The sequence below is a fragment of the Vanellus vanellus genome (assembly GCF_965231255.1).
Source record: "Vanellus vanellus genome assembly, chromosome: 3".
Lineage (NCBI taxonomy): Eukaryota > Metazoa > Chordata > Aves > Charadriiformes > Charadriidae > Vanellus > Vanellus vanellus.
The window spans coordinates 700795-844973 of NC_138907.1; the positions used below are offsets into that span (position 1 = coordinate 700795).

At 45.0% G+C, this 144179-nt stretch overlaps 3 protein-coding genes across 8 annotated transcripts in view; 1 reads left to right on the plus strand and 2 right to left on the minus strand.

Moving 5' to 3' along the window:
• Positions 1–2315: 2315 nt before the first annotated feature.
• ARHGEF33 (Rho guanine nucleotide exchange factor 33) lies at positions 2316–28238 on the plus strand (the record flags this gene model as incomplete). The annotated part of the gene is made up of 15 exons (XM_082481931.1): positions 2316–2337; positions 5766–5815; positions 11831–11995; positions 13654–13775; positions 14687–14829; positions 15635–15694; positions 16975–17190; positions 17926–18055; positions 19295–19427; positions 20279–20362; positions 21261–21344; positions 22541–22689; positions 23561–23746; positions 25440–26193; positions 28101–28238. 15 exons carry the CDS (start codon positions 2316–2318, stop codon positions 28236–28238), a joined length of 2436 nt encoding a protein of 811 aa, XP_082338057.1.
• Positions 28239–31078: 2840 nt separating this feature from the next.
• Positions 31079–90534, minus strand: SOS1 (SOS Ras/Rac guanine nucleotide exchange factor 1; the record flags this gene model as incomplete). Of its 3 annotated transcripts, XM_082480585.1 has the most annotated exons (22): positions 38281–39878; positions 41194–41312; positions 42390–42654; positions 42848–42964; positions 43803–43975; positions 45347–45464; positions 45825–45987; positions 46115–46234; positions 46916–47138; positions 48194–48297; positions 48862–48984; positions 49415–49496; positions 54459–55114; positions 56069–56196; positions 70437–70535; positions 70644–70754; positions 74147–74290; positions 74803–75012; positions 78549–78713; positions 79268–79399; positions 81587–81712; positions 90448–90534. In XM_082480585.1, the coding sequence occupies 22 exons, from the start codon at positions 90532–90534 to the stop codon at positions 39384–39386; spliced, it is 3960 nt and encodes a 1319-aa protein (XP_082336711.1). In that variant the 3' UTR covers positions 38281–39383. The 3 variants fall into 3 exon arrangements, with proteins under 3 accessions (XP_082336710.1, XP_082336711.1, XP_082336709.1); XM_082480584.1 differs by lacking the exons at positions 38281–39878; positions 90448–90534 and adding an exon at positions 31079–31203 and having other exon boundaries at positions 81587–81695; XM_082480583.1 differs by lacking the exon at positions 90448–90534 and having other exon boundaries at positions 43803–43945; positions 81587–81695.
• A 3078-nt stretch (positions 90535–93612) lies between these two features.
• Positions 93613–144179, minus strand: part of MAP4K3 (mitogen-activated protein kinase kinase kinase kinase 3) — a 73549-nt gene continuing 22982 nt past the window's right edge. Inside the window, exons 11-31 of one of the 4 annotated variants that reach the window (XM_082480195.1) lie at positions 140029–140104; positions 139209–139267; positions 130135–130193; positions 128900–128938; positions 128547–128600; positions 124166–124208; positions 123096–123258; positions 121975–122084; positions 120386–120427; positions 115419–115503; positions 114180–114259; positions 111407–111467; positions 111203–111314; positions 108538–108596; positions 107059–107162; positions 106085–106256; positions 103420–103488; positions 103210–103302; positions 100883–100953; positions 97478–97533; positions 93613–95004 (exon numbers count right to left, since the gene is read on the minus strand). In XM_082480195.1, coding sequence (XP_082336321.1) covers positions 94917–95004; positions 97478–97533; positions 100883–100953; positions 103210–103302; positions 103420–103488; positions 106085–106256; positions 107059–107162; positions 108538–108596; positions 111203–111314; positions 111407–111467; positions 114180–114259; positions 115419–115503; positions 120386–120427; positions 121975–122084; positions 123096–123258; positions 124166–124208; positions 128547–128600; positions 128900–128938; positions 130135–130193; positions 139209–139267; positions 140029–140104 — 1695 coding nt within the window. In that variant the 3' untranslated portion in view covers positions 93613–94916. Of the gene's footprint in view, positions 95005–97477; positions 97534–100882; positions 100954–103209; positions 103303–103419; positions 103489–103612; positions 103686–106084; positions 106257–107058; positions 107163–108537; positions 108597–111202; positions 111321–111406; positions 111468–114179; positions 114260–115418; positions 115504–120385; positions 120428–121974; positions 122085–123095; positions 123259–124165; positions 124209–128546; positions 128601–128899; positions 128939–130134; positions 130194–139208; positions 139268–140028; positions 140105–144179 lie in introns of those variants that run through there. The other 3 variants (XM_082480194.1, XM_082480196.1, XR_014268914.1) reach the window with 3 other exon arrangements.

Here is a 144179-nt window from a genome sequence, read left to right on the forward strand (position 1 = left end):
ACCCAAACTTAATTACCTTCTCCTCAAAACTACTGGAGGGGAGGTTTAGCTACTTTCAAACCAACTGCATATTTCTGTGTTTCAGAAGCAAATTACATTCTTGCCATTCTTTGGAATACCTAGCAGAAAAAGAAACCTTTTCTATTTTTTTTTTCTCCTTCTTCCCCTGCTAAAGATGGCTGTAGCACACAGCGCAGGATGGGGGGGCTGAGGGAGTTGGGTTTGTTCAGCTTGGGGAAGGAAAGGCTGCAGGGGGGGTCCTACAGCCATCTCCAACTACCTAATGGGGGTTGCAGACCAGACGGTCAGGCTCCTCTCACAGGCACCGTAAAAGGATAAATCGCCATGGGCACAAGCTGCAACAAGGGAAACCTTGACTGGCCGTAAGGAAAAACTTCCAGAAAGGTTGGGAAGTCTTCAGCCTGGGAGATACTCAGACCTTGACTAGGTGTGCCCCTCAGCAGTGTCACCTAGCTTCAGGGTTAGCCCCGCTTTGAGCCAGGTAACTCCAGAGGTCCCTGCCAATCTAAACTCTGCCACGAGCCTAAAAGTCTTCAGAACAACAAAAAAACCCAACAACAAAATATTACACTATCAGCTGATAGAAAACAGATTTAATAAACTATTACATTTATCTCACTGCAACCAGGCGTCCACCTAGAAGCTTTCCCAGCCTGTTTGTACAAAGCCCACATCCAAAGTCCCTCCACCTTTGCTCAGGCTTTCCACATGTGTCACCAAACCATCCTCTGTCCTAAGAAGACAGTGGATCTTCTTGGGAGACCTCGTAAGCAGCTCTCTTACAAACAAGAAGTTTATCCTTTCATTAATCCCCAGGCTCAAGAAGATGTTAAACCCCGAGTCCCTCCAGCGCTGTGCTGGAAGCCCTTCAGTCCCTATCATGCCCTCAGCAAGAGGCTGGCTGGGCGTGACGATGGCTGTGCCACTGCCAGCCTGCCCGCCAGAGTCATCCCTTGCCACAGCTCCTGCATGCTCAGCATCGCTTCCATCTCAGGGGCCCCGATGGTGCCACCACCTCCTCCCTTGGGAGTTCCCCACTGGAAAGCTGTCGGGTTGAAAGCACGTGGCCCCCAAGCTACACCGCTGACTGCACCAGAAGCAACTGCTCCTGCAGCGATTTCCTAAAGCCGTTCAGGGCTCTTGCACCTTTTGCATCTCTCCCATCTATTTAATGCTGTGTGCCTTTCTTTGTGCCTATTTCCCCAAAAATGTCACCCCAGGCTTCTTCAAACCACCACGGCCCTCCTGGCAGAGCTGTGCCAGCGCAGCTCCGTGCCGTAGTTACACTGGCCCCTCCAACCCCATTAGCAAAGCTAACAATAACTCACATCAGCCTTGGGCATATGTATGTCAAACAGGAATGGAGGTGGGAGATCATTCTAGACTCCTAAATTTCCTAGTAAGGCTGGTCAAAAGCAGACTTGAATTAAACCCTGGGGAGAGGAAGCCTGGATGTGGGGCAGTGCCCATGCTGATAAGAGAAGTGTGAGCCGGTGCGATCCGTTTTTCTGGGGCTCTGCCTGCGTCATCCATCAGGCATTCTCTTAAGACCGTTCCCAAGGACCTAACCCCATTACCAGACTGATGAGATGCTTCACCAAGGGAGTGACTTGGGCACGGCATCGGGCTCTGTTGGCCCTGGTTTCCAGAGAGGCTGCAGCACTCCAGTGCCTCCCAAAGTCAGGGAGACGACTGACAGAGAAAGCAGGCACAGTGGTAAAAGTGCCTCCAAAAGAGCTGGCAGGATTGTGCAGCAGCATTGTGAAGGCAGTATCTCTGTGGCCCAAACACGAGTTTGGAGGACGTTTTGGGCGATTAGTTGCATAGCAAAAAGTTGTTTCTTTGACACAGAGCACCCATGCAAGATGTGCATGGGCCGTTCAAAACACATCTCCTTTTGCTTCTGTGTTCAAACAAGAAGCACCTCGCTTCTCTGTGGGATTACATAGTACCTCTTAATCATCCATCCACGTAATCACAAATGGCCTTGGGCTGGGAGGGAAGTGTTTGTACCGGTGCCCACTCTGCTTGTGGAGGCACTGTGAACCCAAACGAGCTGTTCGGATGCCTCATTCCCTCTCAAAACCCTCCTCCTCCCTCTGTTTTCTGAACTCCGAGCATCTCCGCTCAATAAACCCTTTCTGCATCTTTCTGCACTCAGGGTTCAGACCAGCTGACCCATCGCAGGGCTCACATGTGGGCAGCTCTAAGCCATGGGATGTTCCCAGTGACCAGCCAGAACCCTCCAGAGTGAGGACAGGAGTCCCTGCGAGGACGCACGCCCTATAGCAGCCATGGACTCAAACAAACAAGAAGGTAAAGCATCCTCTTATTTCACTTCTTGACAGCATGAAAGAGTGAGGAAGAAACCTGCTCTCATATGACTCGTCTGTTGGCAGCCGCCAGCCAGCCCCCCAAGAGCATCTCTTAGCCACGGCACCTGAGGGCAAATGTTCTCTTCTTATAGTTTCATAGAAATATGTCGGGTTTGAAGTTTTTATCTCTTATTTCAGAAACACCTCCCTCTCCCCTTTGGAAAATAATCCTGTGGCATATGTAATGTCTGACGTGGGCAGTCGTTCCTCTCTCTTGCCCCGGACCCACCTCTGCCTTGGGATATAGAGAGACCGCTAAGTGTCAAAAGCTACGTGTTACACAAGGACGCTGTGATGGGGATCTGCTTCTCTCCCTCACACGAGGGGTTCTTGTTCACGTCAGTGCGACAACCCAGACTTCGGCACCAGTCCCAACCTTGCAAGCACCGGGCCACGCTGCTTGCATGCAACCAGTCCTGCTACAGTCAGCAGCACTTCCGGAAAGTCTGCAAAGCACGGGCGTTTCAGGTCCAGGGGTTTAATGATTATCAGCTTTCAAAGGTCTTTCTGCAGAGGAATGTGGGGCTGGTGGTGTTTGCTTTCCACCTCAACCCCCTTGCAGCACTGTGCTCTGCCGTACCACCTCAGAGGTGATTGTGCCCATATGCTGAGGAACTCTTGGAACTTCGACGAGCAGGTGGAGCAGCTTTAGGAGTGCCCATAACTGTCAGCTCAGGAGACAGCCTGGATCGTGTCTTTCTCTCTTAAAAGATGCTTGGTGGGGCCAACGTTCATTCATGGCATAAGTAAGGGAAGAGTTAATTTCTCTATTACTATTATTCTAATTTGACTAAATTAGGTCTGTGTACCTAGGCCCCTGCACTACAGCAGGCTGAAAAGGAAATTAACTCAGGGATTTTTTCCAATTAATTGGTATGCCCCCACGGGCTGCAGATGTTCACTGCAGAAATTGAGAGATAACCACAAAGGCCCTTGCCTCCCTCAGTGCAACTGTGAGGAGCCTCCTCTGCTCCAGCTCTTCGCAGCGACTTTATAAAAGATCTGGGTTTTGACTGGGTACATGCAGAGAGTGCTTCTGCTCATGCTCATGGCAAAGGTGGGAGGTAAAATCACAGTAGCAGGGATCCTCTCCTGTCTTCTGTTCTTGCTCAGGAGCCGTTCCTCACTTTGAGTGTGTCCAAGGACTTTACAGACCGATCCGCATCCAAACCCAAATGAAAGATTCCCGTCAGACCTTTGCAGGGCTCGGGTTGAGCCCTCTATGTTATGTATCAGATTGAAAAACACCCAAAGAAAATGTGAGGAGAGACCATGCCTCTTCCTTGCTGCACCGCTCTTCTACCTGGCACCTCCAGCCCTTCACAAAGCTCAGCATTCAATATGCCCACCACTTTGCAAAACCAGCATCCCCCCGTCCTCCCAGCATCTGGTTTGTACTGCGCTATTAATTAAGACACGTCCTCTTGCTCTTTTCAGGTCAGTCCTTACCAACCCACAGCAAGAGTACAACAGTAACATTTACATCAGAACAGACATGTACCTCAGTTTTCTTGATTCAGGAGGATCGTGGCACACAGTGGCTGCCTTCTCAAGCCTCAACTCAGGCGTCGTGAGAAACCTTCGTCATTCACTTCAGGCCAAAAGTTGGTTTCCAGTTTGTGGGGTTTGCAGAGAAAATAATAATACTGGTGATAATAATAACAGCAATAACAACAACAACAATAATAATAATAATAATAATTATAATAATAATGAAAATAAAAGACCCAGAAGGGCCAAAGCTGAAAATGAAAACAACCTGTCATTTAAAAGATGAAACCCGGGACGTGGTGCGGGCTAGCTGATGAGGTTTGGGTCATGGTTACTTCTCCCAGTCAGCCTGCTGCCCCTTGTTTTCCCCAGGAGGAACCTTGGAGGATATTCCCCCGAGGGTCCGTGTCTGACCCTGCTACTCAACCCCATGGCTGCAAGACCAGCTAGCACGTGGAGAAGGTGGCCCATGGGCAGAGAGGGGCACACCGCCTCTTCTCCTCTGCCTCTCACTTCTGCGAGTCACTGGGGAATTTGCTCACGTTCCTCTGAATCAGGACAAAGCCTAGAGACCAGAACAGGGCCACTTCATAGGTGCCCTTGGCGATAACCCATATTCCCCCTCAGGGGTAAAGAAATCAGAACGTAGCTGTGCCTTGTCAAGCTCTGGCTTCCAGGCTCCAGCTTTCCACTTCATGCACTTGCTGACGGTGTAGAGGCCTCCCTGCCCCCTGTTCAAGCCTCTGCAAGACTGAATTTCTGTGGTCTCGCAGGCCCCGGCGGGTAAGGTACTGAGCATCTGCAGCCGGCATGGAAAGAGGGAACTTGGCTGCCCCCGGAACTGGGCATGGGGTCACCCGTCATGTCTGTGACTGACAGCAGAGATGGGTGAAGCAAATTCTTGGAAGCAAGAGAAAACCCACCTCATGAAGTGACACGGCCGAGTGACATCTGGGGGCAATCCAGATGAGAAACTGGGTGGCACGGTGTTTTCTGGGAGCGAAGGCCAGCCAGGGAGCCTGATGTTGGGAAAGCATGGGAACCGATGACTGCAATTCGCTCAAAGCGCAATGGAGGCACAACCAGCGATAACTTCTGTTGGATAATTGAAGGTTTCTGCACAGAAGAGACAATGTTATAAAAGGAGATATAGTCTTTTTGGTTTCAGTCAGGAACCCATTAATGCCGAGAGATAACGTCTCTCCAGTGTCCAAAACACTTCTGCAAAATAGATATAAGCTCTTCCGTGAGCTAAGTCTGTTTCAGAAATGTTGCCTAGCCCCATCGTACAAGATCAGGTGGGATCACAATGCCACAAAACCCTGGGAATTTAAAACTGATGAAAAGATGTGTTTTTGTAGTGTTACAAAAGACGTGATTACTGCCTGGAATGCATTGTGACAAAATATAACTTCGGGCTTAAAATATAGACATCAGATCAGCCTTTTGTGGAGATAATAGAAATATGTACCAATATAGTAGAGGATAAAATTCACAATTTCAGAAAAGAGATGGATCATTTCTGCTTTAGGGGGAAGGCCCCTGTTACTTACAGCTGGTACACAGAACTGAACTTCACAGGGAGTAATTTAGTCCTAATTGCACATACAAAGTTTCTCACCTCTTCACATGGATCAGCTTTGGACAGACACAGGACAGCAAATGAGATTATTTTAATGTCTGGTTTGAGGTGAGCCATTCCTGTTTTATAATTGCAGTTTGTTTTACAAACAATATGGTGCTCACACCTCCTAAAGTGAGACTCAAGTCCTTTAAAACTGATTTGTACCTCAAGAGGGACTTCAAACCCTCTGCTCCAGTTATTTATAGCAACTATAATAAGTCATTTTAATTGACTGAAGTTCTTTATTCCCACAGGAGAGACTGAAAGTGTGCCTGTGAGTACCCCTGCAACACAGATTTCCCAGGTAAAGATGAGCATAATGCCCTAAATAACTCCAAGAGTTTAAAGAGTTACTAATAGATAAACAGCAGTTCAAAAGCTAAATTAAGCGGAAGGAAGAATGTAGGCGCTTACAAGGAACATGGCAACTAACACGTGCGCGCTGCGTGAATAACTGTCACACATAGCACATCTTGGGCCTCATCTTAAAAGACACTTCAGTAAAATTTTTCTGCTCATGATCAGTTGTGTTTAGACAGGTGATTTGTGAACTCAGCTAATTAACTAGTGGGTATCATTAGCACCAATTAGAGAATGTCAATTCACTGAGCCAGAGGGCGATTTCACGGCTGAGCTCTGAGGAGCTTTCACCAAACGCGATGAACTCTCCCAGGAGCGAGGATGTGTTGATTGAGGTGGGGTGGGGGGTCTTCCCTAGCAGGGGGCCAAGCCTCCTGGGGGGGTCTGGATTATCCTGGCAGCCTCACGGCTCCTCGGACCATGGGCTGCTCTTCTTGCCCAATAATCCAGAGCAGCCGGGCCGGCCAGGGCGTTGAGTCTTGCTGCGTGTCTCTGTTTGGCTCCCCTGCCAGGAGCTTGGAAACGTTGTCTTTGAGCCCATGTTGGCTCAAGGAGATCAGGACTTCCAGAGCTCTGCGGCCGCTCTTCCAGTTGACGATCTTGCTGCAGTTAGCCACCATGGATGCAACAGGATTGTCTATACCACAGCCCCGGGAGCATCCTTCCTGTAAGACGAAGGTTCAGTGTTTCCACAGTGATGTTTCCTACGCGTTTCCAGTCTGCAGGAAATGCAACAGAGTTTTGAGTCACCTTAAAGCTTGGTCTGGTTCAATATGGAACCATACTCTGAAAGAGAAACATATCCCTGAACTGGAAACCCTGACTATTTGAGACCCGTCCACTGCAACACTAATGCCTGTAATTGCTGCTAAGTACCTCATGGCAAGGGGAGGAGATACTGCTTTCCATTCTTCTCGTCTCATCCCCTTTTCCCATCCCGACAGCTCCAGGCAGGAGCTGTGACTGGGTTGCTGAAGGGCCCAGCACAGTGGATCCAACAGGCACGGAAAGCTAGCACACTGTTGGGACAGCGTGCTGGGAACACCAGGCACGCATGTTGCTTTCCAGAAAAGCCCAGCTGAGATGCGCATACCCTCAGGAATCCTTTAAATGAAAGTGCCCAGCTGGCCGTCCCCTTCTGCTTCAGCGAGGGCCCCGTGGGCGCTGCAGTTACCAAAAATAGACTGCCCAGATGTGAAACAAGAGCCGATAAGCGCTTGCAGCCCCCTTTAAGTATCTTCATCCTCCTCTTCCGGCCTTACCCTGCTGCTCTGCCTTTATTCCTACCATCCTTGCCTAGGAATATAAATACCGGATATACTCCTAGGCCCAGGCTCTCTACCACTGTAAATCAGCAAAGTTCTGCTGCTTTCCCTCTACGAGGCACTGCAAGCCTTCCTACCGCCTGGCTCTAGAAGTGCTGTCCTTACACGTAGGAATTAGTAGCTGTGCTAGAAATTAGTTGTTCCCTGGGAAAAGCATACGTCATGCAGCTCAGAAAAATCACACCCAGACTTTGTGCCAAGTGTTGGACTTTGTGCCAGACTGGTTTCAGGCAGTGTCCTCCAGCAGCCCTCTTCTGGGTGACACGGTGTTTACTTACTTCTTCGGATCAGCCACGTAAGAAGACGTGCAACGTGATGGACAGTAGATGAGCAGGGGGAAGTGACACAGACAGTACTCCTTCATGGCTACAAAAGGTTTTGTTCTTTCCCAGGATATATTTAGAACACCAGAATTATTCCTCTGCAACATTTCTTCAGCACGAGCCTGTTTTCCGCAGGTTTTGACAGGCTTCAGCTCAAGGTCCCTGAGAGCAGGTCCTCTTCTAGTGTGAGGATCAAGGGCAGCAGAGGCAAATAGCCATCCCTTTGGAGACAGAGAGCCCTGGACAGCCTGGCTAGCGCTGGGGGGAGATACGTGAGGACACAGCTACCCACGGAAGCAAGGGTTCCCTCTCATTCTCTCAGCGGCAGCCAGGGCAGTAAACCCAGCTCACCAAGGCTCTGCTCTCTGCTTTTGATCCCAGCCATTCCTTCCACAAGCCATCCCCATCTCCTGGCCACGACCATCTTCCCTGGGCTGCCTCAAAGCCTGAACTTTGGGCTGCCTCAAAGCCCTTCGGGCTGCAGGGACGCTCACTCTCTTTCACTAATGGCTCACACTGCTGGCACCCACCAAGGGAGGATGGGGAGGCTCCACAGTTTTGCTGCCTCTTGGCCTGGAAGCAGCATCAGTCCCGTCCACAGTTTGGGGACAGTACAGCAGGTGAGACAAGAGTGGAGGCTCAGCGGAGGAGATTTCACAGCCATTACACACACACACACACACACACACACACACACACATATAAAGAGCTGCAACTCTTGCAAAGCCAAGTCAAAATCAGGCTGAGAAATGCTCCTTGTATGTCTTCTGATCTCACCCTTCTTCTCCCCTGTAGCCACCACTACTTTCTCCATGTGGTCCTGGTTCCCCCCTCCGTGTTGGGAACTGCTTGCTCCACTCTTCAGGTGGAGTCCGACAGACAGTTCCCATTCCCGTTGGGCTGGAGGACCAGTGAAAGTCACAAGGGACTGCTTCTCAGTGTCCTACTAATCAGAGTCATGAAAAGAGGGGAGGACCATCGTTCCTTTCCCCATGGGCAGCCACCCACAGAGCGCAGCGCAGTCACCTAGTCTCGCTAGAGATTTTACTTGCATGGTTTTTCTGCACAGAGCTGAGAAACAACAGGGCAGCAGGTAAAATGGGAGTCATGGCCCCCAAGACAGATGTAATCTGCTGCAGATGCGTGGTGCAGGATCCCGAACTGCACTGCTTTGGCAGGCTGAAGGCCAACGCTCCAAAGGCAGGTGGGGGTTGAAATGTGTATCTCGTTCCAAATTATTTAGATGCCTAAATGCTTTTTTTGAACAGTTCTTGGACACGTTCTAAGGACTCCCTGTGATCACGCAGATTTATTTATCCTCTAGGCATTAGGCAGTTCAACTTCAGTTGTTAAGGTGTGTTCCTCTTCAGCTGTATTTACTCCCATGAATAGGTGAGCCAGGGCAACACATTACAGTTAAACTGTTGCCAAGTTTCCATGATAGTATAAAATCTTGCTTTTTGGGTATGTGTTGCACTTTAGAAACACTGAATTGGTTTGACTTTCCAGGGGTTCACAAACCTGTGAATTGTCTCTCTGGTCCCGTAGGCGTAATCACTGAGGCAAGACATAAGCATGAGCTGGTGCTTCAACGGCTTCCATTCGTTGTAACAGCCCATGGGATTTGAAGGATGGTTTCCTGCAGCTTGTCGTTAGAAATGAGCTCAAACTCAAATCCACAGCTCTCGCACTACACTGCGCTTGGGAGGAGTTCAAAGATAATGTGTTGATCCTGTACCACGCCACTCAATTTTGGATCAAACTTGCACCCAGTGCCACAAAGCTGCTTGTGTTTCCTTTCTATGCTCTGAGCACGAAGGGCAGCAGAGGAGGGAGTTCTCGGGGTTTCAGCCCTTTATGTCCAGCCATACAAGCCCTGGCAGATGTGGCTGATTGGTGTTGCTGGCTGCTTTCATCCATCAAGTGGCAACAATGGGAAATGCAAGCGTAAGATGCATTTCAGTGTCTGAAATAGCCGCTGTAAGCTGCATGGGGCCAAAGAGAGATGTACCGGGCAGGACAGACCCAGGCTGGGGTCTGGAGCACTGGGAAGGCTACACGAAGAAACTGAGCTAGCACTGTGACTGCAAAAGCAGAGATTCACTAACAGCGAACCCCAAAATAACAAGTGACTGTCTGCTCTTAGCTGCAGAGGATGTTTTAGTTCAGTCTCTAGTCCCAGTCTTTCTTTTGGCTGCCTGAACTCTGCTTTCACAGAGAGTTTTGGTGCACATGGACACCAAAGTCTCTGCAGTGGTCCCTTTTTGCTGACGTGTAGCAGTTTTTGACTCTGAAACCTCTAGACCAGCAATGACTCCCATCCCTGTACCCTTCACGAAGTATCTGTCTAGTTTACCCCCTTTCTGGAAGCATCCAAGAAGGCCAGGCCAGGCTTGTGGGCAGAAACATTTCATTTTGGGCTTTTTCTCCCCAGACATAGCTATCTCCAGGGCCAGCTTCCGGACCGCTCCACTGCTAGCAAGACTTGAGGCCATGACATCTCTATCCTGAAGCAGATCTCTAAATCGGACAGCGTAGGATAGCATATTTGAGTTGGAAGGGACGGGTGTGACGAATCACCCCTTCTCACTTAGAGGGACACGTGCGATGCCTAGCCCTGATGCAGGCGAGCAGGGAGACTCTGCCTTGGCAATGGCAGCTCAGCGTGCACATGTGACAAGCACCTGCGAGGAGGGGTGGGAATACTCACATTTTGCACAGTTGCAGTACTTTCTATGCCCCAACTCCTCCAGGCATGTATGTTAGGATGTCTGATGATGCCAACACCATCTGGCTCACCCTCCCTAGGCTGAGATATCAGAAGCAGTATGGTCATTGCCTCCCCTAGCAGCCATGGCCCCAAGCAGCCCCTCTAACCCTTCAGGCTACATTCACAGGTCACAGGGTGACAATTCTTGTGATACAGGAGTGTCACAGGAAGGTGTCCGCTGTGGCCAGGAAGGGTGGGTGAAGGGGTTGAACCAAGGGGTCTGGAGCTCCAGCTGGCTTGGGGAGTCAGGGCTGAGTGCCTGAGGAGGGCAGATGTCCTCAGCCTCCTGCTGCCCTCTGCCCCGTCCCAGCTCCTGTCAGTCCCGCTCCTCCCACCCCAGCAGCTCTAGGAACGTGTGTCCAGCCAGACCAGACTGGGGACTGTGGGGTAAGCACTGGGGCAGGAGGGGGGATGTCAGGCAGACGTCCTCTGTAAAGACGCTGCCAGTCTTGATCAGAGGAGGATGGTGCCTGCCATTGCCCCCAGGTATCGGAAGCCATCTCTGCTCCATTTACAGGACTCAAGCGCCTGAGTTCCCCGGGGTGGCTGTCCTCTTACCATCAGTGCTCCAGTTTTGGACTCAGTTTATAACCAGATGTTAGGCCGAATTTCTGTTGTAAAGGTAAAAACCACTGGTACCGACGTGCCTTGGGCCGCGACCTCGCCGTGGGCTTTGTGCAGGCAGAGCGAGCGCTTGCTCGCAGCGGTGGGGGCAGAGCTCAGGGACACCGGCCCCAGCTGTCCCCCGAGAGGGTGTCCCCGCCGAGCCCTCCACAAGCCGCCTGCCTCCCCTCGCTGCCCACCTCCGCACCCACCTTGTCTGCTCGCCGTGCCAGCCTGGCTCGCCCCGCTCTGTCTCCTGCTTCACCCAGCTACCAGCCGGCTGCCTCCAGCTTGAGGTTGTGAGCTCTTCCAGCGGCGCTAGGGCCTCTAGGGACAGAAAACAGGGAAAGCGGGCACAGTGTCGCCGTATGCCAGGGGCAAACCTCCCGTTCCCTCCCCATCGTGAGTTAAGAGAGTTGCCTCCTTCCCTGGAAAGGGTCTGCTGACCAAGGACAGAGCTTCTCCACAGCCCTTAGATAGCGAGGAGGTGTTAGACCTGTCGGGAGAGCACCAGTCCCACGAGCATGTGGGGGAGGAGGACTCGCTTGAAACCCGACATGTTCTTGATTGCTCAGCTGCTTTGGCGATTGATAATCTGGCTGCTGTTGTTGCAAACCTCGGCATGTTTCAGGCCGTCCTCTCCTTCTACAGACTGACAGGCTGCAAACTGCCGGGGGGGCTGGAAAAACTCCCAAGTCTGAAAAGGGGCACAATTGACTGCCCAAGACAAACACCTCCTACCCTGTACTGAGGCTGCAGCAGGGACCGAACCTCCCCCCATGTCTCCCAGCCATGACAAGAGGAGGAGAAAGAGGACAGCACCTTACAGGATGGGTGACACCCAGCCTTCGTGCCACTCTGATGCGTGCGTGACCCTTAGGGACACAGCCACCTGCATCTGGGAGGGACTGAGCCCACCGTGTTTGTGGTTCCTCTAGTTGCAGGCATTAGCCTCTGAGTTGAAGGCGGGTTTCACAGAAGCAATGCAGGAGCTGTCGCGAATCCAGCATGGCGAGTACGCCCTGGAGGAGAAGGTCAAGAGCTGCCGCTGTGCCATGGAAGAGAAAGTGGCTGAGATGAAGAATTCCCTCAACACGTTCAAGGTAGGAGTGTGACCGGGGGAGGGTGGAGGAGTGGAAGAGGGGCTGCATACCTGCCGCGTTCGCTCGGGTGGGATGGGGCAGCATTCCCCCTGCCTCCGTCAATCCTTCCTGCTTGTAAAGAAAACGAGCTGGCAATTGTTTGAGCAGTATCTGGTGCGCTTCCTTTGGCTTTGTGTCTCCCTCCCGACGACTCCAACCCAGACGTAACCCGCACCCTGGCCTGTTTAACCTCTCGGTTGGCCATGAGGCAGTGCTGCGAGCTGCCCTGGGGCACAAGCAACCCTTGCGCGGGGCTGCGCGGGCAACGGGCATGCGGCCCGTTCACAGGCTGCAGCTGGGCCACGGTGCCGTACCTCTCCCTGGGTCAGGTCTCCTGCACTTCCTGCAGGAACCAAAGCCGCCGGGGAGCAGGGAGCTAACACAAAACCCTAAAGCCTTTTGAAGCTGCATTCCCACACGGCTGGGAAGGAAGCGCTGCCCGGTTTGATCCGGCCCAAGAGGATAAAGACAAAGGACGGGAGAGAGAGCCTGGCAAGAAGGCCTGATGTACACTTTACACCCGCCAGTGTCTCCATGCAGAAACTGGAGGACTGCCTGTGAGGAGGCACGCAGAGAAACTGCGTTATTGTTCTTATGGTATATTTTCCCCATGGGGTTTTTGCTGAGTCAATAGTACCTCGTGAAGTTAAAAGAGGGCTGCTTACCAGAAAAGCCCAGTACTGACCCTGTGAGCGGGAGAGACGGATGGCACCAGGCAAAAGGAGCCCCGAGGTCCCAGATGAGCAAGGGAGACGACACGAAGCGTAAGGGCACGTGGCAGAGGTCTCAAAACAACCAGAGGTAGGGTTATCCAGGACATTGTTATGGGGGCAAAAAGGGGTTTTAAAATCCAGGTACAAGGCACCGTGCAGGCACGAGGAGGAGCGAAGGCTGCTCTCCCCCTGCCTCATGCTCATGTTGACTGTCCAAACGTTGAAGCCACCTCCTTGCTCAGGGAAAATCCCTCTCCTTCAGTTTACAAGAAACTCTTGAATCTCTCTCCTCTATCCTGCTGCTCACGGTGATGAAACCTGCAGGAACTTCACGCATCCGAGAGCTCTATACCCGAGTAAGGCTTGGTTGAACCAGCCTGAGGGTTGCTGAGGGAGGCCGTGCTGACAGGGATGTTTCGGAGGGCCTCATTTCCTTAGGATACCAGATTAAAAAGCAGCTCCAAGGCCTGACTGGCAAAAGCTTATACATGTGAGTGGTCACACTGGGATGCAAACCAAGTGCAACACGTGAATACATGTGTTGGAGAACTGTTGCAGGAAATGGGCTTCCTCAGGCCCATCTCCAAGTGCCATTCAGTGCAGGTGTCCTCCCAGTGCTTTCAACTGGTGGTGGATGAAGCCCCGTGTCTCCATCTCCCACTGCTGCCTTAACCATGTAACATCACGCTGAGTGGGGTGAGTTGCCTGTAGCTGAATTAAGGATTGCCACGCTGTGCGTGGCACGTATCACACACGCTGGACTTGCAAAGGAAGCGCATCTAATCACAGAGCCACTCCCCGCAGCACCCCGAAGCGTCTCTGGTGCGCACCGGCCAGCATGCAAAGCTGTGCTCTGTGAGGCTGCTGGGCAGCCTGGGAATGCTGTGCTTTTTGCCTGTTTCTCAGGAGGAGCTCAGCGATGCGAAGTCGATGATTGAAGAAATCAGTGCCAAGCAGGAGGAAATGCAACAGAAGATCGAGCAGCTGCAGCAAGAGAAGCGGCGGGAATCACGGAAAGTGAAAGCTAAGTACGGGCCTGAACTCCAGGATTCTGGAAGTGCTAATTAGCAGTGGTATCCATTTCCTTAATTTCTTTATAGCTTAATTGCTTAATCTTTTTTCTGGCTGGACAAGTGTATCAATCCTGATTTATTACTAGAAGTCCTAGCCTTCAGTTCACCCCAGGCTTTCAGACACATACCCCCAGGGAGCAAATACAGCAGCAAAACACCAACACCTCACTGGGATTCCAGCAGCTCTCAGGGAAACCAGGGCCTGCCGAAACACGCAGATCTGCTACAGACACGTTGGGGCAGGAATCTTACTGAAAGCCAGGAGCCTGCACCATTACAAGCTATTTACTGCTAAGCCGTCCCCATCCAGACAATGGCACTGCCGTTTCCCCTTCCAAGCGTGCAGGACTCAGCGGGCCCCTGATGGTGCAGTCATGCTCTGTTCTTCTGCCACCGGCCTTTTCTTCTCTGAGCAGGGCCACGCAGGAGCGTGTTTGCGCGCTGCTGGGCCACACTGTTGCTGTGATGAAGCAGACGGTTTCTCCACCTTGGCCCCTATTAGCCGCCTCCTGAAAATGGATTTTTGGTGAGGGGTGCACAGATTGCCTTGATGCAAACACTTTGCACATCTAGGCTAGCCCCTTAGTTAATTAAGCCATTTAATTAGATGAAAAACGCTCTGCAGAAGCACAGATCTGAAATAACCTTCTCCTACAGCCAGTGGAAGTTACTTCCAGAGCGTTCATTGTTCATGAACTGCATCAAAGCCAACTCCATCAAAGCCAACTCATTTCCTGGTCTCTGCTGGACTTGTCCTACTTCTGACTCTGCATGTACTTATACTGGTGTCTGCCGCAACTGTAGTGTAGGAGCTTCACCTGTAGCCGTCATACTTTCCAACTGTCTCCTTCTTTGTATTTGTACAGAAGAGCACAGAAAGATGATCACGGGTCACAGACAGTGCCCACACCTCTCCAGGGCAGCCCATTTCGATCCATTAACCTCCCAGAACCTGTGCTGATCAATGAAGACTTTACAAGTCTTTTACACAACGTGACTTACGAAAAAGGTAGGAAATAGAGTAGGCAAATGCAGTGCCTTCCTCAGGGGAAAAAAAAAAAAATCCAGAAAAAGGCCAGTAGGTTAACAGGACACCAAGTTTTCCGCAGGTGGCAGCAGCACAAAGAGAACAGGAGCGCTGCCCTCGGCAGCACTGCTCCTGGGTCTGTGCACGCGCCTCGGCACGGCGCCTCGCGACAGCAACCTCACTGCCGGCCTGCCGCTCCGCGAACACGGTCCCAAAAGCCATTGCTTGTCTCCTTCAAGGAAAGGGAAGCAGGCTGGATCTTCTTCCCTGCAATGCTGGTGGCACAGGCGCAGAGCCAAGCAGGAGCCCCTGATAAAAATACTACAACCTCTGGATTTGTTTCTGTGTGAGGGAACCGGGCGCAGAAAGGAGGATGACAGGGACTGGGCTAACAGAGAACACCTGGCGTCATTACGGGGCCAACCCAGTGGCTGATTTGACAAGGGGACATGGGACCCGGTACATATATTTCTTCTTTCAGGAAGAAATTTTATCCTGTGCGGGCGGTGAGCCCCTGGCGCAGGTCACCCTGAGAAGCTTTGGCTGCCCCATCCCTGGAGGGGTTCAAGGCCGGGTTGGACGGGGCTGGGAGCAACCTGGGCTGGGGGGAGGTGTCCCTGCCCGGGGCAGGGGGGGTGGAACTGGGTGGTCTTTAAGGTCCCTTCCAACCTAAACCATTCTATGATCCTCCTAACTGGAAGATCTAACCGTACTGACTGGGCCTGGCAGGAGGAAGCCTTCTCTACAGCTGTCTTCTCTTGTAAACTTTCCCTTTGTTCTTCAACAGTGTCTGACACCAGGATGGTGCCAATGGGAGAAGGAAGTGTGAAAGTCGTAGCAGGTCCAGGTAGGAAAACATCAAACTGAAAAACCACTAGGACAATGACTCAATTAGAGGGCTCGCTTTACTGCGCTGAAGAAATGCTTTCAGGGAACACAGTTCACGGGAATGTCTTTCACTTTGCTGCGTACTTACATTTCCATACTTGCGGCTGAGATATGAGGGCAAAGCTGCGTCCCTGAAGTGCCAAATACCTGGCGGACAATGCAAAGGATTGATATTTGGCAGGGAAAGCCTTTCTGCTGCCGCTTTTGCAGGTTCTAAGTGCCTTTGCAGAAAGGAAGAACGGAGGCTTACTGATAACGAATAATGAGCGTGCCATTTGGCCACTTGGGAAGAAATGGTCCTGGCAGTGACTACACACCAGTAGAACTGGTGAGCTGTTTGTCTGTCCACTAGTTTCCAGATGCCTTGTAGACACGTCTGAATAGTAACATAGGAGGGGTTTTTTTGGCAAAAATATAAATTGGTCAGAAGTAAGAGAAGGGTATAGTAAGGGGATGCTAAGGATCCCGGCCAGCAAAAGGACACATGAGAACAACCATTAGATGTTTGCACTGTTCACCAGAAGCGCTCACTGTTCTGAATGGCTCTTTTGCTTGAATCGACTTGAAGAGACAAGAGAACAAAAGCTGCAGAAAATGGTTCAATGCAACCCAAATTCAAAATATTTGCATTCAAGCAATTCCAGCCCGACGGCTCTAACGCACCTGCACCCTCCCCTATCTTCTCTGTGATTTAACAGACTCAGACTATCAGTCCTGCTGCTGCTGTATAATCACATCACACTAACAAAAATGTTAAGAGCCGTGACAGCTTACATCCATGGAGAATGGCATTTAAATCCAAATTATAGTAATACTCAATAATACCAATAATACCTCAAATAATACCTCAGTAATACCTCAAACCAGGACAATACTTTATCTTTCTACAATACCTGCCAGTAAAAGTCGTATTACCATGTCCTGAAGTGTCACAAAACCCCAAAGTGCGACCATACTTGGAATATGCTTTTTCTTTTCTAATGTGAGTCTAATTTAGGACCTTATTTAGCCTGAAAATAAATGCTGGAAGAGCGCAAACCTTGTTCTGCCAAAGTGCTCGCCAACTGCACTTCTGTTTGCAAATGGACACTACAAGGCTACAGCCCTTGTGAAGCACAGAGAGTGCTTCAAACTCTCCTTCCAGTACTTCAGGCGGATGATAACGCAGGTTAGCTGCCCTACCGTAGCATAACCTGTCAACTGAGATGTCCAGATCCAGACAACCGTTTGTCATTGCAGGAGCAACCATGGAGACAGATGACAGCCTCAAGCCTTCCTTGGCAACCGAGGGGCCGTCGAAAGCGCATCTGCCGTCAACAGTGTGGAAGCAGCCCAAGGACACCAAGGACTGGGGTGATGAATACATTTCCAAAGAGCAACCGGAGAGAGGGAAAGACATGGGCCAAAGCAGATACAGCTCAGCAGACAACATTATATGTGAACCCTCTTTGGCTGGTAAGGACATGGTTTGGTGGTGGTTTTGGCAGTGTTAGGCTGATGGTTGGACTTGATGATCTTAAAGGTCCCTTCCAACCTAGACAATTCTGTGATTCTACGGACAGAGCGGGAAACTCCGGCTAGAGAGGCTCAAAGCTGCATTCACATCTGGTGTGAGCTGGTCAGTAATCAGCTTCTACAGAGGGAGACGCACAACCCTGTTTCTCCTGCTAGGGGGGAATGTCTCAGGGCCTCAGTATCCAAAGCCTTCCGGCCTTTGTGTTTGCTGGTCTGTGCCACTGACAGAATCGCTCTGCGCCCAGGACACGCATTCTCCTTTCCAAGGCCAGGCAGGTTCAGAGTACTGATGGGATTGTGACAGGGTAGTTGCTTAAGCAGGTGAAAAATGCTTCTCATTCTGCAGGAAACTGGATGCGAATCCCTGCTATGAGTTGTTCGGCCTTTGATTGCTTGTTTTGTTATTCTTAGAAAAAAATGGTATTCATCGGGGAAAACACATTTGCTTTGGAGCTTCCTTAGCAAACCATGGCTCCAGTCACGTCTGGGGTGTGCTGTAACATCAGGCTAGAATTTTGTATTTTGGGGAAAGTAGACACACAAAGACAAGATATTGGTGTCACTTTTCGACAGTTTCTCTTTTCGTGATTTAATGTCAGATCACTGGTCTAACATGAGGCTGTCCTTGAGGTCAGCATTTCCTTATTTTTAAACTTAACCATTACCTTCTGGAAGCCAAAAGGCAGAACATCGCTTTGGAGCTGCTGGAGTCCGAAAGGAAATATGTCATCAACCTTTCCCTAATCCTGAAGATCAAGGCGACGTTGCAAGGGCCAGATGTGAAAAGAAGCACCAAAGAGAGAAGGTATTTCCATTTAGTGTGCTCTCTCTTCTGGGGAGTGTTCTCCAGTCAATATTCTTTCTGCATTGTCCTCTCTCCCACTTTTCTTTCATCCACATAGAGATCTTTGAACACTTAGAGCTTATTTCCAGTTGAAAACTGGGGGCACTGGAAGGTTTTTGCAGTGGTTAAAGACTTTCCTGCCTGTCCTTGCACCTTACCCACCCCGCATCCCAAACCGTTTCCCTACTACTTCACTTCAGTCTCTTCCCGAGTCCCATCAGTCTCCTATCCATTTTTCGCATGCCTCCTGCCTGGGTGGGAACAAAGCTTTGTGCGTTCCCTGCCTGCTTCTCCCAGTACACAGCTCCAGCTCTAGAAGCTGCCGTGGGCATAAGCCCCTGGCTAGTGGCCGCCATCCATCAGGTATTGATATATACGGATATACACACAGGTACAAAACCAGTGGGACCGACCCAGCTTAGCAGTTAAACCCCAGCTCTTCCCATTCACGCAGCTTTGGCCTGGGAGTTCCCAGCCTCTAAGCACCTTTGGTAGCTCTCTCTTTTTTGGATCTTTCCACTGTCCCTAGGAGTCCCACATCCACAGAGTCATTTGACAGCAGTCCAGTGTGGGACATGTGGTACATGGGTTGATGTGGTCTTATTTAAGCAGTTACGTGACACACAGTTCAAACTGAAGCATGATGGTCCAAAGCGAGTTTTTATTTTTACTCTTTTTCCCTGGGACCTTTCCATCTGGCAAATTATTTCAGTATTTGACATCTTCACTCTGATTCTGGATGAAATCAGCGTGAAATGATAGAAAGGCAGTAGCATGTTTTGACCAGCTCTGCATCAAAGGGTTGGCTCGTTAAAGGGCTGGACAAATGAGAGAACAGACAAAGCTGGGGAAAGTCCTCCAAGCACTCTATGGGATGGGTCAGGACCATGGTCCTGCTTCATTAGCCACAGCAGCATTGCCTCGGGCGCGTTAGTTCTGCACATTCTGGCCAGCTACACAATGCACTGGAGAGTCAGCCTAAGAAACCTTCCAAACACTGTCCTAACACCCTACTGGAGAGGGTACCTGCATGGACATAGCAGCCAAAATAGGGCCTCCTGGTGCAGTCAGGACTCTGATAAAAGTAGTTAATAATACCCGTGTTTAAAGCAAGCCTGTGCTGACCACCCACGCACACAGTACATGCTTAGGGCTGAGTTTCTAGCTCTGCGTAACCAGTCTGATATCATCTCCCTTCAGTTTCTTCCCCAACTCTTTGCGGTACCTGGTCCAGCAGCACGTCGATTTACTTCACGCTCTACAGGAGCGAGTCCTGAGCTGGCCACGACAAGGGATCCTGGGAGACATCTTCCTGAAGTTAACAAATGATGAGGTATGTTACAGACCTCTCTGGACTCTTCTCCTATGATTCACAATGTTGTGCTGATGGCTCACAGGTGGGCTGAGCCGCCTTGCGGCAGAGGGGCTGTGCTGTGAAGCTGTGGCTACGGTAAGGCCTTTCAGCCAGCCTCCTTGGAGCAGAGTCCCGGTGCACGGTAACCCCTTTGTCGTAGTACTTGGTTGGCCAGGGAGCCACGTGCCAGACCCACCTGGGGGCACGCAGCCACAGAGCACAGCCCTATAATAAATGCAGGAGACCTAGACTTGGTTGCAGGAGCCACACGTGAGCCTCGACAGCTTGGATGTCTATGCGCAGCGAGGGTGGGAAGAGCGTGTTTCTCACGCTCCTCTTCCCCAATACACGTTGCTCAGAGTTACGACAAATGGGTAGGCAGGGCTCTTATCCTATATGGTTTAGGCCTCTTATCCTATATGGTGTGTAGCCCCAGGTAAAACAGCACCTCCTTCTCAGCGTGAAGGTCTGCCCAACCCCGGGCGAGCAGTGGGACCTCTCCTGCAAGGATGTGTAAAAACTCATCTGATGCTTTATAAATTTTAAAGAGTCTCAAATAAGAAAAGCTTCTTCCTCCCCAGCCTCTCTACCCCTCCCATCTGCTACAAAGCCTTATATACTGTGCTCAACAGCTGAACGCATTTTATTAAACAGTCTGTCTTGAGAAATCCCAAGCCCTGAAAGCTTCACACAGTCAGCGGCTCTGCTGCACTGATGAGCTTCCTTCCAGGAGCAATGGTGGGGAATCGGCAGTTTCTTGTTCTGCCTGGCTCTATGACCAAAAACTTTCTCTTAAGTTTCTTTGTTCTTTTCTTTTTCCTGTTTGCAAGAATAATTTTCTGGACTACTATGTTGCTTACCTGAGGGACCTGCCAGAATGCATCTCTCTGATCCACGTGGTGATCCTGAAGGAGGTAAACTTCCTGGCCTGCTTCACAGACGCAGAGTGGCAACGTGCAAGCCTGGCTCTCTTCCTGTTACGCCTGCTCATGATAGGACTTTTCTGCCAATCCACTTGTCCCGTTACCAAAACACCCGTTCCGCCAGACGTTGTTGTGGCTGACACGCACCTACAAAAGGCAGCTTTAATGTCTTGATCGCTGTGTGTAGCTAAAGCTGTATTTCTGCTATGACACCAGATAATGTCTCAGATCAAACCTCCCAGAAAGCTTGCCGAGGCACACACTATCCAGGCCTGTCCCAGGCAAACTGTGTCTCCCGGAAAATGGAGGACTCATCCAAACAGGGAGACCAAGAGTGAGGCTGTAAGTGCTTTAGAGAGAAAACAGTCTCTACTGTTCAGCTTCGGGCATTTGGTCTCACACCCTCGATGTGTGGTTTAAACTAGGAAAGTTAATTATAAAGGTAGTTTTAAAGTGCAATAACTAAACCACGCTAGCTTGCTGCCAAGACATCTTAATTTAGAAGTCAATCTCATTTTGTTCAAATCATTCAGGCCTAAACTAAGAACATTCTGAACAACAGCACCTACCTGGGGTTTCTGTGGAACTTAACTAGTGCACTTGAAACATGCATCCCTACTTAATTAGGCTGTGTCCCTCCTAGATAATCCCCAAACTAAGGAATTTCATCCTCAGGACTCGTATTGCTGGTGGAAGGAGTTGCAAACATCCCTTCCAGAAGGAAGATGAAGACGGGTGTACTGTCACGCACAACTGCCACTTGACAGTTGTGCTCCGGTGAACTGTTATTACTATTTACAGCATAACGACTCATTAAACCCCAGAACCATTTGGAAGCAGACATGTTTTATGGGTGGGAGAGACTCTGAAGTTGCTTTCTCTATTTCAGGTAGAAGAAGAAATCAAGTCTGATCTCTACATTTTGTTCTTCCATATAGTCCAGCGAATCCCTGAATACCTCATTCATCTACAGGTAGGGCCCCAGGACGGAAAATGTCCTGCTGAACTCTTATCACAACATGTGACTTTTAACTCAGAGCTGGTATCCAGGCCTGTACAGGGCTTCTGGCTAACCCAGTGGGCTCTCTGAAAAAAACTTTGGCCTGACAGAACTAACTTTTGTCCCCCGGGAAGCCGAAAGCTCTGCTGCCTGCTGCTCTGGGAGAACAGGAGGCCAGAGATAGGGCACATAGAATGGTTTGGGTTGGAAGGGACCTTTACAATCATCCAGTCCCACCCCCTGCCCTGGGCAGGGACACCTCCCCCCAGCCCAGGTTGCTCCAAGCCCCGTCCAACCTGGCCTTGGACACCTCCAGGGATGGGGCAGCCACAGCTTCTCCGGGTGACCAGTGCCAGTGCCTCACCACCCTCATTGAAAAATTTCTTCCTTGTATCTATTCCAAATATAGCCTCTTTCCATCTACTGTGAGCTCTGACCTAACTCCTGGAACAGAACTGGCCTCTTTGCTGAGTGGTCCATGTGCCTGTTAGCCGAGAGACGGAGAGGGCTAGAGGCTCCTAGGGCCCAAACCCCTTTCCTACACAGAGCTTGCTGTTAAAAAGAGTTCTGCTTCACAGGAGGGTTATCTGAATTGTCCTAAAACATTTCAGAGAAGGCAAATAACAGAGAAAGCAAGCCCGACAAAAACAAGAGATGGATTTACCCAATGCTAAACTTAACCAGTGCATCACCCATACATCCCACGATTACGTTTACAGTGGTTACTTAGAATCATAGAATTGTCTAGGTTGGAAGAGACCCTTGGGATCATGGAGTCCAACCATCTACCCTACTCTACAAAGTTATCCCCTACACCATATCCCCCAACACCACCTCTAAACGTCTCTTAAACACATCCAGGGATGGTGACTCAACCGCCTCCCTGGGCAGTCTATTCCAATGCCCGACTACTCTTTCTGTGAAAAATTCTTTCCTAATGTTCAGTCTAAATCTACCCTAAATCTAAATACTTGTGTATTTGCACTACAACAGTAGGAGGCAGGCCCCGTCCAAGTCACTCAGAAACTGGTGCTCCCTAGAAGAGCTCCCACCGTGCTCCCCCAGGGCAGTGCCATGGAGACTCCAGAGCACTAATCCATGGTCCAATAGCACCATGAAAGAAAGCATTAGGACACCCTCCAAACAGCCTGCTCTCCTCTGTGTCCCAGAATGTCCTGAAGTTCACGGAGCAAGAGCATCCTGACTATTACCTGCTGCTGGTGTGTGTGCAGCGCCTCCGGGTTTTCATCTCACACTATAGCCTCCTCTTCCAATGCAACGAAGACCTGCTTATACAGAAGAGGAAAAAGCTGAAGAAGTAAGCACAACATCAGCTCATTCTCTCTATCACCAGGGAAAGGGAGGTGTGGGGGAAGCCTGGAAACTGGGGGTTTAGGTTCAGGCAAGATCAACAGGCACATTGCTCCGTTGAAATAAAACAAAGCCCTTTGCATATGAATGCTGGAGAAAGCCCACTCTTGGCATTTGTCCTCCAAACTGAGGTCAGATTTGGGGTGGGCCCTTCTGTCTAACTCTGAGAGTGAAAGGAAAATCAGTTTAATCCTTCTAAACACAGCAGCCGCGTGGTTCATGGGAACATTTCTTAAGCTGACGGCAAATTCACTCCCCAGTGGGAGAATACACGGGGACTCAGCTGTTTTGGCAGCTCAGGGCCCTGGTGAATGCCCAGTCTGTTGCCAGAAGCCCTCATAGGCTGAGACTGGGAAAGAATAATGTTATCTTATTTTACTGGGGGAGCAGGGTGGGAGAAACAAAAGCCTCCCATAGCCTGTGTGAGATGAACCGTGATAGAAATGACCCTGAGTGTAGATTCTCAAGTGGTGGTTCTGAAGAGCTCTCTGAAATCAAGAGTTTTCACTAAAACCAAAATCTGGTTGCCTTTGCTCCTTGTGACGATTCACTGGTGGAGCAGGACAATACCAAACTTCAAGGAAAGCTTTCAAATATGGAGAGCGGTAAAGGGCTGGAGCAGATGGCTGGGGAGGGACTGCTATCAGGAGAGGCATTAAGAACAGGACAGAAAGCAGGTCGCCCTGCTGACTGGGACAGACTAGGTGGAACAGGTCCTTCCTTGGGGTGGGAAGAGGTAAATGGGAATATTAAGGTCCCTCCAGCCCTGTTTTCTGTGATTCTACATGCTCGTGCTCATTCCCTGCCTTATTTCTTAGCACGACGATGGATTTCTCCTCCCTCAGGTCATCCCTGGTCAAGTTGTACAAAGGTCTCACCTCTCAGTGTACAAGCCAAGAGGTTTCTCCAACGCCCAGTGCGGCATCTATCCGGGACAGCGGGATCCACTCTGAAGAGACAATACAGTCATTCCCACCAGCACCTTCCTCTGGCACGACAACCCCGTAAGCCTACTGTCCTAGTAGAAGGCTTTCAAAGTAGGCTGAAAACTGTCTCCTCACCCATGCTATGCCAGTGACACTAGGCAGTTACAGACTGTCATTTCCAAGACCACTCCCTGTGTAGAGAAATGAAGGGCTGGCTCCTTCCTGCTCTCCACTACCACGTGGCTTACAAGCAGGAACCATTTCAGAGCTCTACCCAGGGCCGTCAATGCTCTTGCTAGCTGTCCTAACAGTGTACCAGGGAGGACATTTGTTTGTGTAGGCCTGGCAGTGGTGCGCACTTATTCACTGTCAACATTACAAGAGCTAGGAAACACGACCCAGGTCTCAGACTAGCAAAAAAAGTACTTTTCCACACAGCACATCATCGAGTGATGGGACTCACTATCACAAGATGCAAGTACCAAGGGCTTCAAAAACACACAAGACTAATTCAAGGAAGTCAGGGCTGCTGGTAGCACCTGGCAAAGTCTTTGGCCATTTCTAGCCTATGGATAGATGCCAACTGAGATGATGATCGGAGAAGCACACTAGACTTGCCTTCTTTCTTACGTCAGCAATTTGTGGCTGCTGCGCTTCCTTTGATGCTAACAAGAAGAGTTTGGCTTCCTTATTCTGAGTCCCCCTCAAGTGGCAGCGTTACTAGATCAATCTCTAGCCTCCTTCTCACCAGACTACCCAAGCCAATCTCCCTCCCTTCGCAGACGCGATGTGCCAGGCCCCCATCTTGGTAGCCTCAGCTGGCACCTCCCCAGTTTCCCCACATCCATCCTGAACTGAGGACCCAACACGGGTCCAGGTGGGGCCTCATCAGCACTGAATGGCACGGGAGAAAATAACTCCCCAAGCTCGGCTGGCCACGCAGCTCCTAACACAGCTCAGGTCATGGTTTGCCTTGTCTGCCACGAGCACTTGCTGTCAGCTCATCTTTACCCTGGCATTGGCCATAACCCCAAGTTCACAGCAGGGCTGCTGCTCAGCCCAAATCTCCCAGCCTGGTCTGATGCATGCGGTCACCTTGCCCCACACGCAGAGCTCTGCACACCTTCAACATCACGAGGTTTCTGCTCCCCCCACTCCATTCATTATGTCCCCGGAAGATGGGAGTGGGACTTTCCTGACTAGTGGTCGTTAGGGGTGGTGGAGCTACCCACCCTGCACCTAATGCCTCATCCAATGCCGTACGCTGCTGACTTACCTGGAGCACATGGAGGGTGGGAGCCCTCTAAGTACTCCTGACACTTCTGGGGACAGAGTCACCCTACCCAAGAGAGGAACCTTGTCTATCTGAAAACACAATCAGACCACAGGAAAGTAAGACACACTCCCTACACTACAGAAAGAGAAGAAAAGTAGAAATCCAGCACGCAGATGAACAGGAGAGGGCTGGAGCAGTTGGCTTCTCATCTCAGTTTCTATTCATTTCATGGTGTAGAGCACAAAAGTCAGCCAAAGGTACTGGATAAGCAGTGCTATCCCTGCAAGTTTGCTCCTGCTAACCCAGCCAGGCAATTCCCATTAATGGCAGCTCTGTTACTCTTCTCCAAGATATGAAAATACTTTTTGACCTTAAAAGCAAGAGAAAGGGGCTGGGGGAATGAAGAGGGAGGGGGGCTTGTCATGCTGTCTCTCGGTCATCCTTTAGTATTCCACTTCCTTCTGTTTTTTTTTTAATTTTGTTTCTTATTTTAAGGCATTTGATGCCCCAGATGAAGAAACCCCAGCCAACCGTGATGGAGAACATCCAGGCTGTAAAGCCCTCTGACTGGGAAATGGAAAGTAGAAAACACGAGAGGCCAGAGAACATCCTTGCATCCTCTCAGCTCACAGAGCAGGAACTCAAGGCTCTGACAGCCCCCTTACAATCCATCCCTGAAATGGAGTATGAAGCACCACCAGCCGACGCAGTGGGAAACACTGAGAGAGCCATCAGGACCTCTGTGGAGCTGCTGCAGGATGCGAGGAACTTTGCGCCGAGCTACGAAGAGTTTGACTACCCTGGGGAGGTTTTCACCCTGCCAGGCCCCTATGAAGATGATGCTTTCCAAAACCTCGCTCTCTTTGAGAATTGCTCCCCGGCCTCTTCCGAATCCAGCTTAGACATTTGCTTCCTTAGGCCTGTTAACTTCACATCAGAACCAGAGAGGACTGATCATGCCTTACAGCCATTGCCTAAGAGCTGCACTCCCGTAAGCAGCAGTACTTACAAGCGCGAGATGTTCCACAGCAAAGGCAAGCAGCTGAGCAGGTCTCTGAAGGAGCTGCCAAGGAGCGCTGAGGGCGTGAGCACCAGACTCTACAGCACACGGAGCAGCAGTGGGAGCCGGCTGCAGCAGAAGCAGGAGAGGAATGTCCAGCCTCACATGATCTCAGCCTCATCTCGAAGCTCCCAAAGGGGCTACTTCCCCCCTCAGAGAGCAGCGGGTGAAAAACAGAGCTTTTTGGAAGTAAGGAGGCTTAAATAGGAAGAGAAAAAAAAAAGGCACGTGGTGGTGCAGAACCAGCAGCAGGAGAAAGATATGAGATACAGTTAGGGCAGAACACGCCAAAATAGCTTCCAAGTCCACACATTTAAAGTCCTCATCTGCATGTACATGCCCAAGGGAGGGACAAGACAGCTCCCGTTCACACACACATCTTTCCCAGGGGCGAGCATGGAGGCCCCATCCCTGGAGGTGTTCAAGGCCAGGTTGGACGGGGCTTGGAGCAACCTGGGCTGGGGGGAGGTGTCCCTGCCCAGGGCAGGGGGCTTGGAACTAGGTGAGCTTTAAGGTCCCTTCCAACCCAAACCATTCTGTGATTCTATGGGCTTGAGGCACACAGCCGGCTGAGTGACAGCTAGAACACCCTCGAGACAAGCTAGCCTCCCACGTGTCTCTAGCTGTCACTGAGCTTCCCCCACAAGTAAATGTTGTATCTGATCAGGGTCACGAGGTACGCACAAAGCTGTTCAAAATTAGTGCTATGGTGGCACCCAGTTAAAAAGGGGCCTTTCAACCTGCTGCGAGGAGTGCCAGGTTACGAAAACCAAGGGATTTAGCATCGGATCCTCAGCCAGTGTAAACCAGCATGACTTGGCTAAACTCAGCCCATTTACACCAGCAGGGATCTGGCCGATGGGTTTTGTGTTACCTGCGTTTGTTGCACGGATCGTAGAGCCATGCTGAAGTCTGTGTGGAAAAAACCACCATACCAGAGCCCAGCAACTGCGTCCCTCAGACAACCTCTGTCATGGCAGGCAGCACTCTAGCCCTTCAGGGACACCGGGTCTTGCAGGAACAATGTTTCTGTAGGCTGCGGGGCCTGTTCAGAGTCAGCTTTGAGCTGTCACAGTCCCGGGGGGAAGACGCTCTTCACACTTCCTGGGGACGAGGTTGAGGGTGCTGCGAGGTGCTTCGCTAGTTCGCTCAGTGCTGCCTGGAGAAACACTCTCCTCTTAAAATGAGGCAAGATGCAGATGAGGCTGTAGATGCAGATGACGACGGGAGGAAGGTTCCGACAGCCTGACTGAAAAGGCAGCACGGAAACCTTGAAAGAAAAGAGAAAAAAGCCGAGTGAGTGAAAGAGGTGGTGGACGGCTGAGCAGGGGAGATGAGGCAGAGGGAGAAGAGCCATGGGGACACAGCCGCCCCTGGAACAGGAGCCTGGGAGCTCTTTGGCGCTCACCTGCACAGAGCTGTGCCCCACAGCAGGGTGCAGATGTGGAGCTAGTCCAGAACTGCAGGACACCTTCACCCCACAGAGCAAAGGAGACTACCGTGGCAGCGGTGGGCAGAACTGGAGAAAAGGGCCTTGTCCAGAGCCTCGCTGAGAGGAACTCAGCGCTCTCCTGAAAGGGGGAGAGATCTTTTAGTGGCACATTTACCACAAGGGGGGTGTGCGCTAATGAAGCCTTCTGCCCCACAGATATAAAACCAGGCAGCAGCAGAGCCAAGAGAAGAGTCTTTCACACCGTATCAGCTCAAGAAGCCTGAAGCCTCCCTGCCCTGCCGTAGGGTAAACAGAGCTCACGAGCAAGGAGAGGGTGGGAAGTTCCTTCAACTGCCCATGCTGGCTTGCTCCCTCGTTGGCAAAAGGCGCTAGTAAGCTCCCCCTAAACAAAAAGCTTAGCAAGGAAAGCTCCAGTTCCCTCTGACAACGCTTATCCCTCCACTCCTCTGCCACTGCCTCAGAGCTATCAACAAGCTCTCTGCAGAGGCACCAGAGCTGCCGAGTCCTGGGTGACCTGTCGTCTCCCAGCCTTGCCAGCACCTCCTCAGCCGCCAGGTCCTTCCTAGCACAGAGAGCGAGCGAGAGAGAAGGGGACAAGGATGTGAGGTTGCAAATGCTGGTTAAATTGTCTTTTCCCTTTTAGGAGCTCCATGCAGAAGACAACACCAGGTTCTGCCAGAAGGATGACAATGAGCAAACATCCTTCAGCGACCACAACCCACGGCACGAGCCCAAGGGGGGTTTCCGGAGCTCCTTCCGCAAGCTCTTCAAAAAGAAATAAGCAGCCCCAAGAAAGGCAGGCCACAGCCTAAGCGCGACAGTGCTTCCCCAGGTCCCCGAGGGTGGAGACAGACAGCGGGGCCCCAAGATCCCCCCTGACTAACACAGTAGGTGGAGGGGTGGGGGAGAGGAGACTGTCACAACTGCCTTACAAATGCATCCTGCTCTTCCTAGCACAGGGCAGGGCCAGGCTATGGGTTGAAGCGGAGCTCAGCCAGCAGGTCCAAATAAGCACAGGAACTTGCTAGCTTTCACACCCCTGCCTGACCTAACTTTCCTCGGAGTTTCGGAAAGCTTTGGCCGAACCCCACTATCTTCTCCTCCCCCTCATCCCCCAACGCTGTTTGATTTGCCATACATCTTTGCTCTTCCAAATTCAAGCCAGGTCTAATTTGGGCTCACCCACAACAGAGGGGCTACCTTTGCGGCCTCGGCATCCTGGTCTGAAGTTCCCCTCTTTCCTGCACTTTCCAAAGAAAAACCACCATCAAAGATGTCTTCCAGGAGGCCAGCTCGCATTACCCTGCTGGTCTGAGAAGGTCTAATAAGCATCAGCTGAAGCACCTGGGCTTTGTACTGCTTAATCAGCAGCATCCTTTCTTTTGGACTTCCATCACCCCCCAAAATTCTCCTTCACCTTTTACGCGGCGCGCCGCCTCTTGAATTGCCTCCTGCTGTGCGAATCTCTTTTCCTGCTGTGGGGACTGCCTGTGTCTCCGGGCAGGTGACGCAGGCTGAGCCCAGGGCCTGCCACAAGAGGCAGACTCTTCTCCACCCTATCCCCACTGTGGATCGATGCAGACACTGACACAGTCAACCGGTGTCCTGGCTCCCAGCCTGTAATACACCCGAAATACTCTTCGCTAACTCTCATCAGCCTGACACCGCCTCACGAGCCCCATCACGTGCAGCACCCTGCTCTGGAGCAGTTCTTCTAGCTAAAATTGAGGCACTAGGGCAGGAATGGCGACAGTGCCCCACGTTCAAAGTCACAAGCCCACCTTCTCGTGCAAGGATACTCCTCCTCCCACAACAAGGCCACACGCCATCGTCCTCGCATCTCGACATGACAAACCCTCAGTAACCCTGTTCTCTGCAGAAGGCTATAGCTTTGGTTAAAAAGAAAGTACGGAGAGAAACACAGCACTCTGGTGTGATAACCACATCAAACCCCAGCAGCAGGAGCACCGTTGGCACGGGGCTGTGGTGCTGGCCGGAGTTGGGACATGCTGAGGGCAGTTTCAAGAGGAAATGTGGTTTTATGACCTATTTTAGCAGGGTTGGGACACTGGTTTCTCATAAAGGAACAGCTTCACCTGAAGAGGTTGCGAACTGCCCCCGGGGACCAACAGCAATGTCTCGGGGGAAATAACGCAAGGCTGTGAGGTGAGGGGCTTGGGACTCCAACACCAGCGCAAGGGTGGCTGAATCTGGTGCCAAGAGAAGAGCGCCCATCGTGCTGCACGGCTCTCCCAGCAGCAGCAACGGTACAGGCCAGGCCTAGAGCCGGCGTCCTTGGCTGCAGTGGCTAACACCCTCTGCAGACGCAGGGCCTACAGCTCTCCCATCACTTTGACCGACCCTCATATACCATCTACTTTTCCTCCTCTGGTGGAGGCGAAGGGGTGTGTATGAAAAGGGTTATCCACCCACCTAAGATAGACAAAATCCATCCTTTATGTCAAAGTTTTCCCAGCATTTCAAGAAAGTGACGGAGCAAAATCCCAGAGATTAAAATGTTTTAGATGATGCCTGCCCCATAGATTTCACTGGGCCCAAAAATCTACTACTGCTCCTTACAATGAGGAAAAAAAATACCACCACCACCCTCCCCCTTGGAAACTATTCTGGGAAGATTCTTTTTAATCTAAGGTTTTTAATGACAAAAACAACCTTCCGTCTCTTTCCTCTCCCTCGCACCCTCATTAAATTACAAATCCCCTGGCCCTTCCCAGTCAGGGCTGCTCCACGCTGACCAGCCACTGCATCACAAAGACACTTCCTAGGACTTCACAGACAGTGCAGAGCCAGGATAGAAATCCGTATGAAGAGCCAGACACTTGTAACAGAAGCATCTGCAAAGCCTGTTTGTTCTGCAAAGGAATCAGCCATAGACAGACCTATTTGTACGTCCACGGAACCAGAGTTACATCGATATGGACGAGTTTCCGCTGTAACGCACTGATGCCGTCAAGGGCTCTGATGCTGGTGTCTTTAGCCTCATATAACACGACACTTCTGTCCTTCATAGAACAAACTTGCTCCTCACACCTGCCAGGCAGATGCCAGGACAGAAACAGGACAAAAGGGAAAACTGACCTGCTAACATCTGCCGGGTAAGGAAACCTTTCCACAGTGGCAAACGCTTGCTCGTAAAATGCACATGGATTTTAGCTTCTGTTTTAGTGATTTAAGGCATGGTCAGAACTGATGGTTATTTCTTTCTGATCCTGTATGAGTTCTTACTTTCAGGCCTACGCTTATCATTTGGTATGTCCTTGTACCTGCTCAGAATCTGCAGATGTAAATAAAATGAGTGAATGACGCTCAGCACCATACAGAAACACACAAACTCTTGCAGGATCTGATCCAATTTCACTTTTAGTGTACGTGTGTGCTCCGCGTTATTTTTCTTCCTGTGCCAAATAAATGTTGCTTTTAAATAACGCTGTTGTCTCCTTCGACTGAATCAGCCGTAAGGTTGCATCCATTAAAAGCAGAAACACATTTCTCAGGTCCATTTCTGAGGCAGCATTACTGACAAAAACCTGTTCCCCTGCACACACAGGCATGTGAGAAGACTGTTTCCACGCACCTCGTTCCGAGACTCTTCCTCAGCACTCCATGACTCCCTCGCTAGGCTTCTGGTCAAGATCCTGTTGTTGGTGCAGCTCACTGCGACATTTCTTCAGCTCCTTCCTCCATCTCCTTCACTCCTTCTGCTGCTTCTGTTGCAGACACACGAGCTTTCACAAAAATAAAAAAAATCCCATGAGCCTCCTCCACTGACACACGCACCACTGGAATTTCAACTATCCAGCTCTGTAAGATATCTTAATATCTTCCTCTATATCACAAATGTCTGTCACATACCAAGTGTTTCTAAAACTTTAATTCCAGTTCTGTCAATACCATCTTACCTTTGCGACATTCTCAGCAGGTCCAAAACAAGGACATCACGAACAGGGACAACTCAGCCCGTGGTGCTCACATCTCCCCGTGCCACGCAGCACCAGCAAGCCTGTGTCGCGTTCCTCCTGCTGCTCTGTAGCTCCCTGCAGCGTTGTGTCACTTGAGGACAGCGGTCTTGGAGATTAGAGTATGCCAACAGAGTTTTGAATCAACAGCCCAAATGGAGTTTTACTCCTGTGCAAATCTACTGGGGTGTTTCCTCCTCAAATCCCTTTCAATCATACGGATGCAGGAGACGCCCATCAGCTAGCTGCTGGGGACTGCCAGCACCCAAGACAGCCCCGGACAGGACATGCTCTCATCGTGGCCGGGACTCTTCTACATCACCTCCCCACAGCTACGCTCCCTGCTCAAGCCAACCACCTTAGACCCTCCTCTGATTACGGGGAACTTTGACTTCCAGCGCTGGTCGAACGTATCCCCTCACCCCTCCATTCCTCTAAGTCAGCGTAACTGAGACTACTGCCAAGTTTCTGTAACTTAGGCACTTTCTCCTACCTTTTTCCCCCAGAATTGCAATGTACCCTGGCTTCCTCTACAAGTTCTTGGAGTATTTCACCTCAGTACAAGTCACGTACATACACAAGTACAAATATTCCTCAGTAAGGGCAAAAAGCCCTGCCCTGCTTTGAGCGGCACAGGACTAATTTCTCTTTCAGTAATTTTACTTTTCACAGAATCACAGAATCTCCTATATTGGAAAAGACCTGTAAGATCATCCAGTCCAATCATTAACCCAACACTGACAGCCCACCACTAAACCATGTCCCTGAGCACTATATCTACACCAGGGATGGGGACTCCACCACTGCCCTGGGCAACGCGTTCCAATGCCCGATGACCCTTTCAGTAAAGAAATTCTTCCTAATATCCACTCTAAACTTCCCTTGGCGCAACTTGAAACCATTTCCTCTTTTTCTATCCCCTGTTACTTGACAGAACAGGTTGACCCCTATCTCTCTGCACCTTCCTTTCAGGTAGTTGTAGGGAGCGAGAAGGTCTCCCCTCAGCCTCCTTTTCTCCAGGCTGAACACCCCCGGTTCCCTCAGCCGCTCCTCATCAGACGTGTGCTCCAGACCCCTCACCAGCTCCGTGCCCCTTCTCTGGACACGCTCCAGCACCTCAATGTCCTTCTTGTGGTGAGGGGCCCAAAACTGAACACAGTACTCAAAATGCTCAAGATCCTCTGCCACTTGCGGAGCCTCAGTCTGCTCCTTCAGCCTCAAGCTGTGGCTCCACCAGTCTCTCTCTCTCACACTCCCTCACACCCCTTCGCCTTTCCACCTCCTCTTTCAGTTCTGCCACCAGGGACGGGCTCAGGCGCTCCCCGCAGCCAGAGACCTGCACGGCTGCGTGTTTGTGTGGGAGCTGCCTTTGAGTCGCAACATTCCTTCTGGCAACAGCCCTTGGCCGAGCGGTAACCATGGTTGTGTCCTCTTCTGGGAGGGCAATGACTATCTTCGGCCCAGGCTAGCCTCTCCTCCCAGCTTCGAGAAATTTCGAAAAGCCCCAAAAAGCGCCCTTTGTCGGCCCTTGCCGCCATGACTCCCTTCCCCAGTGCGGACTCACCTGCACTGGAGCTGGTTCCCTCGGCAACTGACCTTTTCAGTAAGGTTTCTTCTAATGCTAGGGGAAACCACACTTCATAAGACGCTAGTGTCTGAATATGTGAAAATATTGAGTTGATAGCCAGCTGTGGTATTTGGGTTTAAGGTCTCAGGGGTTTTGAGTTAGCCAGGTGCAGGGATGAGGGGGAGCGAGACCAGGACACTTGACCCAAGCTGGCCAACAGGATTATTTCGTACCATCAGCGTCACATTCACTATATATTAGAAAGTTTGCTGGGGAGTTTTCTCTCTTCTATGATGACAGCAATCCTGAGAACTCCTCACCCCGGTGACGGAGCCCTGAGCCCTTCCCTTTCTCGCGAAGCCGTAGAGCTCACAGTGTCCCACATTTGCTGTCCCTGCTGGGAGTGCACAGCTTCTACTGATAAAATCGGCTGAGTATAATTCGTGTGTATTTTATATTGGTATTGGGATCAGTACTGGTTCTTCAGTGTTATTACTGTTAATTATCTAGTCTTATTCTATTAAATCGGTTTATATTTCAACCCTCACGTTTCTTTGGTTTTTCCCCGATTCCCTTTCCCAGGTGGGGAGGGGTCATCCAGCGAGAGAAGAAATTGTCTAACGACGACAAATTGTTGTGGGTTCTTCTAACCATAACAGCTACTGCAAGAGGTTCCAAGGAATCCAGTTGCTTTTTCCAAACTGTACCTCAAGTTGTGTGGGCCTCCTGCTCATGCCTGAAGAGGAGAGGAGCTGGGGCACGCATAGTACTGTCTTCGGCCATTGTTGGGTTATTTGATGGTGGAGGCTACCGTGAACATCAAGTTTCTACTTGCGAGTGGTTTTCATTTATTCACTCTGTTCTTTGGAAGCAGATGTTTTGCCTACGGCCAGATTACAAGATATTAAATATAAAGTTCCTTTATTTACCGTGATCTGATTCAACAAGGAGACGAGATGTCGGCTTTACCTAAAAATTGCCTACCTAAAAAATTCATACAGTAAAATTAAAGAGACCGTATTTACCCTTAGGCTGCAGTTCCTTTGATGCAGTAAGTTGTAATACCTACAATGAATAATCCCACGGCAGAGAACAACCCAGTCAAAAGATGCTGTTTGATGTCCCCTACCATACATACACCTTGCGCACTGGTCTTCCACTCCATATGGTTCCCCTGCTCACAAGCAACAGCGTCTTTCAGTATTTTACCACCCTGAGCAACACCTACACCTGTAGCAGCCTCAGGATCGTCCTCAATGCAAAGCACGTGGTATTTCAGCTTCAGGAAGCCAGTCTCACACAAGGACTTTCAGTATATCTTACATATTCAAAAGGGTACACTTCTGGGATATGGAAGGCTTTTTTTTTTTTATTTTTAGAACATATCTTGCAATGCCAGAAGATAAGAGCCACTATTAAATTTTCACTTAAATGCATTCTGAACGCCACTGCAGCCGCGGCGTACAAACGTCACCCACAGACAGTTACGCGCAAAGCTCATCAGACGCGCCAGCTGAAGTCTACCCCTTCTCTTTCTCTGGTTTTTCTTTTAACAACTGGACTGACATAGCTTTTAACACCAACCCATTTTGGCACGTAACCGTGCCACCAAACAAAGGCAAATGTATGCACGTACCGGAACAAACACTGCAACCTAAAACGTCTTCTTTTCACAAACAAGAAAAGGCTCATTCCAAAGGAGATTTGAACCAATCTATCCAAAGCAATTCCACCAACATGCACCTCGATCATCTACCTTTGTCTACTCTGCTTTTTAAAAATATTAGATGTTCTTTGATAAAAGGCACATTTGGCAGCTACTAAAATTGTCATGCATCTGGCATATGTTTTTTTTTATTTTATTTTATTTTTCCCCTTTCAATTTTTCAGCTACCCGTACAGGACTTCACATTTGCTGGCTAGAAAGTTAAAAAACTTACTCTCTGTTTGCCTTATAATGCTGCAGCAGTTGGTACTTAATGCACTATTTTCCACTGAAGGCAAAAGGGAAATTCGCTTACAGTTGACAGAAAAATGCACTTAAGGGTTTGGGGTTTTTTTTTGTTTTTAATGGAAAATAAGGTGTGGCATTTACAAAGTAAGTTAAAATTGCTTTTGTTTTTACAACTATATTGGGCCGCAGGTTTCTCTCCTTAATGAATAAGAGCTAAAAAGGCTTCAGCCCATGCATATCTAGGTTTTGAAATGACAATTCAACAACTAAAAAAGGGTATTTTGAAGTACGTGGGGGGGGACAACCCATTAGAATTTGCACACTTTTTCATATCATCTTAAAACGGTCTTTCTGAACAAGTCTCTCCTTGATGGCTGGAAGAAGGCAGCCAAGGAGAAAGCCAAGGAGGGACTTTTACATACTGCTGCTAATTGCGCTGCTCGCAGCGGCAAAGCATTAAGCAACATTTCATTTAACTTTCATATATTTTGTGAGACAAACATTCGTGAATGAGGGATCTTTCTAGTTGGGCTTAAATTTCAGCAATGCAAGAAACACCAGGAGTAGAGGCGGCCCCTAAAACGCTGCACTAGATTGAGACAATGGCCACAAAGAAGGGAACTGAGGCTTATTATTATAAGGCACTGCCTGCTGCGACGCAAATTTGTTCCGGCACCTCTTCAGGCTGAAAAGAAACTTCCTTGTATGGAACACAATAAAACCTTCTCCCTGAAGCACAATAATCTACTGCCTTCCAAGAGCGGTGCCTCCAGTGAAACCACCAAGCTTGAATGAGACCCAATTCAACAAAAAGTCTAATTTAAGATAGGCGCAAAAGTAAAATAACCAAACATTCCACGATGTCGATCTAAACCTCAAAGGGTCTAAATCCAGTGCATTAGCATAAATATCCTCTTACCGAGACAGACCTCTCCCTCCCCAGTTTAAGAGAGGGGCATATTAGAGAAACAGGTTAGCCCACGCCGGAGATGACTTCTTGAGGATGGAGCACTCAAACGCTTCCATGGTATTGACCCTGAAGCAGGATAATGTTCTCCAGTAGACAGTTATAGAAAAACTTTGCCTGGGCTGCTGAATGTCATGAGAAGAGCATGTACTTGGTGGCCTCCTCCGGCCCCGCTCCACCAGGTCCATGTCCTTCTGCTGTTGGGACCCCCGAGCCGGAGGCAGCACTACGGGGGGGGTCTCCCCAGAGCAGAGCGCAGCAGAGGGGCACAATCCCCTCCCTCGCCCTGCTGGCCACGCTGCGGGGGATGCAGCCCGGGATGTGGGTGGCTGTGAGTGCACGTTGCCGGCTAATTGTCCAGCTTTTCAGGCCCCAAGTCCTTCTCGGCAGGGCTGCCCTCCGTCCCTTCATCCCCCGGACTGTGCTGGTACCGGGGGTTGCCCTGACCCAGGTGCAGGATCCTGCGCTTGGAATCCTAGCACTTCCAAATTCCCAGAGGGCTTTTCTGAGCTAACACACAACCATGATACTCCGGAAGAAAATGAACAAACCCAGGTTACGCTCCACTGTTGCGGTAGACTATATATAAACTAGAAACCACGAGGTGAAACAGCACTAATTGAGTACCGCACCTATAGAGTTCTGCTGATCTCTATAACCCTGCTTACACAGTTTGCAGCTGTTTAGGCTCTTTTTTTTTTTTTTAAACGGCACTCTAGAGTAATAGAGCAACTCACCTAGCCTCCAAACAAGCACGTGCCATTGTCCAAGCCACGTCAGCCCCGGCCACACCAGGCCATTTTACCAAGGAGACAGATAGCATCATTAAAATGATTTCATTTTCTATGTGAAAAGTATTGTCACTACTGTAACTGTGGTCCAAGTAAGAAGTCATTCCAGACTAAATAATTAACACAAATAAGGATGTTATTAGACAAACCAGTGGCTTAGCAGTTGTACTCAAAACTCCTAAACGCAACAGGTTGGATTCTCATCCTGTCCTTTCTGTTTGCAGCTGAGTCAATACCGTGATTTGTGCACTGCGTGACTGACCCATTCTGCTGGGCTCCAAAGCACGATTAAGTCAGGTTCTTGCGTGGCGACCATTATCACCTGTTGTCCAAGTACCTCACCAGTAAAGGACTTTTATCCTCAACCACAAAGATGTGAAACATCTTTCCCAATTTCACAAAGGGAAACAAGCGACCTATCGACATTCAAGAAATCTGCTGATTAGCAAGACCCATGTGAGGTCTTCTCCCAGCTGAGCAACCTAACCGCCGGATCATTCCTTCTGCCTGGTCTGCCTTGGCTGCAAAACTGCACAGACAAGAGCGTACAGAAGATCAGAAAGTCTAAATTTAAGGAGTTTGCCCTGGTAATCCACAGATGAGCTAATAATTTAGATGACACTGCCAATAGTATGCCCGACATGGTGTTTATAGCCAAAGAACTGATGACCTAAATACGCCTCCTGTAGCTTGAGGGTTTTTACAAAGCTCCCATACAATGTTCTCCTCTGAAGCCAAGGTTGAGAGAACTTCACTTTTCCTCTTTTGCCAGGAAAATGGTGGTTAAAGACGTCAAAGAAGGAATACAACTGACAAATGTCAATATTAGACTATGATGAAAACCGTCGTTCTTGTTGATGAAACCGGAACACTTTCTGAAATCCAACGACCACACTAAAGGACCAAAGGGCACTGATCAATGGCACTGCAGAAAGCACTAAAAAAGGGGATTTCCACCATCATGCAACTAACACCAGCTCTAATGACACAGCTTTCCCAGGCACTGAAACGTATTCTTCTCCAAAGAGGAAACATATAAATTTACGTTGGCTCATGAGCCATATGAACTGAAGATGAGATACTTTACGCTTCACATACATACTGTAGTGGAGATTATAGAGCTTCTTTTCTCCAGTAACTGCCATACATTACTGTCACAATATCGTCTAGAGCTGAAGTACGCAGAGGTTTATGGATAATCCATGTCATGATACTTATACCAGTACATGTTTTGTCACGTGTATTTTGGACACAGAAAGCTACCGCAAAGGTTAATATAAGTTTGAATTTTTCTAACAAGTCTCATGCAGCAGGTGTGAGAAATTTTGTAACGTATAATAACGCACCTTGGGAGTAACCCGGCTTCTCCAATATTACTAAATTATTACTTTGTAACGCATGCCAAAACCGACTTTAGAGTCTTTTTACTGAAGTCTTTAGACACTTATCACTAAAATACATACACTGAACTAGGGAGAATATGTACCACAACATGTGCTTTTATCCCATTCGGTGCTTAACGGAAACACTGAGCTGTACATTTGTCTGTGTAATAATTTAACGTATGTCAGCCAAACATATCTGTATCTTTATTTCAATTAAATTAAAAACAATCTGCAAGTATTTATGCAACGTTCACTATATACACGATTGATGCAAACGCAAGGCAATTCTATGTATGCTGATTAATCTATTGTTAGTAAAACATGACGATAGCTATGGAAGTCGACCGGCGAGTGCTCCTTTGCACAAGTGACTGTTTTCATGGCGTGACTGAAAAAGAATAGCTACGAGCCATGAAATGGATTATCAGTAAACCTTAAAAAGAATGTGACATAACCTAGCAGAGATTAACAGTCTTCTAAATGTAGGAGTATATTTACTTCCGATGATAGTGCTGCTTTAAAAAAAAACCAAACAAAACTCCGTCATCTTAATGATGTAAGACTTCCATCTGCTCTATCTAAAGAAAGCAATAATTAGACATTATGCTTCCTGGCAAAAATTTATTTTTGAACTGGCACCATAATATTTCAGAAAATAATAATAAAGTACCTCTTTGGTGAAGCCTAGGTACCCCCTACTACTCATTGTAACAACTTGTAAACAGAACCGCAATACAGTGCTTTGCCTTAATTCTTAGCTCGGTTAGGTACCACAGATCTTCCTCACAGTCCTTCTCATAGTTTTAGGAAGGTATTTTAAAGCAGGGAGTAAAGCAAAGGAAAATTAAGAAGGATATAAAGTTCCCTGTTTGAGATTTTAAAAAAGTGCATAATGTTTTCATTCCAAAAACTGTGCCATTGTGTGGAACTGATGGATACAAGACTGTTTTCCTTCCTGTACTGGACATTATTGATCATTACACACACACAGTCTCTGCTCATCGGCCAAAGAAGTCCCTCAAGTCTGTCTTCTGGTACAATCAGTTGTCCGATTACTTTAGAACCATATCTGCGTACTAGAACAAGAATAGCAAGTTAACCGGTTTTTCCACTAGAATGTCTGTTTTTGCAATTCCGTTTCTGTACACTGCATTTCCAATCCATCGGAGAGTTTTTAGTGTTTGGCATACACATCCCAACCCCTTGGCACCACCAGGTTCCGTGCATCCATTGCCAGCAACAGACGTAGCACCAGGAAAATGCGACTCCCAGCGCAAGGGATAGTTCAGGAGGAATGGGCATTCTCCAGCAACGGTGGTCCGTCTCGATGCATCGATGGGTGTGTGTGCTCCCTTTTGTAAGTTTTTGGCGGAAGCTTTGGGATATGTTGAGAAGTGCTTTGTCGTGGAGGAACAGGTGGTCCAGCAACAGAGTGGAGGTCCACATCTTGCGGTATCAAAGGTGGTGATGGAAGATGCCTCCGTGCTACATGTGGAGAAGGTGTCTGAGGGGGAGGGGGAGTAAATGGAGACGGGCTGTTTGGGAAAAAGGTGTTACCAAGTTCGCTTTTTCTCCCCAACGGTGGAGGTTGGAGGTGTAGTGGTGAGCTAGAGAAAACATCTGGAGTTCGCACAGGTTCTCGTGGTGGTAACACAGGAGGGCTTTCAGGGGGGTCAGAGATGCAGGTCCGGTCAGGCACCGAGTACCTTGGTGAATACACTTTAGAGGTTGGTTGCCTAGGAGGGATCGCTGGTGGGCTGTCCAAGTGCGCAGAAGTAATCTGAGGTACACAAAGATTTCATTCAATGACATTTTAGAGGGGTAGTAAAGAACAGGACCCTGCTGTGAAAGGGAAGCAGAGCTCCTGCCCTGCAGATCGCACTTACACAGCTAAAAAGGAGGCACAGCAAGCAGGTGCGGCATGAAGATGGGGAGCGAGGAAGCAAAAGGGAGTGGCGGTGTCTGAAAAACACGTTCCTCAGAGTGATGCAGACAGAAAAGACAGAGACTGGATGTGCAGGGGGAGAGCAGGGGTGTACCAATACGTGAGTTAGCAGCCAAGGATGGAAGGAATGAAGATACACAGAGAGGGACAAAGAATGGCCAAAGCAACAATTTCCATGCTAGTTCCAGGTCTGCTTGCTGGGGTGGGTAATAGCACCGGGTATTTCTCCAAGAAAATGAGGAAAAGGGAGAGGCAAATGATGCTGAACAGGCAAAACAATAAACTCCGCTCAGAAGACGGAATTAAGTAGTCAGAATTATTGAAGTGAACAGTTCCCAAGCTGCAGACCACAGTGACCCACTCCAACACCCTACCACATAGACAATGTTTTCAATTACACTGTGGTAGGAACGTGATGTGGTAAACTCTGCTGGCTGACAGCACAGTCGCCCGTAGTCTGAAAACAACAACTCGCTGAAGAGCCATATACAAGCCCTCTTCAAAGACGTACATGCTCTAAAGTAATTTTGAGTGGGGTTTTCAAATCCACCCAGTTCTCTGAAGTCACAAACCAGCTACCACCGCCATCAAGAGACATTTGACACTGTCTGCAACAAAGGCTGGATCACATCCCAAACGCAAAAGGAAAATGTAGCAATGGCTCAAGCAGGCAGGAGGCAGGACAGGTAGCCAAGAAGGGAATGAAAGCACTGAGCACCACAGCATCAGGGTCAAATATTCTAATGAAGCTTGTCAGAGGACTGAGGTGTGTACATCACTTTCCATCAACACTGTTCTTCAGTCCTCTAACCCCCTACTCATACACTCCAGAATGATACTCTGGGACCATTATCACAGATGGAAACATCTGCCTGAAGCCTCAAGTTCTCACGGGCAGTGTGAGGGCCTGAGCACAGCAGATCAGTAGACAAGAGACATTTCTAACCCTAAGTTTAGGTCCCCTGTTCATTTTCACTCATTTGGGATCGGGACATAAAGACGCAGAGCTGCGAAGGCTTGAACTACACGACTGCTTACTCTTTCACATACGGTTCTTCAAAAATACACGTACTACCTTTAAGAGTTACTCTTCTATCGTACCCTGCCCTCTGCTCCCAGAAAAAATGCCCTTTTTTCTCTCCTTACTTACCTTTGATGGGGAGGATTCAGCTGGGGCAGACTCTGGTCGTCTTCGTGGAGGAACTGGAGGGGGGACATGAGCTTCATCTGAATTTTTGGTAAAGTTTATGGATGACACAGAAGCAGATCCTAGCGGACATAAAAAAAGAATCTTGATAATGATGAACTTTTGTTTGACTCAGCGTATTTCCTTTATTGCTGCCAATAAAGGTGCCATAAATAATAAAGTAATTGCTCATAAAAAGCTGCGTGAGTCAAGACAGTGTTAAAGAAAGACAGCGAAACAAACCTCTAAGCCACAGCTTCCAGTAAAACCGCTTTTCTGAGCTGCAATCATCTCTGTGGTCATCAATTTGTGCACACTCTTAAGCAATCTTTGAGACGAAAACCACACTACAAAGTTGTCCTTGTATCACAACAGCACTAAAACAATATCCCAAACTGCAGTCGAAGGGCCGACCCAACAATGAAGAAACATCTTCTGAAGAGGTATTCCAGAGACCTGGCTCGGACACTCAGCAAAGTCACTGCTCTGCTAAGCAACTTCTGCTTTTAGCAAGTCATTCACCTCCTTGTGGCAACCAGCTGAACACAGGACTAACCCTGTACTTTCTTTGAAAGCCCTCATACAGGAAAGGAGGCTACGTCCACTACCAATTACTGGAAGCACACCGTAAAATATGAGCTTCCTTGTTTGTTGGTGAAGACAGAAGAAAAAGAGTTGTGGGTGGGTCCTGATGGATTTAAAGCAGGGAAATACTGATTTTAAGTTCTGCGGGAAAACCATCCACGTGTGCCGAAATCAATTCGGAATGGCAGACAGCAGGATAAGGCACTCACAAAACATTCACTGTTATTCGCGCTGCTCACCATCAAACAGATACTCACCAAGTACATGCACCACATATACATATATGGCAGCAAATCCCACAAATGTTTGTTTGGGACATATATGGGCACTAGGGATATCTCCCTGCCTTGCGTTTTGACATTTTCCCCAAAGACATGTCATAATCTCTCTGGAACACGGCTAATTCGGTTCAGTTTCTGCCGTTACAATTAAAAAAAGGGAATAAAACACACTGAAAGCTTCTGCTGCCGCAAGCAGACGAAACCAACTGTTTCTATAGTCACTTTAGAAGACTCAACATGATTTCACCTGTTTCACACCACAAAATCCAACACCCACATTCTATTAGCACCTACTTGCATGAAATGGACTTGAAGGATCCGAGTCAAACACACTGCAGGCATCTGTGTTACTTGAAGTCGCAGAAGCAGGAGGAGGGGTCAAAGGCGTTCGGGGAGAGTTTGGTGCGGACGCTGTAGTTTCAGTCTCACTCTCTGGGATGCGGCTGTAACTAATTTTCCTTGGCTCCTGTTGCAGCGGCGTAGGGTGTCTCATGGTACCTGGCCTTGGATTAGAGGGACGAACACCTGGGGACTTGAGAGGATAGCTGTATTTTTTGGGCTGAAATGACAAAAAAGATAATGCAAAACAAAATCAAAAGGCCGCAAGATTACTTAAATGTAGTTTTGCATTTATGAAGTTAGAGATCTAAAATGACTGCTGCTATCTCCGAAAGACAAATCTACGCATTTTTTGGAAAGAAAAAAAAAAGAAAAAAAAGAAATATAGATATATATAGAGAGAGAATACTAACAAATCTTGGTGGAGGCTTGACATTTCGTGGCTCTATCTCTAGCGACTTGTTGAACAGATAATCTGTAAATTCGGTCTCCATGCTGTTTCCCATCGGATTCAGGTTTTCAAAAAACCTCTGAAATACAAGAAGGTAGGAAACTTGTCAGCTAATACTGTTTGTTTCTACTGCAAATATGATCCCAACTGTTCCAGAGAAGAGAGAAAATGCTGGAGTCAGAAGTAATAACAGATTTTAAAGTTATTAAATCTGTTTGTTACCAGCCCTTTGCTGGGCATTGCTACTGCTATGCTTCGCCTGAAAACCAACCATGCAAGTACCCTAAATACTTTCTGCAGCGCAAAAATCAGACCAGTTTAGCACAAACACCTTCAGAAGGAGCTGTATGTAGTCCATTTTTACACTGGCACAGGGAAAATGCTCTCAGAACACATTCTGTCAAACCCCGAGGAGAACGAATAACGAAAGAAAGTCTTGCAGAATCTCTTAAAATAATCTGTCCTATGACTCTCTGAAAGCATATAGCTCAAAAGATATGAAAAGGAAAAAAGGAAAGCAAACAGAGAGAGGGCTGCTAAGAGAACATGCCAGATCAAGAAGAATAAACACCAGAAGAAATTAAAATGTGAGTATCATCACCACTGACACATGATGTAATGCAGTGCTACCAGGTAAGCCTGGAAACATAAAGGCAGTGTAACATCTACCAACACCCCAATAGCTGGGGGGGGGGTGGTGGGGAATGAACCCAAACCCACCAGCCTGCAAGCACTGAGCTTTCTGCCCCTTCTTACAACGAGACCAGAGAGACATTTTATGATAATGCCTTCTGTTTGTCTCTGATCCAGTCCGATGGAATGTGTGTGAATTCAGGCTATCCTCATGGTCTATCAGCTGACAAGAGTCACCACAGAAGTAGCGCAGTGAATGGACTCAAGGAAATAATGCCACTTACCCTGATGTCAAATTCCACTCTCAAACAATACGGCTGGTTCTGGTACTGCTGTATCTCTCCTGTTATCTCAGCTACCTTTCTTCTCTTGCTGAAGTTTATAAGTTCTTTCCCATGTCGCTTTAGGAATTCAGGGTTGCCTTCTTCTGTTTTCAAAATGTTAGTTAAGTAAATCCCTGAAGAGCACACAGAAGAGGTTCTCAACATATAGCACAAAACAAGGAGGAAGTCACAAGACCAGAATACAAAGACTTCTTAAATAATTTAATTTGTGCACTCTTAATTATTTAGAAAAAATCTCTGTTAGGGTCAGTAAGAGTATCGCACCTAATTTTCAAGTAAGGGAACAATTGAAATATTTTAATATGCCTTTTCCAGAAATCCAGAATTCCAAAATCTCCGAGTCTATGCATCTTTCCATTGTTTAGGAAGCTCACACATCTGAACACCACCAGTATTCTGCAAGGCAGGAGTACACTGAACTCAAGTGCTTTCCCTCAACTGCTCTGCCTCAATTCAGCTCTACTCCATTAGTCCCCAGCTAAGCTCCAAAAATTTTATTTGCAGGTTTTATTCTTCTGCGCTACTCTCTGCTCCTGGCTTCGTAATTGCATCAAATCATTGGAAGATCAGAAAGAAAAGAGTGCTCTCAAGTCCTCAGATAATATTATCTGGAACTGTCATTATGGCTATATATAGTCATAATGTCTCTCAAGTCTCTCAAGTATAACTTGAGAGAAACAACCGCAGCTATTCACGGGTGTGATCCTGCTAACCTCTACTCATCTCTGAAGCAGAACAGAAGGTTTCTTACTTGATCTTATCTTTTTTTTGCAGAGCTCTGGAGTATATCTTTCCCCAATCTGTCAAAGGCCAAAAAAGCCATCGACACTGTTTTCTTTCAGTTTCGGCCTGAAGCCTATGCTGGACGAGTGCCACGGCCAGAGTTGGAACTAATCCGCAGCAAACATCCAAGCAGCTTGCTAAAGAACGGGAATGCCATGTGCTTAACTTCCTAATTTGCTAAACGTCAGCAATTCCAAGCAATCTACTTGAAAGAAGAACTGTTACGTCTGACGATAAAGAAGAGGCTTCCTTCCCAAACGGTTTTTATAGGAGTCAGACTTCTTAATAGAAATAAGCCTCTAGTTAGAACAAACCATAAAAATTAAAACTCTAGCTTTATTTCTTGAGATTCTTGATGGGGAAGGGGGGGTCCTTCCTTCGCAACTAGTCAATGGCAATAATTATTTTTAATGCGATTGCCTTCCCTTTAAGGCATTTATGGTCACAACACTGTTCAAACCACATTCAAAGTAAAAATGAGTAGATATGTTTATTTTTACCTCAAATAACATCCGCAATTAATAGTCATTTTAATTTTTCTTTCACATATATGCAATTAATGTCTGGGCACCCGAAATTCAAACCCAACTCTCCTGTTAAAACTGACTTCTCACTATTGTTCATACTCCGTTCAGTGCCCTAGCTCAACACTTTCCAAATGTTTATGCATGATACAGCTCATTCAAACAAAACGTACTTACCAAAAAAAGGCACACAAGGAGGATTAATGGACCTGAGTTTTGCCAAGTATTTCTTATAATGATCCTCACTCAGCTCATAAGCTTCTTCTAAAATCTTCTTCTGGCGACTTGGAATTTGCTAGAGAGAGAGAGATGGAAGATGTCGTTTGGAAAGAGAGGGTAAAGGTGTAGCCCAGCAAGAGTACAGAGAGTAATGGTCTCCCACTGATAGTTAAGTCAGTGACCACGAGGACAGTGTCCCGCCATCTCAGGACCTCGCCCGGTTTTTCTGCGTTTCGGAAGTGAGGATTGATTTCTTGCTTCTGAAACCAAGAAAAAACTGCCGCTCTATTACGCCCCGATTGACTCGTTTGTTGGGGGATTTACCTTCCTCGCTCCTCCTTTGAAGGACACGCTTACTGAAAAGATAGGCTTTTGGTGTAGCTAAGGTGCACTGTGTTACACTTCCACACCGAAAATGGAAAACATTTCACTGTACCTCAAATGTGTGATCCAACCTATACACTGCTGCGGAGTTCATAGCACTGACAATCTCAAGGACACCATTAAAGTTGTTTAGCTCTTGAAAAACTTGCAGGATCTCAATTATCCGGCTGACTACAATTACTCTTTCCTCTAGGTTTTCTGTTTCTACAATGCATCTAAATACACAAGAACATTTGATTTTGTATTAAAGCATTGATTAGTTTTCCAAACTCATACATTAACTGTAACTCAGACAAATATGAACAAATACGGAGTAGGTACAGATTCAGGAGAGTCACTTACTTTTCAAACCACAAAGTGAGGTTAGTTGTGTGCCTTATCATTTTGAGAAGGTTGGGAGAATTAATTTCTTTATCTTCCTTTGTCCACACGCTTCCAACCAGTTCAGATGGCTGCACAGCTCTAGAAAAGTAGATACATATGTCAAAAAAAGTAAGTAAAAGCAGGAAAGAAGGTATTATTTTCCCCAAACCTCTTTACTTCCAGTGAATTTGCAATTAATATTTGAGAATAAATTCTGAAGGTATCACTTCTCTTATACGATGTCAGGCTCCTCACGTGACTAAGCGGCCGGTATTTGTATACTTCTTTTTTGGTGTGTAAATATTTCTTAATTTACGTGACTATTAACCACCTCTGTTCATCTAAACGAAGAATGAAGTTTACATCTCATTCACCATAATAAAACTGAGCTTCCAACGCCTGAACAACCTCTCACAGACAGCTGGTGAGATCTGACACGGTCCATAATTTGCTTCACCAACTAGGATATGAAGAAAACCGATTTAATTATGTTCATACTTCTCAAAGGTCAATCTACGCAGAAAATATCAAGAGAAACCTGCAGCACAGTGCAATTAACAGTACGCATCAGTCCCACGTACCGCATGTTAACTTGGAGAGGATAAGACAAATACAGGCTTTTAGATTATTTTTTTTTTCTGAAAAAATAGTAATTAATATACAGCATCGGTAAAGTCCCTTGACCTACCGTGGGGCTTCACAGCAGGGGCCCGCAGAAACAATTTCATGCTGGAGAATATTTTGGTTTGTGTCATGTGTTTTTCAATGGAGGAAAGTTACCTGTAAAAATCTGACTCAAGTAAAGTGAGCTGCCGAGCAATTTCTATTGGATGCAAAGTGAGCAAGTCAAAAGTCTCTGTGTGTCCTGGCTTGCTTATGTGCCATTCAATCGCAGGAGGTGGGCTCTCAAAAGTAATGTTGTGACTTGGCCCAATGGCTTGCGCCTGCTTTTTCCGGTTGATTATCTTTGTGATTGATTCAACCCATTTCTTCATCGCTTTGCCTGCCACACAGAGAGAAAATGCCTCCTCAGTTACTCTTAATACTGTTTTTCCAAGAGGTCAGTACAATTTAGAAATCTTTGGATTTGAACCCAAAACGTACTAAATTAAAGCAACCAGATGTTCTTTAGAGGTGCGTAAGTAGTGTTCTCGCACAAGTCTCAAAGCATTCAAACATACGAAGAAGAATTCCTCACCGGCCCGCGCTGAGCGTGCCAGGTTTGCCCACGCGCAATTCAGAACACCCAAATGAGGCTCCTGCTCCAACTCGGGTGTTTTCCCTTCTTTTCTCGCTTTACAATGAGTTTATGGGAACTAACCTTCTTTTGCCCAAAAAGCACTTCTGTAAACACCCTGAACGTCATTCTTCGGGCAAGAGTATGTGCTCACCTCGGATAACGCAGAAGGGCAAAATAACAGACAGGGAGAAGCTTCTCCCTCTACTGCATTTAGTGCCAAAGCCCAGAATAAAACCCCAAACCCAAATGCCTGTTTAGCTCTCCGCCATAAGAGTTTCATGCATCAGATGGCAAGTCCATTGAAAATTCACTAATAATTCACATTAAACTAGCTGAATTCACTAATAATTCACATTAAGCTAGCTGGCTCATTCTCCCCCTCTTTTTAATTGCTAAATAACCATTGAATACTTCCAATATGCACGGTGAAATAGCTGGAAAACCCTTGCTTCAAAGAAATAGTGGTTTCCACCATCCAACTTTTACAAAAATTACCCCTGCGTATAGTTTAAGAGGACAATCAAAACAATTATTCTGTCCTGATCATTACTCAGTTATTATTTTGCGTTATTGCAGTCCCTTTATAACAAAATGATCAGGATGCAAATAGCATTCATTCTTCTGAACAGAGGGCAGACTTTGAATAATAGTGTTGGGGTTTTTCTTTTAAATTAAGGTTTATTTTATGTTCTTTGTGAAGTACTTGATAAGCAGTCACTCCTGGTTGTCTTTATCTCCTCAGTGAAAGGAAAAGGGATCCCGTTCCGGACCTCTGAAAAGGGATACTTTATGATAACAACCTAAGAAACCGTAAGTACCTCTTACTGTGCCAATGAATTCCTCCAAACGTTGCAGAAGATCAGCATCTCTTTCGAAGTCATAGAAGTGGTGTTCTACCCAGTGTCGACACACATTTAATACTCTGCAGAAGTAAAGGACAAGTAAGGACTCTACAACACAGCCTATCTTCACGCCTAGCGTTTCAAGGCTTTCAGGGGGCGAGGGCGCACAGGAGTACCAGAATCAGCAGACCAGACGCAATTATTCTACGGTCGGCATCTCGCCAGCAACCAGCTGTAAGCATTTTTCTATTTTAAATCTGAAGAAGTCAGAGTAATGCTATTGTTCATAAAAAGAACATTATCTAAAATGTTCTCTGCCTACATCTTTGTGGCACACTTACGCTGTATAGCCTTGCGGAAACATGGATTAAAAAAACCACAACAGTGAGTGCAAGAAACTAATTTGCACGCTAAGAGTCTAAACCCCAGCACGATCCTTTCCCAAGGCTTTTCACGCCATGAATTCAAATTCCCACCGGGTTTTTCAAGTAGCAAGGACCAAATGTCTGACTGCCCGTGCGCGCTCTCGACCCAAGCGTCTACGAGAAAGGCTGCTGGTGTCACAAAGAGCCGTCCCATCCAAAAGACGGGACTTCAAAAGACTTCCAGGAAGTCCGTTCGGCTCACCTCGATGCAATACTTACCGTAGCTGCACAGGCTGAATGTACTCTTTCCTAAATCTCTTTAACTCTGCACTAAGAGGCTGGTCTCCGTTCTCCATAGCAATACGATCAGCTTCTGTCGGCTCAGGCTCCGGAATTTCAAATCTGGCACAGAAACGGGGATCGGCGCTATTATACTCATCTCGCTCACAGCACGCGTGAACAAAATGTTGATTCAAGAGAGCTCAAAATTCAGAGTATTTCCACATGGCAGAATCTTACCTCTCGGTAAGCACATAAGAAGATTTGCTAAATTCAATAATAATACAGATTTCAAAGACAAAGCCATGGGATGCTGGAAGGTACTGGAGCTACCTGAACAATCCTAAAGCTTCTGGATATAACTTGCACGTTTCACTTGAAATCCTCAAATTTGACAATTTTTTAAAAAGTGTTTGGATTGAATCGAAACGAAGTAGAAAACACGAATCTTACAAACTCTACTCCAAGTAAAATAATAATAATAATAATAATAATAATAATAACAATAAATAAATTTGCACTTTGTATGAACTTTGTTTTAACAGCAGCATACCTTTCTATTAGCAGACTCAGCAACTCTTGAGGCTTACAGAAGGATCTATATGTTGTGAGAAAAGTCCGAACAAAGTTGGGATCTAAGACAAAGAATAATTTTATGCTCATGTCAGCAATAACATCAATTTTTTTATACTTTAAAGTAACTTTAAGTATCCTTTAAAATTAAGGATGGCGGGCTATCAATTACTGAGAAGATGATGTAAGCTCAAATTGCTTTTGATAACAATCAACCTCTTAAAATAGCAATACAAAGCAGAATTTAAAAGCAATTTTTATTCTGTGGAAAATTAAGAAAAACGACTTTTTCTTCAATTATTAAAAGACTGGATGCTTTTTCAAACAACTTTGAAAATAATAAATAGAGGATTTTATTTATGAGCCCTCTAGTAAACAACTTTGGTTTTGACAATGATCAGGACAAGTAACGCAAAAGACACAGCAAGTAACTTTGCATTGGATAGAAACGGCCTCTTCAAGGGGGGAATGGTTCGCCTAAACTGGTACGACCGATAACCAGTCGTGGTTAAGGCAGGCTAGATTTTTTTTTTCAGCTAACCGACAGCTATACTTTGAGGTTATATTTATTTCACTTCAAGAAAATCAACAGATTTCATTTAAATTGACTAATTACGTATCAGCTAATTTAAAATATTCAAACAAATTTTAAACCCAAGCAAGTATTCAGAACCAAAAAGCAAAGCGCGTCCCTTAATTACAAAAGCAAACCCATTTGTTTTCAAGTATGAGGAAACGCGGTGACAGCACGCTGGCACTGCGCAGAGCTGACTGCCGACAAGGTTAACGTCGCTATCACTGAACAAAAGTAATGAGCGAGTTGCAACAGCTTTGCATATTAAATATGTATACAGATTTTAAAACCAAACCCCAACTGGGATTTTTTTTAACACAGAGTGGCTAAAGGGGAGCAACACAGGACTTAAAGCAGGAGTTCCTATAAGCTGTAGTGAATAAAAAAAAAAAGCCTGCATTATTTGACCTAACGCTCTATTAAGCCACGAGGCTTGTTTCCTGGAATATGGGGTTTTAAGAGCTTCTTTTTAACTATTTACCAGCATCTTGTCCATTCGAATGCGCGTTCTGCCTTTCTTACATCCTACTAACCTCTTCATTTGGGCAACAATTATCCGCAACGTGCCGCACAGATTAACTGTGCGTTACGTATCACGGCATTTCCTTGCATTTCTCTTGTACGCCAATTCCCATTTTTCCCACAATTGGCTGCTCTGCTTTACCAACTCTATGTCCTTCATCGCTCCATTTTTTTTATCACAATGCCTCTCCCACCCCTCCTTGAAACTGTACAGTCTAAAATCCTTTTCAAAGGCAAAACTCCAAATCCTTTTGCACGAAGAATGCCATCCATGTCCCTCATCATGAAAATACACAATTTTTATTGCCCTAAAAAACAAGTACAGAAGGAAGCACGGTAACTCATGTTTTCGCAGCCCACATTCTGTACACACCGTTCACCCTAACAAGGTTTGTCTACATGAAAAAGAAAACCTCCATAGCAATTGACATTTTCAGATCACTGCAAGCTCCGACTCGGAGCTACTCTTATTGCCAGGTAGGGTCAGCGTTTAAATCCACAATACGTACTGAATTTCAAACGAAGTAGATCAGAAAACCCAATCTAACCTTGTTATCTCACCAGCAAAATCCGTAACTCAAAATAGTGTACAATATATGAGCAAGCGTTAAAAAAAAATACAGACAACGCTAGTTAGTCAGGATGTCTGCTCATGTGATAATTCTCTCTTCAATACAGCCAATTTGAAAGCTAAAACAGAACAATAACTTGTTCTACAAGGATTTATAAATAATCACTCTTGAATTCTTTAAGAAAGGAAACGGACACTATGATGACGCACAAGCGCTCTTAACATATCAAAGCTTTAAAAATAGAAGAGCACTGCCCTATAGATAAAAAAAAAATTGCCACAACTTTCAAATCTCGGTGCCACCTAACCCAACTGCTCTTAAGTAAGAGCCAAGCAAAGGAGGAGATAATGAATGCAGAAACACGGGAAAACAAGTAAACTCCACCAGGGTCAGAACCTGAATTTGTAATCGAAGGGCAGTTTGTCTCATGTAAAAATATATGGAAAGCTGCTTTAGCAGAGGGGATACCTCCCTCTTTTGCTGCTCCACTGCGGGCTGGTTTGGCCAGTCTGCCGCACCTTGTGGCCCGGCGGCCATCGGGGCTGCCTGCATGTCCTGGACACCTCCTACACCGCTTCCTTGGAGCTAGCGGGCTGCCCCCGTCCCACAGCCAAACAGAGAATGTTTGAGCCGATAAGCTGGTTTGTGCACTGGCGGGGGGGCGGGGGGAGAAAAAGAAGAGGCCCAATATCCCCATCTACAAATGAGATGGACCGTGCGGATCCTCACAGACGACAAAAAAGTTGAGACCTGATCTGACGACCGTCTGAACGCAGCCCATAAACTCCTCGATATGCAGCTAATTAAACTGCTCTTCAACTGCTTGCAACGAACTGGTACCCCCTCTGCAGTTATGGCCGTAACATTCCTTACAGTGTGTGACCCACAAGGATGCAAACCTGGAGAAGGGTCACTGCTACAGTACATACTGTCTTGTGACCGTCAGATCAAGGCTGCCACAGCCACTCACACCCCATCTGAGAAAAGTCGCCTCAGAAAAGTAAGGGCTTGCTCTTCTGGCATACGAATATAAAGTCAAGAAATTCTTTTAAGATCCAATCACGCGTGCACAATCCTACGTGGGGCGAGAAAAGCGTTTCTACGGGCTGTAGCTGTTTGGCTAGATACCACCGGAGTCCTCATCTTCCCGTGTCTCCAAGCGAACCAGAAGCCTTGGGACTCGGCCGATCCGTGTACGACAGAAGAGCTAAAGGGTTACTACGGAAAGTTGTTGCCCTACTCACTGCATCTCATAAAATGCAACAAACCAGTGAACGACTTACATAGTCAATGGACCTTGTTTCCTGTACAACAGAGTGGTTTTGGCTGAGTCACCATATCTCTGTTTCTTTGTTCCTCCCCAGCACAGAACGGTTAGAACAATGACATTTTCCCTCATAGAAACCCAAATATAAAACAGAAGCTATAGAAGGAAAGATAAGGGTGTCGAGAAATGATGTGCAACCTAGCAATTCAGCATCAGGTCCATGCCTGTTGCACTAAGATCTTTAAGGCTACAAAGACAGGCTAAATACACCACAAGACAGCCTTTTGTATTCTTTTGGTCAAAGTCTTTCAGCCTGTCTATCTCATAGTACCCACGTTCTCAGTTTTGTCATACAATAGTTTGGCCAATGCCACAGGTACCTACGATTTTAGGTTTCAAGCAATCTACTTAAAGCTTTATTAAATAGGGGCGGTTACAAGGAGGGATTTAAATGACTGTGGATGAAGGTGGATCTAATCAATCAATCTGGATTCCTCCTTGATGTCCTATGTGCTAGAAAGGCCCAAAAGACATGTAGATTCCAAAAAAAAAAAAACAAAAAACCCAACAATACAAGAGACATATTTCAACAAGCCACACGTTCCTTAAAAACAGGCCTTTTTCTGTTTTCTGGAACTGAAGGACATAGTTTGCAGCTCCCTGGACTGAGGCGACACGTGGGGAGCACTGGTAGCACCCGGAGCAACGCCAAGGCTACGGCACAGAAGCCCCGGCAGGTACGGAACGGGCAATTCTCAACGCTGCATGCGTTAGCCAAAGCAAAGCAAATGTGCGCAAGGGCACTAATGAAGCGCTGGTTTTGCTAATTCTCTGCCAAATACAATGCTAGCTTTCAAGAAAAAAAAAAAAAAAAAAAAGGCTGAATTCTTTTATTTTGACTTCCAAACCCATAAAATTATGTCACAAATCGTGCCTGTAAAATTCAAAGCCAAGAGCTGAAAGTTGAGAAAGTTACAACAAAATGAAGACAGGCACAAAACTGCTCTGGTGAAAACTGCCAGCACGATACTGCGTTTGGGTTTGTAATAAACATCAGGAAAGCTCAGCTGAAGAAAATGTGGAGAAGAGCAATAAAAGCAATGGAGTAACCAGATGTATTTACAAGCATTTTAAAAATAAATAAAAGTACCAAACTACACTAATTACATTCTGCTTACTCCCCACTTCTTCCAAACAAATAATCTTGGGTATCCAGAACTGAGCTGCAGAAGAACAATTTAGGATAATCAGAGTGTAAAGAGTGAAAAGAAAGAAAAAACCCCAAAGAAGCTACAGTTGAACATGAGAAGCACTAATACCAAGATGCACAAAGTTTTAGAATAACCGGCATACAGGTAGAATCAAAAAAATAACAAAGAAAATCCAAACCCAAACCCCAAGCCCATGGTTTTCAGCACAGCTTATGAAAATCCTGGGAAATCATCAGGGAAAACTCCACGCACCGAGGCAGGACCGGATGGTCGCATAAATGCCTCAGGTGTATCTTCAACGCAAACAGAAACCCGAAGTCAAAAGCTCAAATCAAATCCCCACTGCAAGTCTGATTAAGGCAAAGTTCCGAGGCCAAATTACGCAAGTGACTGCTTTTGGCAAGCTGGTATTTGATCTCTTCACTACACACCGGCGTGGACACGGGTAACAGTTGACAGAGTACAGCCCTTAACTGAAAGCACCGGGCCCATAATTCTCTCTCGCAAGGATGACGCTTCACGTGCCACCCAGCTTGGGAAGTCTGGAGGGAAGGCGATTCTTGTAGCCTGGGGCATACAGGAAAAAGTATTGTCTAGAGCTCAATTCCTGCAGCTGCCCCTCCACTCCCCACCGCCACCCCTTGGAGCAGAATAACCTCACGCACACGCATGCCCCACCACCTTCAGCCCACCGGGATTCACACTTTTAACTGCTGCAGCTACCAAGGTGCGTATTTCGATCTCAAAGCACATATGTGCACTGCAAAGCATATTCGCTTCCTACACGCTTTATATTTTGCTGCATGTACTTAACACAGAACGAGAAGCACAACCTGGTCACCACCCGGAGTTCGGGCTATAGAAATGAAGTGTCTCACCTGCGTACATGTGGTACGTCAGCCTCTCGATGAGCTTGACAACAGTTCCTGCCTTGATGATGGGGATTCCAGATTTGGGCTGCATGTTTTCTTCAAACACAATATTCTCTTCCGAGTCGGGTTCTGCAAATCTATAAAGCTCAGGATTTGGAAATCTCATCTGCTCCTCTTTTTCCTCCTGCAACATCGTTACATCCAACATCCTTTCCAGCGTGCTTCTGTATTGCAAAGATATCAATGCTGCCATCCAGTTATTTTTCTCTTCAGCTGATTTAGCAGCAAAAATAACACTGTTCTCATCTTTTAAGATGATTTCGAAAGCGTGTCTGTACTCATTAGTGTCGTCTTTATCGTTGATTTGTACCTTTCGCATGAAGAACTTCTCTTTCAGACGATATTCTGCGTTGCTAGCACCAGGAAGTCTTGGCTGGCCGTGATTCGACTTGCAGCAAATCATCAAGCCATCAAACAGAAATATGTGTCTCTCGTGCTTAGCTCCTACGCGTGTGAGCGTTCCTTCCATGATGAACTCGTTACAGCATTGTCCAATGTCCTTACCCTCCCAGCCATCAATATTTTTCTGGATTTCGTTCATTTTCTTAATTGCTAGCTGTTTCCCCTTCATCTGCTGAGTATAGAATCGGCATGCAGATTCACTTCAGCGACGCATGGGAGAAAGGCAGCCTGTTAGTATACACGTATTTAAAAACCACAACCACCACGAACAGCAAAAACACAAGATCATCCTTCTCAGTGATGAGAATTCCCCCGAGAATGCAACTTCAGCACTTAGTATCAGCAGCACCGCAAGCCCTGACTAACGTTGCTCTTAAGTACCTCAGCTGATAAATTTTCTACTTATCTTCTATGCAACGAGTGTTTTACCTAAACGCAGGCAACCAGAAGCAAAGCAAGTCATTTAGCGCTTCTCAGCCTAACAAACCACTCACTTCCCATAGCTGACACACAATTTTAAACCGCTTTAATTTGAACGAAGTGCACTCGGAGAAAATAAGCTGTTAAATGCATTCATGCCCAAGCCTAAAGATCACACTTTGCAGCACAGAACTGGTTTGGCAAGGAAAGCATCGAAACAATTTTAAGAACAGAAGCAAAGGTTTAACATGTTTAAATAACTGTGCAAATATTAGCATTAAAGCAAACAGTAGGTCCAAGAACTTGCTACAACAATAGCTGAGTACTAGTTATCTGTGCATCTGGCAATTTTAACGAGCCATTGCACAAAAAACTCTTCAGATGAAGTAGTTTCAAATTCAAGAACGTTCCCTTCTCATCACACACAAATGCCCTTTTACAATGTTTTTAGGCAGACGTTTATTATCTGAGCATAATTAACCCACAAATGCCGTAACTTTCTACTTACCAGTGAATTCTCAGAACGTCTCAGCTACCAGTATACAAGGACACATAGAAATTAGAGTGGGTTTAAAACAATAACAAATTATCTTGGCTTTGATGTCACTTCCTCTGAAAAAGCAGGCTTGTCACAAACTATTTTGTTCATTGTTTACTAAAAGAGGAAACTGGGAGCCCTGGATTTATAGCAAAGCATTAAGGGCAGAAAGCAGGAAAAATGGAACCATGTTTACCTAAGCCGTCGTTTTGCAAGACTTTTGGAGCATATCCGTTCCATACTGCTTTGAAGATTCAGCAGGGCAGTTATCGCTTGCTTTAAGCACTCTTTATCCTCTTCATCCTCGCTTTTTTCTTCCAATTGCTGTGAACGTTGAAAGTCAAACACAAAAAGCGTTACAAGCATTTTGGTATGCGCAAATCCAGAAGTTTGACCTAGGAAGAAGAAATCCAACCATCTGCTGCTTTTGCGTGCTCCTGCTTGTTATTAAAGTTAATGAAATAACCAGGTGCATCAGTGACACAGGCGAGACAGACAACTGTCTGCTCAGAGCTTAATCTCAGTAAAACGAGAGCAGCAGTCATGCGTCCCCCAGACACAGATGCACTCAGGCACACGTTATTTACCTCAAAACTAGTTTGACTTACTTTACGTCTCCAAAAAAAGAACGCAGTAGACGTGTTAAATGGGGCTGCAAGGACTCTCACCTCACTAACAACCATCTAATCAATAATTCAGGTTGGAAGGGAGCTTAGAGATTACCTTATCCAACCTCCAGCTCAACTGCAGAGCCAACGTAGATCAGGTTGCCTAGGGCCATGTTGAGTTTTGAATTGCTCTCAGGATAGAGAGGTCACAACCTTTCTGGACAAACCGTTACAACATCTGAAATCCCTCATAGTGAATTTTTTTTTTTTTCCTAGTAGCTCATTGGGATTTCATAGAATCATAGAATGGTTTAGGTTGGAAGGGACCTTAAAGATCACCTAGTCCCAACCCCCTGCCCTGGGCAGGGACACCTCCCCCCAGCCCAGGTTGCTCCCAGCCCCGTCCAACCCGGCCTTGAGCACCTCCAGGGATGGGGCAGCCACAGCTTCTCGGGGCAGCCTGCGCCAGGGGCTCACCGCCCTCAGTATGAAAAATTGGACTTCCCTTATTGATTTTTCATAGTGGCACATGTGGAAGCGCTATGCAGCTGCAAGAAGAATTCCTCCATCTTCCCCATCCCACCACCCAGTCAAAGACAGCAGGAAGGTCCCCCCTTCTCCTCATCCTCCTTTTCTCTGGAATGAATCGGCCTGCTATCCCAACTGCTCTTTCAGCACATGCTCCGTTCCTCACAGCATCTTGACAAACCCAGCCAGCGGGCATGTTTCAGTACACCAGTGTCAAGAGGAAGCCCAAGCTGGACACGGCTCTCCTGACAGGGCCTTGCCAGCACCGAACAGGTAGGCACCACCGCTTCCCTCAACCCAATGGCGACGCATTTGCTAATACGGCAGACCAGGCCTTCAGTGCTGCGCAGGGGAACAAAGGGGAAAAAACGAGAACCAGAGAGACGACGGAGAGAAGTAAACGTTCTTCCTTCATGGAGGGGCTGCTTGGCTGTTCCTCAGAAAACACGGGGGCATCTAACTATGGCCAGCTTGGAAAACCAGGGTACGTGACTCCCTGTCGGAGTACACAGCTACATTAATGCCGTCATACACTAACTCAACTTTTCTTGAAGGATAAAAAAAATACAATAAACTAAAACTGGACGAGAAGGTTTAATAGTAATATTTTGTGCCTAATTATCGGTGACAGATAAGTTTTATAAAACAAGATCTGCCATGTTTTTATCCTAAGCTGTTTAAGATTTTCATCTTAAATCTTTGCTTAAGCATTAAAAGGCTCTGCATTACAGTCAGTGAAAAAAACTGTTGACTACAGCTGCGGCTTAAACATACAACCAAAAGTTATTCACAGGATTATTAAGAGACAAGTGTTTCGGACTATTGCCATGAGGAACCGGCTCCACACAACTGAAAGACTTGTTTTGTCGGAGGTGGTAAAAGCGAAGCGACGGGCTGGCGTGGACCAGAATAACAGACACCCCTGGCAACAGTACAATCACCCTGTTTGCTTCCAGCGTGAAATATAAGCATTTTCCTCCAAAATCCAACCGAATACTATATATTCGTATTTGACGGTTGAATGTGTCATAGAATAGCATTAATTTTTTCCCCCGATGAGAGCTAATCACTCAGTGCAATAGCTGTCAATGCCAGGCCACTTTATTTGTTTTCGGCCGTAAAGGGTGACCACAAGGTTTATTCTAGGCAGCTTTGGTTCACGTAGTATAATCTGTCATACTCTTGACCTAAGCAGCATTAGGCATGAGTGTTTACTCATGCCACGACCATCAAAATAGGACTGACAATGCACCACAACAGGTATTACTTCTCAAAAGGTCCCACAGAGAATACATCACTCCAAGATGTAATAGACCACCCACATCAAATTCCTCTAAAGCATTTGATGCTGGCCCACATGACATCCTGGTCGCTAAACTGGAGACAGACAGATTTGACAGACAGACCACTCCGTGGATAAGGAATTGGCTGGATGGCCACACTCAAAAGAGTTGCGGTCAACAGCTCCATGTCCAAGCGGCGAGCAGTGACAAGTGGTGTTCCTCAGAGGTCAGTACTGTGACCAGTGCTGCTTAACATCTTTGTTGGTGACATGGACAATGGGACTGAGTACACTCTGAGCAGGTTTGCTGATGACACCAAGCTGTGTGGTGTGGTTGATATGCTGGAGGGGAGGGATGCCATCCAGAGGGACCCGAACAGGCTGGAGAGATGGGCCCATGCCAACCTCATGAAGTTCAACAAGGCCAAGTGCAAGGTCCTGCCCCGGGGTCAGGGCAATCCCATGCACAAATCCAGGCTGGGCAGAGAATGGATTGAGAGCAGCCCTGAGGAGAAGGACTTCAGGGTGTCAGTGGATGAGAAGCTCAACATGAGCCGGCAATGTGTGCTGGCAGCCCAGAAAGCCAACCCCATCCTAGCCTGCATCAAAAGAAGTGTGGCCAGCAGGGCAAGGGAGGGGATTCTGCCCCTCTGCTCCACTCTTGTGAGACTCCACTTGGAGTACTGCATCCAGCTTTAGAGTCCTCAACAGAAGAAGGACATGGACCTGCTGGAACCGGTGTAGAGGAAGCCACAAAGATGCTCAGAGGGCTGGAGCACCTCTTCTATGAAGACAGGTTGAGAGAGTTGGGGTTGTTCAGCCTGGAGAAGAGAAGGCTCTGGGGAGACCTTACAGCCCCTTCCAGTATCTGAAGGGCGCCTATAAGAAAGCTGGGAGGGACTTTTCACAAGGGCATGTAGGCATAGGACGAGGGGTAATGGCTTCAAACTGGAAGAGGGGAGACAGAATAGATATTAGGAATAAACTCTTTCCTGTGAGGGCGGTGAGCCCCTGGCGCAGGCTGCCCAGAGAAGCTGTGGCTGCCCCATCCCTGAAGGCGTTCAAGGCCGGGTTGGATGGGGATCTGAGCAACCTGGTCCATGGGATCCCATAGCAAGGGGGTTGGAACTAGATGATCTTTAAGGTCCCTTTCAATATTTCCTCATTTTTAATACTGTCTATATAACCTAAATGCTCCAGTAAAACTAACAGAGATGCACGGTGCCTAGCATAAGGCAGAACAAAAATGGCCCATACCCCAAAAGAAAGTTTTGGAAATTTGGAAAAAATCTCAAAGAAACCTGTGCAAATGTAGGGTAACATGTATAAGCGAGCACTAAACCAAACAAACAGAAAAATAAACCCCTATAAAGTCATCAGGAATTTTCTCAATGTAGCACCTTATCAACTCAAACACCTGGGAACAAATTACTCCCTGTACATTATCTTCAGAAATGTACTGGTACAAATTAACATTCGTTACTGCAAAGCATTCTGCTCCTCTCTTGAGTTTACAAAATGCTTTTTACAGCAATTTCGTTCCAGTTGCAAAAATGTTGGTATTCACCCCAGGAAAGTCCATGTCCAATAGCAAAATACACATCTGTATACAGCGCTGGAAAGAAAGCAATGGTTTAAGACTAACATTTCCCCACCAGGATCTATTGGAAGTAACCCATATTTCCAACTGCATATACAAATTAAATTTAACATTTAGGAAGTAGCGTGTAGAAGTATGAGTTTTCTTAAGTGTAAGACCAACAAAAATGGCAAACCAGACGTCGCTGTGAACTACCACGAAGACACTTCTCTGCACACAGGAAAGGAATTTGAAAGTTTATATTCTAGCATCGTATAATTGCCATTAACTGCTATCAAAACCATTCTTAGTCAGAACCCAGCTTAAATTACAGCAGTGACTTTCATCTTACACTGCCCCTGGACAGTCTGGAAGAGGAGGTTATGGAAAGTGAAATGGCATCACTGGAAATGCATCCAAGTTTCTCTGTAAATCCCACTGATTCTTCTACAGCTGTGCAGTGCCCCCTAATGAACAAAACAGGTAGATGCTAAATAAAACTGCCTTTTTTTTTTTCCTCCCTAAGAAGTGTCCTGCGAAGAATATGATATTATTATGGGAAGGAGCTGCAGATTTCTCACTATCAGTAGTACTACAGTCATCGTGGGTTTTTTTTTGTTTGTTTTTTTTTTTGTTTGTTTGTTTGTTTGTTTTTAATTCTTATGAGAAAATATTGGTTTATAATGATTGTAATGATTGTAATGATTCACAATACTGCAAGCGCGGTATCCTGACCATTCAAGGAAAATAAACTTGGAAAACAGACCGCTAAGGGAAGTTTCTAATTAGAAGAGTCCATTTTAGGCCACGAGCTCTGAAAAGAGATCAAGAACTGGAAGACAAGGTATTTTGTTCTACCTGTTGCATAACCCAAGGATTAGATATTTATAAAACCAGGAAATTCCAAACAGATACAAAAGAAATCCTCTTCATGCAGTGCAAAATTAGACTACGGTAGGTAGTCCTCTTACGCTGTCAGGGAAGCATCTATCTAGAAAGACAATGACAGAAGATATGTTCATACTTATGATGAGAATATGCAGATATAACAATACCAGTAGGTGTCACGATAGATATAAAATCTGGTACTTCAGGGCTTACATCACAATCTAGACTTCTTTCCTCCCAGAAGATTATTCTAAATCTAAGCACTAAAATTTGTGAACTGCACGTTCCCCCAATTCATCTGGGAGGAGAGATCATAAATCAGCTTCTATACACAAAAGACGCAACAGCATACGGGGGTCAGGGAAATCACAATCGAACTTGCTTAAGATCACTTGATTGCAGGTGTTAATGCTACTTACTGCCCCTCAAAACGTTAATCCAAGAAGTTTAATACATAAGTGGTCCTGCATTACAAGTGGAAGCTGCACGCCGCAGTAACTCCGAATGATGAGCTCGAAGTAGTGCTGCTTCAGGGAAACCTCTCCAAAACCCACTACGTCATTTCTGCAGCCGCCCTGAAGCCCACAGCAAGGCACCAAAACACTCGCGTAGCTGGCAAAGCGAGCCTGATGCGCAGGGGGACCCAGGGACCGCTCCGCAGGGAAACGCAGAGCACGCAGAGAGCGGCAAGCGACATTCACGAGAACTTAGTTGCTCCAGCTTCTGTTCTAATGCCTCACCGTTTTCTTAAACGTGTTTCCGAGAACGGCGTACCTACCAAAAGGCAATGCTGAAACAGGCTATTTTAATGCTCCAAGAATAAAAAACGAACAGGGCTTCTCCTCTGACAAATGCAGGAAGGCAGGTCTGCTGGCACTCAGCCATAAAAAAAATCCCGGAACAGCAGCACTGAGCTGCCCGAGAGCTCTCTTTGCTCTTTGACTTTTTGCAATTCCTCCAAATAATAAAATACTCAGCCCAAAGCAGCAGTACCCTGGGAAAAAAACCAGGCGCTCTCATATCCAGAAACTAATCTTTAGAAAGCATCAGGAAATCAGCTGGAACAGCAACTGGGGACAAGTGCAGGGAACACTATTCACTTCTGGAAAAAGCCAGCAGTCTAAAAGGCACTTCACGCTTGAAGCTTAAAGGAAACTCCATGTGCTGTATTCCTGGACATACGTACACAGCTTCAATACACTGGAATTTCGAAAGTTTTTTTGTTTTCATAGAAACTCAGACAATCTTGAGCACAGTGCAGTAAAAATATGCATACATTTATACAACTGTTTATTTATATTTGCATCACAGCAGGAGTGTTATCTGCATTAAGAGCGGAGCAGAACTTAATATATTACTGAAGTAATGTTAAAAACTTTCTCCACTCAATTTTAACTATGCCTTCTCAGTTTAATTTTAAAAAGTTACATCAAATCACATAATCTTACATAAACGTGTCAAATATGAAACCTCAGATATCAGATAATTAGTTGCAAAAAGCCTCCAGCATTCTCTTGGAAGTATGTTTTAAAAGAGAGAAAAGCTAAAAAGCCCTCGTTTTTTATTTCAAATTAAGTTTTAACTCACATAATATAAAATACAGTCAGCCCATTGGGAAGCATACTGTACAAGTAAAGCATTAAAACAGAGGAAAATAAGCAGCATTTCAACTTCTAGTACGAGCTCCCCAGTTCTTTCACAGCTTCACTATGTGACTTCAAATAAATCTCAAAGATACGTGGAAAATTTAAGTACATCAAACTTCACGTGAGCCCAAGAAAGTGAAACCATTTGGACTAAAGAAACACGTGAATTTAAGGAACTACTACTTTGATTACTCGGTGTGGATGCTCTTATTTGGGGAGAGGGGGAACAAAATTAAAATAAATCTGTTTTAGAAATAAATGATGCTACTCCGAAGTTAAGTGCCATTTTTCAAATCAGGATGGACACCGGGGAAGAGTCAGGAAAAGCTCTTCAGAAACACATCCCACAGAGAAGTCTGTCGGTTGACCTTTCACCACTTCAACAGTTCCAAGGATTTCTTTCACAGGATTCTTATGTGGCCAATTTGCCACTAGCATTCCCATGAATAGGAATAGCCTGTCAGAAGACTGTATTTTGGATCAGGTCTGCTCAAACGCTACTGCCAGCCTGTTAGGTACTTCGGCTGGTGTCGGCTCAACAGGGAAGAGTGTATTTTTGCTCTTGGTTTCTGCAGCTGGGAAGGGATTCATGCGCATGAGCAGTTCCCATCGAGCTTACACAATCAGCATTCCCTTCATCACAGAACAGATACAAGCCCAAAGCCTTGGTTTCAGATAAGCTCCGTGATGTTCTCATAAAACCATTTCCTAAACATTCAGACTTTTTGTAAGCTACTAGCTGACATATAGGCGTTTTATATGCCCAGGTTCCATTACTTTGTTTACAGGAGGACTTGTCTTCTCAGTGTATGGGAAACCCACTTGCTTCGCATTCTTCAAAAATATGCATTTGGGTGGGTTGGGCTTTTTTTTATTTTATTTTTTATTTTTTATTTTTGCATATGCTGATGTCTCTTCCACAGCAGATTCATTACCTTTCTGCAACAAACGTACAAGTTCACACAGATCCTTCCAGAGCCTTCATGCTCTGAAATTCTCTTCTTTCTTACTGTCACTTTGGTTTGTCTCATCATTATTAGCAGACCTGCAGAATACATCAGAAATTTAAAATTCATAATTAAGTTGATAACATTTAGTTAGATCAGTATTTGAAATATCACAAGATATTTACCTCTGTGGTTCCACACGTGTAATTGAGGTCTTCCATTTTCTTCCCCCAAATTTTCCATCACAGTAAAGACAATTCAATTTGAAAACGTCTTCTTTTTCTCTTTTGTAATTCCGAAGTGGATTAAAATCCACTTTCACTGCTTTGACACAAGTCAAGTCTGATCTTTGCCACCAAAGTTTGCAAGGCCGTAAGCTCGACTGGATGGCACCTCTACGTTTGGTTAGAAATGTATGAATTTTTGAATGCTATGTAAGATGAATTCACCATTTCAGAGATCACTCTGGGAAGCAACAGTAGAACCCTGTTGGTTTTAAAGAGGAACCCTGTTGATAAGGAAAAAACAGCAGAGGAAATGAGGGATGACCAGCAGAATCCCATCTGTAGACCTAGTCTAGAGAAACCATGACTGCAGCTTGTTGTTTTACTTGTTTGTCATTTCCTACATCTTTCCGTTCGTTTCTACTGAAAATACCAAAGTACTGACAGAAAACATAGACCTCCGCTGCCATAAGAGCGAACGGAGAAAGCATGCTGTAGTGGGACTAAATCCACAGCTCCATGTCCAGAAATATTTCCAGTGAAGAAATCAGGTATATGAAAGCCTCAGCTGTAGCACTACCTCTCTCTGAGGATCTCCCTTTTGTACAGAAGGTTACAGGAACGGAGGCAGGAGAAGGGGACAAGGAAATATACTACTGCTATTAAAAGACAAAAGAGCAATACAGGTGTATCAGGAACCGCATCGTGACTGCCACAGTCACAAAAACTAACATCACCCTATAGAGGCTGAAAAGCTCAGCTACAAGAAGCTTCTTAACATTTGATCCTTGATGGATTACTCGTGGCAAGACTTTTATTTAAAGGGGGAGGGGGAGGAAACGACGAAAATTTGTCCAAGTTCCTGCAACACCCATCTCTCCATGAGAGCTCAGCCTTGGGCGTTCAGCATAAATTCCTAGAAAATGGATCAGAAAACAGGACTCTGGAACCCTACAGTCAGACGTGCAAGTTAGAAGTCAGAGTTCAGTTAGTGCTTCATTCGACTCCCCAAAGAGGGCACCATCTCGGTAAGAACGGTCTGGCCCTGTGCCATCCTACTCCCGGCTTCAAGGGAGCAAAGTACAGCATTTGTTGGTCCGGCAGCAGACTAACGATAATGCAGTTCAAGTGCCACCGAGGACTGTAAGCAAAGTGGAAGGAGGAATTTTTCATCTTTACAGAAAAAGCAATTTTAGTGGGATAATGGAAAAATCACTCTCCAGGGTAATTACTTCTCATTAGAAAATTGCCCAGAAAGAGACATCTGCTTCTCAGGAGCCCAGATACATCCTGTGTAAAAAGAAAAAAGCTATACAACAGAACACAACCCCATCGCAACTCCGTAACAGGTGACGTAGGTCATTGACGAATGAAGTAACACAGATGCGTGTATAGGTATCTCTGATACAAACACATAGGAAATCCATCGAGTATGACAGCTAAAAAAAAGTTAGACACATTCTGAATAACTTTTTCAATTAAAGAGATACTTCAGAGAGCCCGATTAGTTAGATTAACAATAACCAAGTGTGCAGAAAAAGCTTCAGTTTTCCCCTATCATCTTCCCTTTGGCTGCCAAACATACAGCTGACTTAAAGCATAAACGCACTAACATTTAAAGGAGAAAAGCAACAGAAATGTCATCAACGAAACCACACAAGCAAGAAAGAAATACAGAACCTCATTTACCTGGCTGTACCACCTCCAACTTCTACCATGAGGCACAACGTCTGCACCTTTACAACACTGCAGTTGTAATATAAGTCTTCATCACTTAACCATACGAAGAAGTTGCTTAAATTTTTCACCTACTGTCATATTCTAGGAAATCTCCTCTTAGACTTGAGACCATTTTTTCCACCACCCCAGCCTTCTCTCCCAAGAAATACTCAAATACACTTTGCAGTCCTTATCACACACAAGCAACAGTTTGGTCAAGCTACGTTTCCTCCAGCAGACAGGCCTTCGTCTGTCACGGAGACATAAAGTTGCACATTATTTCTGCTGGCTGTAAAAAAACCAAACTCATCCTCATCTGCAGTTACATATATAAATGTAGGTAAAACAGTAATGCTTCTGGTTTTACTTTTATTTCAAAACAGTATTGTACATACAAGTGACTACTGCGTTTGGAAAGAAGCACACCAGGCAGTGATTTCAGCAAATAAAATCCTTTGCTGACAGTAAGCAAACCCTTTCTTGAAATAATTCATAGTGAGTCCGAATCTTTGATTTTCTGTTTTTAATATTAATTGAAGGAGACTTTACGGATTGACTAAAGCAAGAGAACCCGTTCATTACAGTGCATATACTAAATACAAGCGACGCAGACTATGTTTTGAGACAATGATCAATAATTGTAGATATTGTAAGAACCGTGCAGACTGCTGAAGTTCAACTAATTAAGACTCGGTGATTCCCCACCCTGGGCTGGGTTACACCAGTTACAGATGGGATCACAAACCGACTTCATTAAATTTGTTACACTGGACCAAGAGCCTGGCTGAAAGAAGGCTGAGAATCAAAGCGAAGTCCAAGCCCGCAATAGTTTGGGATGCGTAGCCCAACACAACACACAGCAAGAGACTTACAGGATCAACCTAAAGATACTCTAGTCCTAAACTACTAGCAATTCACCACCTTGTGCCTTCTCCAACAACACGCAACAAATTTAGTACCATCAGGTTGGAAAAAGAGTGGCTTCTTATCTTGGAAGACCTTGTCGAAACAGAATTTAGTTGTTGTTTTTTTGGTTTTTTTTGTTTGTTTGTTTTTTTTTTTTTTAAATTTAAGAGTATTTCTAGTTGAGCTGAATTGCCAGTCAGTAAAGACTGGCAAGTTATTTATCACCTAAGAACAAAGTTTGAAAAAAATAAATAAAACACACTAGATGCTGTTGTGCAATGAAAACATCCTGAGAATTTCAGATGATTATAGGTAGAATTCCAACTCAAAAAATATTTGCGACAAGACAAGAAGTTTCCATTTGTAAGTCACAGGAATTAAGTCTGCATTTGATTAAAAAAAAAAGTCATCTATCTAGCTCTCCTGATTTCCAGAACACATTACTTTATCTAAGCAAAGTTTATATATGCTTTGAGCCATTCCTACTTAGAAAAAAAGGAATTTTAAAGTAATCTTCTATTTACCCAGAGAAAGGAAAAAGTATCACACACGCACAGAGATTTACAGCACCTGAAACAGTGCCTAATTCAATTTAAAAGTCCTGTAAACTTCTTTCTTCAATAACTCAAGGTCATAAATAACTGCACTATTTGTATCACCCTACCTAAAGGGTCCACACTTAGAAAAGTCCATTCACATCATCTAAAAATTTGCAGAAAAGCAGAGTCTCATATGAAGCTGCTATTTTCTATAGTTAGTTTCTTATATAAAAGTTTGGGGACTTTCAGGTTGGTTGAAGGAAAACACAGCCCTTAGTCACATGCTAATTTCCCACCAAAGTTACAGCAAGGAGCTTCAGCTAAATATGGAATAGGTATTTGTGCGTTCCTGGTGCCCTGCCAAACTTCAGGGGGGGTTTAGTTTCTAAACAGGATAACCATCAGTGGATCGAAAATTACTTTTTTTTTTTGTAGTCTGCATAGTTAGAAGGTAGCTTTGGGATGCATTTTTAATAGAGAACTTCAATGTATGCAAGATTACACAACACAGCTCAAAAGAAAAATGCAAAAGTATATCTACATTCAAGAGAAATAAAATATTTTTTCCACGTGCTCCTTTGCCAACATTTTGTCTCTTCGTACCAAGATATCCATTTTCATAGCATTTTTAACTTGTTTATTCAGATATGCCTGCAATCACCAATTCGCGTCTCTTAGCACACAGAAGAATTTAATACCACCTTGCATCAGTGAAATTGTGAGGATTATATGGCTAAAAAATTTGCACTGATACCCTTCTGTAGCAAATACACTTGCGTCGGGCCATTTTTAAGTATGACCAAACTGGAATCCATTTGAAGATTTCAGATATAAGAAAGAAAACGTTACTGCCAGCAGAGACTACTTGACGGAGGGATTGATATGATGTTTGCACACGTAGGTACTAATTGGCAGATGAAGCTACTGCCATGGGAGCTAATATCTTAACTGGCTGCTCATGGCTTGGATGGGTGTACTCTTCAGTGGGTAAAAAACTGGCTGGATGGCCGTGCCCAGAGAGTGGTGGTGAATGGAGTTCAATCCAGTTAGCAGCTGGTCATAAGCGGTGTCCCCCAGGGCTTGGTACAGAGGCTGGTTCTCTTTAATATCTTTGCCAATGACCTGGACAAGGGGATCGAGTGCACCCTTGGTAAGTTTGCAGATGACACCAAGTTGGGCGGGGGTGTCGATCTCCTTGAGGATAGGATGGCTCTGCAGAGGGATCTGGACAGGCTGGATGGATGGGCCAAGGCCAATGGTATGAGGTTCAACAAGGCCAAGTGCCGGGTCCTGCACCTGGGTCACACTAACCCCATGGACACTACAGGCTTGGGCCAGAGTGGCTGGAAAGCTGCCCAGTGGAAAAGGATGTAGGGGTGTTGGTCAACAGCGGCTGAATATAAGCCAGCAGTGTGCCCAGGCGGCCAAGAAAGCCAACAGCATCCTGGCCTGTATCAGGAACAGTGTGGCCAGCAGGAGTAGGAAAAGGATCATCCTCCTGTCCTTGGCACTGGTGAGGCCCCATCTCTAATACTGTGTTCAGTTTTGGGCCCTTCATGACAAGGCACTGAGGTGCTGGAGCGTGTCCAGAGAAGGGCTATGGAGCTGGTGAGGGGTCTGGAGCACACGTCTGATGAGGAGAGGCTGAGGGAACCTGGGGGTGTTCAGCCTGGAGAAAAGGAGGCTGAGGGGAGACCTTAACACTCTCTACAGCTCCCTGAAAGGAGGGGGTAGCCAGGAGGGGGTCGACCTCTTCTCCCAAGTAACAAGCAATAGGACAAGAGGAAATGGCCTCCAGTTGCACCAAGAGGGGTTTAGATTGGATATCAGGAAAAAGTTCTTCACAGAAAGGGTTATCAAGCATTGGAACAGGCTGCCCAGGGAAGTGGGGCAGTCACCATCCCTGGAGGGATTTAAAAGATGGGTGCCTGGGGACATGGTTTAGTGGTGGTTTTGGCAGTGTTATGTTGATGGTTGGACTTGATGATCTTAAAGGTCCCTTCCAACCTAGACAATTCTGTGATTCTACGATTGCTCTCTTCACAGGCAGCGATGGAGAATAGCAGCACGTTACATGTATCACACCTGACAGACCACAGCAATGGCTGTCTCAGGAAAATGTGAGGGGAGCACCACAGTGGGAAGAAAGCCTGGAAGGTTATCATATACGGAACAAAATCCAACCCAACAATATCCGATTTACACAGGGTGGAGGTTGGGCATGTGTAGAGCATGAACAAGAAAAGAATTTGACATAAAGCATAGGTCAGGAGTTGCAAAAAAGACTGGTAACTTTCTGGAGGCGAGCTTCACTTGGGCTCCAGTTTGCCCTAAAAAGCCCAAACATGAGCTGCTCCCCATTTCTGAAGGCACACATGCCCTTTCTCCCCCCACTAAAATTACCAACGGTGAGAAGCAACACAGGATCCCTGATGACATTAATCCTTCATGCTTTCTCTATTAGGTAAGACAATACCACATTCACATGGAAGCATGCAAAGCCCCTACGTACTGGATTTTGAGACTGTGATAATAGCATGAGCAGGGAAACCTTATGTCTGTGCAGCTCTATCACACAAAACGCAGACAATCTCTATCACACCTCCCTTCCAATGGACCATCATGAAAGGAAACGTTTAAGATGTTAATGATGTCTGAAAAGTCAAACCAAACCCATGAGCTAGACAAACAGATTAAGCATATGTTCCAAAATTCAAAAAGAACATGTTGTACAAGATGAGCTATGTGTCAAAGCTGTACGTGTAGATCTAAATCAGTAAAAATGGTGTTAAAACTGTAGACACTTAGACACAAAGATGACCTAACTTCTGGGTTATCCCAAGACAACCAAACAAACATTCAAGAAAAACACACCCAGATTTCTTTAAAAGAGCAGAGATTTTTTTTTTCCCACTTGTGATTCAAATTTCCCCAAAAAATTAAGTTTGGAACACTGCATCCCTTACGAGTTTCCGTTAAGTCCAAATGAAGATTTTACTTGAAAGTTTTCCTCAAAATGCTCTACACTCCTTAAAGATTATTCTTCAATGCTAACTCATAAATGCCCCAGAAAAAAATTCTGTAGCTATTTTCTTTACATGTATGTGTTACAGAGCCTTTATTGTTACCCTGCTGATGCGAGGTCTCATTACAAAACACCCAAGAAGTGTACATATGAACCACACCTTCTCTTTGAAGGAAGGATATCACCTTTCTTACCACCATGAGATGCACACTGCAAGAACATCAAAGCTTTTAGGAAAAGAAAAGGAAGTCTGAAGGGAAATCTTAGCGTGATTTTAAATTTACAAGGTAAGAGAGCTTGAGAAATCCTTGGACATTTTCTGTAATACAGCCATTCGCCATTATCTCTTACCACTGTTGAAACAATTATTCCAAGAATATGAGTACCTAGATCTCTATTGCTTTCTAAATTAATAACAACTTGATCATTCAACACAAATCATTAGCTGCTGTAAAACCTCCACGAAATTACAAGCTGATATTCAGCTCCTTATAGCATGCACCAAAACATTTAACCTGCTTTTCTTTCATCATAGCAGTTTTATTACTCACGTTCTAGCAGAAGGTTTTACACCTAACTGAGCACACAACGCTCTGGTGTGCAGCACACTGAGAATTATGGAAAAAAAAACCACCAACCCAAACCCAACATCAGATTGGCACAACGTTCTTACTTTTAGCAGTTCGAAATAATGAAGACAGTGGTAAACAGGGGCAAGGAGCAGCCGGGGTAGAACATACTGAACAGCTTCTTTAAAGCCTTCACCTATTGACTAGAAACAAAGTAAGTTTCAGTCTTAAAACAACAAATGTATTGAACAACAATATCACGTAATTAAACTAGTAATATCAATAATAAGGCTTACTTAAAAGAAAGTTACCTGTAAGTAAAATGCTGCTCCTGGCTTTGACAATTGACTTAGAAAATGATCATGAAAACCAGGTCGCAAAATGTCTTGTGCATATGATTCATACGGATCAAATGCTAGCTCCTAAGAAGAAATACAGAATAATTTTACAAAACTGATTTAGTATCTAAACTTCCTATTTCTTACAGAAAATACGTACGCTACATAGAATGGTTTGGGTCAGAAGGGCCATCTAGTCCACCCCCCTGCCATAAGCAGGGACATCTTCAACTACTGCAGGTTGCTCAGAGCCCCGTCCAACCTGACCCCATAGGACAGACTTTTCTGCATACGTTTTCCAAAACGCCTACAGAGAAGAACCAATACTTTCACATGCACAGACTCACGGAGTAATTCAGTCTGGAAGAGATCTCTGGAGGTCAATTGGTCCAATCCCCTGTTCAAAGCAGGGCCCACCTCAGGGCCAAAGCCAGACACAGCGCCAAAGACAGCTGAGGTTGCTCAGGGCCTCATCCAGTTAAGTTCCGAGTACCTCCAAGAACAGAGGCACCAAAACCTCTCTGGGAACTCTATTACAATGTTCAATTGCTCTCGTTACAGATTTCCTCCCCCCCCAGCATCTAATCAGGATTACTGTTTTTACCATTTGCATGCTCTCTCTCATCTCACCGTTCTCTACTGCGAACCCCAACCCGCCTCAGTCTTTTCTATACCTTCCCTTCAGCTAACTGAAGACAGCAATAAGCTCGCCTTCCTCAGACTTCTCTTTTTTTAAGACTGAATAAACCCAGCACTCTTAATGGTCTTTGTACATCACAAGCCCCAACTCCGTAATCATCACAGCAACCCCCACGCATAAGCCTATCTCAGAGTCACAGAATGGTTTAGGTTGGAAGGGACCTTAAAGCTCACCTAGTTCCAAGCCCCCTGCCCTGGGCAGGGACACCTCCCACCAGCGCAGGCTGCTCCCAGCCCCGTCCAACCCGGCCTTGAACCCCTCCATGGATGGGGCAGACACAGCCTCTCTGGGTGACCTGCACCAGGGGCTCATGGCCCTCAGAGTAAAGAATTTCTTCCTGATATCTATTCTAAGTCTCCCCTCTTCCAGTTTGAAGCCACCACGCCTCGTCCTATCACTACACGCCCTGGTAAAAAGTCCCTCTCCAGCTTTCTTGTAGGCCCCCTTCAGATACTGGAAGGCTGCTATAAGGTCTCACTGGAGCCTTCTCTTCTCCAGGCTGAACACCCCCAACCTCACAGGAGAGGGGCTCCAGCCCTCTGAGCATCTTCGTGGCCTCCTCTAGACCTGCTCCAACATATCTTGTACCATGGAAGACCAAAACTGGACACAGTATGCCAGGTGTGATCTCAAGTACTACACAGAAAGGACCCTTCAATCTGCCAGCTACACTTTTCCTAATACATCTATAGGCAGTTTGCCTTCACTGCCGACTCCTGAGGATCTCCAAGCCCTGTCAAGCAGTACTGCTCCTCAGCCAGGCAGCTGGACTGTTACATGGGCTTGTTTGGTCCCAGCTGCAGAACTTCATGTCTACCTTTGCTTAATTCCATGAGGTTCCTTTAGGTCCATTTCTCCAGACTGTCAGGTCCCCCCAAGAAGCAGCCCTGTCCTCCTGGATGTCATCCCCATCCCCCCCTAAGTTGGCATCACCTACCAGCTTGATGAAACAGACCTTCTCCCAGAACACTAATACAGACATTAAACAGTACCAGCTCCAGTATCAAACCCTGAGGAACGCCACTGGCAGACTCTGCATTGCTGATGACAGTCCTTCAAGCCTGCCAGAGCAGCCAATTTCCCTAAAAACTCTCCAATTCAACTACCCAGTCTACATCTCACCAAGCTGACCATGTGGGTACTGTGACAGACTGTGCTGAAGGCCTTGCTTAAGTTCAGGTAAGGGATATTAACTGCTCTTCCCTTTGTCCATGGAGCCAGACATGTCCGCTTAGACACCAGTCAAGTTGGTCAGGTACAGTTTGTCCTTTGGAAATCTGTGCTGGCTGTTGTGAATCACCTTCTAGTCCTTCACATGGCTGGGTGTGAATTCCAGAAAGATTTGCTGTTCTTCTCAGGGACTGGGGAGAGGCCAACCACCTTCTAGTTTCTCATCACTCTTTTTGAGACTAGGCAGCCTCCTGCTACACCTATCCTTTTTCTTTGGGACTCGGAACGCATAGTCCTTGTACTTGTACTTTGAACACACCACCTCTGAAAATAAGCCAATTCTCCTGAGACCTTTCTACCCTCAAGGCAGCCCACCAATGTAATCCTGCCTCCCAATTCCCTGAACAAGCTAAGTCTACTCTCCCAAAACCCAAGGTCTTCAGTCTGCTTATCTCCTGCACTTTTCTCAGGACAATCAACTCCATCTCTACCGTCAGCAGCCAAACCTGCCATTAGCTACAGCGTTCCTGCCAGTTCTTCCTTGTTCATGAGAAAGAGGGCAGGTGCAGCACCCTTCTTAGCTGGCCCATCAGCACATGCCACAAAACAAAAACGTACCCAGTGCCCTCCAAAAGTTTTCTGGATTACCTGAACCACAGTACATTGTCCACCCAGCAGATGTCAGGAATTCTCCCAAGAGAACCGGGGCCTGTGATAAGGAGATGACTTCTACTTGTTTAGAGAAGGTTTTGGCCACTTATCGACTGGGCAGTGTTTGCGGGAGAAGCTTGACGACAACTTGCCCTTTGGTGGCCTCCTCCTCTGATCTTGATCCTTAAGCATTCAACCAGGTCATCACTCATTCCATAACAGAGCTCCATGTGTTTGAGCTGATCTTTTGTTAAGCCTCCTGGCCTCACCTTCCCCACCTCTCCTTCTTGAGTGCCTGTATTCACTCGTACAGCCCTCCGTCATGCAACCCTTACTTCCATGTTGGTAATTCTACACGACAGCTCTGCAAGTGTGCACAGACTGCCAAATCCTCCTATCTGTACATGAGTACACGCACCCTGGGGAAACAGGCACTTCAGACGAGCCTTCGGTCATCCCACCTTCTCAAGAGGAAGGTGCAAGAGCATTTGTTGTCATGCTTTCTGTTATGCACATCTCCTCTCAATTCTTCAATCTTCAAGCCTTGGTCTCCATCTACCAACAAGCCTAGTTCAAAAGCCCTCCCTCACCAGCTTAGCGAGCCTGTTGGCAAAGAAGCCCTCGCTCCACTTTGTCTTTCCACAGCAATCCTGATCTACAGCCAATTCACAGGATAGCTCCATTTCTGCTGAAGTCTAGTCGCAGGTGGCGTTGGGTCTCCCCTCCCCACCCCAGCCCTTGCTCTCTAAAGTTTAAACAGCCCTATAAAAACTGGGGTTTTGAGACTCAAAAGGTAAAAGAACTCTCAAAAACACCCAGTCTGTTAATCATAGTGGGGCTGGAAGAAGAGATCTCAACCTAAACAAAGGCAGCTAGAACAGAGGTGCGCTCAGCATTTAAGCGCAAGTCATTAAAATACACATGACTAGATAAAAAAACCCGCGTATTTTCTTACCTCTGCCATGTCTTCAAAACAGCTGCCTACTAGCGGATGAGGACTACCTTCATCTGTCATTTCAACGGTGTCTTCTATATGACCCAATAACTTCACGCTAAGTTCATGAATGTCCGATATACGACTAAATATATTTTCCACATCCTGCAAAACCCAACAGAACCAGACAAAAATCAACAGGGAATTGGACACAATTTTTGAGGAAGAATGTTACGTGCAAAGCTACTCTGTTACGATAAGAAGGTCAAGCACTTCCTTAAACAGAACAAAATTTTATAGTATGTTTTATTACATACTTTCTGTATAATTTATATAAGATAATGGAATTAATTTTAAAAATAATGACTATATATATGTATACATATATAAAAGTTTACAACGATTCAAACATGGCAAAGAACAAGAGTGACAAATCTTAAATTACAGGCCTGCAAACGAATACAGTGAATTAGGTGGTTTCTTCCACAGTTCTATACAACCTGTGCTTCCCCACAAGCGCTCCCTTACTATTTCCATTTCAGAACTCGAGACAAGTGCTTCCTCTACTACTGACACGTTAAACTGGACAATAGTTAAGTTCTAGAAGCGTTCACCTAGATTTCCAGATATTATAGTAAAAGGGTTTTTTTGTTGTTTGTGGTTTGTACAATACTTACATGAGATGAAAATAGTTTGGAGTTGGAGGCATATGGCTCTCTAAAAACTCTGATAATGAGATTTAGTTCCCTTATATATTGTCGAACCTCTGCCATAAATGACTTCACTAGGTCATAATAGGTTTGCTCCCCTGAGGTGGAGGGTTCCTCATCAGATAAAGTTAGTGCACTTAAATCTTCTACATCTTGATGGAACATATCCATTAATACCTAGGTAGCAACAAGGGGGAAATCCAGAAAGTGAGAACAACTTCTTTTCAAGATCTACCCATAAGTTACCAGTAAAGGAAATCTACTTTTTCCATGAAATCAGACTGATCAGCAGTAACATCTAAGTATGAACATTCTGCAAATGGTTGAGCGTTTAAAAAGCAATATTCATCGCTATGAATTTGCAAGTCATTATTTGCAGTGGCGATTTCTGAAGAATCCCCAGTTGTTTAGACCAATCCGGGCATCTCTCCAAGAACGTGGTCCTAAAATCAATTACAATTTTAAAAGGTCTATGAAGCATATAGACACATTTAGCATTTAGCTGTATTCTGTTACTCTGAATTAGCCATACGTAATCTAAGTTTCTGAAGGAACTATATTATCTGAAGTCAAAAAGCGTGTGCATTTCAGCTTTTCAGCTTTTGCTTTCACAGGAAGTCACACATGATCATGCTCAGAACCCTGTCATCCTATCTGCGGTGAATACTGGCCTGCCCACACACTGTCTGTGCCCTGGTTTCTGTCCTTCTGTCCCACGTTCTCTTGTTAAAACAGACTCTGGAGGGAGGGCACCAGCTCCAGAAAAGGTGGCAGTCGCACTGCAGGACTACGTAGACAAAAGGACCTCTAAAAACTTTTAACTACCAGACGTTCCAATTCATAACCAAGCAAGGCTTGCCAAACCAGAAGCAATTAATAATTTGAAATCCTCAGGAAAAGTGGATCACTGAACACTTCTTCCAAACATGATATCTGAGCCAGGAGTCATTACAATGACTTAGCAAGCAGCAAACAGAGATCACACTGGGTTGTTTCCATGATACTTGAAGAACATCTTAAAGGTAAACTAAATAAGCTGACTGCAAATTAGTAAAAGGCGTCCTAATTTGAAATATCATTAGCAAAAGAAAACCAAAAGAGGGTCCACAATCTACAACGATGCAACAAACCTTCACAACATAAGCCAGCATAAGGTGTGGTACGATATGCGAGATGACTTTGTCCTGGGATAGACAGATGGGACAGTATCTATAAAGAAATCTGCTGCCCAGAGCTACAGTCCTTCCAGGAAGTCATGAAGTGTATCAAACGGTACACGTGAACTTCAAAATAAATGAGAACTTCAGTGCTGCTTGCCAGCCTCCCTTCCAAACAGATGGAGGTGAAGCCATGGCAACCTATGCCTGTTACCGCAGAGACTGACACGACTGCTGTCCATCACTGAGGAGACTGCAGAAAAGACTGCAGGATCAAAGCTGTCAATACGCCTCTGAGAACCACCGGAGGGAACGTTAACAACATTAAGCATGAACTAGGGTTTTTAAAATGGCAGAAAACAGAATGAAAAAGCATTATTCAAAGTAATTACAAAACTGGAGATCAAGAATTAAACTACTGAACAAGCCACAACAAACATGACATTTACCCTGATATATACAGCAGAAGTCTTCTTTCTTTAAGGCACGTTACAAGCTCCAGGAGACACGTCAGTTAACTGAGCCGTTGACTACTGATATTAGACAAAATGAACGAGAAAATACTTTGGGATCTGTGAGTTCAAGAGATGGTCTGGCAGGTTCATCAGACTTGAATATTGGAAACAGGCACACAGCAGGTTCTTTCTCCTAGTGAGTCCGAGGCCCCTGCTACACACCCTGGTGTTAACCTGCTCTGAAAGCAGAGCAATGGACGTTTTGCATTAAGACTGACGTCTTACGAAGCTCTAAAAACAGAGGGTAATTCATCTTTCAAAGCCACTGAATGTACATGACACTGGGGTTATAAGGAGAATCCTAACTAATTCTGGGGAATGGGACATTACAGGGTCACTACTGCAGGAAATTACATGGAATAACACAGGTGTTCAAGGAGGCCTCAACATTTGGAACTTTACTCACAGACGCAGTCCCAGCAGGTACCTGAGCTAGAAGATTCCGGGTAATATTCACAAGGTGCGTATCTCACTACTGTGAATCCACAGAAACAAACTAAAGTAACTATACCCCAGATATTGAATTTTGAGTAATCAGAAGTACAAGCAGATAGTAGAAGAAAAACAGCTTGCATTTTAATGGAGTTTGTTTTTTGCAGACAAGGCAAAATTTTCCAGAAGGATGGATGGCACAAAAGCAAGCATGAAAGTGCCTGAGGAGAAAAAAAAAAAAAAAGGGGGGGGGGGGGAGGCACACAGGGCCAAGAAACTGTTCTGGTTGTTTCGTTTCAAAAAATAAAACTGAGCAGAACACACGTTGCGGGTATGAACATCATGTACTATAAAGCTTCTCAACGCAACTGGAAAGAAAACACCTTGGGAGCGCCTTTCAATGGCTTGTTCTGCTGAGGCAGCAAACCAGCAGGCCTGCTTTAGAGCCTTTGAAAAGTTTCTTCTGCGTACATATCAAAGAGCTCCTCCAATCGAAGTTCCTAACTCTACTTCATCCCGGCTCTTCTGCTCACCACCTTTCCTAGGACAGAAAGAAGCACGCAGCAACAGCGCTTGTTCCTGTTGTTATTCTATGACAAATACTCAAACGGGCACCTTCAAACCCTGCCCTAACAACCCAGGCAGATACGCCCAAAAGCAAGAGTGACCAAGACTACTGCCTTGACTGAGAAGTACTCGACTCGTCAAGACCTCACAAGAGATCTTAAGAGAGAGTAAAGAAAGGTGAAGAAAGTAGGATTAAAAAAAAAGCAAGCAGTAATGAGGCAAAGGCATTCATTGAAACACCGAGACGATCCCAACCGAAGATACTGAGTAACACAGAGCAAGACAAAATACTGAAGAGAGGCAATACATCTGAAAACCCCTAGACTTCAGCAACATTAGAGATTCTTAAATCCCATCCCTTAAAGGATTAACTTCAAGCTTTGTTTTTTAAACAGCAGGAAAACTCGAGCCGCTGATGAGGTGGCCGCAGAAGCCCGAGTGCCAAGGCACCTGCAAGACAGACAGGGGACTTTGCTCTATCACTGCTGGAAAGAAAAGCGATTCCAGTCTGAACCTAAAGAATCTTCTAAAGTGACAAGAAAGACTACCTGCAGAGAAAAAGATGGACCGTTCAGGAGGATTAGGCTGAGATGCTAACGCAGGTGGGTTAGTTTTAAAACGCTGGGTCATCAAAACACTACTACATGCAGCACAGTCTTACTTATTCCGGGAGAACACGCAAGCTTCATTTCAGCCTTCCGTTTTCAAGCTACAACATAAGGCTCTGCTGTTACAGCTTCGGAACGTTAAATTTTAAGTTAGTGCTGCTTCACGATAATTTTTAAGTGATTCACACGTTGCTGAGATTAGGCAAGCAATATCAAAAGGAAGAGACCCTTAACTATTAATAAGCACAAGCAACAGCTGTGTAAGCTCAATTAGCTTTTTGGTGGCGTTGCTCTATTACTGGAACCATGTTTTATGGCAGTAATTTCTTCTTTCAAAGGTACAACACCCCATGTCCTCAATAAGGAACAGACATTGTCCTCTCAAAATTTAAGTAAAACTTCCTGTTAACGTGAGAAACAAGAGTTAGGCTTACCTTATCGGCACACATTGCCACTTTAATATCTTGTTTTGTAATCTCATAATGCCTTATATTCCGCACATAATTCCCAACCAATTTTAAGATGTCTGCAGAAATGTATTCTAATACTGCCACTATGTAAACAGACATTTGGTGGTCAATTTTGTAGCCTAGAACTTCCTGAAAGGAAAACCAAAAACAAACAGCAGCATTACACTGTTATTCAGTGGCTAAAACACACACCATAGGCTACAACCAAAACCAGTAAGTTTAAGACCCTACTCAGTAACCATCCACCACACACTCCCAGTCCATTTTAGTCATAGAAACACAGTGGTCTGTAGGCCAAGAGAAGAAACACTGTCATTGTAGATGCTGCTCTATTAACTGTGGAAGTGACGACAGTCATTGACTGTCCCCAAAATCTCTCTTAAACACTCAGAGCAACCTCCAGAAGTTTCTCGAGTGTTTTCTTAATCACACAAAATGAAACACGAACAATCAAATGCATAGCAATTGAGTTCTTGGCTTTGATTGTCCAATACGGAATTAACTAGTCTTTAAGTGAAAGAAAAATATATGCAATTAACTAAACTGGAACACTTAAAACTATGTAACACACACAGATGTTCTTATTCCTTTTTGTTTACATTTCAGGCAGCCCACAGACACTACATGAAACAAAGGTGCCAACTTTAATTGCGCTCTAAAAGCAAGATTACATTACTGCTTACCTTTAATAAGGGATGGATTTTTTCTACTGGGAGAGATAACGGATTTCTTCGTTTCCTCTTCTCAATAGCAGACTGTGCATCAGCTATTGCCCACTTATCAATAGGATGGGGAAAACTTTTTTGAACGCGATCCTTAAAAAAAAAAAAAGACTAAGGGGTAAATGCACAATCTGAATGAGCTTAGCAATATTACTACATTATCAAATCACTTTCCATTACTTAACAAAGGAACGTTTGCTAATGTTAGTATTTCAGCCCTAAAAGCTCGCACAACGTGTAAATTTTATCATTTTGGCACATTCATAAGGCCGTATCAGAATATCATCATAGAATAATCTAGTGCTCAAAATTTGAGAAATGCCCGAATTGAGTTGCCAATGCAGGCACAATTGTGCACACGCCCGGTAATTCAGTATTTAAATACATGGCTACTTTTTATCCTAGCGCTTTATTCCCTCTACAGAACGGTCACTGAACGAGAGATGAGTTTTCTGCTTCACCTTTATTGATCAGCACACGGTCCAGACTGTATACATGCAAACCGCTCTGATGACGGCAATGAACATAACAGGAAAAGAGAACGTCCCCATATTTTAAAACAGTTTCATAGTCTACAGTTGGACCATATATGCCCCAGTTTATTTACTCCTTCCAGCAGTCGGGGGGCCTGAGGACACCTACATTCTCCTGCTGGGACTCACACACAGGTCTCTGGAGGTTCAAAGGCTTCCCAGTTTTTGGTAGCCCTGGTGTTCAGAGATGCCCGAAATCTAATTTCTCAGATAACTTCGCATATTATTTTCTCCAGGCTCCAGTTCCCGCTGTACTTTTCAGTTGCAAGTGCTCACTTATGTAAATACGACCCTCCTTTGAGCAACCATGAAATGAGGAAGATGAAGTTAATGACCACTTACAGAGAGCTGGTACAGGACAAGGTACACAAACAAAAACTTTCTAACAAAAAACTGGGACAGAATACAATTCTATAAAGGTGGCACTCAACTTTCTAAAGTACAGGCTTTTCTTGTTCTCCCCTCATCATAACACTTCTGCAAAAGGAAAGCGGAGGTCCTACCAAAAAAAAAAAAAGTCTCACGCGCTATCTAATATCAATTCACTCCCCATACATAGTCCAGCTTGCTGACTGAACAAGGAAGGTGCCCCTGGGAAAAATAAATGTGCGTGACCGTATAATTAAAGACAGCATCACTATGCATAAACACAAAGGCGGTAAACTGAGGTTGCTTGATTGTCTCTTAATTCTTGCATTTCTCACCCCGACTTCACAGCTGTAAGACTCATAAGGCAATGCTGTGTGTCAAGTTTTTTGTTAGCACTGTTTAAAACATGGCATTAAACAATCTTCCACAAACCTCCTGTCTCTTGAGCTGCCAGACCAAAAGGATGTTGTAAAACAGGCCAGCCATTAAAGCGGACACTGGAACACCATTAGAGGTGCCAGTGGTCAAAAGAGAAGAGGAAGGATGAAATTCATGAATCTTGAGCTCAAAGACAGCTACCTTTTTTTTTTTTTTAATTTTTGTTTGTTTGTTGGGTTTTGGGTTGGCTTTTTTTTCTGTGTTTTTTTTTTTTTTTCTGCCATTAGTCCACTTTCTTCACAACGTGAGGAAGTTGCGTCATGTTTTGTTACCTACCCTGACACAGGGGCAGCCCTCCCGAGTACTAGAAACCGACCGGCACGCTGCACATGGAGTCTGTAGCTCAGCACCAAAGTCCCGCTTAAGCACAAAGGGCCACCAAGATATTAATGAGCTTAAGCTTAACTCATTTAGCGTAACTAATTTGTTTCTCAGATGGAGAAACTCTTCTCAGATCAAGCCCTCTTCTCGCACATCAAGCTGCTTTTCTGAGCAACACAGGTTGTAGATCTTTGAAGAGGGGGTTGGTTTCTATATAGAGGCAAGAAGTGTTCCTCAACTCATTCCAAGAGACTGAACCATTTTTGTTCAAACTTCTGGGACCGGGGGGGGTATATCAGCTGAGAAAGCAGCACAGAGCCTCAGACTAAGCAGCTGTCAGTCACAGGCATTATCAGTGGGGGAAAAACGTCTTTTGAAAGCAACCAGTTCGCCTCGTATACACAAGTTATGCTTGTCATCTATTATACAGTAATACAGATAGTTTTACTGTGTGTTGAACAACACGTTCAATTGACAGGGAAATCAGATCAGTAATTCAACAGGCTTTATGTGCTGCTACATAAAGATACATAATTACTACTTTCCTTTTTACATTGTGAAATGTTTAATATATTAACAGTTCAAATTATCACAGATTTGTAATAATTATTCTCTATACCTCTACGTCCAGATAACTTCTTGGTTGGGCTTGACACAACATATTTAACAACTGGAGAATTAACTCCTCCACATACTGTAATGCATCTTCAGTAGAGGAAAGTTTAGGATGAACTTGCACCTGAACCTATAGGAAACAGAAAAATTCAGGCTTTGAGTTTTGCTCTTCCACCAACCACATGCTTTACTCGCAAAATAAATAAAAAGACAGACTACAAAAGAACGAGCCTAACAGCTCGGAAAAATCCGACCTAAAACGTTGCTCTATTAAAGCACAGCAGATGAACACGAGTGAAACACTCACCTACACCTGACAGAAATACAAATCGCAAATGCTGAACGTACTCAAATCACTGTAAATGACGTTTAATGTCAAGAAAACAGCTAAGTAATAACGATGCTTAGCAGCGCAATTAGGAGAACTGGTTAAAAACCCCGCATATATTTCTGTGTCTCCCCTAGCTCAAACCACTTTGTATGAGACGTCTTAGGCATAGGGTTTTCTCCCTTTTACAACTCCTTGTTCATCACTCAATCTGTAATAATGAAAACCAGAACTTTTTTTCACAGAGGGAGCACTACAGAAACAGCCCATTTCAGCAGTATCACCCTTCAAATTATTTAATCTATTCCCAACTAGTTCTCACTAAAGTAAAATTGGTTTAGAAGTTTGTTTCCATACTGAGTTTTTTACGAGGAAGTCAGCCTCTAGAGTAAAAAACGCTTCAAAAAGCGGCCACGGTGTTGTCCTGGCATTAAACGGCAGTTCAGAGGTTTTGAAAAGTTTGGTCCCCGTACGTTTCCTCGTACGTCATAAGTGCCTGTAAATTCTCACTGGTGTAAATCCCACCGAGGCACGTCCCTCCTTGCTCCTCCCATTCTTTTTCCAGACAGTCATTTCACTTCCGAAACAAGCCTCCAAGCAGAGCTCTCCTTTGCACTTCTGTAGTTCACAAAATAGCACAGCTTTAGCCAGCTCAAGTTTCAGGTATGCAAAGCTCAGTGCTTCACAGCTCAGACAGACAGGCAGTTTAATCTCAATCCTACACCGATGGCAAATATTATGCCAGAGCAAGCTGCCTGCTAACTTTCGCAACGCGTCTTTCGAGCCCAAATTTCATCATTTTACCCTTCCACTGCACGCACCTCAAAATGCCTCCCGTTCTCTCAATCGCTAACACAAAAGCTTAACCACCTTAATCCAAAACCCAACAATCTGTCTCACCCAAATATTAAAACCCATGTCTACATTCAAATAATGGAGCCATAATTATTTAATTTCACACCTGAGTTTTCATTCCTGTTTGGAGTTATAGCAAGAATTAAGTGTTATGAAGTTCAAACACACAACAGCCTCGACTAGAAATCCACTTGCCTGCTAAGGCGCTCATTAGTTTGAAAACTTCATGTCTGGGCATAGTCCCGGTGCTCACTTACCTGCTGTTCAGATTTAAATAGGCTCGATCATGTGTTTAGTTTCTTGCAGATCGCACACCCTTATGCAGCAGGTTTTAAAGAACTTCTCCAGAAGTTACTGCTTTTTCAACTTAAAAGCACTCTGGCAAAAATAGAACAGGAGAACCTCTCCCCATTTGACTAGCTAACCCGACTGTTTTGATTAGACCGTCAGTTTCATTTTTCCTAAGAACTTCACCACGCACAGCTACAGAGTGGGTTTGTGGAGGTACCCGAGCAACAGCCCCCCCAGCGCTCCCAAGCATTATTTACAATTCGAACACTGACATCTGAAATACTGTGCCGGCCTGGAACGCCTTTACGCCAGAAATTACAGACTCGCAGAAGCATGCTCTGAAAGATCAGAGCTGATCTGAGCTGCCTGGAAGATGCTGCCTTTAATGTTTGGGTTTTTTTTTTTAAAGCAGAACTGAACAAATTTGTATTACGTTCTCTCTACAGTATACAGCACTTTGTATTTCGAAAAGTGATAAATTACCACGTCAATCCGACTTGGTAAGAATTACAGAGCACGATAAACCAGAGTGATGAAGAGCAGCTCTATTTTCTCCTTTGCTTAGAAAACAGACTGTAGGCTTAAATAGCCTCATCACAACTCTTTCCGTCTGTAACACCCAGTCTATAGGAGTACGAACAAACAAACAAAAATGCCAGATCAGGCCATGACCTGAAACATTATCCATAGTCAGCCAAAACAGAGTCAACAGCGATAACCTACTCCTACTTCGGGAGATAACGTTCCAAACATTTTTCCTAAGCATTTATGTTTGGGGGGGGGTGGTGGGGGGAGGGGAGGCAATTACATCATTCTTCTCAAAGGCCATCGTCTTCTGGCACTGTTCACCTCATCAGAGGAAAACATCCTGAGGTGCCATTGGCTTGCCAGCGTAGTTTATCTAGGTAGGCAGGTAGTAAATAAGCCTCATTGCTACTTAATTGAGATTTAGTATCATCCAGGGTTCAAAGTCGTACAAGCAAAAGCAAGAAAACAACTCGACTAAGGAGGAAAGTGACAGGCTAGCCTGGTGTACAATTATCACAGAAACGTGTAATTTCAGTATCTGCTCTACTGTAGTACCTCAAGGCTCAGACCCTGTTATTTGAGGGGACCCGAAGCAAGTCCCAGGGAGTCCCTTACCTAAGACGTGATGCAAGACTGGGTGAGATGCAAGATTTGGTAAGAGAAGACAAGAAATGAGAACATCTGTTCGCACACGCCGTCACGTGACCGGTTTCAAAAAAGAAGATCAAGTTACCAGGGGTTTTCCATCTTTCTCATACAGTCAGCTCAGATTTTAAATTAAAAAAACCAAAGCCTGGGCCACCCTGCCTTATCACCCTTGCAAAGGAGGAGCACGGCTTGAATCCCACCAGATCTTTCACAGTCCTACGCTAAGAATACACATGATAGAAACAGACTAACAACTTCTGAAAAAGCGTAGCGATGTTTAGATAAGATTCTTATCTAAACATTTAACCTCTCCCTTAAATAATGACAGAACCCATCCCTTCCCTCCTACACACGCACAAAAACGTCCATCTTGCGATAAGGGAAAGCACTGAAAGAGCAGGTTAAGGAAAAGCCTCAGTTCTTCGAAATACCCCAACAAATTCTAACGGGCGAATACAATCCACATCAGCCACAAATCCCTGCCTCCGCGGCTCTGTTTTCACTCAGCTCATCTGATCGCTTTTTTTGAATGTTCAATCTTCTCAATCTTTTTTAATTGTCAAAAGGGAAATGACCAGGATCCTCTTTATTTGAAGATAAGCAGAGCCAGCACTTCAACAGCTTTTCATGCTGTGTTTAGGAACATGAGCAGTGTCTTCCTAAGAAAATTCGCAGCACTTCAGGACAATCCTATGATACAACCACTTGGCTTTTTTCTTTTTTTATACCCTTAAAAAAAAAATAAAAATAAAAAAAAAAATCAACAAAAGCAAGGAATTTCTATCAGGAATGACAAACAGCTTAAAAATTAGGCAGCCATAAACCTAAGCTGCCAGAAAAAGTCAATGAAGCCAACTGAAAAAAAAACCAAATGTGCTTAATGAGTGATACAAAGATAAATATATCTGATATTACTTTATGACCCTTAGCAGCTTATTTTATACAAAGCTTTCTCAAACCGTTCCTTTCAAACTCTACGTAATAAATTGGAATATAAGCGCTCCCACAAGCCTCACGGGCAGCAATACAGCCCTAGACCAAACCCAGAAACACGTTTCAGTTACAGGACTGCAGATCAAACAGCTTCAGCTTACACAGAGGCTTGGTGTCCCACCGGTCCAACCCAACGACTCCCGGGCTAGTAGCAAGATGACCCACACAGGAGTCTATACTGGCACCCAGCAGCGCATTCTGCACTAGAAAGAGGTGTCTGATAACAGATAAGAAAGGAAGACTCACACAGTGAATTAAACAGTCCGGTTGATACTAAACCACACTTCCTTAGCAACAGCTTTCAGCTACCTCTTCCTCACGCAGCCTAATTTATGGCCATCATAAAGCTGAAAAAAATTCAACTTACAAGGAAAAAAACATCTCTGAAGAGCTCTTGAAGCAACTTCACATGTTACACAAAACCACTGGTGTAGTGCTCCCAAATCATCATTAACAATCACTGCAACCAGGCTCACGGTTCCCAGTTGTTCTGCTAAATATGGAACACAGCAGAAAAATCCTACGTGTGGAAGGCTGCGGAGAGAACAACACCCAACCGAGTCCCATCAGGAGCAGCAGAAGCTCCAGCAGCTTCAGAAAAAGCATGTAACAGAAGGAAACCATTCTAAAGCTACATAACAAACTGAAATAAAAATGAAGCACTTACTGTGGGTGAGAGATCTTTTTTTTTTTTTTTTTTTTTTTTGTATCTGGGCAAGACTACCCACCTACCGGCATTCTGGCAAGAAGTCAGAGCACTGCTCAAAAGCCAACACTCGCTAGAGAACAACTGCGCTTCACTGCTGAGTTCAGGCACCACCATGCAGCCAGTCTCACTTGGTAGGGGACGAAGTGCATGTAAGAAAGTGTCTGAACAAAAACCCCCATCCTATTTACCACAGCATTTTGATAATAAAGTGGAAGCAGCTGTGATGAGACAACAGGCCAAGCTGTTTTCCAAAGCACTGTCAGAGCAGGTGAAACTTTCCTGATTATACGCGGTTTTCTACACCTAAAATTTTCCAAACCTTTGCAGACATAGTTTATTCAACGGATTATTAGTAGAAATGACTTGGCCGCAGGGCAGGTTTTTCTAGGGGCAGGGGGAAGAATTTTCTTCACTTCAGTAACTTTGAAAGTCTTCACTAATGTTATAACCCTCATTTTTACTCAACCTATCTTTTGTTCATTTTCCCTCAATGACTACAAAACTCCTGACAAGCAACTGCTTATCACTAAAACACTCCAGGATGAAATATTTTACATAAAGCCTGAATGGATGAGTGTTCTCATAGCGCAAAAACTCCAAAAAAAAGTTTTTTGCTTCTGTTCTTGTAGATCTCTGCTGATATTTGGCTAACCTGCCCATCTTTTTTTATCTTGACCAATTAAAAATCCAGTAAATTAAACCAAATACAAACATCTTGGATCCACACTTCAGCAATGATTCACTGAGGCCACAAGACTCAGATTTTTTTTGCTCCCATTTCTCTTGCTGTATCAAGGCAGCAGTATTACACTGCACTAGTGAGCACGTGAAAAAACTTACATTAAAGACTGGAACCGTAGGAGGATCTTAACTTTATCCTCCATAGCCATCGGAACAGAGAACCCAAAGCGATCAGAAGTTAAGGATGTTCTACATCTGCAATGAAGAAGCACCAAGAATAAGAAGTGCCATTCTGAGTAGCAAGTGGCAACTCGACTGTCATCGATTTGATGAACCAGGTAATTAAAAGTCAGGTAGAAATATCTTTGTCAGCCACAGCTTCCCGAGCACTCTGTAGTCACTGAAGCAGCTTCTGTCGCCTCTTTTACCCCATGAAAAGTACAGAAGACTGACTATACGATACACAGAGTACCTGGAAGCGCACTGCCTGGAACAGTTACCTTTACTGAGGAAACAAACCCCCCTCAGCTGTCGAGCCACATCAGTCCAATCATTCTGACCACAACGAATTCCGAGAACAGATCTTGTTAACTGCTCAACTGATTCAAAACAACTGGAGGTATGCAAACAGTGGAATATCCAGACAGTAAGAAAGTTCTCTTGTTTCTCCTCAATCGTTGAATTGCTTAAGGTACCGATCGGTAAGGATGACACGCTTTCTACTGTAAACATCAACATATCAGGGAAGAAGCAAGTCACAGGCATGCAGAGAAATTCTGACTGCATAAACAAGCAAGATGAAGCCAAGGAAAGATGTTTAGGAAAAACTATCCAAAAATTTATGACCAGAATGAAGCGTATAAATTCACTAGCGAAGAAACACCAATGTTGGCAGAGGCATCACTTTGCAGGTGTCCCTTCTGAGTCCATTTTCCAAGGTGTATTAAAAGCCACGTATCTCCTTCTCCAGCCCCCCAAGAGCTCTGGTGTTTCACACGTCTTGAATCCTCTGTCTTCAGCCCCAGCATCTCACCTCCTGTCCAGCTCTGCAACTACAACTTTCAGACACCAGCTGTTATTCTTACTTCCTTTTCTTGTACCTCATCACCACAATTACAGTCTTTTGTCAGCAACCAAGGTTCTCTCCTCTTTCGCTGCTTCAAAATAACAGCGACCAGGCAGCATCTCAGTACACATCATCTTCTTCTTAATTGAGCACACTGGAGCCTATCTTGACAGCATCTGAAGGAGAATCGGAAGAAAAGGGATTACATTAGATCTGAATGGTACGAGAGCATTTTTGCAAATGCAGCTGTTCAGTGCAAATACAGTTCTATTATAAAGGTTCATGTCTAACAAAACACAAGACACGATCTCATAAGAATTTGTTAATGTAGGAAGAGATTTAGCCTTACTACATATTCTTGGTTTTGTTGCTTGATAAAAAAAAAAAAACAAACCAACACAATCAAAATAACTCACTGGAAAAAAAAAAGTATTTGCAATGACTCAACAATACCTATTTTTTAAGAAAGCAATTCGGAGACTGTAGTTTGAGCTCTGCATTACAAGCCAACTCACCGTTACAAAAGGGCAATGGCATTTTAATGATTCAGTCCACGTGTGGCAGCTTTCCCCAATAACTGCAAACACTCCCTCCTGGTATATTTACTTTAACAATGTTAAATTAAATGCCGCTCTCCTCATCGGAGATATTAATTCACCATAGGTCTTCCCAAACTATTGGGTCTCATTTCCAGCTACGCAGGAAATCATCCCAATCCTGTTTGTACATCTACCTGGTTTCAAGGCAGAGCAAGAGCTGGCAGAGCAAGGGGCCAGTGTCTCAAACCCACTGGCTGCAAAGCTGCAGCATCGCACCTGTCTTGTGAACAACGACAGATGATCGTCACAGCAAACATGCTGCAGCGTTCCTGGTTCTACCTGCCACCTATGACAGATTAATTATTTTACAGGGCCTTTATCAGGGCTAATTAATGTAAGTTAGTAAATATTATAATGTAATATAACAAGTTAGTAAAATACCCAATTTGTATTCTCCATTAATGAAGGAGCCATTAAGACAATAATTTAGTACTTTCATCTGCCATGTAGTTTGCCTGTAACTCAAGTATTCAGCTGTTCAGTAAAGCACGTGACAACACAGACAGATTCTTCATTTCGACCTTTACAGGGCCAGCAATAGTAAGCAGCAGAAGACTATGCTTCTGGAGCACAGAGGGCAATAGCCTGAGAGAAGATAAGAAACAGGTGGTGATCTCATGAAGAACTGAGGTTAAGAGAGTTAACACCTGCTGGACAGTTGTAAGTTTGAGCGTGAAGCCTTCAGAACCAACTCCACCTCACCCCTCTACCCAGTGTAGGAAACAGAGCACAGCACAACAAAACCAAGACAACTATACCTTGCAGGGCCAGTTTGTCATCAGCGGTATCTTGTCATTGTTGGCCTTCTCTGTTGACTTCAGACTCCAGGATTTCCTTTTTCCCCTCAAGGAATTTATCCAACTCCTTCAGCAAGCATCTTTAATGCAAGGGCCACTCCACTAATGGCTTGTCCGTTGGGAAGAAATCTTGTGCTTCGGATGTAGCAAGTAATTCCAAAGTCTGGCCTCAAATCCTCCCTTCTAGGTCCTCCAGTAGTTAACACTGAGCCTCAGTCCAAACTAGATAAACCTCTGCTACGCCATGTAGCAAACCATCCTCCAAAGGAACAAGCGCTTGCTGGTTGAGACCGTGGGTAGCTCCAGTTTCCACGCAGGCTTCAGTCAGATGGCTGTCCCAGTGCTTACCAGCACCGCAAGCAGCAGCAAGTTGCACATTTAGTGTAGAAGTAGAGTTTCAAAGAAGGGACTATGAATTAGGGATGAGACATTAACAGTACACACTACGGATAAGACAAGCAAGAAGACTTCCAAGAACTGGATGAAACTGCAAGTGCTGGAGACCTCAAAGAGCACACCCAGAAAAGCGAGGCAATACAACGCAAGAGAAAATTAAGAAGAAATACCATACCAGTACAGGTACAACACTTGAGAACCCCAATCTGTACAGGAGGATGCAATAGCTCAACTAGCCCTAGGAGTGAGCCTTTCACACAAAAGTTGCAGTTAATCACTGTAACAGTGATGGACTCAAAGCATCGCTGTATGTAACTAAAAAGCATCGAGCTCTGCAATCAGCAGGCAGTTCAAGCAACCAAGTCAGAAACCTCATGTTTCTTAAGCCTTCTACTTTCCAGGCTCTGGCTGCAGAACCGCCTTTTCCCCCCCTTCCCAAGCGAATCCCTTCCATACCACAGCCACAAGCTTTACCACCCCAAAGGGAGAGGGACTCGCTCCTTCACCCTAACGAAGCCTCCTCAGCAAAAAGCCATTTCAACTACGCGAAGCTCAACTAGAACGCTAAGCCCGAACGTTAATTAACCAAAAATTCTCCCAGTAGTTCCTCATAACGACCACCCCCTTCCCGCTTTCACCCCCCCCCCCCCCCCGAGCCGTGTCACTACGGGAGCCCGGCAGAAACCCGCTTCCTTCTGGCCGAAGGAAGGCGGGGGGGGAGGCCATGACCCGCCTGCCCCTTAACCGCGTTTTACCTACGCGGCTCCGGCTGTCACGGCGGACAGGGGACGCCGAGCCTCCCCCCGCCCGCCCACGACCGGGTGACGGCGACCGGCCCCCGCCGAGCCCCAGGGCCGCTTCCGCCGCCCGCCCGCGGCCCACCCCGCGCCGAGGCCGGGCCCGGCGCCTCAGTACCTGCCCGCCGGGGCTGAGGGGCGGTGTGTGGGGGAAACCCCCCCTCCCCCGCTCCTCACCTTCTTGAGGGCGGGCACGAGCAGCCCCCGCCACTTGGGCGCGTTCTCCTCGCTGAAGAACTCGTAGAGCAGCGGCTGCGCCTGCATGGTGCCGCCGGGCCCGGCCCGCTCGGGGGGGGGGGGGGGGGGGGAGGCGGCGGGCGGGGCGGGGCGGGCCGGGCGCCGTGAGGAGGCCGCCGCGGGAAGGCTCGGCGCCCCTCAGCAAGAGGCCCGGCGGCCCCCCGCCGCCGCCGCCGCCGCCGCCACCGCCGCCAGGCCCGCAGCGGCGGGGGGAGGCGGCGGTTGCCGCATTCCCCGCCCCCCCGGCTCTCGGTGGTCGCCCCCGGTGGGCGGCGGGCGGGAAGGGGGGTGGGGGGTGTGGGGGAGCGGGGTCACGCGGCGCGGCGCGAGGGGCGGGGTCGGGCGCCCGGAGCGCGAGCGCCGCTGGCCGCCTCCCCACTCGCCAGGCTGCCGTCGGCGGCGGCGCATGCGCGGGGCAAGCCCCGCCCCCACCGCCCGACGGCGCGCTCCGCCCCTCCGCCGCCGGAAGTGACCTCACGAGGCGGCCACACCCAGGCCCAGGCGGGGCGCTGAGGAGGCGGTGGGGCATCTCGGCCGCACAGGGCTGGCCCCGCACAGCCCGGCGGGGGTACGGGGGAGAGCGGCGGCTCTGGATCCATGTCAAGCCCCAGGGGAGCTGGGCCGGGGCGGGCGAGGCCCGTCAGGCTTCGCTCCCTGTAGACCACGGCCGATCCCCTCACCACCTCCTGCAGCAGGGTGACCTGGCGCAGAAGGAGATGGCATCTGCCTGTGAGAGCCAGCTGTCGGCTGGGGCCGTGTTAACTCTCCCCTGGAGAGCTCCCTCACTCCCTGTTTGAGAGACAGCATCGTCTCGCGCGGGGACCGAGGTCAGACCGAAATTAACACCCCGTTTAAGCAGCACAAGAACAGCCTCAAGGGTGAAAAGTAAGCTGGGTTCTTGGGAGAAATGCCAGAAAAAGCAAAGCTGGAATGCAAATAAAGCCCAGTGGTTTAAACAGGACAAAGCCTGCGATGGTCTGTGGGGCCTGGCAGGGCAGAAAGAGGAGGATGATGCTGGACATGAAGAGCAAATCGTCGTGCTCTGATTTGCAAGGCGAGGGGCCAGGGAGAGCCCGAGGGCCAGAAGAGGAAATAGCGAGCTGCTGTTAGGGGGACAGAGAGGGAGACAGATGTGTGACAAACATTGCTGGTCACTGGACAGAAGGTTTAGGACCAGCTGAGGGGAGAGCAAAGTACCTGCACAGATTGCTGAGTCTCCCTTCGTCTTAATAGCTGGTCGAGCAAACACCTGTCAGGAATGGTATGCATCTTGGGAGGCTCACTTAATTAGTGTTTATGAGGTGCTCTGAGGACTGGAGATGTTCCTGAGATGCTGAGCGGTACTTTAGCAGGTAATAGATGGAGCCAGAGAAAGAGCCGTCTTCACTCTGCAGCTCCGCCTCAGGCGTTTTTCCTCCAGACAGATATGGCTGTCTGAAGGAGTCAGACTTCTGCTTTGAGCGTGCTGGAACAAGGATGAAAGGTAGGAACGTTCACGTCTCGGAGCTATTTGCCGGGTCTAGCAGTCTGCCTGCACGTTCAGGGACACCATCGCAGCATCTCCCAGACTGCAGAGCCATCACTCTGCCTTACAATGGAAAATCAGTCAGTTGAAGGTTAAATCTTCATCTGCTCCCAAGAATGTGCGACACTGGGTGTTAACACTGCACCAGTGCTCTGCTTTCCAGCCCCTCCTTTTGGAGATGAAGGTGCCAGGACTCCTAAAGGGCAGTGAATGCTCTGCAGCATCTCTTCCCTTCAAACAAAACAGCATCGGGTAACGTGAGATTGCAGGCGCTGTTTGATCAGTTCAAACACTCAGTAAAGCCGCAGGACAGGGTGGGCCCGAGCTCTCCTTCCACCTGGAGCTGCCAGCACCAACCGGTAACCTTCCTCTCCTGGCTTTCAGTGCTTTTCCAGTGCCCCCCTGTCTGGTGGCATCCTGGGTTTATTGGTGCTGATGGGGCCAGTCCAGGGTCCCTGCTGGCCTCCGCCTGATCACACTCATTCCCTTCTTGTGCCGCATGGGAGGGTGCAGCTTTGCTCAGAAAGCAACTGAACAAGACATAACGATCTCCACGGCTGCTGGAGGAGCTGTTGCTTCACTGCTTGTGAAGCAGCTGAGGCACAGGCCCCAAATTCTGCCACAGGACAATTCCTCAGACAGCAGGAGCCCTTCGCTGCTGCTTCTTCCTCTTCTTTCAGGCTGGAGAGCAGCACATGGAAAGCAAAGCTGTCCTGGCTGTACCGATAGATTTGAGACAAGCCTGTCCTAGCATGATGCTCGCTCCCCTTCCTCCCACATGCCATTACTCTGTCCTCTTTATCTTGAGCTCTTCCAGCTGCATCCCCGCATGCATCCTTGTACCAAAAATGCTCAACCAGAATAAAACCCAGTATCCCTTCGCTCCTGTTGCCCGTAATTCAGCAAACGGCCCAACAGTCCCAAACGGCGAGACGCTTGGTCACAGCTGCTGCAGAAACCCCACGGGAGGAAGCGTGTTTACAGCACATCACCTATAACTGTACGTGGTTAAAATTCAGCTACTTTTTGCACGTCAAAGCGAGGAATAGTCCACGGGATGCAGGATGGAAATCCCCCTTGGGCAGCAGCACAGGCGCACTGCGAAACCCCCACCAAGTTCTTGCCTTTTCTGAGAATTCAGCTTCTCCGCAGCGGGGCTTGCATTTACCACCTCTCCCACAGGGCGGATCTGAGGTTCGACGCAAGGGAACAGAGAGATGCAGTCCCAAGGGCTGGGGGTGGAAAAAAAAAATAGCCCTGCTGAAAAAAATACCAGTTTTGCCATCAACAGAGGAGGAAAAGCAGTGGTGGAGGGGAGAAATCAAACAAGCTGAAAATTTGGAGACTTATCTCAAATACAAATATCTGTTGCTGAAAGGCCAGAAAGGGTCATAACACCTCCCCACAAGTGCTAGCCAAAATTGAGATGAGCTCCAGCACTCTGACCATTCACACACTCACAAATGCCCAGCTTCTGGGTTTGGCACAAACATTTAATAGCAGAATTTAAAACTCAGTACGTTCCATTTTAGTCTTACGTGGAAAATTAGCGCAGGTGGTAATCTAATTGTACAACAACATGTTAAAAAAAGTTTATTTTACATTATATACATTAGGGAACATATTTCAAAGCATTACCAATCAAAACAATAATGCAGGCCATAAATCACTTTAGATTTAGTTTGGTTTTAGTGTATATTATCACAAAAAAATATAAAGAACACATACCAAAAAAAAGAAAAGGAGTCAAACGTGTGCATTTTGCTAAAACTTGGCATTTACATACTCCATTGGAAAACAGCAATCAAAAATACTTCTGATCAAAACTAAGTTCCTGTGATGTGTAGTAACCATTGTATTGTTCAAATGAGGTAGTAACTAAATTATTTTGGCCATGTGTTAACATCCTAAATCAAGAAAAGCGTGACAATGGTTATAAGGCCAAAAAAAGTCAAAATGGCAACATCTTTGAGCCATTTCCACAGTGTGGAATGTTGCTCCTTTTCATTGTGATATGAAACTATTTCGTAAGACAAACAGTAATATTAATTTTTATCTACTAATAATTCAAACACCTATTGCAGTGTTACAGCCAGGTACCACTAGTCTGGGACTGACACCCATCCAGGAAGTATTGTTTTCAAGCATAGAGAAGTAATCGTAAGGACAGTCTTAATTAAATATAAAAATACAGGTGTTTAACTGGTTTGCTTCACAAAGAAAACTACCCAAGTAAACTAAAAAATAAAAAAAGGAACTTTGAAGCCCAAGTCATATCCACAAAGTCACAGCTTACCTTTGTGACTAAATACATCACATCTCAATACGTTGTGCAAACATGAACACCAGTGTGTTGCATCGAAATTAAAACAAGATTGTAATCCGATTACAGCCTTGGTTGCAATATCTAAAAGTTAAGATTTATTTGTATTAGTAAATTACATAAAATAAAATACAATAGTGTTGTTAAATGTACTATAGTTGTTGCTAGCATCCCACTTTATCATAAACACAGGAGAAGTCCTTAAAATAGTACCCCAATTTCATTTTTGCATCCTCAGTGACTTTTACAGCTGTACAGGTAAGACACTTGTCCTGAACAGGAGGATCGCTATCTACAGAACGTCAGTGTAGGTCTTCAGCGAGAACTTTCACTGAGAAATACTGCATATGTACAAAGATTACATAACAGCAAATTAAGCACTTCTGTGCCATCACGATGCTCGCATGTCCATACCACACAGTTCTCCCTCTTGCGCCACAATAAATTATAAAGTAACTGAAGTCGGCTTGCTGCAGCTTTTGGGCCGTTTCAGCCAGCCACGAGCGCTGCGGCAGCGGGAGTGTGCTCTCGTCAGGGCGAGCTGCCTGCCACGCGCTCTCCTCAGTAACTGTTCTCGTGCCCCGCCAGGATATATAAATTGCTGTTGGCTGTTGGGTTATCCGTCGGCCTACTCTCCAGCACCACCACCCTAAAACGGAAATAAAAAAATCCACAACGTCAAGTGAGCTTAAAACTTAAAAAACTTAAAAACATCCCTGGATATAACTGTAAATATTCTTTCCCGGGAGCCGCCTGACCGGTGGTCGTTTCTCTTTCCCTGGTCGCCTTTAGTCAAAAGCTACGCGAAGTAAGGCCAGCTTCAAAGCTAGCGCAGGGTCTCCGTCCAGGCAAGGTCTTCAAGGATCTCCCACAGCCTCTCGGGGCGCCTACTGCCGTGTTCGGCCCCCCTCACCATGACATTTTCCCCTCTTTTATCCAGCTGGAATTTCCCTTGCTGCAGTGTCTGCCTGTTGCCTCTCGTCCCTTCCGTGGGGGCTTCTGAAGAGGGTCCATCGCTCCCCAGCAAAAGCCTGGGCTTGTGCTTCCTCAGGGCTTCGCAAAGCTAACCCAGTAATCAGACTCCAGTTCTGGAAGTCGTTAGTCTGCCCTTTGCCACTGGACACGACAGATGACCAGATCCTTCTGTGAGCATTTCTAGTCTTTCCCTGAGCCCATATAACCTCAATGCACAGAAACTTCCTCCAGCTCCAAAAGTCCCAGAGACAAAGTCCCCAGGCCCTGCGAGGCTGAGAGAGTCCTCAAGCAAAGGGACTGCTATATGCAGAATCTTCTCTCTTACTCTCTTCTTGCCACCCGCTTTTGGCCAGCGTTGGAGACAGGAGACTGGGTTAGCTGGACCTACACAACAACTGCAGAGGCCATGAGGGATGTCCTAGATCAGACCCTTCTCTTCAAAGGCGAGAAATTAGCAGTCACAATTCTGTTTTGCAAACTGTTTGGTTTTTGTTTTTTTTTTTAAATCAGGCAAGAACTGCCAAAACTGCTAAATGGACTAGGATGTTCACGATGGAATTCTCCTCTGCTAACACCCTGAAGTGAAGGCAGATTGTGGGAAATTCAAATCCATCTGTTGTGCATCCACCCAAGGTGAGGTTGCTGGCTTGTCACTCAGGAAACCTACTCTCTGCTCCATGTGCTCCGCAAAGGGAACGAAACCTCCTGCCACAAAGGCATTCCCCGCTCACCAGGAGAAAGCAACGTGAAAGCTCTTATCAGACTGATGTCAATTTTTTGCCTTCTCCAAAGCCCAGTTCCTACAGACTGCCCGGGAAGTGCCGTGTGTTATGGGAAAAAGGTTTCACAGCTCCAGCACAAAATATGACAGAGCTGCCAGCAAAATGGTGTCAGAAGAAATTGGAATTAATGTTTGTTGCAGCGCAGTCTTTAAACGCTGTCTCAGACCTGGAGACTATTAGGGCGAGCCAGAAATAGATGGAACCGTATTTGGGGAAAAGGACATTATTTTTCCAAGGCAATGATTTGCAGTGTTACGTTCCATTGTGAAGTCAGACTCATTTTTAAATTGATTCGCACCGTCTCTCAACAACTAAGAGAAATGACAGAATAAAGCTGAGCCCCACGCGTACCTCACTGGGACAGAGAGAAACCCGCAGGTCAGAGATGAGTATGACTTACAAAAAAGCTACCAGGTATCGCACGGAAGGCAGAATCCTCAACCCCAGCCCGCAAATGATTGCCGGTAGCTAGCCGATACCGCACCTTTCACTGCTGTAGATGTTATGGGTAATTACAAGGCTGTGTGGCGAGCTTGGAGAAGCGGAATATGGGGAAAGCCTTTGATTGCCATGAAGCTTTTTCGGTAGTTGTAAGATGCCGCAAGAGCGCGGGCTTACTGCGAGTGGTATAAGGCACAGGCAATTCTCAAAAGACAAATTAAAGCCTATCTTTGCACTTCGTATGAACACATTGCTGGCGAAACAGTCACGTCAGCACGCGCTCCCCAGAAAACAAAACATCTGCTGTTTTCGTGGCTGTTAAAGAAGTACAAAGTTCGACAGCAGGGCAGAGAAAGTTGAGGAAGTCAGCGACACTCCTAAAATAGCAGTTACTGACTCGGCAAGCTGGTATCTGATGGGTCGGACAGACACGGTGGCAGTGTTCTGCAACGCAGAGGCCAAGGAACTGGGAATTATCAAAAGCTCTTTCAAGACCTGAGCTGTCACGTTGGGAGGACAACTGGGAGAGTTCCCTTCTGGGAGTGAAAGAGAGAGATTTACATTTTTCAGTATTTTTTGCATTTGTCTCAAGAAGGAGATCTTGATAAGCTAGTGCAGCAGAGCATCTGAAAGTAAAGATTTTGCCACGTTAAACAAAAGAATTGCATCACCAAAAGGAAGACGCTCCTGGAGACTGTGACTGCAGCCAAATAGGACCTTGCCCACTAACACTTTTAGAATAATTTCTTTTTTTTTTTTTTTAGAAGTAAATTTGAAAGGCTGAAAAGTAGACATGTACACAAAGGAATGAGTAAGATGGCTAAAAAAGGAATCACAAGAAACAAGCAAAAAGAACTTTTACAAGGTAGGAGGAACACACATTATTTTTCTATTTTGGCATGCCATGTTCACTTCTCCTCATACCTGTCAGATCCCAGAAGCCTGAATATCCTCGTATTATCAGAAATTTCTTGAGTGATCTAGACAATAAAAATAAGACAAGTGTTTACATGTGAAGTGCACAAGTGTTTTTAAAATCAACCTAGAGAAAAGAATTGGCTACGACTGATGTTACCCATTTACTGCTGATTTAAACCAGCTCGAGAATTGAATGCAACCGTCACTTTCAAGCGAGATCCAAGTTTTCTGGAATTCCTGCCACATTATATGAATTCCTCTAGCAGCAACTGCAAGCACAACAGCAGGGCTCAGCACTGCACAGCATCCGAGCTACCGGTGCAATTCTCTGTAAAGCTGCGATCAAAATAGGTAGCTGTAGGGTGCAGTCCATCTCGCTCTAGAGTAGATATCCAAAACATGTCCGGTAAATCACACAAAATGCATTTTGTTGAAATTCTGGGTCATAGTAACAATGCAGTAAGTTCATATTCTGTAAACCTTACACAGAGAAACATAATCTAATTTAATTTGTGGTACTTATGCCTATTGTGAAAAGATAACATAGTATTTTGACATTTCAGACTAGTGCACTAGAACTTTTTTTACTGCAGGTGAGTTGTACTTATGTGATGCATCTTTATGATCACACAAATACCAAAGTGCCAAAGCACTGTGTCAATCAATGAAGTTAACTGAAGCGCACTGTGTGCTCCAAAGGATATCAAGTCACACTGTAAACGGGCAGCGCTGTTTCATAGAGTCACAGAATGGTTTAGGTCGGAAGGGACCTTAAAGTCATCCAGTCCCACCCCCCTGCCCCAGGCAGGGACACCTCCCCCCGGCCCAGGCTGCTCCCAGCCCCGTCCAACCCGGCCTTGAACACCTCCAGGGATGGGGCAGCCACAGCTTCTCGGGGCCATTTGTTCCAGTACCTCACCACCCTCACAGTGAAAATTTTTTTCCTAATATCTATCCTAAATCTCCCCTCTTCCAGTTTGAAGCCATCAGCCCTCATCCTATTGCTACATCCCTTGTAAAGTCCCTCTCCAGCTTTCCTGTAGGCGCCCTTCAGATACTGGAAGGCTGCTATAAGATCTCCCCAGAGCCTTCTCTTCTCCAGGCTGAACCCCCCCAACTCTCTCAGCCTGTCTTCATAGGAGAGGTGCTCCAGCCCTCTGATCACCCTCGTGGCTCTCCTCTGGACACACTCCAGCAGGTCCATGTCATTCTTATGTTGGGGACTCCAGAGCTGGATGCAGTACTCCAGGTGGGGTCTCATGAGAACAGAGTAGAGGGGCAGAATCCCCTCCCTTGCCCTGCTGGCCACACTTCTTTTCTTGCAGCCCGGGATGGGGTTGGTTTTCTGAACTGCCAGCACACATTGCTGGCTCATGTTGAGTTTGTCATCCACCAACACCCCCAAGTCCTTCACCTCAGGGCTGCTCTCAATCTCCAGCCTGTATTTGTGCATGGGATTGCCCTGGCCCACGTGCAGGACCTTGCACTTGGCCTTGTTGAACTTCAGGAGGTTGACGTGGGCCCACCTCTCAAGCCTGTTCAGGTCCCTCTGGATGGCACCCTTCCCCTCCAGCGTGTCGACTGTTTAACAAAGCTCCTTTTCTACACAGCCACATTTTACATTCTTGAGGAAAGAGATTCTTCTCTCCTTCCCAGATCCTGGTAGCGTTAGCTGACTTGGCGAATTCACTTCTGGCACACAGAACTTGCAAGAGGTTTTTAATTCTCAACAACGAAGCTCCCTGCTTTGTTAAGAAAAATTCCTTCCTGCTTGATGTGGGGTTGAGTCTGCACAATCTTGGCCCAAATTTTGAGTGTCTTGTCTCAGAATTCACAGATATCCCCGTTTCATTCTCCCCACTCAATCAAACCACTGAGGAAAGCCACGCTGGTGGAAGGAAATAACTTTGCAAGCAGCTCAAATCATCCCCAGTTGGACACACTGCCATTAGATTAGGGAATCTGAACTGATGATGTCTTCAACAACAAACGAGATGCAGAGTTGGTCAGGTTTTTGTCCCGTCTAACTGCTTCCTATGTAGTATACAATTCCCCAAAAGTAACAAACATGCCCAGGACCTGGGCCTGGTAGTGCAGCCTTTTCATATTAGAGATGAAAATAAGTTTGGGGTTTTTTCCTCAACAGCTGTGGCTAGTAGGGCAGCCAGGAGAGATAAGGAATTTTAAAAGGCCTGAGAGCTTATCCTAGAGATGTTCTACAGAGACAAATTTTTGGGTGGCTTGCTTTCTGACAACAGCTCAGTTCCGCCTTCTGCTCTTCGTTTAGGTGCTGGCTTTGGCTCGACAGTAACGAAGCAAGACGACAGTGTTCCTTTATGCTTTAAATAAACAATATAAAGCCTCCACTTGCGCTGCAGCACTCTGGGGCATGCCCTCTAACAACTGGACCAGAGCTACCAAGTGCTCTGGGTGGAGTAATCCACAAAGCCTTGCAGAATGCTGCCAGCAGGAGTCTGGAGTTGGAGAAGTGCCTGGCGGCGCCATCTCCTCCTCCCGGTCTGTGCTGACAGCAGCGTGCTGCAGTCCACCATCACAAGTTCCTGGGAGAAAGACAATCACGCCTGGGGATCAAACACGCGCAAATGCCACAAGAACCATTTGCAGACTTGGAAATAAGGATTAGTCTGACTCTTGTCTTTGGTCCGACTTCCCACAAAGAGTGGGCATTTCCACTAACACATAGATGCCCAAGGTTTGCAGCAAGGGGGGGGGGGGGGAGTTGGGAAGATACAATGGTTAACTACAGCTAAAAATCACATCAAACTGGCTGAAGAAAAAGGAACTACACAGAAATAGACAATAGAAAAAAGACTTTTGGTCAATCTGACATTTTTCTGCTGGGAATGGAAAATACTTTTTGTGAAAGCTGGGCACTAAAGTCTTTAAAAGTACTCACAAGTCAGGGGAACATGGAGGAGACAAAACAAAACAAAACAAAAAAACACACCACAAAACAAACCACCAAACAACAGGCAACTCATTCGACACTATCGACACTATGACAAAAAGCTAAAGCTCGGCAGCGTAGCATGCAACCACTGGCAAAGCCCAAATGTTGGTATCCACATGGGCTAAAGGGACTGACACCGGTCTTCAAAGCAATTTAAGGTGAATAAGACTAATGTTCCTAAGAATTAGGCTGTCTATGGCATCATGGCCTGCTCTCTTGTTGCCTTCTGCTGTGTATGTTAAGACTTGACAGGAGCTCTTGTACAGCTTCACTAATTAGTTTGTAGCTTACGAAACACACTTGGAATGAGACTCCAGCTTCCAGGTCTAACCTAGGAAGTTACTGACACGTTTTACTCTCTTTCAGACCACGCATTATGCATTTATCCTCTACTCAGCTTATATTAGAAGCTAGAATTTGGAGTAAAATGCAGTACTCACCTCATTTGATCTAAAACTCCTTCCTTGCATGCCGTGTTTCCAGAACGCTAACACGCTGTCTTGTAGGCAGACTGGTAACAAAGAACACTGGAATCAGTTTTCAGGCATAATGTTAACTCAGACGCTTTTGGCCTTAAAAGCACGACTACAATTTTGAAATTTGCGCATGTATGTTTTAATGTATCGCGTTCACCCACCAAGACTGTAAAAGGTCTCACGGGAATCTCTGAACCTGCCTCAAAGGGAGCTGCATCTCTGTATTTGTTTAAATAAGCAGGGTTGAAAAAAGAGAAAAAGCTCTAAAATTCTCCTTCTGTCTAGTCCTAAACATGTCCTTTCCTTTGAACAGGAAGCCCCTCCTCATTCTAATACTAGCAGGAAATATATATTGAATTTTAGCAGAAAGGTTACAAGGCTAGGACACTGGAGTGACGTTTTTCCCCTTCCCACCAACCACTGGCTAATACGGTCCTTCTGCAATAGCAACGCAAAGCTTTACAGAGCCCTCAACTTCCCGGCCCTTCCCCTTGTCGCAAACGCGGTGGCAGACACCGGCATTTGAAGCGTGTGAAAGGAACTGGGTCTCGCGCCTTGCTCAAAGGGAGGGCAAATGTTGTTGGTCCCCGAGAAGGATCTGTCCCGCCTGCATCCAGCATCCTGCCTCTGGGCGGGTATGCAGGAAAGAGTGGAGTTTTTGGAGAACGGGCCAGAACAGGACACCCGTAGCTCGGCTGTGAGGAGCAGAGAGAGGACCACAGCATGTGGAGAGGTGCCACGGTGAACGGCTTCAAGTATGTGTACCCCGCCCTTCCCCCCATTCCTAACCAACAGCAGCCACACATGTCATGTTTCTTTGTCCTCTTCTTCGTGGGACACTGTATTTGAACTGCCTGAAACTTTAAAGCTTCGCCTCAGAAGTAAATTCACATTATTATTTTTGTTCCCACTGTTCCTCCTCTTCTGGTGTTACCCTCCAGTTGTGCCCACGTCCCTCCTCATCCCTCTTTCAAAAGCGTGTCATGCAATCCAGGTACATAAACCACTGGAGAATTGGCAAAACAAAAAAAAAAAAGTATTCTGTCTTTCTGTTTCACAGATCTAATTCATTCAGATTCTTCACAAGAAAACAAAATTTACGTAAAGTGTGATGTATCATATAATTTAGTCTTTGAGCTGCTTTATAAAAGCGGACTGTGGGAACACACATGCAGAATGAGTTCGCCAGGAGTGATTCACAGAGTTTATGTAGGTTGTTATGGTATTCCTTTAGAAGGTGAAGGTCTCCCATCGTATTCCAAAGACATTTAGCCTAACCCTGCAGCCTTCACTGACCATTCCTCCATTCCAACCGCTCCTGGGGAAGCACATGACATAGCGTGCTGAACCTTTCACTGAGCCTTCTCGCACAAAGTGAAATGCGTGAGACAGCGTTTCAAATGCCAAAGACTTGAGTTGGCACCTCTGGTTCTGTACTGTAACAGTAAACAAGTTAATCATAGAGTATCTCCAGTTGGAAGGGGCCCGTAGGGATCATCAAATCCAACACCCTGCTCCTCACAGGACTACCTGAAACTAAGCCATGTGACTGAGAGCATCATCCAGACGCTCCTTGAACTCTGACAGGCTGGTGCCATGACCGCTTCTGTGGGGAGCCTGTTCCACTGACTGAGCACCCTCTGAGTGAAGAACCTTTTCCTAATGTCTAATCGGAACTTCCCCTGACGCAGGTTCATACCATTTCCGCGTGTCCTATCACCAGTCACCAGAGAGAGGAGATGATCACCTCTCCCCTCTGCTGCCCCCCTTGAGGAAGGTGTAGACTGCGATGAGGGCACCCCTCAGCCTTCTCTTCTCCAAACTGAACAAACCAAGTGACCTCAGCTGCTCCTCGTATGTCTTGCCCTTGAGATGAGGTTGCCCTCCTCTGAACACACTCTAATAGTCTGATGTCCTCCTTCTACTGAGGCACCCAGACTTCACACAGTACTGGAGGTGGGGCCACACCACTGCGGTGTCGAGTGGGACGATCACCTCCCTCGAAGAGCTTGCAATGCTGTGCTTGATGCACCCCAGGGCACAGTTGGCCCTTTTGGCTGCCAGGGCACGGTGTTGACTCATATTCAGCTTGCCATCAACCCAAACCCTCAGATCTCTTTCCGCGGGGCTGCTCTCCAGGCTCTCGTCCCCCAGTTTATACGTATAGCCAGGATTACCCCGCCCCAGGTGCGGAATCCAGCACTTGCTCTTGTCACGTTTCATACGGCTGGTGATTGCTCAGGTCTCTAGTCTACCCACATATTCAGTATTAATAATGAAATCCAACTTACCGATTGATTCAATCTGAAAGTCAAACGTGAGCTCCGATGACAGTTTGCGGCTGGATTTTAGCCGGCCTTGCAGATTCACTATTTTTATGCAGCCTAGACAATAAATAGGAGATGTCAACCAAGAATTAATCTTCAATATATGACCTAATTTGAAGACAGACGGTATGCATGTACATGCATAGGTATTATTCGTTTGATACTAAAACTTACAATCCAAACACACCAAAATGGTATCTCTCTCCAGCTGTGTTACGTGTACAACACTTGTCTCTGTAGTGTCTATAAAAAAATGACAGTGTTAGTTCATAACATAAATTACCATGAAATACGAAATGGAAGTTCTAGATATTGAGACAATTTAATGGGTTAGTGTGTTTTTAGCTACTTAAAATAATCATCTTACCAGTGACATTTCTCTTCTCTTAGAGAGGCATGTCCACTTATCCAACATGTTGACTGTGACAGGAAAACTGAAGCTGTAATATTAAAGTATGGACTTAATCCAGCCTTTTCTGAGCCACGTCACAAAAGCAAATGCACGTGAACATTGTTCTGCCTTTATTCTCTGTTGGTGTCATTTAATATTGCTGTTGCAAAAAAGGCAGATACAGGAGACTGCCCACACCAAACCTGAATGCTGTTTCATTTCATTTTTCTTCTGCCTTTATTTCTAAATCTTGCTAAGGACTTTTGTTAGTACTTTAACTCTTGCTGCTACTTTCAGACTTCCCATCCGCAGATCTTCCAAAAATAGGGGATTATTTCCTTCTCCAAACTCTTAAAAAAGGGTTACCTCCCTCTCTTCTGGGTTACAGCTGCAGCAGTCTCCATCACAGCAAACAGGAGGATCTGACCCACAAGTGATTAGTGGACACGTCAACTCAAATGAGAAGTGTAGTTTTGGTCCATTCGTTTGTTAACATTAAAATTACACAAAAAGCAGCTCTTACTAATTCAGCAAAACTGCCAGCGATTCTGTAGGCATTCTTTCATACAGAAAAGAGAAACTCATTAAATCTGTTAGAGATGAGAAATCAGAGCATGTTACCTAAAATACAAAAGCAGCTTTCAGTTAAATAATAAAATTCATGCTCCTGCTGAGAAGCAAAACAACCTCAAGGACGATGGCACAAGCGTGCTCCTTGAGATGCTCCCTCCATCTCTTTGTTTGCTGTTGATCTTGGAAAGTATACATTTATGATCTTACCCAATTTCTAATGCATGATCTTAACCAGAGGTGGATATAGCCACAATGAAAGCATGCAACAGAAGGACTGGAGGATATACACCTGTGCAACCACATCACGCAGTGTGGAAACACGCACCGCCCTGCCTGAAGCTAACAGGAGAAGGATGGCAAGGGGAAAAAAAAACCTGCCAGTTAATCTTTGTTAGAATGTCTTTATCAGACATTTACAAAAAAAAAAGTCAACCAATCAAAACTACTATTTGATGGAAGCTATTTGTGACCCAATGGTACACACTTTCCTCATTTAAAAAACACTGAAAAAATCTGTTTCATTGCATTATTGTTCTGCTACCAGCAGGGGACAGGAATAAACCAATATAACATGAGGGTTTAGAGTCAAACAAAAAGGAGAAAATAACAAAGTAGACACAACATGAGAACACATTAATGATTCAAGGAAGCTAAAGTACTATTTTTGGAAGGCATAATGCGATGTTAAATTTTCCACATAAAAAAAAAAACAAAGAGGGAACCAGGAAGGGATTACTATTCTTGTATTTACATACTGATGCAGACAATAGAGAGAGAAGAATGACAACAGGACATTACAGGCCAAAGAATTTCTCTTCAGCATGCTGCTTTCATGGGCTCTCCTGAAGTCACACAGTTACATGAAAAGATGTACGAGTTTGAAAACAAAATGTGCTAACTCTGAAGTAGTTAAGTACATTAATTAGCCATCCACTGATCACTTTGCTTTTTGTAACTATGCTTTAAACTGTCAAAATCTGAGGTGCTTTTCAGCAGCAGGAAAGCCAGCAGGTATCTTCCTAGCGGAAACTGTACTCGGTAGCGAACTCCGCAGTACACAATCAGCCGGACTCATACACACGTATGTGACAGCACAGGGCTACGTACAGATCCATCGTGGATCAACAAGGGCTCTATGCCTACTAATCACAAAGCTATTTACTGCTTCTGCACCTGCAAGCTCTGACTACTGTCAGCTCACTTCTGTACCCAGGTTTAGGGGGGAAATCTTGCAACTCTAGAAAAGTAATTCTTAGCATGCTTCCTTCTCAGGAGAATTTCTACTGTTCCTCAGGTGGTGGCCTCCTCACTCACAGCACCCAGACCCGTGACGGACAGGTACTTGGTTTCCTGCTACCAGCGCTCCTAATCCATTTCGCTTTCCATAAACTTTGGAAGAACAGAAATAGGCTCCCCCTCAGCAGGAGGCTGCTAACGCCATTTCTAACCACCCCGGCTTGCTGCAGGAGAGCCAAACCACGCCTACAGCGATGCTGGAAGAAATCGCTCAGAGTGCAATGCGATTAAAATCTGTTAAATGAACGAAAGTCACGGTGCCAGGCTAGAGCACAGAACAGCACGATGGGCAATAGTCAAGTACGGCCTGATTAGGGAAATGCAAGAAACCACAACTCCACCCTCTGCTATACCCCAAATCTCATGAAATCGAATCAGTTCAACAAGTAGAAACATCCCAAAAAAGTGCACGTGCAAGCAGGTACAATCAGATGCCCCTTTAAATGGAGAGCTTACAATGACCGCTTAGCCGTAATGACTTAACCATTAGTTTCCTCAGGAGAAACTACCATTCTAGTGCTTCAGCTGTAACAGAAGGGCGAGGAACGCTTCTGAATGCGATTACAAGGGCACACAAACCTGTTTCTGTAAACCACGAAGAGGTAGAATTTGGGTTGACGGTCTCAAACTTCACCACCTGGTTGAAGTCTCTTCCTCGACTGACACCGACACAAACTAAAGGGAATTCCTGCTCAGGGACTACCAGCATTTCAAACAATCTCAGCGGACAGGGTACAGGAAAATCTATGTGCTAGATTAAGAAACAAAAATAGATATATCAGAAGGGAAACAAGTATAGTCTGAGCTGCTATTAGCTATTTAAACCGTACGGTAAGTTTTATGCCATGTATTTTGTAACATTAGTTTACTTCTTCAGACGACAGTAATTAACAGACACAAAAAGCCCAAGTGAAGAAGTTTAAAGAGTCTTCATGCCAATGCAGTTAAATAAGGTAGGACGTCTTTCATCGCGCGTGCCCTGTGCAGCTGCCCACAGGTGACAAGAGCGCTACAGCTGGCCTTGCTCTCCCCGGCGGTGGCGTCTCTGAGCCTCGTTCCCCAGGCTGATCAAGTCGTAGCTGCTGCCTCTCTACAAACATGAGTGCACCCCGGCTCCATCGCTTCAGGTAGTGTCCGACGGGGAGATAACAAGCATTTCTGGGCACCTCCACTGTCCCAACGCACAGAATAAGGGGCCGCTTCTCTCTGGGATGGGAGCAAGCCCGCTGTCCACCAGCGTTCGCTCCACTGCACCATGCCTCAGTCTCCTGCCAGAGTTGTTTACCATGCTACTAAAAGGCACTCCTCACAGAGAGAAGGGCTTTGTTCCTTACCTGAAGCGCACCCTAAAGAACCCTAAGAACATTCCTATAAATATTTTGAGCTGGTTAATACATATTACACATTTAAATAGCTATTTTCAATATAATTTAAGAGAAACCAAGAGAAAAGTCTAATAACTCAAGAAATGGCCAATACTTATTCTTAACAAGTCATTACCAGATAAACAGAACTGAACACACGGGAGTATGTCACCTTATCGTTAATATTACCTTGATTAACATAAATTTTTGCATTGGTTCAACCCATTCTAACAAAACAATGCTAGACTGTAGTGCTCCACAAAGGTACTTGTGGCCCGTGTAGGGATTCCTCACTGCCAAAAAAGGAGAGGTAGTTAGTGTACTACGCAAATACAAATTATAAACAATTTCCAACTCAATAACAGTCCATACATTTTGGAAAATATCCACCACCACCACTTGAATCTTTTATACAAGGAAGCTGCTGAAAAGTCCCCATCCACACCGTGAGAATGGTGACAGTGAGCACGCTGGAGCAGGAACTGCCCTTCCACCGGGCACGAACAGCTAGGAGCTGCTGCCAAATAAACCATAGTAAACAGAACTCTCACAAGAGCACTGTGTCAACTCTTCAACTCAATGGCTTAGGGTTTTTTTAGACAGGTAGGTGGGATTTACTATCATAGAACAGTTTAGGTTGGAAGGGACCTTAAAGCTCATCTAGTTCCAACCCCCTGCCCTGGGCAGGGACACCTCCCACCAGCCCGGGTTGCTCCAAGCCCCATCCAACCCGGCCTTGGACACCTCCAGGGATGGGGCAGCCACAGCTGCTTGGGGCAGCCTGCGCCAGGGGCTCACCGCCCGCACAGCAAAGAATTTCTTCCTGACATCTAACCTAAATCTCCCCTCTTCCAGTTTGAAGCCATTGCCCCTCGTCCTATCATTACACGCCCTGGCAAAAAGTCCCTCTCCAGATTTCTTGTAGGCCCCCTTCAGATACTGGAAGGGGCTGTAAGTTCTCCCCGGAGCCTTCTCTTCTCCAGGCTGAACACCCCCAACTCTCTCAGCCTGTCCTCATCGGAGAGGGGCCACAGCCCTCTGAGCATCTTTGTGGCCTGAAAACGTATAGACTTCCAAATTAATTTTTGTGTCAGAAAGCCAGCGCTCGTACCTACTCTGATCCCTGCCACTCCCCTCCTTCGGCTGGTGCCTTCAGCATCTGTTGACGCTCACAGCTTGACTAGGTGCCTCAATTAGGGCAAGGCCTGGACCTACACGCATTGACACTTCAGTAGCTGTTGCGTTGAACACACCATAAAGGCTTCAGAGACAACACTGTCCTCAAAGAACTGAAAATACTCCTTGCTATTTACTATCCAATATTGACAACTGGAACTTGTGCTAGGAAGTCAGGCTACTTAAGCCCGGCGATAACTGCTTTCTGTCGCTCCATCCATGGAGATTAGGTTCTTCCTGCAGGCTGGTTTAAATTTGACATGCGTTCTGCTTCTCTGCATGTCTTGAGAATCATCTTTAAAGATAAAAAGCAAAATGGGAAAGTGTTCACTGCTTAAACGCAAGGACTAACCTGAACGAGCTGCAAATGCATAGTTTTATCATAACGACAAAAGTCTCTCCTCCCTTCGCCTCCTAAGCCCGACTCAGCAATCTTAACGCTGCCACTATTTGTACTGCTTTTTGGCATTTATTCCGCAGACCTTTACTTACCAACACAACACTTCTGACACCATTTAGTGTCGGGAATTTTTGTAGACACTGCAAACTTCCTACAAGACATAAATACAGAATTATTGATCAACTAAAACCATTTAACGGATTTTCTTTTTAGAGAGTTGTTGGTGGGAAAGTTGTATTTGCCCCACAGAAAAACCAAAAATATATTCGTGTATTTCTTCTCAAAATTATATGCCTAGAACATACGTGGTGATCCCTCTGGAAGCGCTGAGATGCTGCTCAGTTATGCAGCGTTACGCATGCAGTTAAAAGTCAGGAACGGAGAGGAATAGGTACCTCAGTACCTTCAAGCGTCATTTACCGCTATCTCTTGCTATTTAATTATACGTATTTATACGCCTGCCTGGGTACTCCCATGACCATTCTTCTTTGTAATGCTGGGACTAACTGCATCTTCTGCTGGATACTACGCAGACAACAGGAAGTCCACTCTTGTCCCAAGGACACCATATTTCCAAGACACGACACGTGGACCCAAGGGGTGCGGGAAACGATGCTGTACTGGGCCACGGTCCTTGCAAACTAACAGCTTAAGTTTTGCAAAACTTTTCATAGGCAGCACAGCAGGCATTTCAAGAGGAGGCCTGAGGGAGGACCGGAAGGCAGCTTTGCAAGATCTTTTTCGTGTGGGGGGGACACTCCCTGGGAAATCACGAAAACAGTTACTTGAAAATTTATCAGGCAAAGCCAGGGAAGATGTTATCTGCTGGTAGTGGGAATCGGTGTTTCTATACAGACTAGAAGATGACAGACAGTATGGAGATTGGCCACAGTAGCCTTAAGCGTAAGAATAACTAATCTGATGCTGTAGAAAAAAAGCAGGAATAAGTGGGGTGAGAGATTGGTGCTGCAGTCAAAGCTATGACCTGGGAAAATACTTGCATAGCATTTCAGATGAAGCTGTCCAGAAGCGACTGATAATGCAGCAGGGCTGAGCAACGTGAAAACCGAGCACTGGCCACAAATTTTGGTTGGAAGTAGCGAGGAAAGGTTTGAAAGGAACTGCTCAAGGGCACTCAAGGGAAAGAAGCTGGAAAGGAGACTTAGCACAGACGTATTTTCTGCTACTGAATGTCTGCCTACCAAGTACCATAAACAGAACTCAGACCATTTTGCAGATGAATACACAGATACCACAAATTACTTCGAATTCTATTTTGCTTTGCATTTTCTCTACTGAAAACTTTGCTTTTAACATATCTACATTTTTCATGTAGCGCTCATCAACACGGAATCCAGGAACTTGCTGAAGAATACACTTTGTGGTCTGGTAGGAAAAAAAATAATTATGCTCTTCTACATACTTCAAATGGACTACTTCTGCCTGGCTAAATGCTACTACCCTGATGCTTTACAACAGGGAACAAACCAGCAAAATGGATTACCGAGATGAATCTCTCCTGCCTTTGAATGACTGGCTTGGCACTCTGCACATTCAGGTTGTGCCGCATTTTTCTTGGGAAGTGACATGACTGGACAAGAAACTTTCTGTCCCCTCTGCAACTTAGGTGAGGTGTCATTCCAGGCTGAATGTAGTCTGAAGATTTTCATCCTAAGATTCTTATGATAATTACAGTTATTAGCTCGCTGCTAATGCAGACCTCAAGGCAAAGTCACCCTGACAAAGTTAGTTTGGAAGAGAGAGGAGCAGGACAATGGTGCAGACACACAGAAGTAAACAATCCAAAGCACAAATTACCTCTTCGGTAATTAGAATTTAGCCTCTAGGAAGAACACAATTTTCAGACAAGTGTTGCACCACTATGTTTGCAGATGACTGAACAAGAAGCCTTTCCAGAATCCGAGAACTAAATGTTAATAGGACCAAAGGTAGCAGAGAAACAGGTCTTCTACAATACAATATCCTAACAGAAAGCCAATTATATGACAAGAACCAGTGATTCATTATGCAATTGAAGAATCAAAGGTTTCTCTGCAGACTAGACTAGCATCACTACCTCCTCCTCTTGGATTTCAAGGGGCTCCAAAGGCTTGTTTGGCAGCCAGCGCTGTACCCAGTCTCTGGGATTCGGTACGCGCTTGTTAGTCAATAAAGCTGGAGGGACCGCAGACACACCGTGCTGTGGGCAGCGGGGCCAAAGTACCTTCTGCACTGGCCTGCAAAAAATGACTTGCCAATGATAAGTGTCATATCTGTACGCCAGTTCTACTCTTCCCAGCTTTCAAAATAACCTGTGAGCAGTATGAGATTCCCTCTGCAGTAAGAGATTACACATCCCCCTTTTTTTTTTAAATAGAATGGAAAGATAGGGCTCAGAGTTAACTAATGTAAGATCACCATTTCTACTTGCCTGAAATATCACAGGTACAATACTGACCCTAGATTTTGTTCAGCATCAAGTACAACCAGGATTTACCATACCAGAAAAGAGATGTGCCCAGAAACAAGAGGATTCACGACAAGAAGACGTACCAAACCCCATTTCTCTAATAAGAGTATATCCACATCTTGATTCGTTTAAATTTAGGGTTCTACCCTCTGATTAAAGCCCGTATGAGTTATCCACGGAGATCTGTGACCAGAGCTCCACGTTATTTAGTATTACCAGCGCTTCACAAGCATATTCTGAACTCCCAGAATTCAGATATTCTGATATATTTGATGGTGTGTATTTACCTTGGAAGAATTCGGTCAGGGAGTTTATGTGCTGGAATAGCAACAGGTAACTTTTGCATTTGCCTTGCATAATCAAAGAGTCCTGGCAGATTATGGGAATAAAGCTGAGAAGCTTTACCTAGAAATTAGAAAACAAAACCACACTTCAAACACAAAACCAAATGTTTACCAGCACTACCATTCAAAGACAGCACAGTAACTTACCAGATATTGATAACAAGCAATTGTTCATGACATATAACCATGTACACCTTCGCGGAAATAGCTGATAAGGGGAAGGAAAAACAAAAAGAAAAGCATTCAATTTGATATATACAAAATGGGAGCACGTTAAGTTGATCAATTAATATCTGCTATAGACGACAGGACAAAACTAATATTGTCTTGCTTTTTGTAGCAGAAATTAGCTTAAGCCAAGTAATGTTTACCTGGATTGCAGAGTTAATTCAGAGTAAATCTTAGGCACACACACTATATTTAACGTACACATTAACATTTAGACAATTAGCACATTTTATATTCATGTCTTCAAGTATACTATAATTAGCCCACAAGACGTCATTATAAAGATCAATCCATTCTTTTCCAAAAATTTTAAAACCCACCAAACTTCCTCCTTCAAAGGAGAAAAGCTTAACAACAAACTTCAGTAAACAAAGCATGGTTGACAAACCATAGCCATTCTAAACCCTGTGGTAGTCCAAATCTCTTGAAACAATTAAAAGTGGCCCTTGAAGGGACTGCCCATGTGCATGTGATTACACATTTCACTGAAGTGATCAAGGAATGCAACAAATGGTCAAGAAATAATTGTTGTTTGTCAAATCCCACAATTACTAGAAGGATGGGGCTGAAACCAACAAGACATCCTTTAAAAAAAAAAAAAAAAAGAGAAAAAAGAAAAGAAGATTAAAAACAAAGGACGGTACTTTTTTTCCCTTTCACATAACTTCTGGAGCTTGTTGCCAGAAGAGGTCATGGAGGTGGAAAGTATTGACAGCATAAATGAGGGATTAGACATACTCATGTCCAACAAGTCCATAAACGGACACAAAAAGCAAATAGGCAGGGATCCTCCCACATCCCCGACTCAATGACTATAGTGGAATCTGAGAATGGCCAGCAGACAGTGGCCGAGCTCAGAGGCATTTCCTACTGCCCCTTTAGGAAACAGTCTATTGGGCTACAGAGACCACTTGGGAGGACACTTCTTTTGCTCTTAAAAAACCCCAAACCAAAAAAAACCCCACCAATCAACAAAAAAACCACCCCAAAATAACCAACAACCTCACTGCTGGTTTATTAAAAAGATTTAAAGATATCTGTAAATTAATTGAAAGATTTTTCTGCCAAAGAGAAAAGAGATCCATCTAGAAGCTGTCCTAACTCCTGGAAACGTATGTTATTACTGCTTTGTTCATTAGCGAAGCGGAATGTAGTGAAAAATAACCAAGGATATTACTTTTGCTTTTACACCGAACTGTATCAGACCAAGAGAGTAAAAAAAATGAAGTGAAACACAGAACTTGAAAACACTATTAGAGCCCTATTGCCTGTGACCATAAATAACGATGTAATAAATGGTTAGCACAGAGGGTGCACTTCTATTCCCGAAGTCTTCTCATAACCTAAACATGCTGTAAGAGAGAACTGCGGTAATAATCTACCAGCCTGACTGTATCCCAATTTAATGTGCAAGTTTGATTCATCTTCTGCAGCTGCATAAGCACATTGTGACTTTAGTACGTTTGGATCTGAGGATGAGAGAAGAACAGCAACGCTTCAGACTTGCAGGGTGACTGACCCGTCACTTACTCCCCCTGTTCCACACAGGACCGGCTGTTTTGACAAGCGTCTCTTTCTTGTCTCTAAGCGCTTATTAAGACATTTCCCTAAAAGCTCACTAGGCAATGCACTACAGAACACGGTACTTAGCGAAAACAAGGATGGATATGACAGCATGAGTTTCATTACACCTATTCTCCTGGTCAATTAAAAAAAAACCCAAACCAAACCAAAAAACCCCAAAAGAAAAAAAAAAAACCACAAAAAACCCCAACTTTCCTTGGTCTACCTGGCCTACAGGAATTATTGTATTAGTGATATTTCTCAGGGTAGGTTTTACAACTGCCGTGTAGCAGCAGAGAGGTACCTGAGCTAAGTTTAAAGTAGCTAACTCAAGCACCAGTATGATTATGGGTTACACAGAGCTCAGTGCAAGCTAGCTAGGCCTTCTTCTCAACACAACAGACACGTCTACAACGTCTGGACCCTGGAAGATGAACAAACACCAGTGCCTCCAGCTTACAGTGTAAAGGCTGTCCTTGCAAATTCCTCCATCTTGATGGCAGATGCATAGCTCCCTAAGTTAGGGAGAAGGCAGGAAAGAAAACAAGTCTCAGAGATCAACAAAGGAGCTGGAGAAGACACCATACAGAAAAGCCTGCAACTGGCATTTCCCCCTCCCCTCAAAAAAAAAAAAAAGTACTATTTATAAGATTCTGCAAAGACGGAGTTTTAACTGGGATTCAGTACGCTGAGTCTCATCAGCAAAGCTGCTTTTAAGACCAAAAGAATGGAATGCAGCGTATAAAGGATCTCCTGGCTTCCCTGGAGCTGAAACACAATGTTTGTTGCAAATAAGCTAGCTTGTAGCAAAGCTTTTAAAAAAACAGAAACTTTCACCCAAAATACAAAAGGGAAATTCCATACTATTTAGCAAATCATTTAACTGCCAGACGATGCACTACAATAAAGTTCAACATGTTGATATATGCAGATCTCCTACTTAAACATGGTTCAGCCTACAAAAAACTTAAGGTAGCCTCAAGAGTAAATATTTAAGGTAATTCTCAGTGTAGCTAGTGCCTATGTAACTGTAGGAAAGACAATTTTTGCACAAATTATACAACATTAATCCGATTGGCTAAAAAAAGCGAGAGGTATTTTTTTCCAAAATATCAAACCAGAAATATACCTGCTCCATTGATGTTTCATGCAGTTCGTTGAGGTTCAGTGTGTAAATACCTTCTTCTGCACCAAATATCAAGTACTGATCTGCAAACACAAACAAAAAAAATACATCTAGAAATCCTGATTTAAGGAAGGCATGTTTTGTAACAGTACGCAGCTCTTTACCAAAAAAAGAATTAAAACAATTACATGCATCGAAACAAACCAAGCTATAATAGCTACGGTGTTGGAAAGCATGGAAAATTAATCTTGCAAAGGAAGCTTAAATTTGTGGATGGGGCTGTTTTAAGACATTAAGAAATAACAGTCGGTTTGGGTTTTTTTTGGTGACTAACAATTGGAACAAAACCCAGCAGTGATACAACCATAAGCAAGAATTCATGTGAATAATTTCCTCAGATGTAGATTGTCCTACTTCGATATTTCCATATATTTTGTGACATATTCATAGCCTTCCTTTGGAGTTCTTCAGCAGCAGTATTGACTGGAACGTTTTCTCAGTACTTTGGGGGCTGCCTCACTTCTTGAACATAATACCCTTGGATTGCAGTTAGGCTTGTGAACACTACAGACATCTCATGTTGGGAAGATGCCAACTGCAAAAGACTGACTTCAGTAATGTCAGTTTCTGAAAAACCTAAGTATTTTCTTGCTTAGTGGCTCAGTAGCGTATACATAGGCATATACAGGCTCTAATCAAAAGGTGAAATCGCAGGCAAGGCGAGTACAGTGTTACCAATTATCTCTTTCATCAGGCTATTTAATAAAGCACTAAAATGCATGCAAAAATAAAGAGAGTTGCAGTAACCTACAGGAGCAGAAAGATTTAGGGGGAAGGGGGGAAAAAAAAAAAAAAAATCAAGGGAATGATAAAGAAATCAATCTCAACTATGACCTCCAGAAGTCTGATTTTTAAGAAATAAATTAGGATTGGCATCTTTTGGACTAAAATGTTGAGAAGAATCTTGAATCAGAAGAAAACAAAAAAAAGTTTTGCTACTTTTAATATGTAATTTATTCTTTTTAACCAAAGCTGAAACCTGCACCCCATATATCTTAACATAATTAATAAAACCAACATTGAACTTCAGATAGCAGTGGCATAATTAAACGAAGAACTTCTGCTTATATAAATACACCTATTTTACAATAAGTCTATTTTAAAAGGAACAATCTCGCTCATCTTGGCACTCTTGAAATCCGAGGAGAGGACAAAGCGGGTAAAATATACGTAATATACTACCTCTTGTATCTGGATTGATCCACGATGTTGCACAATGAATTTTTAATGGACAACCATTGAAAACCTTTGAAAAGCAAGCACCCATCTGTAGAAGTAAAAACAATTAAAAATATACATATGAAGAATTAAAATGTGACATGTCCAATAGGATTGCTTTTACTTAGAGTAGTAACAAAAAGTTCAGAGTAGTTTCATTTGCTACGTGGAAAATAACCTTAGCCAGCCAAGCTGACAAAAGGGATTTTTTTGGAACTGATTTTTCCTTTGTAAGACCTTTCTGAACAAACATACCAGAATCGGCTCTCTAATTAACCAGTCCAAGCACATACGTACCACAAAAGTGAAAAACCTCAAAAAGGTTCCTGAATTTTGTGACTTCAGAAAGTCTCAACAGAGAAGCTTTATTCTTGCCATGTTCCACACATTTAAAATCAAACTCTAGGTCATGCAAAAAATCAAAACTTTTGTCTCAGATTCTCTAGTAGTGGTTTCAAATTAACCCACTTTCAACACTGACTGCTTCCCACGGGGAAACCTCTGGTAGAAGATCCCACTCCTTGATCAGTATAACCCTAATAAACTCGGCGTGCCTATTAAGTGTCTTGCGTAGTATAATATAATCAATCTCTTCATCTTCCTCCTAGCGAAGCGCGAGCTTTTGTAGGCATTTATAAGAACGCTTAGTAAATTTGCTTCAAAAATGGCACAAAAGCAAAAGCCAGGGCTTCCTCCTTCCCCCTCAGTCATCAACATAACAATTACCCATCCTATTTTGTTAAGAAACAGAGTTGATCGGTAGTAGTGTAGATGAAAAGGAACGATGCAGTAGTAAACAACAATCAGTAGAGTGAAATGTTATAATTTATCAAATGGTGTCCAAACATAACAACCAGTCATGGGTAAGGGGCGCCACCCTGAATACAGGCAGGTATCAGCTTCACGCAAAGCTGCGCACTCTGTAATACAGCTACAGAATGGCAGTTTCCACTTTATATTAACACTTTGCGAATTATTATCAATCTACAAACTGAATTAACCAGACAGCTCTCGTGTTAACATTTGGAGAATTTTTTTTTTTGGTTAACCTGTTGCTGAATAAGAAAGTGTGCAGACAATTCGGCCACTTCTGAACAGTTTAGTTGAATAAGAAAATAAAAGTAAAAAACTTCATAATTAACCCTTTAAAATGAAAAGCAGCAGAAATGAGACCCTTCTTTGTGCTTCGGACATCTCTCACTCCTGCATCACTATAGTGAAGTCCACGACTTTGTCCATATATACTCAAGTGAGGGAAGAATCAAATTCATCAAGGTAATTAGCAAAACACGAAAGACCCCATCGCACAAAGACGAGGGGAAAGACGTCAGCACCGCAGGAACCACTGCAGAAGGCTGAGTACCAAGGCAAGGAGCCGGCTGCCGGCTAGACAGTGAGATATCCTTCTACAGGTTTAAGAACAGAAGTAAGAAAAGCTACACGTGAGGCAGGAACATGAGAAGATCCTGATAGAGAGTGACCTCAGGGGACTGACAGCTTCAGTGTAGTCAAATCCCTTGGCAGCGGGGAGTCCGAAGGAGGGACAATATCAAGAAAAACAATAAAGGGCTTTTGGGGGATTTATGGAAACCTCTTCCCAAGTGCGCAGGGCACCAAAAGGCACTCAACAGAAAACAGACCAGATGACACTCGAAGCGTTGACCTCCCAGAATACCGGGAAGTGTTTCTGCTGCTCCTGTAACCAGCTGTGCAATCCTCCTTGACCCTTTCCAAGCACTGAAGAGAGATGATGCACAGTGGAGGGAAGCTGTGCTCACTGCTGACACCTAGTTGGGCTCTGCAGTGATAAGCTGGATAAGAAAGGAGGAGGAAATTGAAATCTGAAAAGACTAATCATTTTCCTCTGGCCATTCCTGGAGCTGCGTCCAGCTCTGGGACCCTCAACATAAGAGGGACATGGACCTGTTGGAGCAGGTCCAGAGGAGGGCCATGAGGATGATCGAAGGGCTGGAGCACCTCTCCAATGAGGACAGGTTGAGAGAGTTGGGGGTGTTCAGCCTGGAGAAGAGAAGGCTCCGGGGAGACCTTACAGCCCCTTCCAGTATCTGAAGGGGGCCTACAAGAAAGCTGGAGAGGGACTTTTTACCAGGGCATGTAGGCATAGGACGAGGGGGAATGGCTTCAAACTGGAAGAGGGGACATTTAGATTAGGTATCAGGAAGAAATTTTTCCCTCTGAGGGCGGTGAGCCCCTGGCGCAGGCTGCCCCGAGAAGCTGTGGCTGCCCCATCCCTGGAGGTGTTCAAGGCCGGGTTGGACGGGGCTGGGAGCAACCTGGGCTGGGGGGAGGTGACCCTGCCCGGGGCAGGGGGTGGGACTAGATGAGTTTTAAGGTCCCTTCCAACCTAAACCATTCTATGATTCTCTGATTCTCAGCCGCAATCTCCAGGAAGCCTGCAGAGCCAAGATGCTGCCTCACAAGGGTAAACATCTCTAAATACCAAACAAAACTCAAGGAAACAGCTGAGAAAAAGACAAGTTACTAAACTGAGTTGCTAGTGGGAAAACCCCCACAAACATGAAATAAAAGGTTGAAGCGAGGTTGCCTGATCTGACTGCTGCCATGGAGGCACTTAAGTCTTGGGAGAATTTCAGCAGGCAGGGCATCCCTCATTAGTAAGATCTAACGGGTCTCCCTGTGCTGCAAGCCACCTAAACCAGCAGGGAAACCACACCACCAAACAGGGTTATTGAGAAAGTTGCACAAAATATCTAGAGCCACAGGCAACCATGCTTAGAAACAATTTTAAACAGAGCCCCAGAACACCTACCTATTTTAGAAGACAGGGAGAACGCAAAACACCACTCAGCAGCATACTTAACCACCATGAATCAAAAAAACCCCAAAAAACAACAAAACCAAAACCAAACCTCAAACAAAGAAGAATCAGAACAATGATGCACCACAGAAAAAGAACAGAAAAGAGAGAAATATTGTCAAAGTTTTACTTGCAGTAGCAGGGTGATTGTTCAATAAGACTCCCAGGCGACGTTAGGATGCAAAACAGAATCATAGAATTGTCTAGGTTGGAAGGGACCTTTAAGATCGAGTCCAACCATTTATATTGCCAAAACCACCACTAAACCATGTCCCCAGGCACCACGTCTACCCATCTTTTAAATCCCTCCAGGGATGGCGATTCCACCACTGCCCTGGGCAGCCTGCTCCAATGTTCGATAACCCTTTCAGTGAAGAATTTTTTCCTGATATCCAATCTAAACCTCTCTTGGTGCAACTGGAGGCCATTTCCTCTTGTCCTATCGCTTGTTACTTGGGAGAAGAGCCCGACCCCTTCGTTGCCAGAACCTCCCTTCAGGGAGCTGTAAAGAGCGATATGGTGTCCCCTCAGCCTCCTTTTCTCCAGGCTGAACACCCCCAGGTCCCTCAGCCACTCCTCATCAGACGTGTGCTCCAGACCCCTCACCAGCTCCGTTCCCCTTCTCTGGACACACTCCAGCCCCTCAATGTCTTGTCATGAAGGGCCCAAAACTGCACACAGTACTTGAGGTGGGGCCTCACCAGTGCCGAGTACAGCAGGACGATCACTGGCCTAGTCCTGCTGGCCACACTGCTCCTGGTACAGGCCAGGATGCTGTTGCTCCACAATAGAGGAAAGTAAAAAGTCCAGTAATCCCAGTGACCTGGGAGAAAGCCCTCTCCTTACTCAAAGTGTTGTTATTTGGCAACTGAGGGAGACAGCAGGCCGAGAGGAACATGTAAGTGCCAAATCAATCTTCAACACTTAACAGGAAGGTTAGAAAGTTTGTTCTACATGAAAGGTATGGTGTGAAGAGGGAAGAAGAAAGAAAGGGGAAAGAGTATCTAACCTGAGGACCAGCGGAACCAGAGAATTAGTGCACTACCTAGAAGCATGAATATGCAGAGAGCAGCCCAATACCCAGAGTCATTTGATCAGCTTCAGAAATTTTCCTATTTCAGTCAGCCTCTTTTTACAGCTTCGTTATATTAGCAACTCACAGAAGTTCAACGCCTATGACTTCATTTTGAGCTACTCCATTTCCTACACCCTTTTTCTTGTTCCAGTCGCTGAACCTACTTCATTTCCTCCTCCCCATCATGATTTCGTTCTTTTCAATGCGTGGAGTGCTTCCAAATCTCAAAGGGTAGGAAGTAAAAAATAGTATCCCTTGCACTTACACATCCTTGTAGCAACTTTATTTTCTTGTCTAAAGATGAGAAACTGATCTGGCTTAGGAGTAACATAGCAAAAAAAGGTTAGTTTAAAATCAGATGAATCCCCCATTTGGTGCACAGCTCAACTACGTGAATGCACGCTCCAGCACACGAGGAGGAGAGTGGCGAGGGCAGAAACAAATGGTCCAGAAGAAGGAAAGACTGACTCTTCTGACCACAGCGCTGGCTATAAAGCACAGTGACAACCCTGTGCGCATATTACAATGAAATTCTAGTTTGTTTTATGTTGAGAAGGTGCACACAGACGTCTGTAACAGTTATTTCCAGCCCTATGGCATCTGTGAATCCTATCTTCAGAAGTTTTCAAACCTAGAGCTGTGTAGGGTAAACTTTGAGTTATTTGCAGTTCCTGAGAGGCGTCAGCTCCTCAGATCAGGAATTACCTTCAATACACTGAAAGTACTTCTGTGGCATTAGTCACAGAACTCTCACTCACTTTTTAATGAAGCATGCAAATAAAAAACCTCCCCAAAAATTACTTCAAGAGCAAAAAATCAAGGGTGATTTCTGAAATACCATACCTGTGGCTAAACATGCCTAAGAGATACTGGCTTTTATTTAAAAAAAAAACAAAAACAAAACAACACACTACAAACAGTCAAAAAAGGTGCTCTCTCTCCGCTTTAGTAAGAAAACACATCCTGCTTCCAACGCATTCCTCCAACAACGCATTTGTGTGTCTCAGTAATACTCACGTGTACTTTAGGTGTGGGAGGAAGGCCATTACTAATTGGTTTCTAGAAAACAAAAGTTATAATGTTTACATTCACATTCTCTCCCCACACTACAGCATAACCAAAATACAAGTCTAAACAATTTTTTCAGAATGCTATTAAAAGCACTCAATAAATAATGGAGCATAATTATATTAGGAGAAAATAAAAAGCCAATACTTACATCTACATAAGAAATAGATACAGCCCCCTCCCTACAATAAATAGAGATGTGACCACACACCACAAACTACCAGTACCATTTTTTTTTTTTTCATTAAAACCTCTACTACGGTTCCCTAATATCTCCTCGCTGAACATCTAGTCTGTAGCACAACAGTTTCACGTTACAGTGATGACTGAAAGAACGCCATATCCAGCATACAAAGTTTAAGTGATATTGCAGCAATTTTTCAATTGTTTAACATCACAAGCGGCGTTAAACTCTATCAATCAGCACTAGACCCACTTTCCTGTATCAGCATCAATTCCTCCGAGTAAACACATGCTTCCGAAGAAATGCATTTTACAGATAACACAGGAAACTTCGAACACACAATTTCAAATGCCAAGTTCAAAGCAGTTCAGGAAATCATACTTTCCAGAGTACTGCCAGTATTACTGGCACCTCCTTAAAACAAAAACGCACCCAACATTTCTGCCATATTTCCTCTTCACTTCTTCCAAAAGAGTGACTTTTCCTACCTCACCCTTAGAAGAAGCCCTCAAAGAGTGCGGTTTCATGTCACATTTAATCTGATCTAATTACAGATGTCTCGCTCTCTCCTATCTCACGTTCCCACTTTTGCATCATAGGAGTGACCACTCTGGAAGCCATTTGCTGCTTTGATGGAAACAGTCACTTGGAAGAGGAGAAAGGGGTGCAGGAACATTCCCTTTCCTCAGCTCGCAGCTGGATCAGATTACAGGTGGTGTAAAACCACATTCCCTCCACAATCGCAGCAGCTTCACATGAGCATACGTAGCTCAAGTCTGACACTTAAACCCAAGCTGCTGAACCCTGAAAGCCAGAGCTACAGAGGCCAGCAGGCAAGCAGCTTGCATATCAATCTACATTGCTCCATATTTCCCCCCCCGAACACCACAAAGCCTGTATGGCTACGTCTGGGATAGGAGGATGACTCATCTGGGAACGGCCCTGACTCAGCTCCTTTCCCAGGCCCAGCCAAATCCTTCAGCAAGCTATCAGGTGGCAGCATATTCCTTAATTTCCTCGTTTGCTTAAATAGTCGTTGCTCTGTACAACACATTACATCTCTGTCATCATATCTCGCTCTCATGACATGTCTCTCAAGTATGTGAATACAAGCAAATAAATCTTGTATATGCACAACAATGTCAGTTTCTAATGAAAATTAAATACTGACTCAGACTTCAGCTTAAGACTGTATCACAACTAGACAACCTAGCAAAACTGTGCTTTGATTCAAAGTAAACAAGATGCCATCCAGCAGCATTTCTGTGCCAAAGAGCGTGCCCGCTCCTTTTCACTGTGCATGCAAAACAGTTGAGATAACTTTAAAGTAACACCTAGAAGCCTAAATACCTACCAGTATTTCCTTCTTTTCTTTTCTTGAAAAATTAGGGTCTCTAGCTTCGTTCTGTTGAGGTGGTGATCCCTCTCTTTCACCATTTAATTGTACAGAAGTGACTCCATTGCCTAGAAAGATTCAGATTTAAAAATGCATTCTTCGGCCTTCACCTCAAAGAGCAGTCTAGCCTAAGAACAATTTCAAAGGGCCAAAATTTCCACTTGTCTCAGAACATGTTCCAATACCCTAATTTATTCCTAAAGCATACAGGTTCCTACGTGAGCACATATAACCATCTACAAAGCCACATTCAATCTCAGTCCGAGGCTTTTGGTAATTAATATAACACACCTAATGTGGGCGTAGAAAGGGATGCAGTCACGGTTATGAGGAAAAATGTATTTAGCATATCTAAAGAACAACTTGGCTATAGCTAACACGTCAGTTATTCTTTATAAATAGCCTTGAGGCATTTCTTAGCCCTGGATGCTTAAGCGTTACAGTCGAATCCATCACACGAACTAAATATGCAGCAAGGAAGGATTAGCAAGATACCAATTAAGAGTCAGACATTAAGCTTACTTAAAACAAGCCAGGCCAGGGCAACTCTCAAAGCACCAGACTTTAACAAAAGCATAAAAGGAACAGCCTGAGCAAACAGTGAACAAACACAATTACCTGCTGTACCCCCCATTACATACCAAAGCAAACTTTGAAAGCAAAACTCTATTCTCGACATGTCAAATGACAACAGCAGTTGACACTCAGGGCCAGAACCTGAAACCTACCTACGGGAAAACTTTTTTTTATTCCCTGCATCGCCCCTGATACATCGTAAGTACATTATACGTTATATACCTCCTACATTACAAGCCTGTTGCTTAGAAAAGCAATTGTGTCACCAGTGGCATCAGCAGGAATTGTGACAGTGACTTTACTAGAAGGTACGTTTGACCCTCTTAAGACTTTAAGCACGTTTTCCTATTGCATTTTGGCTTTCGTGCACTTTCCATTACTTGCCCACCACAGAAAAATTACCACTGTATGTTTTAATGGGTGCATAGGTGAGGATGTAAAAATAAAATCACATTAGATTATTTAAGAAATATTTGTATACTCCTTGGTGTCACTCTTATTACCCAAAGCATTAGATTTCTGTGGAGGTAACCGAGGAGGTGGCGGTCTGGGTGGAACCTGAGACGCAGATTTTGCCGGACTCTCTGATGTTGGGCATCTCTTGATTGTCCCTTGACTATCATTTTCAGAAGAATGAGTTTCTTGGGGGATAAAGATGGATTTAGGCTGAAAAAGACACAGTAATAATAAAAACATATGTAAAAAAAGCTTCAAAGCATTCATGCTACTTCCCAATGAGAAAAAAAACCACCACCAACCCACAAGCAATATTTGGACCCTAGAATTTTCACAAGTACGTTGATAAAGCAACATGTTCTGCCCTGTAAATCTCTTTCGAAAACAAACTAGAAAGAAACGCATAGCAATAAGGAAAACCTTGTTATCGACAAAGGACGAATTCAAACCCATAACATTTAAGTCATGCAGTAAACAATTACTGGGCATGTGGAAATGTCACTGTGTACGACCACAGACGACCAAACCAGACATTGAAGTAGAGAGTAGGGAACATTCAATGATTTGGCCAGAACTTTGTGTAAAGAATCTCAAATAGGGGATGTAACACAAAGGGCAACATGGTTCAGACGCTGACCGCACTACTGTACTGCTGCGCGTAAAATCCTTTGCAGCTATGCAACGATAGTTAGTGCGGGAGGGTAAGCAAGCAAACCTGCAGTTTTTGCCTGGGGAAGTGACAGCCAGACAAAAAAAAAAAAAGTAAGGTTTCTTTTTCTTTTTGCGCATATTAAGATAACTTCAGCGTGAAAAGATTCACTTACTCTTCAAGTGGCAGTACGCAAAAGCCTAATCTGATCCAGGCATGCCTCTGAAGATCCCCATTCAGACACCAAAAGTTAGCAAGCAGACGCCTTATTTGGCAGCTCTTTCTTAAAAATTAAAGGCTACGAACATATAGGCCAACCCCCTGGATACTCCCTCGGCTTCAAACTTGATTCAAGTCTTCAAGTCATGGCTCAAGTGAGAGAAACGTCAGTACAGTCATTTAGACACCTCTGCATTTGTTTATTTAAGGTGCCCCATTATTCTGGGCAGCAGAATCCCCCTCACTTACCTTTGGTGGTAAAGGAGGTGGCACTTTAGGTTTCATAGTAGCACTACACAGGAAAGAAACAAACCAGACTGTTACGCAGTGTAGCTCTTTGAACCTCCTATCGCAGTGTTCAAGAGGTTACATGATTTTATAAATGCCATACAAACACGCACCATTAACTTGTCAACAGCACTATTGCATCCAAATAACTGCATCATGAATACTGTCAGACACTGTGTTATTGCTGTGCGTACCACAGATACCATCCGAAAACAAGAATCACAGTTCATGCCAAGGGAGGGCAAAGCGACGTGAACCGATTTAAGATGCCAATACTTGAGCAGAAAAAAAGTAGGGAGATGCAGAGCAGGCCTGATACCTACTTTGTTTTGAGCAGAAAGATTTAGGATATCAGCGAGCTTTTCTAAAGGGCCATCTGTAGGTATATAGGGGAAATCAGAGTTACAAGAAAAACTGGTGAATACCATTCCTTGAAAGATTTACCATTGACTTCTTCAGAATAGCTTTACACACAAAAGCAAAATCCATCTGCAATGGACAGCCAGCCTACTGTCTGGGTTGGTTTGGTTTGGTTTTTTTTTTTTCTTCCATGAGCTGCTTTGTTCACAGAAATCTTGGGAAAGACAACTTTTTAATGCAAGAACAATTCAACAGCTTGGGTCAACAGCACCAAGATATCAGCAGGCAACAAGAAAGCTGAAGCATTGGGAGCATTCTTCCTCTGCTGGTTCTCTGTTTTAAAGAACATGCTGCATTTTTTTAAAAATCCTAAATACCTATTTTTTTGTTGTTTTTAAAAACTCTTACACTGTCCTGCTTCCTAATCTTTTGGAACAGAAAATTATTTCCATTAAATAAGCCAGGAATACAGCTGCAAAAGATTGACATTCTTGCACAGTATTTTCCTTGTTTTTAAATTATGTTTCAAAGTTTGGGGAAAATGTCCAAGTAGTAAGATATCTCTTTGGTTGTTTACAGATCAACAACTTGTCCGCTTTGCTTCATTTCTTTCAGCAGTTTCTGTCCTGGCATCTTATCAGTTGCTCCGACTTCAGAGAAGCTGGAAGGGCACTTATGAGAATGGGTTATCCTGTGTCATGCACTTCAGCTGCTATGGTGGTGGAAGTTATCTTCTCTTCATAACATGGGACCAAGCTTAAGACCTCAATCGTGTGTGTCTGAGCTCCATTTATAGTTTCACACTCTTCCCTGCCTCTCAGACAGCTGTCCCAGCATTACAGGGCAGCCAAATGTAAAAAAGCAAAATAGGCAAGGATTTGGCATAAATGTGACAGATGTTTGTACACAGGACTGTGTGCCCGAGTTGCAACCCCAAGGTTTACATGCAGTTTGTCACTGTTGATCACGCAGGGCAGCGGCCCAATAATTTCTGCTTTCCTAGCTTCCATGACCAAGAAGTTCAAACACCATCAGCTTTGCTGCACGTGAAAGAAAAAGAAATATCAAAAGAATCAAAATTATTAAATGACGGTAGATAATTCTATTTGTTCCCCAAAACGTCCGGACTCTCTGCTGCTGTGAATTACCCAGCTTCAGAGTCATGCAGTGGCATCAGTTTGGACTGGAAGGAGTACAGCTGCTTCATTATTTTTGTTCTGGATCTGAAAGGAGAAGTGACCAATGTCACACGTGCTCTTCAACTGCAGCTCCATCTCACAGAATGCAAATAAAACAAAAGCCTTGAATCTTCAGTGGGCTCCAGAGAAAGATGACATAGAATCATAGAGTGGTTTAGGTCAGAAGGGACCTTAAAGATCATATAGTCCCAACCCCCCTGCCCTGGGCAGGGACACCTCCCCCCAGCCCAGGTTGCTCCAAGCCCCGTCCAACCCGGCCTTGGACACCTCCAGGGATGGGGCAGCCACAGCCCCTCGGGGCAGCCTGCGCCAGGGGCTCACCGCCCGCACAGGGAAAAGTTTCTTCCTGATATTTAATCTAAACCTCCCTTCTTCCAGTTTGAAGCCATTCCCCCTCGTCCTATCACTACACGCCCTTGTAAAAAGTCCCTCTCCAGCTTTCTTGCAGGCCCCCTTTAGGTACTGGATGGCTGCAATAAGGTCTCCCCAAAGCCTTCTCTTCTCCAGGCTGAACAACCCCAGTGCTCTCTGCCTGTCTTCATAGGAGAGGGGCTCCAGCCCTCTGAGAATCTTCATGGCCTCCTCTGGACCTGCTCCAACAGGTCCATGTCCTTCTTATGCTGGGGGCTCCAGAGCTGGATGCAATATTCCAGGTGGGGTCTCCCCCCTCCCTCACCCTGCCGGCCATGCTTCTGATGCAGCCCAGGACACGGTTCGCCTTCTGGGCTGCGAGCGCACATTGCTGGCTCATGTTGAGCTTCTCAAGAGAATCTCATGAAGATGTCCGAGACCAAGCTAATGAACCAACTGCAGAGCTTTGGGCTCAAGCAGATCCCAAGGGGAAAGGCACAGATGCAGAATCTGCCTGATCCAAGGTTGAAGCATTCAAGGCTCACCCCTGTGCTGATAAGGACATTGTCAGGCCCTCTCTGTAGGGCAAGAGTACCTAGGATGAAATACGGGAAGAAGCAAAAACCGCCAGGACTTTTTTGGAAGAGCATTGGTGACTGTCCTTAGGGTCAGATGAATTGGAACCTCTGCAGAAGCTATCAGGTTTTCTTGCTTAACCTGAAAGAGAAAATGCACAGAAAGGCAACAGAAGCAGCTAAAGCCAACGGTGTCTGAAAGTTCCGATGAAGCTTGTGCAAGGAACAAGGGTCCCGAAGGACTGGACAAAGAAATCAGTGCAAGCACTTCAAGACAGCACTTCAAGAGGTTCCAAAACCTGGAACATTACTGAAGTTGATGATGGTGGCCACAAACAGAGCAAGAAGTGGGGGAAGGGGAAAAAAAAAACCAAACCAAAACATTAAGCAAAAATGAACAGACTGACACAGAGCCGTACACAAACATCCAGAGATTAGTATGGAGGGAGGAACCAAGCTGAGCTGGCTTGCAGCAGCACACATATGCAGAGCATCTTTACTGCAGGCCATCGGAGTGGAGCTCCAGGGGACTGTTGCACCCTACAGTGCAGGAAGCCCGAGTTCCATTCCCAAGGTCTACCCAGCTATGTGCAAAGTGGGTTCCCAGCTTGGTCCAAATGCAGCTGGGCAAATCAAAGAGGAGCATTATCAACCTCCTCCTCTCAAAGACAAGGCACAGGAGCTTCATATTATTGAACTGCATAATCATTCATGCCCCTAAACAACCACTTAACAATGAAATATGAAGAATTTCTTAAGGAATTAGCAAGGGAATAAAGCCTGCTAAAAACTGACTAAAAATAATTTTTCTTCTATAAATATCACTTGTGTCAAACAGCAAACATACTTGTGTTTCGAGAATTGATCATTAAACAATGCAAGTTTAATGGACTTGTCACCTAGGTGACATCAGACTACCAGTAGCTTCACCCCTCTTGAAAGGGACTGTCCCTCATACTCAGTACAGCGATAAAAAGCTTTGTTATAAAAGAACAGCAGTAAAATAACTCAAGATAAAAAAAGAGAGAGACATATTTGGTTCTCTGTAAGAGACAGATGCCAGCAGTAGATAATACATGTTTTACAGGTCTCTGGTATGAAGCAACAGCTTTCAAAATTACCCATTAACAGAAAGGAAACGAGAGTTCTGTCTCAACAGCCTCTTTCCTTTTTGGTTTTACATCAGATTTATTTAGGAATGTAAGTTTCCACATACCGGCTGTGCATTTTAAATTGCTTCATTTCTCATCTGTCAATCAAAGAGGGCCCAAGAATACTTATACGACTGGAAGTTAATATGAGCACAATTATTTTAACACATGCCTATTGATACTGCCTTTGCAGTCACGTAACCTTGCTCCGTCTGTGGCAAGGGAGCCAGCTCTGTTCTAAAATGAAGCAGCCATACAAGCATCCTCCTAGCTGAGGACATGGACAGAATAAACTCAATCATCTAGAGAGACAGTTATGTATATATTTCATGTATTTTTTTAAATGAGCTTTATTTTAATATACAGTCATCAGCTCTAAAGAAGACACCAGGACCAGGGTCAGACAAATTACTGGCTCCAAATAACGATGGCAAGATTTTGTTCAATAATAGAAGATAAAAGGACAACTGTATCCAGCAAGGAACAAGATTTTTCCCCCCTCTAATTTATCACAAGTTTATCATCAGAATAAGAAAAATCCTGGTGATGTAATCTAGGAACAATATTAATGCCTACCTTTAAAAATGCTACAGAAGAATCCCAAGCTATTAGGGATAGAACATGATCGAACTTTTTTTAAAGTTTTCACCTAGTCAAGAATCAGCTTTTATATATTTATTTATTTTTACAAGAAGAAAGGACTTACTGTTTAGCATCATCGTCTGCATCATCATCATCTTCTAAATGTGCCACATGTCCCCTAAGAAAACGAACAAAGTACTATGGCTGAGTGAGTTGTATTAAAATTAGCTTGGCTACTGTGAAAAATTCTGAGCTCAAGGGCTACTACCTCTTTTACAGAATTTTACTGTCTTTTAGCTTTTTACAATTATCATTATTCCTTAAAGCACAGCTGCAGTCCAGACAACTAAGCCTCTCCCATATCCTCTCAGCAAGTACAGGGACAAACAAGAACTAGTTGTGACAGACATAAGAAATCAACACACAAATGACTTTGAAACACACAAGATGGGAAAAAAAAAAAAAGAATAGAATTACCGCTGATGCAGTTCTTCTTCAACTGATTTTAAGAGACTCCTTCAGCATTAAATAAGAATAAGAACACAGTTTAATTGTGGCACACAAACTTAATTATCAAAAGCCAGGGCAAATGCTCCTATGACTCTATCAGTAAATAAACCAAAGCATGTTGTTTCAGCTGGCTTTCAGACCATACATCGAACATCCATGTACAAATGAACATAGCTGCATTTTTTTTTTTATTTTCTATTTCTTACACAACACATTTTCATATGTGTTTATTAGTGCATTGCTATTAAATGCAGTGGTCCTTGATCCTTGTATTCTAAAACAAGGACTGTCTTAGCTTGATCCAATTTAAAACAAATCCACATTATCCAAGAAAATAATAATAATTTAAAAAAGAATGAATCAGACTGACAGGAGGACTAAACTACTATTGGAATAAATTCATTCTTCCCTAGTTAATCTTTGTAACACTGAACTTCTTAATTTTTCTGTCTTTGTCTGAAAACACAAAGGAAGGAATAGCAGGCAAAACACAGGGATGAGAAACAACAGGATTTTGAATGATATCAGTATTTGTATTTTTCCCAAGTAAAAAACTGTAAAAATATCATGTTCTATGCTTAGATTTTCCGCATTTTTAAAATATGGCTTAATTTAGCAAAGCAAAGCCGGGCATCCTAATTCTGACATGCATAAATGTACATTAAGAAATTGGGTGGAAAGGAAGAATTACATGGAAAACTATTTCATATGATTAATACAACAAAATTATTAAATATATGAACATGAAGTTAAAGGACTTTGCTGAGATATGCAAGTTTTACTTTTTAAAGCATCTATAACTGAACATTCCTAGTGCCCTACAACATGAAGCAGGGCATAAAGCAGTGTCAAAGAGCAGCACTGATACTTCCTACATGGGGTAAAATTGTGCTCTCTGGGACCCATCATGCAGAAGACTTTGTTAAAAAGCAGACCAAGATAACAGCTCTTCAAAAGAAGCTTACAGCACCACTGAAACAAAACAGTCAACACAGCCTCAGATACTGAAAAGTGCTGTAATTCTGTATCATTGGAATGACTACTACTTTAGAAATAGTGATTTTGGAATTGCAACGGATGTAAACAAGCTTGACATGTTTTACTACATCTGTTTCAGCTAATGCGTTTAATACACGTTTGTGATTTTTATATTACAATAGCCTTGAATGAATTAAAGACAGAAAATGCTGTTGCTTACTCACTTATTCGCACCCAAGAAGTAGCCACACTGAGGACCGTGACCATATTCTAGCTGTAGATCCTACAAAAACACGAGAACGAATCTTTAAGACGAACACATGAGCATCAACAACATACCCCGCGTCATGCTGCTGTTAGCCCCTCTGCGACACCTGAGCTACTAGACACGCTCGTTCCTCTGGCCCTCCTGCCCCTAACACCGCTTTTGGGCCAATCGCACCCAAAAAATCTCCTCTCTGCCAGTTTGCTGCATCTCTAATTCCTTTTAAAACTCTGACCTTCGCCTCTTCCTTGGACACACAGATCTTTGCTCAAATAAAGTCAGCTGCAGAAAAGGAAACAAAGCAAAAATAATAATAATAATAATAAAATAATAATAAAAAAAGGACACCGTGATCTACCAGACCCTGTAGAGAACCCTCCCATCCCTCACTGGTACATTATAGAACTTATTTCAGATGGGGAGTAGTTCTGGCAGGGAGCCTGAAATGCCTTTAGCACATTGGGACATTAAAGAATAAGCCGAGAAGAGAGTAAAAGGGTTTTCCTATCTCTGGTAATAGCAATACATATTTTAAGGATAACTATGTATGTTAGCACGTATACTTTAAGATCACCTTTTGCACCAAAAAAAAAAAAAAATACGACAGTAACAGCAAGGTCAAGCACTCAAGCAATCACGGAGCGCGGGCCCCTTAGGAAAGGAACTGGCAATAGGCCTCCAACACTATTATTCAATGGACGCCACGCGGTATACAAATTTAATGTATGAACGGGAATACAGGGACCATACTGAAGCACCATCAGACCTCCACCTGCCAGGAATATACTGCTATGATTACAGGGTATTTTTTGCTTCAGATGGATCACAAGAGGAAAGATCTGAGCATAAATTTGCTCCCAAAATACTGAGTGGATTCACCAGGAGAAATGAGTTATTGATCACCAAAGTTTGTGATAAATGGAGCTACGTTGCTCCCTTCCAGGAAACGTTTTAAAGGTCTCCCAACATCCTCTGTCAAACAGGCCTCTTTCAGCTGCAGCCCCTCTGAAAAGCACGCTATCCTTCAGAAAGATGCCCAGCTATCCAAGCTCAGCCGCAATAAGCTTGGACTAGAGGACGACAACCCAGGGGGCTGATCTCTCAAAAGGCCACGTTTAAAAGTCAGAGGGAAAGCCTTACACCAGACTTGCCAGGGCTCCAAGCTGATGGACGAAGCAGAAGCCGCTGCAGCTTTCAGTTCCAGACTGAAGGGCCGCCACTTTAATACAAACCTACGCTTAACGTTTCCTGCTCGGCGAGGACTTCCAGGTGGGTTACTGCACCCGCAGTTCTGCTCTGTGAAGCCAAGCAGTAGTTTCCCCACGGGTGTTGCTACCACAGCTGTCAGTAGCATTTGATTGCTTCAGTAACTTTCCACGTTTTCCCAAGAGAAGTGACATATTGTGGAAAAAACAGTATGTAACTGATAATTACCTGATGTAAAACTGAATAAAAAGGTTGAACAAAAAGGCAAAGCCAGATGCTGGCATTTCCTGAACCACAGAGAGACTGACTCTTCAACCTTCATACCAACTTTATTACACACCCTTTTTTCTAGACTTAAACTAAAAAACCCCGAAGCCACCAAACCCCATCCATTTCTATGGGTCTGACTCACAAGGGCCACCTGACCTTCCCCCTAGACATCTGTCAGTGGAGTCAGAAAGTCAGGTGGCAGGAAAGAACAGCTCCCAGGTGGCCGTGCCGGCGGGAAAGGCGGATTGCCCCTCTCCAGGAATGTGTCCCGGGCTCTGCAAGGTAGCAGGTGGAAGGGGTCAGGCCTCAGTGGTGGGTATCTTTGATCCCTTCTGCTATCCTTACCCTCCTTCTTCACAGGTTCATCCTCCTCCTACGCCCAATCTCAGCTCCTCCTGCTCCTTGCTCCAAACAAGCTCAGCAAGTCTCCTTCCCGCAAGAAAGGCCATCCTAGACCCTCCCCAATTTCAGTCTCTTCCCAACATGCGTCATCTTATCCAGGCAATTCCTTCCCGCTGGTCCTCACCACCAATTGATGTACTCCAATCCACCACAAAGAAACACACATTTAACCTCCTTTGCTTTGCCTACTTATATTACCTTCTGTGCAGTCTCAAACTTCCACAGGTAGACACAGGTATTTTGAGGATTCAGGCTACAGAGCAGAAAATAACAAGACTGGAAATGTAAGATGTCACCAGACTCACAAACAAGGAGGTTAAACAGGTTGTGTGAGCCTATGTGAGAGGAGGCCAGAACAGAGACTGGGAGGCTATTGAGAAAAATAACCCCAGACCACTATAATGAAAGTGGAGATTTTCACCTTGAAGTGACAAGTATTTTGTCTACATGTTACAAAATTACATTTAATTAGAAGTGGGAAACCAAGACCTTATGGTGGGCAGAGCCAAAACATCTGTCCGTTTTAATTTACACGCTGTGCAATGTATGGCTATATCATACAGCAATTACAGGAAAATTAATAAGAGAAAACAAGCAAGCCTCCATAAAACAAAGATCCTTCATCTGCCACCAGACTGTTTAAGCTCTACTCGAATTTTCTTTATGAAAAATGACATCTGCCAGAATTACTTAGGTTTAAATTTTTTAAAAGGACAGAATCATAGAATGGTTTAGGTCAGAAGGGACCTTAAAGACCATCTTGTTCCAACCCCCTGTCCCGGGCAGGGACACCTCCCCCCAGCCCAGGTGGCTCCAAGCCCCATCCAACCCGGCCTTGGACACCTCCAGGGATGGGGCAGCCACAGCTTCTCGGGGCAGCCTGCGCCAGGGGCTCACCGCCCGCACAGGGAAAAGTTTCTTCCTGATATTTAATCTAAACCTCCCTTCTTCCAGTTTGAAGCCATTCCCCCTCGTCCTATCACTACACACCCTTATAAAAAGTCCCTCTCCAGCTTTCTTGCAGGACCCCTTTAGGTACTGGATGGCTGCAATAAGGTCTCCCCAAAGCCTTCTCTTCTCCAGGCTGAACACCCCCAACTCTCTCTGCCTGTCTTCATAGGAGAGGGGCTCCAGCCCTCGGATCATCTTCGTGGCCTCCTCTGGACCTGCTCCAACAGGTCCATGTCCTTCTCATGCTGGGGACTCCAGAGCTGGATGCAATATTCCAGGTGGGGTCTCCCCAGAGCAGAGCTGAGGGGCAGAATTCCCTCCCTCGCCCTGCCGGCCATGCTTCTGATGCAGCCCAGGATGGAGTTGGCTTTCTGGGCTGTGAATAACCCCACATTCCAGGTGGGGTCTCATGAGAGCAGAGTGGAGGGGCAGAATCACCTTCCTTGCCCTGCCGGCCACACTTCTTTTGATGCGGTCCAGGATGCAGTTGGCCTTCTGGGCTGTGAGCGCACACTGCCGGCTCATGTTGAGCTTCTCAAATATGGAAGAAGCATCTGTTTGACGTCTGCCCTATGTAAAGTCTAATGTACACATAAGACTTTTTACTTTTTTTTTTTTTTTTTTTTTTTTCCAGTCCAGCATACCTCTGCTGCTCCTGAGCAAAGGACATTGTCAGAAAACTGCCAAAACACAGTGCAATGACCAGACCAGGAACATGAGGAACTCAAAATGACAGGAAGGAGCATGTGCAAGAAAATCTCAAATGATAGACAGTACCCAAGCAAGTTCCTGAGAAACCTGTTGTCTAGTTGCAGAAAAAGCAAAAAAGATCTATCCCGAAAAAGAGCAGAGCCTTGTTTCTAGAGTAAAATGTTCTGTTATTTATTTAGATATGAATCAAAGGCGTACATCTGTAGAAGATCAAAGACGAGTACTACCTTGTCCTTGTCTGTTTGCCATTTGCACAAAGGGATACTGGGATTTGGACACTGAATTTTCCCTGCAAACAAGACCTGTACTGAATTCCTCCATCCTTCTGGCAGATCCAGGCAGCTCTTTCAGGAGCACAGAGGTAGGGGGGTGGGAGAGGAAAAAGAGAGGAAAGATTTTTTTTTTTTTAAGGGTAACCACATTGTAGGTGTCAAATTTTTAAAAGGTAACGTGCATAGTGACTGCTTAAGCTGCCACATGAACCATCCAGCTGTGCAAAAGGCTAGGTGATAGGTAAAAATACTCTCACTCCCCAAATTTGCTTTCAACCTCAACTGTATACCTGTTGTGACTCATGCTGGCCAAAATATGCCTCAATTTCTGTTATTTTTTTTTTTTTTAAGTGAGACCTTGTAGACACACATAGCTCTGCAAAGAGCTGTTACTCATAAGGTTATAAAACCAGTAGAACAGCACGGGAGAGAGCCCAGTAGTAGGTGACATGCTAAGCTCATGCAAAAGTATAACCTTTTCCCCTTGATAATGTTTGAAAAATCCACATGTTGCTTCTCACTGAACATATGTGAAGCCACTGCTCTCAGAGCAGGAGGCGGGAGTCGGTGAAGGAGAGAGACAGAGAGAGTCTGACTACTGTGTCCTGGTCCACAACAGGAGACTGAACCCACTACCAAATACTTCTTTGAATTTCCAGAAGGATTAGGTCTTACTGGAAAAAAATCTCACAAATGGGTAAGGCTTTACCCCAAATCAGAATTCTCCTCTTTGATTCGCAATGAAGACAGGAGTTTGTAAAGAAAGCAGCGAAACACACAAAGTGCTGTCAATGGCCTTTAAAAACCCTCTCACGATCGTGACAGCACTAGTACTTTATAGGCTTTATCATAGTCATCATTTTTGAAGAGTGCAGTGAATAGCATGGGGCAAAAGAAGGATGGGAAAGGACTGCCCAGTTAGGAAACATCTTCTCATTCATCTTAAATCCACAGCTACTAGGCTAACAAGACACGCGACAACACCGAAAGTAACCTGAAAAAGACAGATTTAAAAAAGCGTTAAACTGAAAAGACAAAACCAAACTGAAAAACCAAAACCACACTCCCAAAAACGGAGCAATTGAACAGGATGGAGGTTTTCCCACGGCATACAGAGAAATATCTAAGCTACCGATCTCAAAACAATTTGTGAAACATTTTTTATAAACAAGCAATAAAAGAAGTGCCTTCCAAGAATGGGGAAGATGGTCTGAGCTCTCAGTAACTCGGGTATTGGCAGATTCAAGTCACACCAAGCCAAGTGATGCCAAACAAAAAACATGACATAAAAAACCCAAAACAAGACATTCCCAAACACCCCAGTTTTCCATTTTCCTCTCAATGCACTTATATCAAACATCTCACAAATGAAAGAAGGTTAGCAGAATAATGCTTTTCATTTAGTACAGAATGTTTCTTTTTTTTTTTTTTTTTTCAACAGTATATGAAGATCTCCGAGGTTTAAATGCATTACTTTTCTAACTAGGTAGTGCCTAAAGAGCAGAGAAATAAGAAAACTCACTTTCTAGAGTAATTTCTACACTGTAATGCTAACAAGCAATTTTTTTAGCAGTGCAGTAAGAAAATTTGGAAAATGCATCAGACTACAAACGATGCCAAATGCCATTGAAAACACTTATGATCCCACTTTCTGTTATTTGTATTAAGTCTATATTCATTCTGTAATATAATTCCTGTCTAGAGAATTCAGGGACTTACATTTAAATAATTTTATAGTCTTTCATGGGACTGTTTAAAGGAATTACCAGTCAAAAATACGGAGAGAACGTGCCTTCTATTTTTAATCGCCCTCCGCAAAATTAACAAGTTATGCATCATAGGGCAGCTAAATCAATTAGAATGAGTGCATAATTCTGACCCCCTTCTACAAAAGTGATTCAACTGGACACGAATACTTTCAGTACGGCACATACTAAGAATTCCTTCCCACGTTACAGAAACACACATATAGACTAATCCATACATTGCACGACTTTTACACAGATGAACACACCAGTACAACAACAGGACAAAACACGGGCTTTGGAAAAGGAGAACAAAGACAAAACTAACACCGATAAAGAAAGGCATAAGATGCAAAATACCAGGTTAGATCTTGCAGTGTAGTATACTTCTTCTGAATTGTCCAAAAAATCGCTACTGTCAAGCTGTTCATTAGATAGAGATCAGAAAACTCAAGTTATTTACATTGTGACTGAAAGCCGGGTATACATAAAGGGAAATTTTCTTGCTAGCAAGAAGTCGTTAGTTGAAACTCAAATGAGTTGAAACTCAAGCCACGTTAAGACAGTTCTGGGGATAAAACAAAGCTAAGGGTATGGTCCCATTACCAAACACTACCGAATCACAGCAACATAATGAATTATTGGTCATCACCCAAGCTGTGGTAACGAGCAACAAACTGCCCCAGTAAGAGGCGAGTATGTACCAGTTCAACCAGCGCACCACCCGCAATAACTCATCACGCTGCAGTGGTCCAGTCCTTCGGCTTGTGCACACATACCCACGGGTAAATACGCATAAAGTTTAAGCATGCTTTAGTGAGACAGAAGCAAAAGGGTGAGAAGAATGGCTTTAATGAAAAGGGATCCACGCTCCTATGGCTGGAGGAAGAGACGAGCATCTCTTGCTCCCACTTCCATTTGAAAGACCTTCTCCCCCAGAGCGTGTAGATGGTTACAAACTTCTCCCTCAGCCTGCTTTGCACTAAGGCTCTCTGCTAGGGCATCCATACTTGGAACAGGTCTCTCGTTTACATTTGACACGCCGATATAAGTTGTCCATTCCTTCTATATCTAATGACGAAAATATGGTTTTTCTTTGGTCTCTAGACCCAACGCCATCATTTTCACAACCTTAGTTCTGCTTCCCTCTTGGCTAACAGCAGTCATAAGAATCAACACAACTCTTCTATTCACAGTCTCCAGTGGCAATATAGTACAGAACTAGCTACCAGAGATGTGAATATTCAATGTAAGCAGTTACTTTGGCTTACAGGAACTATCTGTCTTGCTTGCAGTGGCATTTTTACGTACGTCACAGTAATCCTGTAACACACAAACCGATGATTCTTTCATAAATAGGCATTTTTTCCCACTCGTGCTTACACTGAAAGTAACCTCAAATCATTATACCAGAAAGATTCCTGCCAGGCCATCAGAACTAAGATATAAATCTTCTAAAGATAAAAATCAGATGAACTTTCCTAAAATAAAGGAATTTTATCTGGGAAGGACAGATTAGGTCTGCATGCTTTATTCTGATACAAGCAGTCGAGCAATTAATTTCCTTCTTCAGAAAGATCCAAACAAGCAGTTATAGATCTTCCTTACCGGTGAGGCAAGTTCTTTGGACAGGTTTCAAATATGCAAACTCTGACAGGAACAGACAATACCAAGAGATTTCCTTCTCAGCAGAATTCATCTAGATGATCCCGCTGCCTTCTAGGAGCAGCAAGAGCTTCTGAGATTCCAAAGGGCAAAGGTCCCAACTGCTAACACACAATGTAGGAAAAGGCTGGATTGCTCCCTTCCAAAAACACCTGCCAAAGAAGTGCTCTCAAAAGTTGTGTTTTAAATCGGAAAATCTCTCTCCCCAGTTTAGCAACTCGGGTTCCCAAGGTGCTGTGAAAACACCTCTGCCCCAGGTCGTTGTCCATTAACTGGTTTGTATAGTCAGTGACTGATAAAACAAGAAACAAATGGAGAAAGTATTTTTAAAAACTTCGGCTTCTCCATTAACACCTTTTTGCAGTTATGATTCTGGGTGTGTATAAGTAAATAAAATTTTTACGCAGCAAAAGCATCATAATTTAAACTATACGACGCTACCAATTGTATTTGCTTTATAATCCAGACAATGCAACAGGGAAGCAAAGCCAGGATAACCTGGAATCAGTTCAAAAATCATTTTGAGTTAACTGATGAGTTTATGGTAGAAACACTGACTTCGTTACCGTATTTAATAAACACTTGTATAACCAGGGCTCCTAAATGATGCTGTTATGCAGTTATGTCAAGGTCTAAATAACTTATCTGAAATAATTGCCTACGTCTGATTTAATAAGTAAGTTTAAGAATAAAATAAGTCCTACGTGTGATTTGGTAAAATACTCTCCTCCGTCTCGAACAGGCACCAGGAACCGCAGACTACCTGTCCAGCCAGTCGCTGAGGAAGAGCGAGATTACAGCCAACCTCACACTCCCCGTGCCAGCCGACCCACTACCGAAGGACAAGGCACCGGGAAGGATATTTTAGTACAACTACAGAGCAATACAAGGAAACCTGCGTCAGAACTCCAGCTCACATGTGGTTTGTAGACTACAGAAGAGGAAGTACATTCCATGCTACACGCCCTTCCCAAAACCCACTCAGAGCAAAGCCAATGTCCCTCCCACCCACGGACTAAGCCAACTTTTTCACCTTAACACCTGCCTTAGGAAAACAAAGAGAACAGAAATCTGCAGTAAGGAAGCAAAGGAGTGTCTTTTTTTTAAATCCAGGAATGTGAAGAAACTGCCCAAGTGCACAGATGTGGAAAGCAACAACGTAGAAGAGAGGAAGCTACTGTGAGACAGCACGGATGCCTTTTCCCTCGCTGCTCGATTTCTCAGACCCCTGTACTGGTGGGTCCATAATAAGAACACATTGCCAACACAGCCTTACAGAATATGTCAACTGCCAGACTCGGTGCGGCTCAGGTGTGAGGCAGGGCCACAGAAAGATTGTTTGTGTGGGAAAATAACAACCCCACAAAAATCCAATTTTTTAAATTGCATCCTACCCCTTTCCCAGGCTCTCAATTTTATTATTGCCATTATCAATCATTGCCAATACAAGCACAAGGGAGAGAAATATTTGAGTATGCACAGTAATTCTACAATTAAAAAAAATAACTCTATAAATAAAGGGAACGATATAGGTGGCAATGAGGAATAAAGGGTAGAGGAAACCCACAAAACAAAGGGCTGTTGCTCAGCACATACATCACACCTAGCAGAGCCCGCAAATAAGGGGTCTTGCTGCACATAATGTAATGGCACCAAAGAATTTAGGACCAGTACGTTACAACCTGTCAGAAAAATCACTACCGAGTTTAGTAGTGCGAAGGAAGTATGCTACACATCTTGGATTTCTTCTCCTCCACAGATATTTAGAGAGAATAAGGCGCAGAGCATAGCCCATGCTGCACATTACTCACGAATTCATGATGTGGCTCTGTCTCTTTCCTCAAGGGTGGATCAAATTTTACTTGACCAACTAAACAGGAGAAAAGGAAAACAGCGATTTAAGTTGGACTGTAATTAGACAAAATTTAGCTCTAAAGGCTAAAAAGAAAAATCCAGTTTAATAAGCGCATCGTATCCCCACATACAGAAACTTCTGACACATGCTAACGCTAAAGAGCCTTGAATGAAGTTTGGAGAGCGCTAATCACATCTTGCAGCACAGCTCTTTGGCAGATACTCTTTAACACTCCTCCCCTCAATTTTGTCCTAAGACAAGACAACTAAATCTTCAAGTATTGCTCTGATTCCAGCAAGAGAATGACTACAATTTGCTGGAGATGGAGTCTGCTTTTAATGGCCAGGGATCAATCTCCTCCTTTCCCAAAGCAAAAACTACACCAAGATACCAAATTAAGGAAGAAGCATCTTCCGCTGGCATTGTTACCCAGCAGAATGTGGCATCGCTCCGAACATCCTTGAGGGAGTGGCATCTGAAGCTATACCAACCAACTCCCAGAAGAGCTCGGGTTGTGTCCTGTTCAGTTAGATGAAGCCATAGTAGGGTTTGCTGGAACGCTGCCAAAGGGTGCATTCAAATATTTTACACCAGGATTTCCTTTGCCCAGTCCTCTAGAACCTATATCCACAAGTGGAACAGCGTAAGCTTTTATTTTCCTGTGTTTCACTAAAAATGTGTCTATATACATGAGATACCCAGAATACCAGTTGAAATAAGTGAATATCGATGATTATTTTAAGGACATTTCATGTTGTCACATTAGGCATGCTTACAGTTTATTTCAGAGCGGGTCTTTTCTTCTCTCACATTTCTACTCGTCGAATGAATTCTATGAGGCACTACAAGAGGCTAGAAGAGAAAAATAAAGTACTTCAACACCAAAATACACTCACTTGAAACCCAGTACTGTATACCTAGTTTTTAGCAGGTTTCTTTAGCATAATATCAAAAAAGAAGGAAAGGAATCAAGCAGAAGCTAAAAATAAAGATTGCATGTATGTTTTTATACGTTACAGTTAGAATTACTCGGAGACATTTTATCTGTAGAGTGTCTTCAACTTCGAAATAAGGGTTTTTAAAACACTGGATTTGAGCAAATAAAGACGATGCTGGCCAGCATGTGTCTTTGCACAGATAACATTTCCTTTTTGCGCCTTTCAGTTTAAGGGTATTGGCAGTCTCCAAAATAAGCAGTAAGACTAAATCTGACTTACTGGCATCATTTCCTTCGTTTACATACCTCATCCACTTAAAGAAACTAAGTGTTGACATTTACGCTAAGCTTCTAACATAAACTGATTCCTAAAAAGTCAACACTTCAGTTTCTTCAAGTAGATGAGAAGTTAGCCTGAGGTTTTCAGAGCTGAAAAGAAAGCAGCATTCCTGGTACTGTGCTGTGTGGCGAGAGTGATGCCATCATTTCTGCAAATTCACCTTCATATTTATGTTCCACTTCTTTTTTTTCCCTGGATTTGTGTTTCATAGAATCCTCATAGAATGGTTAGAGTTGGAAGGGACCTTGAAGATCATCTAGTCCCAACCCTCCTGCCCTGGGCAGGGACACCTCCCCCCAGCCCAGGTTGCTCCCAGCCCCGTCCAACCCGGCCTTGAACACCTCCAGGGATGAGGCAGCCACAACTTCCCTGGGCAACCTGGGCCAATGCCTCACCACCCTCACAGGAAAGAATTTCCTCCCAATATCTAACCTAAATCTCCCCTCGTCCAGTTTGAAGCCATTCCCTCTCGTCCTATCACTACGCGCCCTTATAAAAAGTCCCTCTCCAGCTTTCTTGCAGGACCCTTTTAGGTACTGGATGGCTGCAATAAGGTCTCCCCGGAGCCTTCTCTTCTCCAGGCTGAACAACCCCCCAACTCTCTCAGCCTGTCTTCATAGGAGAGGGGCTCCAGCCCTCTGAGCATCTTCGTGGCCTCCTCTGGACCTGCTCCAACAGGTCCACGTCCTTCTCATGTGCAGATCCCAAGAGCTGGATGCAGTACTCCAGGTGAGGTCTCACCAGAGCGGAGTAGAGGAGCAGAATCCCCTCCCTCAATCTGCTGGCCACCCTGCTTTTGATGCAGCCCAGGATGCAGGAGGCTTGCTGGGTGGTGAGTGCACATTGCCAGCTCATGTCCAACTTCTCATCAACCAACACCCCCAAGTCCTTCTCCTCAGGGCTGCTCTCAATCCATTCTCCAGCCTATATTTGTGCATGGATTGCCCCAACCCATATGCAGGATCTTGCACTCGGCCTTGTTGAATTTCATGAGATTTACATGGGGCCACCTCTCCAGCCTGTTCAGGTCCCTCTGGATGGCATCCCTCCCCTCCAGCATGACGACCACACCACGCAGCTTGGTGTCGCTGGCAAACTTGCTGAGGGTGCACTCGATCCCACTGTCCATGTCGCCAACAAAGATGTTAAGCACCACTGGTCCCAGCACTGACCCCTGAGGAACATCACTTGTGACCGGTCATCATTTGGACTTCAAGCTGTTGACTGCAACTCTTCGAGGGTGGCCATCCAGCCAGTTCCTTATCCACCGAGTAGTCCATCCAACAAATCCACGTCTCTTCAATTTAGAGACCCAGTTTTCATGTGGGACAGCGTCAAACGCTTTGCACAAATCCAGGCAGATGACGTCAATTGCTCTTCCCTTATCCACCAATGCTGTAACACTGTCACAGAATGCCACCAAATTTGTCAGGCACGATTTGCTCTTAGCGAAGCCATGCTGGCTGTCACCTCCTTAGCAGAGTTTCCGGAAGATCTGCTCCATGATCTTGCTGGGCACAGAGGTGAGACTGACCAGCATGTAGTTCCCCAGGTATTCCATTTTTCCCCTTTTAAAACATGGGGGTTACGTTTCCCCTTTTCCAGTCAGCAGGAACTTCACCAGACAGCCATGACTTCTCAAATAGTGGCTTAGCAACTTCATCCGCCAGTTCCGTCAGGACCTGCAAGGAGATTTACTTCTCTACAGGATGAAGCGTCATGAACTTTAAGACTAGGCTTTCTTTTCTTTGGCCCTATTGGATTTTCTCTCTTCTTTCTACATCCACTACTGAAAGTTCTCTTAGAAACTGTAACTTAAGTTTTCTTAACAAGAGTACAAGCCCAGCTGACTGCTGTATACAATCACGCCCCAAAATAAGCAACATAAACCCTAACAGTGTTCTCTCAGCATGTCCTCTGCAACAAAATCTGACTTTCTGGAGAAAAAAAGTTGATTCTCCATGATGTTAGCCCAAGTAATCTCTGAAAAGGGCATGTTCGCTACACTTCTGTGTTGAATATGTGGTAGCAAAAGATTTTTTAATTAAGGCAATCTGACACAATAGTGTCAGAAATTTGATGTGCTGGTACGCTAGCTTTGCTTTTATATATACTAATTATAATCTTCACTTGGCAACTTTTGACTATGAAGTGATGACAGAGTTAGAGAACTTCAACTCCTGTACTATCACAAAGAGTCACGAATAGCTCAGCAATGCTGTTTATCCCTGAAATATTATCCAAAAACATTATTTCCCTTCTCCCCTTTTTACTGCACACTACTTCCTTGCTTTATATTAGGATCCAACATATATGTACAGTGTTTTACCTCCCGTTTATATTCACTTTGGACTTTTTTGAAACTGGAGAGACTTACAGACTGTGGGTGTGTATTTTCTCCCACGTACCTCACAGGCAGTATTTCATTTCTTGTAACTTATGCCAAACCTCCCCTTCCTTGGTTCTCGTTTGTCTATTGTGCATTCTTATGAGCTTTAAAAATGGTTTGTTATACCTCAGGATGTGTTTCAAGGTTCAATCTGGTTTCCTACTTGAGTATTTCAAACACTCTAAGTGCTAAAAGGTTTTTTTTATTTATTTATATTTATATATATTTATTATTTATAATTTTTCATTAAGAAGCATTGCCCACTTGCACATCACGCATGCCATTACTAGAAGGAGTCAAATCTTCATTTCTCGGTCACGAGGACAAAGTCCTCAAGTTACCTTGAAAGACCTACACTGACAAAAAAATGATACAAACAGCTGACATCTGAGCTGTCCAAGAGGACAAAGGAACGTAGGTTAACTTACCGACACATCATATAATGAATTATCACCTGCTTCATTCACAGAGATGGGTTCTAGATGTACTTGTTACAAGATTAAATGTTTTCCCAAGTGCCACTATCAATCTCATTTTGCAGGTGGATTAAATGCCTCAATGGAAAATTATGTGGCAACGTGGTCAGAGGAGAAATGAGAAGAGACAACGAAGTTGTCTATCCAATGAAAATGATCCAGCACCACAGGTAAATGGTGTTTGAAGCTCACTGGAGAGCTCAAGGCCTTGCGATGAACAAGGACAGAGAAGTATTATTACGCCTTGCACAGAAGCCGACCATTGCAGCAGGAAACCCTCAGCAACGTCAGATGAACAACAAATGCATAAACATCTGAAAAAATGCGTATCAAAAGACAGGCAAGCAGCTTGCTGGTCCTCCATACTGTCAGCCAGTCTTGCTCCTTTATAAATGATGAAAATATGCATTTTCTGATCATTGCTGTGAGGTTTTTTTCCCCTCTTCATTTTCTCCCCAGACAAGGCACAGCTTTTTCCCCTGATACCACACACTTCGTTACGGGATAACCGCTAAGTAATACACTAGACAACAGAAGAGCCTTCCTGATGCTAAGTCAGAAGAGACAAAAGAGCGAACACTATTTTGAAAGCTACAAGTAGCTGTCAACAAAACACGTACTGAAGTGACTCCATACGGGAAGAAAAGAGAGATTCTCCACCTGAGCGGCCCAAAACAAAGGCCAAGATTCTTATTGAAAAGGTGTACCTACGCCATGGGGGAACGGCACACCAGGGTTTCAGTACCGCTTCCAGGACATCAGGGAAGACTTGCAGGGCCAGCTAC